Below are 144,179 nucleotides of genomic sequence, written 5' to 3'. Positions count from 1 at the left end.
CCAAAACTTATCCTCCTAAGAGGAAAAACCACTAGAATTTTTCTCTTCTTATAGAATGTTTAGATGAAAAATTCCAAGACCTATGACCCTTGAAAAAGTTCCCTCCAAGACCAAGTCAAACCTTCCTTTGATGAGTTTCTCTTCCACAAAGTCAACTCTAGTCAAACTTGCTTACCAACTTCAGTTTTCAACCCTAACTTCAAAAATTTGGGTGCCACTTTAGGGCTGTAATTTCAACCTCTTCTCCTGAAACCTTAGATCACATGTGTGGCTAGAATATGGGTGAAAGTGTCTCCTTTCTCCTACGCTTGCTTTTTCCTTCTCTCCCTTGTCAATTAAACTTGCTAACTTTATCCTTTTCATACTAGATTTTAGCCTCCAAGATGACAACAATTTTATAATCTTGTTGCTACAACAATTGCCCTAATTATTCACATGTGTGATACGTATTAACCCGAAAATAGTCCTTGATCAACTCAGTTTCTTCTTGTAAAATTCATTGGCCCAATAGACTTATTTTTCCTCCTTGATCAAACTTCTTGATATGATGAATGGCTGATCTCAAATGTGGTCGAATTCCTTTTATATATAGGCTTCATGTCATTGCTTGTAGGCCAACTTATTGATTGTATGTTGGAAAGGTCTTGTAGGGTCTTTTATGACACTTTTGACGTACATAAAAATTCTTTGACTTGATATATGATGCCCAAATGGGTATTGTACATATTAGAGTGACCTATTTGACTTCTAGACTCAATGACAAAACCTAGAAGCACTCAATGGGTGCTTGACCTATGAATAAAATAATATTAAGCATGAAACCCATGATACACAATAATCAATCATAAAATTTATTTTTCTCTTTTCATCAAATACATCAAACCATACTTAGATTAGACATTATGAAGACCGAACCTAGTTACATATTTCAACAGCACCAAGGTTAATCAATGTATTGCGAATAATTGTGTGGTTAATTTGTACATTGATTATATGGTTGTTGGGATCTAAATATTTCATGGCAAGGACTCCCCCCATCATATGGTTTGGCAATTTTACATAATGTGTATGGTATGGGGGTCCTTCCTTCTTCTATTAAATATCCTTAAATATAATTCCCTTACTATTTTTGAGTAAATAGGAGATTTTATTCGAACAACGATATGTGAACACACACATTCTTGAATTCACCTAATAAATCAAATTCAAGCTTAGTGGTAAGTTTATCTAGATCCAATATTTCATGGTAAGGAGGATCTTGGGGTTTCACACAAACTTGATTTGTTCTAGAGGTCTTAGAAGATTAAATCACTTCTAGTTATTCATTATAAAGATCCTCATTACAGGCTTCAATTTGCACAAGAGGATTTACTCTATTCAAGGTCTTCCCTGATCTAAGGTGTATGTTATGACAATCTACGAAAGAGATGTAGTATGTAGGGCAAGTGGCAAGCCCAACCACTTGCATTGGTTGAACTTCCTTACCATTACTTGGTTTAGGAATGGGTTCTTTAGGATGTTAAGGCTAAGGAGGAGCAGATGTGGATGGACGCATGGGTGGAGAATGAAGAAGTGGCATGGCTTGTTGTAGTAAGGCTCGTTGAGAGCCTCCAAAGGATGGATTCCTCCATCCCTGCAACCAAGGATGGTTAGGTGGGGAAAAAAATCCAAGATTGAACAAGAAAGCACCACAATGAAGAAGAATATTGCATTGAATGTTTAGTCCAATATGAGTTATAATATTGTGATTGGTCTTGAATCATACCTTGAGGCTTTGGCTACCTTGAATACTTTTGAGAGATGAAGCATAGTTGTTATGATTGTTTGACTTCTTGATAGACAACCTTTGATCCAAGTAGGGATGGGCACTTTCTTGTAGGATGGTCATCACTACATACTTACACAGACCTCAATGTAATCCAATCGACATTCCTTTAACATGTGCTTTCTTCTACACTTTGGACGATAGATTGTCAAAGATATTTCTTCTTCTCCCTTTTTCTTGTTCATGTCGAACGTTTCCAGTTAGGAACTCAATGAAATGAGTATGTATGTTTTAGATTTTTATAACATATTTCCAATCTTGGATTTGGTAAACCCATAACTAGAAATCTTGCTAACTATTGTTAATATGTCTCTTGGTCCTTTATTAATCCTCGAAGTACCTCTAGAATATCTCTGACATAACTAAATGATGTTACTATAAGAATGCTAGGATACATCTCTTCCACCCATCAAGTTTTAAATCTCAATACAATCACCTTAGATTCCTCATAGCAACAAGATACGTAGTGTGTCAGGAGCCAAACTTCCCTATCATTCCCTTTATTGGTTGTAGTTAAATCTTTCAACATAGTCTGCAAGGCTTTCATCTTCATTTTGGGTCGTCTTGAATATTTCCTCCATCCTTTCTTTGTTTTTACAATAAACTTGGTATTTCTCTAAGAATTTATGTTTCATTTGTGCCTAGGTACTAATGTTGCTACCACCAAGGCTCGTGAACCAATCAAGTGCAACATTCTTGAGTGTAGTAGGAAAATGCCTCAATTTATGGTCATTTGTCACATAATTGTAGCTTTTGTATAGAACATCAAATTCAAGGAGGAAGGTGTTAGGATACTCTTTTGATAATTTTTGGAAATTAGGTGAGGTTGAGTGTGGGATGTCCTTCATCTTAGTCTCTTCATCTAACTCCAATATTGGGAACCCTCCACAAGGATAGAGTAGTACTCAACCAAGTCATCCTCCTACTATCGCCCTCCTACTATCGCCCTACTACTCACGCTCTACTACTCACGCCCTACAACCATACCTCCAGTTCAAGCCCAGTGGACCCCCATCAGTAAGGGAGGGTACATTCTATCCACCGCACAGCCGCCATCCAAGCACGAATACTTTCGTTCAGGAGAATATTTTTTGTGTAGAAAGTCTCAGATTCAGGATCTTCTGCTGCACGGATCTCCTGGGAATCTGAAGGTGAATGTTTCTTTCTTATTAGTTTCGTGTGCCATATTTTATTGAGAAGCGTCCTCTTATTCTGTAGGTTCTTTGGGAGAGTCCACGAAAATCAATTCTTCGAAGTGGGACTATTCATTTTTCAGACCTTTAAGGAACATAGTTTCTTTTGGTGCAAAGGATGAAGCTTGTATAATCTGAGGTCCATGAATAGAAAGTTCATGTTTCTGCTTGGAAAGGGAACTTTATTTAGGAGCTAAATAGTTTGGTTGTTTATCTCCCTTCTCCTCTTGAGAGCATCATGCACTACTAATCTTGTGGGGGCTTTTTGTGGAACCAATGAATCTACCTCATTGGTTAGCTTTGTGCACGGAAAATTAAAAATACATTCTTCATAAAACAAACTTTTGAAAAGAAAATTGAAGGAAATATATCACACAAATTACTTTAAAGAAAATATATTAACTAAATCAAACATCAAAACATCGATTGCACTAATGACAGTTCCCTAGCAACAATGCATAAAATGATGGACTCTTTAATTACCTTCTAATTATTTAGCAGATAATTGAGGAAACATGCATTTGATTATTAATATGGTGTTCACATGGAACTTGTAAACTATCGTGCACTATATATGTTAGTACAATACTATGTTTCTTTCCAATTCTCTATTATGGGTTCTCTTTATCAACTGTCCAGTTGGGAAATGGCCTTAGTGGCCTTACTTTACAATCTAGTTCTTTAGGTAGGATAATGAACATAAGAAAATTGCTTATATGGATGCTCATAAAACTTCAGTTTTATCTCTGATATGGTTTCCTCAGTGGCAAACCAAGATGAAAATTTATATGTTTTGCTATATTTTTTTATGAAAATATGAAATATAAGTATTTACTTTACCAGAAGAAAAACCATTTGTTCCATCTGCTTGAATTAAAAAAAGAATACGTCTAAACACGCTACATTACTATATTATTTAGTATTATATGCTTGCCAAAAAATACCTAGAAGTTTCCATGATTTTAAAAAATTCTATGTCTTAGATGTTGGAGTTTCAGTACTCCATGAAATCCTTCCCTATCCTGAACAATTACTAGTGCATTAGGATTAGGAATCTCTAACATTGAATGGCTTACTGAATCTCAAGCTACCTCTGACTCAAGGTCATTTGAACAACATCAATTTGTTTGTGCAGTTTGACATTCTCATCCTGAAATTCTAAATTAGAATCCTATGGTCAATTATCATTTCCATTATTGTATTTAGTATGGAAACCATCTGAATGTACCTCAATTGAACTACCTATAGGATGAACCCTTCAAAGGACCTGTAAAGGTAATCAAGAATATAAGTTGTGTGCTCAACATACAACATGCAAAGCAGACCACCACCCCAAAAGCATGGCCTAATAATTGCCTACGAGATGAAAGAGAAGTATTATGCACAAATTTTCTTTCCTAAACAAATACCTTCAATGGAAGTCGCCCAACATTGGTAACTACAAATATTTAATTTAAGGAAAGGTTAAATCCCTCATCACCATATCTATTTTGTTGGTACCTTGAGCCATCATAATAAATCATACCAAATGCATAATGGAGATTTTGATATCCTTGATCATTGATTAAATCATTAGCTTAACTTAAGTCCCAAATACCACTTGAAATAATGTTTTTGATATGAGCATCAACCACCATTCATGGATTATCCCTCCTCATACCACATATTTCCCTCGTTGTGACTAGATGGTTCACTAATTGGGATTTAAGTCATACCCCTATCCTGATGAAAGTTGTCGTTAGAGCACGATGAAAATCATAATGAATTGGATGGATAAGATTGGAGAGCTCTTGCCCTCCTTTTCCACACACATCCATGATAAAAACTAAAATAAATAAATAAATAAAAAATAAAAAATGACCTCATGTCCAGCTAAAATGTACTTTGTCAATCCCACTTACTCTCCACATCAACCTCGAGGAAATATTGGGAGCATTCCACCAAGATTTCCATGTTAACCCAAGGGAGGTATCTTTAACACCTGCATGCCTTGATGTTTTTAACTCTGACACCTATGGCAAGAACTTAAGGTGGCCAAATTTACTTAATTCCCTATTCCTCATTATTATAGAATGGGATAATATCCCTATTTCCCATTAATCCTCATAGTTATATTGACCAATTCCCTTCCCCTATTAGCCATTTTGTTGACTTCTTGATTGTTTTGTCACAACACATTAAACATAGAGTAAGAATGGATCTTTAATAGGGGAATTCTAATTCTCTTGAGGTGCCTTCTAATTTTAAATCTCTTGGATAAGTGTCAAACGCTAGATGATGTATTAGGTTCCTATAAACTCCTGTCATACAATTTATTCATGTTATGGACACAAGCCTAAATTAAAACTTCAAGAGAGCATATGCTTCAACATGGTTTTTCATACCATTTCCCATGCCCCATGCATAGGATATTTCAAAGGATAACCCCTCCGCGCTTTCCATGCTTGGTTATTTTATACTCACTTATATGTTATTTGATTATTCAATTGGGTAGGGGCTATTCAACCCACCATTAATATATTATTTTTTGGACATATAGAATGAAGGTGAAGCTATACCTCTTTAATTATTTATAGAAAGGATAGGAATTTTGCTAATTTTTCTTTCCTTGGATGGTCAGATATCTTGTTGGATATCTAGTTCTAAATATTGATATTGCTTTCCCAAACTAATATTTCTTTCCTTGGATATGGATCCATTGTCATTGATCTTTGGCTACTAAACCAATATTTCTTGTGTTACTGATCTTTCCTTGACCACTAAAATTTTCCATAGATCCTTCACTTTTCCCAACCTTTTACTTTCTTTCTATGCCTTTGAATTTCTCTCTTTCCTTTGTTGCAACCTTTATTTTCTCTCTAGGTCTTTGAATTCCTCTCTTTTATAGGTCCTTTATCTCTTTTAAAATAAACAGGGATGGGATAAAGAGTTCCTTTATACCTAGGCTAGGTTGAATGATGGATGTCCCCCATCAGAAGACATTTTCCAACTAATACAGGGGCCCTACCTAGGTTTTCAACTCGATTTACCTGTCTACCAAGGCTTATGGGTGCTTGCACTAGGCTCAAGAGTATTGTGGAAATCCCATTGATTCGATCCTTAGTGACATGCGACATGTCTACCAATTATTTTGAAAAGAAAAAAGAAAAAGAAAAAAAGGAAGTCCTTTATTTATCTCTTTCCTCAAACTGGAGTAAGCACTAATTAGAAAATACATTGAAGCTGTAGGTCTCCTAACAACCCAAATAATATCATAGCCAAGAAAAAACCCATGAATGAATGGTTAAATGTTGTCACTCATTGAGTTCACATGCCATAAAGTATAGAAAAACCTTAAGGTGAAAATAATCAAATGCACAATTAATATGACAAATAAAAAGCATAAAGCCTTTTCTCATATATATTTGAGGAGAAGAAAGAAACCCATCCCAACCCCTTACCATTTAGAAGATAAGGCCCTTTTAGGGCTCAACTTGCTTACCCATCAGACGGGATGAGAATCTAGCAAAACCTTTCCACATGCATATATATATATATATATATATATATTTTTTTTTTTATTTTTTTTTTTTTTTTTTTTTTCAAAATAAAAAAGTCAAAAGAAAAATTTATGTTCTAAAACTACTTTTGCTTGGCTAAGAGCATGTCTTCCTTGGATGTAAGGAAATAGGTTAATGGCATAAGACCCAGAGACATCTAGAAAGAGTGAAAGCCCTCCCCCTTATGGACCACCAACGAGTTATTCCGGGTGGTGTGGTTTTCCTTGGATAATGGTGATGAGTAAATTTGCATTAGCAAATAACAATCACTGATGGATATCCCCACTATTGGTTTGAAAACTAAGTTATGATAGGTTCTCCCACTGTGTAAGAAATAAAATTAATTTGTATTATTCACATTTATATATTAAAGACAATGATGATCATTTTATAAAATATTTTTTTAACATTTACAAATTGTAACGCTTGTCTTTATTATGAATAAAAAAAGTATGAATTTTTATCATTTATTTATTAGGGAAGTTTAATTCTGTAACACCCTTCTCACACATCTACCCAATAACCAACCAACCGGGGTAAACATATGACAAGAGGCTACTATGATTGGATTCGACTGCCTATGTGACCTTAAGGAAGTGGAATCAACAGAACACATCAACCAACCTATCCACATCAGCAACAAAACCCTCATGAGACATGTCAACCACTTAGACATCCTGTCCCTGGGTCCCACTGATGTTCTGGACATCTTAAGCCTCAGTCGTTCTCATGCTATAGGCATAACAACGTCTAGAAACCCAAAGTCACTCTCACAGGCTTGCCTGCTAGCGTCCAAAGACCCAATTTGTTAGTGCTATGCCAACATCCCTGGGATTTGAGCCACTTTTTCAGGCCCAAAGCCCAGGTCACTTCCCATAATGGAATTATAACTTAGTAGCTGTAAAAGAAAAGGGAAATACTGAAGCAAAAGCAAGAATTTCAACAAGACCATAATCAGACCCCTACTAACCATGACAGGCATTTCGTCAAACATGTCGCAAGCATGTAATCTACAAGTGTAACCAACAAAATTAAACATAGGGATCTTGTACTTATATGAGAATCGCTAATAACCATTGTTACCTCATGTCATTTGTTGCATTACCATCTATTAGACCATAGCATTATCCATTCATTTACAAGAAAAAACATGTTGAGAGCCATACATAGTTGTTGTCATAAAACACACACATAACCAGCATAATAACAACATAAATACTCATAAAAGTACAACCATGTAGACCACATATAATCCATCAAAATACTCATAGAAATACAAGGAGAAATAACCTTTAATTAATGATGCAAAAACCAAAACCAAGATGGGACTTCCACGTTCCACCCGACCATAGAATGGCTGAGCCAAATCTCTCTTCAGCCATTCACCCCCATTATTCCAAGCATGAATGTAGGACTCAAACCAAAAGAACCAATCAGGGCATACCGAGGCTAAACCACCTCACCCTCATCAATAGAAACCAGGCTTTACCGTAATCCATCCTGGATCACTAGGCCAACACAATGAACACATCATAATAGGCTTTACTGTGATCTCCACTCAATCACTAGGCCAAACAAGCATGGATGCCACCGGATTTCTCCACCTACACTGTGAGGAATTTTCCTACCTCCTAGTCTCTCAGGCTTTACCGCAATCCAAACCCGGATCACTAGGCCCTAAACCGAGACCCACTCTCCAAGCTTTATTGCATATCCCAAAACCAGGATTACTAGGCCCAACGGAGAGCAAACCACCTCTTGGCTTTACCGTATATCCTGCCATTCACCAGAAAGGATTCCTAGGCCCATCGAGGCAACATAATCTTGGCTTTACCGCAACCCACAATTTGGCTCAGGGGTCACTAAGCCAGCAGCTTTACCGTGATCCACAGTCTGGTTCAGGGACCATTAGGCCATGTGCTCTATCATTCGAAGATCCACCCCACTCAGCTTCGAATCCATCCAGATCCATCTCAACCAAAACATGAGAACCCCATCACACCATGGCTATCCAGAAATGGCAAGGTTAGGCTAAAAACACTGTTACACCTGGAAAAACCCATGTCGCAACAACAAAAGAACCACATGCAATACCATGCATTCCAAATCTAACAAGGAAAATACACATGCAAATCGATACCTGCAATGAATCTTGTTGTAGCTGCATGATCTTGCCTTTCCCTGCTTGCTCCTTCCTTCTTCTTGCCTTCTTTTCCTTTCTTAATCCCATGCATAACCATAGCAAGAGCTTGAGCCAATAGCTTACACTGACTAAGAGCTTTCCAACTAATCCTCATAAGTCTTTTTATCAGTGAGACCTCTATTTTCTTCATTTTCCTCCTCACATGCAACATGTGACCTTTCACCTTCCTTTTCTCCTAATTTCCATTATTTTCATAAATAAGTGTGCCAAAAATGCCATTTTGGATTTCCAAAGCCTTATCCATTTCCTTTGCCAATTTCCTTAGCTATAAACAACCAAATGAACACCCGCTGCATATCTATGTTTATGGTTATCTCTGTAATTTATTGCGTTCCTGTTTAAATCCGGATCAGTGGTATCAGAGCGGTCTGCTTTTTCTCTGTTTTTCTTTGCATGTCCCCAACGAGGTCGGGATATAAGGAGTTAGGGCTTGAACTGGTCGAACCTTTGCAAGACCAGCCTCGCAAATCCCGACGACCTCCCATGGCGGATGAGAAGAAAGACGAGGGGGCAGGAGATCCTATCAAAATCTTGCTCGAAGAAGCCCTCGAGCGACAACAGAACGCGATGATGGACAGCTTTGCCCAGATCCTTCAGCGGCTACCCAGAAGCGACGCATCGGCTTCCAGCAGCTACTCTGGAAACGCCACACCCTTTAAGGTACAAGTTAATTTTGAAATCCCCATATTCGAGGGTCAGATAGACACAGATGTCGTAGATAAATGGTTAAATCTGCTAAAGGGTTATTTTTCTGTTCATGAATTTTCAAGTCGGGAAAAGATTGTTTTCGCTCTTCTCAAAGCAACCCCCCACGTCAAGGACTGGTGGGAAACCTACTGCGAGCAGAAGGATGAAAGTACAGGCTCACTATTTTCATCCGCACCCACTTGGAATGACTTCCGGGATGCCATCAAGGAGCAATACTACCCTGTTGGAAGCTATGAGGACAAATACATCAAATGGACCACACTGCGGCAGGGACGAGACCAAGATGTGCCAGAGTTCACAAACATTTTTCATACCCTTCACACACAGTTGGGTATCAAAGATTCTGAGCTGCATCTGGTACTCAAATACCGCGGCTGCCTACACAGATACATCCAGGAAGAGATGGGGTTCTTGAACATCTCCTCACTCGACATAGCATACCGATACACTGTCAAAATCGAGCAAAAGTTCAAACAGAAGAAGCGAGACTTTGGATCTGCAAATCCGAAGCCCAAAGGACAAAGCCAAGGCGGGGTGACCCAAGACAACCCGTTGAAGCCGCAAGAAAAGAGCAATACCACGAAGCCGAAGAAGGACACAGGAAAATGGTGTGAGTTCCACAAGAGTCCCACTCATAACACAAGTGAGTGTCGGACCAAGCAGTCGTTGGTGGCCGAGTTGAAGGCTTCCGAATCAGATGCATGTTCTAACCCTCAGCCAGAACCTGACAAGGGGAATGGAAAAGGGAAGCAGATCATCGATGCGGATACCAGCGTCACAGTTGCCACTACCAAGATCCAGAAGAATGAACCTACAGATCCAAAAGAGGGGGAGCGTCTTTTCCACTAACAGATGTGGGTGAAGGGTTCGCCGCTGCAATTCATTGTCGACAGTGGCAGCCAAAAGAACCTCATTTCAGCAGAGGTCGTGAAGCGGTTGGGCCTACCGACTACACTGGACCCGCAGCCGTACAGTATCGGGTGGCTTCACGAAGGACGAGATCTGAAAGTTCACCAGCAGTGCCGCCTTCCCTACAGCATCAAACCCTTCACAGACAAGGTATTGTGTGATGTTACACCTCTAGATGTTTGTGATGTATTATTAGGCCAACCATACTTGTGGAGGCGACATGCTGTGTATGAGTCTAGGTCTCGTGCTGTCATTATTTCTTTGAATAATTCATTATACAGGATACCGGAGGTAGCCCCACCTACCGCCACATCTTTGATGGCTACTAAGAAAGGCAGCAAGCTCATCTCCCAGACAAGGAAATTTATCTATCTGGTTCACTCCCAAAGTAAGGGGAAGATCGTTGCTACATCCATGACCCATGCAAAGGGTTCCTCCATGCAGCAGCAGCAGCAAAGGGATATGGTCATGACAGAACACAGGAACAACTTCTCCTCACCCACAGGGGTACCACATAAGTTTCAGGTGGGCAACAAAGTTTGGTTACATCTGCAGAAAGAATGCCTTACAAGAGCCCATCAAAAGCTCCGACCACTCAGACATGGTCCTTACACCAGTACCAAGGCTACAGGCAACAATGCTTTGAAGCACAACATTCCTCCATTCATTCGCTTACACCAAGTGTTCAATGTGGACCATCATCGACCATGCTTTCCACCATTTCTGGACACATCAGAGATTGCAGAACAGCTCACCAGAGACCCAGCTCAGCAGAAGCTTCCTCATCTCAGGGAGGAACTCAACGCAATGGGGACCATTGCTTCCTAAGGGGGAAGGAATGATCCAGGTGGATGTTGGTGGCCACCCACCTATCCCATTTGGACCCCCACAACTGTCTCTTTCAGTCTTTTTAGTTTCCTAAATTGCAGCACAGTTTACTATTTTTAGCAGTTTTTCGGGTCCTGAACTTCCGGAGTCGTTTTGAGGCCCTAAACGACGTTTTTTTGGGAATCTGGGGCAACATGGGTCCATGGATCAATGTTGCCTCCCAAAGTGGTAGTACTCGGATAGATCTTTCTAACGAGCTATCGTGCGCGTCAAACGGAGATCGTATGCCAAAGTTACGACCCCGGGAAATTGATGTACCAATTTACCCAAACGGGGCCCACAATTTGGCGTTTCATCTTCTAGGGTTAGGTTTTGGGATGTGAAGGGTTGTCCATTGTTTATCAACAATAAATAGGCCTTCGAGCCTCATTGTAACACAGTTTAGAACAGTTCGGAGGCATGTAGCCGCCACATCTCTTCTCAGAGATAAGCTACCATCGCCCTAACTGGTTTATTTCCATTTCTGGTTGTAAGCATATTTTGGTATTTCATAGTAATGAAATGAAGTATTATTTCCGCTACATATCTATGTTTATGGTTATCTCTGTAATTTATTGCGTTCCTGTTTAAATCCGGATCAACAATGCACATACATAGTACAACATACCCGCAACACAGCATGTGTGACATGCTCTCAGTCCCACATGTACAAAGCACTACATGCACAACATCTGCACAACATCACATGTACACGTCACCACCTACACAATGTGTACACCTCTTGTACATAGCACTGCATATCCAACATGTACATTGCATCATCTGTAAACAACACCGTATATGCAATATTCGCACAACACTACATGCACATAACATCACATATGCCACATGTGCACAACAATAGTACCACACATCCAAAACCACATTGTCTTTACCAAGCAACTTTGCTTCTAGCGTCTTATCCATGCTTGTCCTAGCATGTCGCAGACCGCGCTACTTTCATTTTGTTGATGTATCCCTCAATATAACCTGTCCATAACATAAGCATAGGCATAATACAAGTATACAATATAAATTCATATTCAGACGATAGTGACCTCATATATTTGTCATGACTACTTTGCCCACTCGACTCCTCATAGCCAGGAACCTCTTCTTGTCATTCGTCTGTGTAAGCAATCATTCCTCCACAAGGATGATTCCTGATGACCCTGTCAAATAGTGACATAGATACATGGATACATACATACATATACATAAACATTAGCATAAACAATCATGATCCTATCCGACAACAAAAATCATACACACATACATGTATACATATAAACATCAACATAATCATGATCACATCATAGCTACCAGAATCATAAGGTCTAGGTTAAGAGAGCTTCCTTATTTGTGCATAACATGTACAACATTGAGAACAATCGTTCCCAACATAGCCAGGGAATCCAACACCTCAGATCCATTTACTTTACCTTTTCTGGTTACCTTTCTCATATCTATATTGCCACCATCCATTTACCACAATAGATCAACCAGTCCAACTGATTGTCATAGTCTTACCTTCTGCTGCGCTTACTCATGCACCGAGCTTCATCTGTGTCTTACATCACCTGTTGGGTACCACAGAGCTCTCCCCGAGCTCCCTTAACTTTCCTCTTCCCCAAACCAATTCCCAAGACTCAAAACATAAAAGGCAAGCCAAGAAACAAACAAGAAGAAAACCATGAAAACCAATAGCAAAAATACGACACCACAACCAAAGTGGCATGATCATGCACTAGACATAACAAAACTACAAATCAAGCGCAATAAAATCACAAAAGATCAAAAGCACAAGACTAACAACAGACACCATGACTCAATCCCCATGGTTCCAAGTGATTCCAAAGTAAAGCTCAACTTGAGCCTTGTATATTTTCCATGCAATCCCCTGCATCATACCTCCATAAACACATCATTGTCAGTGCATATATAAACATAAAAATACACCATATACCTTATCGTGTTGTGCCAAGCACGTTGCCTTGTAGCTGAACGCGTCCATGTCATCTCTCAAGGGACTCCAATCCCCTTGACAAATCCACCTGTAACTAGAGACTAGCTAATATACTTGTCAAATACATGGCCATGAATATAGCACATATCCACATAATTTCAGACAAATCAAGGTTAAGAAGACTTCTTGTGTGAAAAGCACTCATTCGTTTGGAATTAGGGTTTCTAAACATAGCCCGAACAATTATTACCCAATTCCTTTCTTTTACCTTTTTACCTTGTTGCAATCGAAGCTTAGTTATATAAACACATCAACTATTACCTTGTCACGTTAATACTAAGCATGTTTCCTACAACTACTCACACAAGTCAACTACGTGTTCCAAATATCGAGACAATAATATCTATCAATTTGAAATAAACCTTTACCAATACTAGCAATCATGTCATAATCCATAGTCAACTCATAGCCATTAAACATAACGCTACAACTGTCACCAACTACACTCAAGTACATATCAACTATCTCAACACATATGTATAAGTACAACCATCTTAGAACAAGATCATTTGAACACATACTCATATTATGCAATTCATCAAACATTTGACCAACTTACAACCATACCATGTTAAACAAATCAACTAGGCAACATAATCAAACAGTCAAGTACCAAATATACGACATAAGCAAACTCATACCTTAATGTATCTTAGGGGAGGCGATCTTGTCTGCACAATCAATCAAGGTTAGCATGATACAACTTTACAACATATCAACTCAAATAAATAAATAAATAATAATAATAATAATAAATAAATAATAATAATAATATATATACACACACACACACATATATATATAAACAATAATAAAATAAAATAAAACTAAATAAATAAATAATAATAATAAATAATAAATAAAATAAATACTTATTTAAATAAATAAATAAAATAATTATTAATTAATTAATCATTTGTAAGCCGACTACAAAAGAAGACATCAAAAATCTTTTTCAATAACTATTAATAAGCTCTGTAATTTCACGCTTTCTCTTCTCAAATACAAATCTCATTGCCCTGATGATGGACTCACTAAGCTAGTCCGAAACGTTGGTTTCAAAACTGTTCACAGGTTTTTCCACAAAAATAAAAATTCTAGCAACCTGTATGGACTCTCTCTTTAACACCAATACATCATGATATCCATAATAGTAACTAACTAACATGTTCACATCATAAGCTCATAAGAATTTTCCGTTCATGCATAACAATCACATATGTATGACTAGTCTAGATGAGTACGACACCATATCACAAATATGTCGGCTCATACCTGAATATCACAATCATAACCACCTGCATAGGTCAAACCAGGTTAACACAATACATATAACATCAATATCTTCAATGCAATGAACATAACCATCACGCATATGACCAATCCAAATTACAACAACAAGATCTCAATGAAATAACCCTAATCATCAAGTTATCTAACATAAAACAACAATAGAAATGCATACAACTACATGTTACTATCATTCTTGACTATCTAACATATGTGCATATAACAATCATTGACTTACATACCTGCATGTCAACATATAATACCTATATGACGATCTGCTCTTACCCCAAATCCTAATGTTGCAACCTCATTATGATGATTGACATCTCGTGCTCTATCTTAGCCAACACATTAGCATCATAACATACCAATATCACCCTGATGACCTAAATTGCATACCATGACTTCACAAGGCATGTTTGACCTACTATTCATGCATAACTATAACCAAGACCATACATGCATGACAACTGCATATAGACATATAACATATGAGTACCAAACCATATTCACATCATTCTAGCTAGAGTCTAGTCGTCAATGCATGACTATATCCACCACACAAACCATGACCTCATGCATGATGACAATCACTACTCCACTGTGCGCATTGCCACATGCAACCATCAACATGCATAAGCAATGAATAATCAACTACACATATGCATGAACACATGTAGTCGAGCATAAGCAATCAATGCTTGTAACCAACCTACAAGATTGGTACATGTAATCAAACATACAAGAATGAAACCTACATACAAAGATGTAATCAAGCGGCATACCACAACATGTAAGTGACATATAATAATATGTAACCAGTCATATACTCATGACAATGCATTCCACAAAATCAACATCAAGTTCCTCATGACGACCTTACTACAACCATGATCAACATTATGTGATGCAGCAAGCACATGGAATGCAAGTGTAAGGGACACACATGCAACTAACATGCATGCATGACCAACGCACACTGCCCATCCAGTCCGAGGGGTGAACCATGCTCTGATACCACTCTATAACACCCTCCTCATACATCTACCCAAGTAACTAGCCAACTGGGGTAAACATGCGACGAGAGGCTACTATGATGGGATTCGACATCCTATGTGACCTTAAGGAAGTGAAATCGATGGAACACATCAACCAACCTATCCACATCAATAACAAAACCCTCAGGATCCATGTCAGCCACTCAAACATCCTGTCCCTGGTCCCACTAATGTTCTAGACATCTTAATCCTCAATCTCTCTCATGTTATAGGCATGAAAACATCCAGAAACCCAAAGTCGCTCTCACAAGCTTGCTTGCCAGCATCCAGAGACCCAATTTTCCAGTGTTATGCCAGCGTCCCCGGGATTTGAGCCATTTCTTCAGTCCTAGAGCCCAGGTCACTGCCCAAAATGGAATGATAACTTAGGAGCAATAAAAGAATAGGGAAACAATGATGCAAAAGAAATAAGTTAAACAAGACCATAATCAGACCCCACTTAGCCATGACAGACATTTCGTCAAACATGTCGCAAACATGTAATCTACAAGTGTAACCAACAAAATTAAACATAGGGATCTTGTACTTATCTAAGAATCACTAAGAATTTGTTCCCTCATGTCATTTGATGCATTAGCATCTATTAGACCATATATACATTATCCATTCATTTACAAGCAAAAACATTCTGAGAGCCATACATAGTTGTTGTCATAAAACACACACATAACCAGCATAATAACAACATAAATACTCATGAAAGTACAACCATGTAGACCAGATATAATACATCAAAATACTCATAGAAATACAAGGAGAAATAAGCTTTCGTTAATGGTGGAAAAACCAAACCCAGGATGGGAATTCCACGTTCCACTTAACCATAGAATGGCTGAGCCAAATCTCTCTTCAACCATTCACCCCTGTGCCATATTCCAAGCATGAATGTGGGACTCAAACCAAAAGAACTAACCAGGGCATACCGAGGCTAAACCACCTCACCCTCATCAATATAAACCAGGGTTTATCATAATCCATCCTGGATCACTAGGCCAACACAATGAACACATCATAATAGTATTTACGTTGATCTCCACCCGATCACTAGGCCAAACAAGCATGGATGCCATTGGATTTCTCCACCTACAATGTGAGGAATTTTCCTGCGTCCTAGTCTCTTAGGCTTTACTGCAATCCAAACCCGAATCACTAGGCCCTGAACCAAGACCCACTCTCCAGGATTTACGCATATCCCAAACTCGGGATTACTAGGCCCAATGGAGAGCAAACCACCTCTTGTCTTTACCGTATATCTTGCCATTCACCTGCAAGGATTCCTAGGCCCACTGAAACAACACAATCTTGGCTTTATCGCAACTCACAGTCTGGCTTAGAGGTCACTAGGATAGTGGCTGTATCGTGATCCACAGTCTGGTTCAAGGACCACTAGGCCATGTGCTCTATCATTCAGAGATACACCCCACCCAACTTCGAATCCATCCAACAATCCAGCTCAACTAAAACATGAGAACCCTATCACACCATGACTATCTGGAAATGACAAGGCTAGGTTGAAAACATTGTTACACCTGGAAAAACACTTGCCACAACATCAAAAGAACCACATGTAATACCATGCATGCCAAATCTAGCAAGGAAAATGCACATGCAAATCGATACCTGCAATGAATCATGTTTGTAGGAATTTACAGGGTAAGTTCCACAGAAAGAATACCAAAAGGACACCGCTCACAACCAGATCTCAAATCAATACACCAGTATTTTTGACGTGGTTAAAACCCTCAGAGTGCAAGGAGGGAAACAGTCCACGGCCTGTCCCAACGTGGGTACTACAGGCAATTTATTAATCAAAGAATGAAAGTTTACATAAGCTTCTCTCATGCACGGATTACTCGAACAATGACCCTCCATGCGCTTTAAATAGAACTCATGGACCAATCGGGTGTCAAGCCACAGATCAAGTGTCGGTAATACCGAGGTGAGAGTGAACCGTCGGATCACTACATATCGTGACCGTCGGATTGTAAGTTACAAAATGTACAACGGTAAAGAAACACACTTTACCTAACTCTAACCTAACTCTATACTAGACCAAGTTGAACTTAACTATATCCTATGTGTCGGAATATCCTAACATCCCCCCTTAAGAACAACTTGGGATAGGATTGAAGGATTTACAAATATGACACAATAGGAGAAGGAAGGAGGCACTAGAGCCTATCCCCCCTTAGTGACAACTTCCTGAACTCCAAGCATATATCGAAGTTTAGTGAACTTCGCCTCTGTGAGAGCCTTTGTGAAGATGTCTGCAACCTGATCATCTGTTGGACAATATTGCACTTCAAGAACATGGTCATGAATGAGCTTTCTGATGAAGTGCATGTGTAGTTCAATGTGTTTGCTGCGCTGATGCTGGACTGGATCTTTGCATAGCTGAATGGCACTTTGATTATCACACCAAAGTGTGGTTGGATGCTGCTGCTCAAAGCCAAACTCTGATAGGATCTGACGAAGCCACAAGGCTTCCTTACTAGCTTCCACGGCACCACGATACTCTGCTTCTGCTGATGAAAGAGAAATGGCAGCCTGTTTCTTACAAGCCCATGTAATAGGTCCTGAACCAAGAGTGAAGACATAACCGGCAGTAGACTTCCGATCATCATGGTCACCAGCCCAATCAGAATCAGTGAAACCAACTAACAGAGGAGCTGCTTTGGCACTGTAATGAATCCCAAACTGTACTGTACCTCGAACATAACGAAGTATTCTTTTAGCTGCTTTCCAATGACTTTCACGGGGGTTTTGCATAAAACGAGCAACAAGGCCAACAGCAAAGGAAAGATCAGGACGAGTATGGGTTAAATACAAGAGTTTTCCGACAAGTTGACGGTATAAGGTAGCATCAACTTCAGGAGAAGTACAAGAGACTGAAAGTTTGACTCCAGACTGAAAGGGAGAAGGGGCTGGCTTACAGTCTTCCATGTGAAAATGACGAAGAATATCACAAGCATACTTGGACTGGGAAAGGAAAATACCCTCTTGGGATTGCAAGACTTGAAGACCGAGAAAATAGTGTAAGTGTCCTAAGTCTGTCATTTCAAATTTCTTTTTAAGGCTGGACTTCACATGGTTTATAAGGTTGGGATCACTACCAGTAAGAATAAGATCATCAACATAAAGAACAAGGATGATAAGAGAGTTGCCCACTTTCTTGGTGTAGACAGTATTGTCAGAATGACACCTAGAAAAGCCAGATTCTAAAAGAAAGCTATCCATTTTGGCATACCAAGCCTGAGGAGCTTGCTTGAGGCCATAAAGGGATTTCTTAAGTCGACAAACAAGGCTGGAGTCTGTTTGTATGAAGCCAATGGGTTGTTCCATATAGATTTCTTCCTGCAAGTCCCCATGCAAGAAGGCAGATTTAACATCCATCTGATGGACTTCCCATTTTAAAGAGGCAGCAAGGGAAAGAACAAGGCGGATAGAGTTCATTTTGGCAACAGGGGAGAAGGTTTCAGTGTAGTCAATGCCTTCAACCTGTGAAAAGCCCTTAGCAACGAGACGAGCTTTATGTTTATCAACTTTCCCATCTGGTCCATACTTGGTTCTGTAAACCCATTTACATCTAACAAGTTTGCGTCCCTTTGGTAGAGGAACAAGATCCCATGTATCATTTGTCATCAATGAATGATATTCTTCATTCATAGCTGCTTCCCAATGTGGATGGCCTGAAGCTTCTGCAAAAGTGTCAGGATCATGATTTACTGGAGCTTGAGCCAGTAAAGAAGAGGCTCTTTCAAACTGAGAACGTGTACGTCGCTGATCTGTAGGATCACCGGCAAGATCACCTGCTGCATCCCGAGTAGCACGGACCCATCTTGGAAGTTGAGGATCCTGAGAAGGTGGGGGAGGATTATCATCCTCGCTTTCATCATCTGAAGAAGAAATGTTTTCAAAAGTAGAAGAGATAGGAAGAGGTGGCACATCCGCCGGACTAGGCTCGCAGGCCGATTTATTTTCATCAAATTTTACATCTCTTCTAATGATAACATTTTTGGACTTAAATGGAATAAGTCTATAACCTTTTACATCTTCAGAATATCCAACAAAAGTACATTTCTCACTCTTAGGTTCTAAAGCTTTATGCTTTTCATCTGGAATATGGGCCCATGCTTCACTTCCAAACACACGAAAGTGACTTACATCTGGTTTAATGGAACTCCAAGCTTCTTCTGGAGTGATATTCTCTAGAACCTTAGTAGGAGTGCGATTGATTATATAATTTGCACAATTAATTGCTTCGGCCCAAAAACTAAGACTGAGTCCTTTAGATTGCAGCATACAATTAGCCATTTCCTTTAAGGTGCGATTTTTCCTTTCAGCTACACCATTTTGTTGTGGAGTGTATGGAACAGTATGTTGCATTTGAATTCCATTTTCGGTGCAAAAGTTGATGAATGTGTTTTTAACATATTCTCCACCATTATCAGTTCTTAGCTTAAGAATTTGATGTCCAGATTGTTTTTCAACAAAGGCTTTGAAGGCCAAAAAGTGTTAAATACTTCGCTCTTGAGTTTTAAGAAGTATACCCAAGTGCGTCTGGAGAAATCATCAATGAAAGTTAAGAAGTACTTGCAGCCAGAGAATGAAGCAACAGGAAGAGGACCACATAAATCACTGTGCACAAGCTGTAAAGGGGCTGAGGCGTGCCAAGAGGCACGTTTGTCAAAACTGTCCCGATGATGTTTTCCGAGTACACATCCGGAACAAACACCATCTCTGCAAGATACCATAGGAAGACCTGTCACCATATTTTCTTTACATAGATGCTGAAGGGAGCGATAGTTTAAGTGACCAAATCGCTCATGCCAAAGTTTGCTCACTTCATCATTATGAGCAACAAATACTGAGGGAAGATTTGATGACCCAAAGTTGTGAAACTTATACAACCTTTTGGAATCATCAGCAAGACCAGTAGCTAGAATCTGTTTAGGATCTTTTAGATCCTTGATTACAACATCATGAGGTGAAAATTCAACAATTTTACCTTCACCTGAATGAGTTATCTGATAGACAGATAGAAGGTTGCAGGATAAGGTTGGAACACATAATACATCATTAAACTGACCATTGTCTAGATGAACAGTTCCAGTCCCTACAACATTAAGAGATCTATCATCACCAATATATATATTTTTGGTGTTACAATCATTTAAAGAAGAAAACATGGCTTGGTTTTTGGCCATGTGACAAGAGGCTCCAGAATCAATGAGCCACTCATGAGAATGAGAAGAAGAAGAAGATACATTTAATGCATAACCAGACTGAGATGATTGATAATGACATGCAGAAAGTGCCATTCCGGAAGTTGAAGTTGAAGTAGGCTCCACATGGATGTTATGTTTCTTCATTGCGGCTTCCAAGGCTTCCATCTTCTTAAAGCATTTAGATTCTAAGTGGCCATCTCGATTACAAAAGTTACAATGTCTATCAGTCTTCTTCCATTTGTTTTTATTGGTCTTATCATTTTGCTGAAATGATCTTTCATTTTGAGGCTGAGATGGTTTAGGACCATTCTTTTGAGGATATGACTTCTTAGGATTCTTTGAATTTGGTTGCTGCTGGGCGGCTAACGCTTTCGTGGAAGAGTTTCCAAGATTAAGAAGACCAAGGTGTAAGAGTTTTTCTTGTTCTCTTATTAAGGAATCACAAAAGGAGTCAAAGGAAGGGGCCTTGTATTCTTGTCCTTGACAAATGAAAGCTTCCCTTGTAGAATGGAAAGTGGAAACAAATACAGAGTAGGCTGGTCCCAACTTAGTAAGGATGGAATAAATAAGGTTACCATCTTCTTTCTTAACTTTAACACCTTCCAAGAGATATCTAAGGGTCTTGAATTTGGACAAGAAATCTTCAATGCAAGAAAAATTATTAGGATCCAAAGTAAGCAGCTCATTTTCAAGTTGATGGGCTCTAATTTCATTTTTAATTCCAAAAACTTTAGCAAGTTTTTCTAATGCTTCATGAGGAGTCTCAAGTTCTGCAATGTGGAATCTAAGATCAGGAGAAACAGACATCCCTATCAAACCACGTGCTTGATCTTGTCTATTTTCCCATTTTGCCGCCTTGTCTTCATCTTTTGGTTTCTTCTCTTGGTCTGTGGCTATTCTGTAGAGACCTTTACTTCTAAGTAAATCTCCCATGTAGGCTACCCATTGGAAGTAGTTAGTGCTGTCAAGAATGACTTGGCATGGACTTTCCATTTTTAAAAAAAAACTGAAGCTGAAGATGCTGAAAGTAAGTGTTCCAATGGATAGATCTCGAAAAAATAGGCAGTTTAAAAAAAAACGGCTCTGAAAAAGGCTTCCGGATGAAGAAGTTATGGCTTTTTGAAAAAAAATTGTTGACGTTGCCGGCAAAGTGCGCGAATGTGCGGGAATGAAAAAATCCGCCCCCACAAAATGGAGACTTGAACCCAAGACCTCTACTCTCTTAAAATAGCTTTGAACCAATTGATCTATACAAAAAATTTGAGAGAGAGAGAGAGAGAGAGAGGGGGGGTGGGGGCCTTGGTTTGCGTGCTTGTCTTGAGAAAGCTCTTTTTCCCTACAAAACACAAAACACAAAACCCAACACGAATATGCAAAGAAAAACGAACCTTACGGCTCGAAGTTAGCTTTAGCCAAAAAACTAGAAATTTAAAAAAAAATAAAAAATCTCAAAGTTAGCTTTAGCCGAAAAACTAAATATTTTTCTCAATGTTTCTGATTTTCCGAGATCACACTAAGGTGCAGGGAAAAGAGCATACGCATGAGAAAAATCCTTCCTTTCTGTTTCTGATTTGCCCAGATCGCACAGAGTCGCAGGGCAAAGAGCATACGCAGAAATGAAAGGTATAGATCCGGTTAAAAAAAAGGCTAAATAAACTGAGACCGAAATAAGCAGAGAGAAAATAACAGTAAACTGCAAAAAAACACTGTATACCTCCCGATCTGAAAAATGATGCAGCTAGGGCTACCGGAAACCTTTTCGCGTGAAACGAAAGGGGTTCCTCACTGGAACAGATGCTCCGAACGCAACAGAGCAGTCCTCTCGGCCCGAAAGCAGTCAGAAACAGCAGATCTAGGAAACGACAGCCGCATGCAGTTATACCGGCTTCAGATTTGGATCACCAACGGACGCGGCCCTCAAATAGCTCCGATACCATGTAGGAATTTACAGGGTAAGTTCCACAGAAAGAATACCAAAAGGACACCGCTCACAACCAGATCTCAAATCAATACACCAATATTTTTGACGTGGTTAAAACCCTCAGAGTGCAAGGAGGGAAACAGTCCACGGCCTGTCCCAACGTGGGTACTACAGGCAATTTATTAATCAAAGAATGAAAGTTTACATAAGCTTCTCTCATGCACGGATTACTCGAACAATGACCCTCCATGCGCTTTAAATAGAACTCATGGACCAATCGGGTGTCAAGCCACGGATCAAGTGTCGGTAATACCGAGGTGAGAGTGAACCGTCGGATCACTACATATCGTGACCGTCGGATTGTAAGTTACAAAATGTACAACGGTAAAGAAACACACTTTACCTAACTCTAACCTAACTCTATACTAGACCAAGTTGAACTTAACTATATCCTATGTGTCGGAATATCCTAACAATGTTGTAGTTGTTTGATCCTGCCTTTCCTTGTTTGTTCCTTCGTTCTTCTTGCCTTCTTTGCCTTTCTTGATCCCATGCATAACCATAGCAAGAGCTTGAGCCAAGAGTTTACACTGACTAAGCGCTCGATAACTGATCCTCATAAGCCTTTTTATCAATGAGGCTTCTATTTTCTTTATTTTCCTTCATTTTCCTTCTCACATGCAACCTATGACCCTTCACCTTCCTTTTCTCCTAATTTCCATTATTTTTGTAAATAAATGTGCCAAGAATGCCATTTTGTCTTTCCAAAGCCTTAGCCATTGCCTTTGCCAAATTCCTTAGTCATAAACAACCAAATGAACACCCCCTAGGATGTCCTACCCAACATTCAGCTTGTAATACGTGTCCCATCACCGTGGCCTTATATATATATATATATATATATATATATTACATGGAATTTATTATTTTTTGTTTTTGTTTTTTTTGTCATAATATATTCACAATGCATGGTGATATTACTATTTGTGGTTACTTGAAAATGAAATGTGTTTTGTAATTCCAAGCCAAACACTTGAAGCACTTAATCTATATAGATTTAACAACTCAAAGTCTTCATTCCAACATTCTTTTCTCGAATTTTATAGACAACTCATCAAAAAAATATACCAAAAAAACATAAACTTAGAAGCTTACACTTTTATTTATTTGAATATAAATATGTTTCTTCCAATTCAACACACCATATATTTGTTATATTTAATAAAATTGACTTTGTTTGAATAATAATTAGTAATTGACGAGAGAAGTACTCTTTATAGAGGAGCATTGCATCAACAAGACATTAAATCAAAAAATAATAATGAAAAACATAATATCGAGTCAATTAAAAAAAACCAACATATCATACATTTGTTACATTATGATTACACATATAAAAATATTGATTTTTTTTTTAATAATAATTAATAAAATAATTACCGAGAGAAGTGCTTTTTGTAGTGGAGCATTAGATTAATGAAGCAGTAGCTGCAAATTTGTTTTTATTAATAAAACTATAGACAATTATGGGGAGGCAGGAGCGAGAGGGGTTATCTTTCGCCCCAACGAAGTAAAACAGACTAAGTTTGCTTGGGGGTTGGGAATTCCAACCAACAATCATGATGAATTCCTAGTGCTATGATAAGGGCTTGATTAAGAAATCTCAAGGAACATTTGGCGCTTGATGGTTTATGGTGATTTAATGATAGTCGTCCAACGAATTTGTAAGTACAGAGATAAACTTTAGCAAACTCGTTCCCCTTTAGTGCATAGACTAGACTTGCAAATGGCTAAGTTCGATGCAATTTATTTTTTTCATATCCAGTGTCATCACAATTTGGTGGCAGACACCTTGGCAAACCAAGGCACTTCCTTAGAACAAGGCGAGTATATGTAAGATGATAGCAGGCCTATCATAAAATGTATCCCATGAACATCACTTTCCAATTTTTTTTTAAAGAGAACATGAGACAAGGGAACATTTTTCCAAGGAAAATGGAGTTATGAGGCAACGATGTCAAAGAACATAACAAAGGATTAATTATCTCAACTCCTCTCCTTATGAATCAATAACTCTTTAATTTAAGCAAGGGATGATTCTGGACGTCCCACGCATGGGGTAGTGTGAGCCTAGGAAAATGGAGGATGATGCATCACAAAGCTAAAGGTTGGATTGAGGACACAGAAGATCACATTATCCCAACATGATTGTGAAATTGGGAACTAAATGCTCTTATAGCATATTGTAGACGTCCTGACTTCACAATGGATCACCTTAATCGACAATCGCATGGGGAGAATTACTGCACTGAAGATCTGAAGCGAGTTGATGGATGGAGTACAGGGAAAGTTTGGGGTTATAAATGATGTATGTGTGCCCGTTACCTCTCTGCATTGCAATTTTGAGTTTATCTTTGCATGAAAGAAAGGGTTATCTATAGGTGGGGTTATGCAATGGAGCAACATCCATGCATAGATAAAGAGGGTATTGTTTATCAGCTTACCCATCTGGGCACCAATATGGAGTTTCTTACCACTCTTATTTTCGCGCAAGGAGACATGATTCTATCTTAATCAAGAGCACACTTTGTTCTATTGAACTAGAAGTTAAGTTTGTTGCAGACCAAGTTAGAGCGACTATAGTTAGCCCATAACCTTATGCTTGCTAAGGTGGATGACTTGGCAATTTCATCTGAAGCAAAGGAAATTGGGGTTTTGAAGCAAGCACAAGGAGATTCGAGAGCGTTTGGGAGACCTCAAAGGTTGTTCATCCTCCTAACTCTAGACCTAGTAACCTATGAAGTGAAGGCACTCCTGCACTGGGATAAAGTTGGATAGTTTGTCTCTTATAGTTCTATCTTATGCATTGCAAGTATGTAGAAAATTTAGGCATCTTTTGGAGGATCTATAATATCAGTGAAATGAGGAATGTAGTTTGTAGATGTTAATCTAGAAGCAGTAATTCTCCTTGGACATTTTGAGAGTCAAAAGAGAAGAATAAGTTACAGATGTAAAAGGTTCTAGACTTGAATCCAAATTGACTCAATAGAAAAAACTCGTTTCTTTATATTTATATATAAAATTTTAAGAAAAAATGATAATATACATATCACATTTAAAGAAATTTAAATAATAACAATAATCATACTATTTCAAAACTTTATATTTACATTTAATTAAATAACCATATAAAATTTAATTCTTGTAATAAACTTTTTATATCATATTAAAAAAAAATACCATACACATGTGTATATAATTATATGTATTTTAAAGATTTTAATAAAATTAAAAGTAATAAGATGTGGATGTAATTATATGTATTTTAAAGATTTTGATGTAATTAAAAGTAATAATATTTAGAATATATAAAAGAATACAAATATTAAGTATACATTATAAATCTATATTAACGTATAAATTAGAATAATAATGATTCATATTTATAATCATAATATTTTGAACTTCATTTTTAAATTTAATTAATAAATATATAAAAATTCTATACTTGTAATATTTTTCATATATATATATATATATATATATATATATATTGTGTGTGGTTCACGAACTGAGAGATCGATGACCACTATGTCCATGGAAAATTTGTACTAGGCAAATCTACCCAAAGGGATCACTTCTTGCTGACTCAACCACCGAGCTTAACCCCAAGAGAATTGAGAGAACTGAACCCACGACCCCTCAATAGCAAAGATACTCTAACTACGAAGACTCGACCAATTGAGTTGATCGTTAAAGCTATATATACTTATAATAATTTTCCCTTTAAGCTATATATATAAAATCTTTGCTATACATAATATATTAAAAATTTGTAAAATATGTCAAATAATATATACAGGTAATTACATATACTATGAAAAAATTAATAAGAATATTTTATACTTAACATATATAGTGGCACGAGGGGGAGGGATTTTACTTGATCTCGATGGAATAACGAAGGTAAAATTTTCATGGGGCCTAGGAAGGAAATTCAACAACCAAGCAGAGATGTATGGACTCCTGCAAGGTTAATGCATTGCTAAAGACAAAGGTGTGGAAGACATTATTGTCTTAGGAGATTCATTTCTTACGATTCAGTATCTCAATGACGAGAATGATCCGAAAGATAACTTCCTTGCCTTGGTGCTCCAAAGAATTAGAAGTTTGGTTGCATTCTTTCATTCCAAGAGGTTTTATCATATATCATAAACAACATTTGGAAACTAATATGCAAGCTAACAAGGTCTGCTCTATGGAAGAGACTATGTTATAAATTAATGATTATAGAAGAATCTATCCAATTCCCTAATTATCATATGGCTCCAAGAGTTTGGTTACCCTCTAGGCACTCCCCTTATTTGTTTATGGACTTCCTAGGAATCATTTTAAATCCCTATCCCCTCCCTTATATCCCCTCCACCCTTCATTGCATCGCTTTTTTCAATCTTTGTCATTACAAAGGTTTTATGGTTTGGTTCCAAGTTAACAAGTTTCTCTCCCTTGACATATCATATATTGTGAGCCACTTCCATGCATTGGTGTTGTTCGTTAACTGACATGTTTGGTTTTACTAAATTATCTACCTCGACCTTGGAATCACCTTCCTCTCAGAATAATGATGGCTCTCTTCGATAGAAGTACTAGGAAATTTAATGACTTGATGATGAGAATCGTGTGGATTGACAGGGGAAGGTGTGTTAAATCTGGATTGCACCTTGCTCCACCTTCATTCATGTATGAATTAGCATTTCTATCTGCTCCATCTCCTCAGTGGTTTTTGAATTTAGTTTTGGTTTGGTCTCTGAATTCAATTGTGGTGTTAAGGTGACCCAATGTCCACTAGCTCTGTGAAGAGCTTCCTTTAGGTTTCAGTTGTTCCTCCTTTGCGTGGCAAGTTGGTGTGTTTGGCACTTCATCTCATGGGAATTCTGGAGGTTGGGGCTCATTGGTTCGAAAGCCACTCCGACAACGCTTGTGCTCCCTTCATTTATCGACCTCAGTCTAGTTCGGGCTCTCATTCAGGAAGGTACCTCTTTCTTTCCCATTTGCAATTTGGTTCCTTGCAATCAATTTGTCTTGAATGGTAACTCATGGGTTATATGATCTTTTCTCGACATTTTGGGTTTCAATTTGAATATTTTAAGAAAGTTTAAGGTTATGTTGGATGTCGCTCCAACAACTTTAAGGTCTTACTTCCTTGGAGTTCTATGCATGTCCCCGGTTCAAAGGTGGTGTTGTATTTACTTGATTCCTGCCCCACATTTGACCTTAGTTTTCTCTGTCGAGCCGTCAGAAAATTTACATGGTAATTGCAATCTCATTTGGGCTTGGATCCCATTCAATTCAATGTCTACGAAGGTCAGATTGAATTCCCCTTCCGGATAGCCCTGAAGTCTTTCTAGGGAGTCCAAGACTGCTCCCTTTTGGTATATGTCTATGTTGAAGCCTCGATCAACGCTCTCTCATGAATTTAGATTCTAATTCTAAGGCTTCTTCAGTAGCAAGCCCCTGCTCTCATTGTTTATCTACTCATGAAGCTCTTCACATGGTGTACTATGATTTGCAAGTAAAATTTTATGACATGTATCACACTTAGGTGGAACGTAGTGATAAATTGTTGGCACTCTAGTATCAAATCTCTCGCTTGACAGATAAAGTAGATGTGCTCCAGAATATAATAATGGATCTCAAACTTAGCAGAGATGCACCTACAAGACTAGACCAACACTAGGAGGATCCAGGCAAGCAGGATATAGATCTCAACCGGCCAGAGACATAAAATGATTAAATTGCATGGCTACCACTATATGTGTCTTTTGTCCCTTTTTGTAGTTTTGCAAATATGATGTAATCAGGTCTACTTTTAGTCTTTTGAGGTCTTTCTATATAATGGAATGGTCATCTCTCTTATCTTTGGTCAGCTCTGAAAATTACTAATGTAATTCCCCTGTATTTGTAACGACTGGGTGCAAACTTAATATCAAAATACTCATTTTTGTTTTAAAAGCACACACACAAATATTTTGTGTGGTTCACGGACCTAAAGATCAGTGACCACTATGTCCATGGAAAAATTGTACTAGGCAAATCCACCTTAAGGGATCACTTCTTGTCGACTCAACCACAGAGCCTGACCCAAAGATCATTGAGACAATTGAACCCATGACCCTTCAATAACAAAGATTCTTTAACTACGAGGACTTGACCAATTGAATTGACCGTTATATATACATATATATATACATATATCTATATATATATATATATATATATATATATATATATAATGATGATGATTGTATTTCATATTTCTAGATACAAAAATATTCTTATTTTAATTCTATTACAATCTTCATAATTCATATAACTAATTTATTTATTTATTATTATTTTTACAGTGGGAAAACTTATCGTAATTTAATTGACAAACCAATAGTGGGGACAACAATCGTTGGTTGCTATTGAATAATGTACGACTCATCATCAATATTCAAGGAAAACCACGTCACCTAGAATTGCTTATTGGTGGTCCATAAGGGGCAGACTTTCACTCCTGCAAAATGCCTTAGAGATGAGGAAGACGAGCTCTTAGCTAAGCATAAGTAGTCTTAGGGCATACTCCAAACCCCATATATATAGTAGTCTTAGGGGATCGGCTCTTCTGCGATCTGCGGATCTTCTGCGACTAGATTTTTGGATCTTCTGCGGCTCTTCTCGATTGGGCATTTTCTCCGTTCGAATTACAGCCAGATTTGTGGCTCTCCGCGCCACTGCAAATCAAATGCATGGCCGAGGTTGTTAACCTCCGCTGAGTAATTAACCCACCCTACACCTCTGAGAGCAGGTCTGATGGGAAAAAAGCCGATCACGAACAGAGAAAGGCCAACAGATTGCATCAGGACTGCAAGTAACGTGATCCCTGCGACTCTCTGCCACGTTAAGCTCATTCTGAACCGTTTTCCGTTCAAACTGATTGCATAAATAAAGAAAGAAAACTGTGATTATTTGAACTCTGGAAGCTCGGGCGGCAGAGGATTCAATCACTTCCGGTGGTACTGTCCGGATCCGATACAGTTACGATGACGGTCAATGTCAACTGTATTACGTTCCGCGGTCTGCCCTGAAACAACAGAAGATCACTAGGACTTATCTGCCGCGGCACTTCAGATCTGCGGCTATACACAAATCAAATCCAGTAATATACACCTGATAATCTGCGGCTCTTCTGCCCGCTAGATTTTAATTCTGATCTGCGAGTCCGCTAGATCTTGGGCCTTCTGCGGTTAGATCAGAATTTGAATGGGTTTATTATTTACTTCATCTGCGGTAAAGGCTTGGGAATAAAGGTTTTGCGGCACTTTTGATCTGCGGCTCTTCTACCCGCTCTTCTCATCTGCGGCTCTTCTGCGGCCAGGTCTTCGGCCAGATCTTGGGCCTTCTGCGATCTGCGGCTAGATTTGGGACTAGATCTTGGACCTTTCGCGGTTAGATCTACGACTCTTCATCGATTGGGCCTTTTCTCCAGATGGCTCCCAGCTTCGCGAAAATAGCTGCTGGCTCAGCTCCGTCCGCCTCTGGGGGGCAAGCTCCTACCCATATCGTCAGTGAAGCCCCAGCGCCCACTATCCAGGTGGTTCAGGCCTCACTTGATGAGGCTTTGAAGTTTTCTGAAAGTGCCCTAATCTGCCGATTCAATGGTTTTTGGCCGCGACTGACAGCTCTCCACAGTTGGATCTCGGAGGTATGGAAGCCTCTAATTCCTGATGCAATTAATATATACCCCTGCGCTAGGGGTTTCTTTATAGTAGATTTTGAAAACCCTGAAAGCAGACAATGTATTCTAGATTCCGACCCTTGGTTTTGGGAAAAATCAGGGTTATTCATGAGGCCATGGAACCCATCCTTCGATCCCTCAACAACAGTGATAACCTCAGCACCAGTTTGGGTGAGATTGCCAAACCTACCCTTGCATCTCTGGAATTTCTCTTTGCTAAAAGCCATTGGAAATGCAATTGGGAAATTTTACTGCAGGTGCCCAGAAACAGAGGAATATGCCAAAACCACCTATGCACGCATCTGTGTGGAAATGGACTTCAGCTCTGGATTCCCAGCCGAAATACACCTAACAAGTAAAGACTATGTGTGGAATCAGAAACTCGATTATGAAAGTGTCCTCTTCAGATGTCGATCCTGCTTTGAGACAGGCCACCTAGCCAAAAATTGCCCAAAAGCCTCCCAGAAAAATTCTGCTAGAAAAAATCACCACAGATCTACATGGTGGGAAGGAGCACAAAAAGAACACTACACTGTCATCAAAGAAGAACACTCTCGAGAAAACTCTGAATCAGAAGAAATCGAGCAAGAAAGAAACAACTCTCAAGACAAGCAGGGGGAAAGCCCTTCCCAACCACAAAAGAGTGAACTCGACAACCCCTCAAGCATCAACAGTGATGAAGATTCGAACACTGCACAAAATAAATCTTCATTTAACAACAAAGCATATCTCCTAGACCAAACTTCTTCTCCGACTATCTTCAAAAGGGCGAACATAATAGATCGCGAAGCTAAGACACCAATGTCCCAAGAACCAGAAGAGATGAAGGAGATGCAAGATAAAGAAAGTTGGAAAACCGTAGAGAAAAAAAAGAAAGCTACAGCACCAATCTCGCCAAGAAAGACGAGGAGCCAGACAATTAGAAACTAAATTATAGGTCCGATAGACCAATTTGGTCTCAGTGGACATTAACCATCATCATCATCATCATCATATCTTTCTTTTTCTCTCTTTATGTATAAATAAATAATATAAATTTATTTTAACTCTAAATCTATTAAGTATTTAGATGGATTAAATCTTTTTAAAGTGTAAACCGTTTTTTCATGTTTTGAATTTGAAAAAAAAATTGTTTCGAATTGAAAAAAAAAGTTACATTTTGAAAAGATTTGTTTTCTTCATTTGTAAATCTTTCATCAAATTTTAAATTTAAAAAAAAAAAATTACATCTTAAGAAATTTAATCTTTAATAAATTTATACTAATTTATATATAAATTAATAATTTACATATAATTTTCTTTATTTAAAATTATAGAATTTATTGATTCAAATTTAAATTTCACACATATATATTAAAATTATTAATAATATTTTCCCTCATGAGGAACCACACTTGCTCGTTTGAAACGAGCCAGCCAAAAATTTCTCTTATGTGATTTCTATCGAAAGACTTTCCTTAATATTTTTCTTATATAATAATAATAATTAATAATATTATTATTATTATAGTATTTTATTTATAATCAAAATAAAATAAATTGTCAAGCCACAGGGTGTAGAACAAGCAGTGACAAGGTGTTATGTTAAGGCACTTCGTGGTGTAAAGGTCACCAGTTTGAAACTTTGTGGGCAAAAATCTAGCCATGCTAAGGGTTGGTGTGGCCTAGGACGAGTGTGATCCCCAAATGATTTTGATGACTTAAATGCCCCTGGGTCACGATTACTCAAGCCATGGGCTAGTCATGTAGCCATCCCAAGACTCACATAAACTAGCAAACAAAAAAAAAGCAAAATACATTATTTGTGAATGCCAAAGTATTCAATTGACTAATTGCCCATGAAGATTTTTCAAACTGTATATATTCATTATATTTCATTCATAATATCCAAAAATGGTTTTTCTATGTGCCATTGCACTAATAGTCCTTTAAGTAGCACCAATAGCGAAAAACATAACTATGTTGCAAAGGGTCATAGTATTGTTCCTTCTAATTTTACATAAAGAGAACTAAAGATTTTTCTTGGTTAAACAACCTCTGAAAAACAACAACAAAAATTATAGTGCCACTGTAAACATATGTTGTTAATATGAACGTTGAAAACTAAAAATTGTTTTATTTGCTGTTCATTCAAAAATTATGAAAAAAAACATGTGATATAAGATAATTACACTTGTAAGTATGACCATAACTTATATATATATATATATATATATATATATATATATATATATATCATGACAAAGGATGTCATAAGATGATTTTAATGCCCATGGGCACAATCAATGGTTGTTGATGTGGTTTCATTGATGATCCGTAAACTGTCGTGAATATTCCACTAGACAATTTGTCACAACATATCTCATAAAATATACTTAAAAATCTAAAAAAATCTTCACTATTACAATTTTATTTCCCTTTTACAGTTTTATATAAAATCAATAACGAAAAAGGAAGTCATAAGATGATTTTAATGCCCACGGGCACAACCAGTGGTTGTTGATGTGGTTTTCATTGATGATATGTAAACTTCTATGAATATTCCACTAGACGGTTTGTCACAACATATCTCATAAAATATACTTAAAAATCCAAAAAAAACTACACGATTATAGTTTTATTTCCCTTTAGATTTGTAGATTACTATTAATAGTGTATGGATGTGAATTAAAATTATGCATAAAATAGAGAATACTGAAAAAAAAAAGCGCATGCACACATTTGACACAAGATATGACCTCGGAAACCCTTTTGGGAGAAAATCCTAGTTGGAAGGTGAGGTCGCTTCACTCTCTTTATTTGAATGGAAATATGGTTGCGAGTATAAAAACTATGGCATGTGGCTCGTGGGCTACTACATTAATCTTCTCTGTGTGCTCTATCTCCTATCAATTTTGGCTATTTTTTCTTAGCTATGGAACAAATGCACTCAAAAGAATGGATCCCCTTTTCCTCTTAGTGGTCCAATTATAACACAACTTGATATCCCAATAATGGTCAAGTTTGACTACCTCGACTCTTAATCAAAGTTATAATATAAACTCTTCTAGAGTCTTCTACACCATAATCACATGGCTAGCCCCTTTTCCATGAATAATGGGGGCTGACGTGGCATTCTCTCGAATTATGGTGGTGAAAACAGGAAGGTCAACTTCTAAGTGGCATGAATTTCACATACAAACTTGGATTGACGTGATTCATGTACAGTTGGAAAGGTCTTTGTGTGTGGAATATGAATAAAAGGTTTGTGCTAAAGTGACAAAGATTTACCCACAAAAAACATCATTTAATGCCTCAAAATTCTCCCAAAAGGTTTTAGACCCCAGTTTTCCAAACTAGGTCCTGCTCATAAAAATGGTCTTGAGAGTTGATTCCTCCACTTTTTCCACTCTAAAAGCATCAAGATGGATGACAAACAAGATAATGATCCACTCATGATCACGTTTCCCCATTTTGGGAGGATTTTGGTCACCAAAAGCTTCTACTGAATAAGGTGAGGAAAATTTTCCTCCAACTCTCTGGTGTACCATTTAACTTTTCCTGGAAGTTGTTCTTTCAACCCAATCTGCCAAAGTTCATGTTGCCCTTGTATTGTAGTTCTGGACCTTTTTTGCAAAACTGTATCTTTTGTGAACTCTGCCTGAGCATCTGGTGCCAAATCCTCCACATAAGGTAAGACATGTTCCTCTTCCTGATCTAGCATGGAATGCTCATAGAGTTTCAGATTCTACATTCACAATTGAGTAAATGCACATATATGGTGGTAAAATGAGTCAATAAGCATTATCACCCACCTTTTCTAGTATCTCAAAGGGATAATACCTTAGAGCCTTGATTTTATTACCAGGCCCCTGTAGCCTCTCTTTATTCAATTGTAGCCATAATATGTCTCCCACCATGAACGATTTCTTTGTTCTATGTTGATCATGCCTAGCCTTATATTTCTCCTGTGACTTTTGCAGTGTCTCTTGTACCTATATATGAATTTTCCTGATCTTCTCTATAAAATTTTCATCCCTTAAGACATCTCCTGTAAGATCTTCCTTCACTCCTCCTTACTGCCCATATGAAATGTCCAAAGCTAAAGGCAACAAATATCCAAAATAAGTTTCAAATGGGGACTTTCCTGTAGAAGTGTGGATTGCATTGTTGTAAGAATGTTGTATATATAGTGGATTTTCATCCCATGTCTTCGGCTGCTTCTGGTTGTATCCCCTCAGGAGTTGCACCAAAGTCCTATTGGCTACTTATGTCTGTCCGTCTGTCTGTGGATGGAATCTTGTAGATCTCTTTAACTTTGTGTCCATCTTCTCTCATAATGTAGTCCAAAATGCACTAAGAAATCTGATGTCCATGTTTGAAATGATGCTCCTTGGTATCCCAAAATGCACCCAAACCTGTTCAAAGAACAAGTTTGTTGCTTCGTTCCCACTAATGGTCTTTTTATAAGGCATCAAAACACACATCTTGTTGAACTTGTCAAATACCACGAACATGTACTCATGTCCCTTACTAGTTGTTGGTAAACCTCCCTCAATGTCAATGGAAATGATTTCCCAAGGATGAGTGGGTACAAGTAAGGGATGATATAGACCTTGTTTCGCGTTATTAGGCTTGTTGGTGTAACGAAGCATGCATCCTCTTATGAACCTAGCTACTTGCTCTTGTATCTTGGGCCAATACACGTACTTCTGCAAGTTGGCCACAATATTCCCTATACCAAAGTGCCTTGCAACCTTGGAGGTTGAAGCCTCTTTAATCAATTGCAATCTCTCACCTTTAGGAGCACATAGTTTATCTAACCTATAGAGTAACCCATCCTAGATAATGTAGTCAACGGTGTTGTCACTATCGTGCACATGACTCTGGCTTTGCAACTGCTGAAACACCTCCTTGAAGTCCTCATCCTCTAAATATGCCTATGTATGCATCATGAGTGAATGGATCCATGTGCATAAGAGTCCCTAAAGTTGTGATCTTTGATGTGGGTGGCCTTGAGAGCATGTCGATGAACTTTTTTGTTATTCCCTTCTTATATTTGATCACCAAATGAAACTATTGTTAAAACCCCATCCACTTGTAATGCCTGGTATGTTGTAGCTTACTCAAGTTCTATAGGTATTATAGTCATTGGTGAACTGTGTGGATTATTATCTCCTTTCCCATAAGATAATGCTTCCACTTATTCACAACTTGCACCAGGGCATAAAGCTCCTTATTGTAGGTAGGGTAGTTAAGAACTGCCCCATGAAATACTTCAAAATGGTAGCATACAAGCCTTCCTCCCTACATCAAGACCACTCCCATAACATACCCACACGCATCTGTCTCCACTTCAAAGGGTTGTTACAAGTTTGGCAATTCCAGAACTGATGCTTGACTAATCTTCTACTTTAGCTCCTCGAAAGCCCTTTGTTGACACTTTCTTCACTGGAAACTCCTGTCGCTTGCTATTATGGTGTGGAGTGGTGTTGCTACCGCTGAAAATGAGTCTATGAATTTCCTCAGGTGTGTTTCCCCAATGAAACTCCTGACTTCAAAAACATTAGTAGGCACCAACCATTTCATGATGGCCTCCATCTTGGAAAGATTTACCTTCAACTCTCCTCCACCTATCATACAACCCAGTTACAACAAAGATTGTTATGAAAACTCACACTGCTTGAGATTTGTTAGCAGCTAGTGCTTATTCAATGTCTCTAGCACCTGCATCAAATGTGAGATGTGCTCCTCTCGGGTAGTACTGTATACCTGTATATCATCCAAATAAACAATAACAAATGAATCTATAAAATGGCGCAATGCTCATAAATGTAGTTGGTGCATTACATAGGTCAAATGGCATGACTAACCGCTCATAAAAACCTTGCCTAGTTTTGAAGGCGATCTTCCAGGTATCTTCTTCTTTGACTCGAACTTGGTGATATCCAAACTTTAAGTCCAGCTTGGAGAAGTCCTTTGCTTGCTGCAATTAATCCAACATATCATCTATCCCGGGCAAATCATCTATCCTGTTCTTGAGAGTGATTTTGTTCAATACCCTATAATCTATACACATCCACAAATTCCCATTCTTCTTTGGCACAATGATAATGGGTGACCCACATGGTGATGTTCTCTATCGAATGACACCTTGTTATAGTAGTTGTTGCGATTGTTTCTTCACCTCACTTGCTTCTATAGTAGAGTACCTATACAACCCAATGTTCGACAATGGGGAGTTCAACAATAGTTGGATCTCGTGCTCCACTTCCCTCTTGTGTGGTAACCATTTAGGCTCTTAGAACACATCCATGTATTCCTGTAGCAACTTTTCCAGTTGTTATTTATGTTTCTTAGTACACCCCTCTAGGGATGTATTGCCTATTACTAACTCTTCTACACACTGGTTTTCTCTTAAAAACAATAAATGTACTTCTTGTTAGAACTGAACAATTTCTTGGCTTGTTTGGCACTTACCAACAATATTTTTGACTTGCCTTTGTGCACATTGATGGTGAATGATTTTCCATCCTTGACGGGCCAATATTGGTTAGCTCTTTGCATGAATATTGCATCTCAAATGTACTTGTAAGGACTCCCAAACATGACTCCACATACATCAAGGGGAACCACATCTAATTCTACTTCATCAATCAAATCAACACTAATGGCAAATCTAATTTGGCACTATTTCATTACCTTCAGCTCTACATCCTTATTTACCCATCCAATGGATATGTGCTTCGATGATCACAAACTTCCAATCCCAATTTCTTGACTAACTCTGTTGAAATGAGATTCGCCTGCAATGTTGAGTCGAACAAAGCATTAATCTTGGTATTCTTGACCTATATCTTTATATGGAAGAGTTTAGTTATTTCTTTCTATCCTTAATGCTGAAGGCTACTTAGATTCACCTCCTACTACATTGACGTACATATGATATTCTCATCCACATCTGAGTTGATTTCAACTTGGTTGCTCAAAGAAGTGGTCATGAGATTCTTCTTCTTATTGTTTTTCTTTTTGTTCTTTGGGTTAAGCTTTGGATGCAACTTCCAACACTTCTCCTATACATGGCCATCAATGTTGTAGTGGTTGTGGTGATTGTTGGATATTTGCACTAGTGTGTTGAGCTTGTTGTCTTTTTATTCGCCCCCCCCGCTTTCTACTTCTTCTTCCCCTCCTTAGAAGTGCCTTGTTACTCTTTTTGCTTCAATGCACTTGATTGCACTTTCTTCATACCTACATTCTCAAGGTATTATGTCTGTACACAAGCCTTGTCCACAAATTTGGGCTTGAACATCATCAATTGATCCCATAGATGGTAGTGTAGACCCCCCAAATACTTGAGGAGTACATATGGGTTATTATGGGAGATACCCAACATTATGGCCATCTTTATGAACTCTATGGTATACTCTCACACAATTTCCCCCGACTTTTTCCTGAAGTATTGCCATCAAATCCATTGTTCCTCTACATACCAAATCGTGTAAAAACATGACTTTGTGAGGGTTTTGAAATCCTCCCACTTAGTCATTGGAGGTTCTCCCTCAAACCTTAAGGTATTGTGTGGTTTTCCCGCCAATTTAGGACATGGCCCTCTAATTTTAGCCACGCAAACAAAATCTTTTGTTCTTCCTCGATTTGATGGACATTGAAATACACTTTCAATTGTTGTAACCAATGGTTTAGCTTCAGAGTGTAGATATCGTCGTGGCATGGCTTGATATTGACCTTTGCTTCCATTTTAAACAAGGTTTGTGGTTGATTCATGACACTCGAGTTGGGTTGATCTTTCCCGAGTTCCTTTTTTGGTTGGTTATTCATTTATTCCTAATCTCTTGATCCCCTTTCGGATTTGTCTTTGCATTTGAACCCCCATACTCTCCTAATGTTTCAATCTTATTGCTTAGGGCCATCATGAGTATATTTACATTACGATTTGTATCTTCGATTTGTTCCAGTCACGAAAACCTCTCCTATGGAGGATCGCAAGGGTTATTCACATATTTGTTAGACATGATTAAGGTTTTGTGACTTTTGGCCTAGCCAATCTAGATTCCCTACAAATATTCACACTATACCCAAAGAAACATGCTCTAATACAAATATGATCTGTAAACTACCGTGGATATTCCACTGGACAGTTTGTGACCACAGATTTGATAAAATATACTTAAAAATCCAAAAAAAATATACTCTATTACAATTTTATTTTCCTTTATATTTATAGATGTGTAGATTATTGTTAATAGTGTATGCATGTGAATTAAAATTATGCATAAAATAGAGAACAATGAAAACAAAAGCTCACACACATATTTGACACAAGATATGACCTAGGAAACCTTTTTGGGAGAAAAACCAAGTTGGAAGGCGAGGCCGCTCCACTTTCTTTCTATGAATGGAAATATGGCTACGAGTACAAAGAAGTATGGCCTGTGGCTCGTGGGCTACTACAATGCACAAATCCTCTATGTGTGCTCCACATCCTATCCCTATTGGCTATTTTTGCTTAGATATGGAACAAATGCACTCGAAATAATGTAACCCATATTCCTACTAGTGGCCTTGTTATAACACAACTCGATAACCTACTAGTGGTTAGATTTGACTACCTCAACTTTTAACCAAAGTTACAATATGAACTCTTCTAAAGTCTTATACATCATAATCACATGGCTAGCTCCTTTCTTCATGAATAATGGGGGCTGACATGACATCCTCTCAAATTATGGTGGTGAAAATAGGAAGGCCAACTTTTGAGTGGCATAAATTTTGCATACAGACTTTGATTGATGTGATTCTTACACCATTGGAAAGGTATTTGTGTGTAGAATAGGAGAAAATGTGCAACACAAAATCAATAAGGTTTTACCCCCAAAAAACGTTGTTTGATGCCTCAAAACACTCCTGGAAGGTTTTAGACCCCAATTTTCTAAACTCGGACCCATTAGTAAAGATGGTCCTGAGAGTTGATTCCTCCTCTTTTTCCATTCTGAAAGCATTAATATGGATGACAAACAAGATAATGATCCAATCTAGATCAATTGATATCTTTAATTTTCAATTGTCCTTGTGCCAATGCCAATCCTCTTATTGAAAGTTGATCTACTTATTTATTTTGATTCTTGTAGATGCATGTGAAAGAAATATATGAGAATTTCCTTAACTTGTGTATAATATTTTGATAAATAGGGAGAAGAGAGTGGTTTTTTAATCTAGTTGTTCCTTGCATCCATTTTATCACTAGCATTGAATCTCCATAAATATAAAGATCATTAATTTAAAGGTATTCAACCCATTGTAATGTTAATTTGAGTGCAAATAGTGCATAATTGTTTGTTGGCATTCCAATATTGCAAGATAAGGAAAGGTAGTGTGAATTTGATATGTAGATAAGTCCTTTGGATCCTCCAATGGATGGATTATTTTGTGTCGCTCCATCAAAGAATGGCCACGAGCTATATTTTGGAATAACGACTGCAAAGTTATTCTATTCATGTTGAGTAGTCAATTTGTTTGGAAGAGCATCATGGAGAGCAAGGTTGTTATATACTACTTCGATGAAGGATTTTTCTTGGTTTTGAAAAATGGCATTGTTCCTCTCTAGCCATATTCCCTAATTTACAGCAAGAGGGAGTGCATTAAATTTTTCCTTTGGCTTTCGATCAAACCAAGATTTTAATCATTCTTCAATAGTGTTCCCTTATCATGCCTATTCATCCCCTTCTATTCTTTGGATTTCCTTCCAGAGAGTTTTGGAAAAGGGCATTGTATGAAGAGATTTGGGATCATTTTAGATTCCTTAAGGCAGAGTGAGCATCTACTAGGGCCATAAAAAGATATTTTTTGAAGGTTGTAGCAAGTAAGAGATTTATTTTTTAGCAAAATCCACATAAAAAGTTTTGTCTTTGGTGAGATATTCAATTTCCATAGACAATTTTCCCACTAGGGGGCAGGTTGGGCATTTGACTACTGAGCTAACAACAAGTATCCATACTTTGGGTTGTAGGCTTTTGAAGGAGCTAATGACCAGGCTAAGATACCTTCTATCAATGAGAGGGAGATAAGTGTTTGTTGGAGAGAAGCTGTGTAAAGTGACCATTAATTTTCCAATTCTCCATCTAAGTTTAAAAATTTTGCTCCTTTCCATGTGTCTTATCCAAGGAACCCAATCCTGCTTGAAGCCTGATGGAGATAGAAAACTCCTTGTTCACTAAGAGAGTGTATTAGCAGAGCTAAAAGGATGTGTGAGTTTTGACTCCCTATCCAAGGGTCTTTCTCAACTAAAATTTTTGTTCCATCTCCTACTTCCATCTGAGGCCTTATGCTATAATATCAAAAGAATTTATAATGACCTTCCATATTATGGAACCATTTTCAACAATTTTTCTTGGAGTTCTAATCCATTCCAATGCAGAGGAAGGGAAAATGTATTTTTTCACCATTACTAGGGCCCAAAGACCAGGGGCTTTTATCATCCTCCAAGCTCCTTTTGTTGCTAATGCTTTTGAAAGCTAGATAAGGTTTTTTAGTCCTCAACCTCCCAATGTTTTTGGGGTTGCTATAGAGGACCACGTTGTTAAAACAAGTGGTCTTCTTTCTTGATTCCCAGCCTAAAGGTATCTCAATGTTATCTATTTTATTTTGCTGAAAGTGCCTAGGGGAACCCAAGCTAAAAATGACCAATATACAAGAATAACCTCTAGGACATCCTTGCATAGGACTAGCCTTCCACCTTTGGAGAGCCACCTATTACACCAACTTTGAATTCTGATCTCAATTTTGGCAATAAGCCATGTTCAATCCTCATTTTTGTAATTGTTTGGTTTTAAAGAAACCCTAGGTAATTTAAAGGATCTCTCAAAGGCATGGGAGTTTTTGACATGGTTCAAATATATTCTTAGTGTCATCTTGTTCCAAGGAATTCCCAATAAGAGCAATTTTTTCATGATTTATAATCATTCTTGTGGCCATGGAGAACAATTCTAGTATGTCATTTAAATTTTGTAGACTACTAATATCCATTTCAAGGAAAATGATGATGTCATCCACAAATAAGGGGTGAGCGAGAGAATATGCTTGGGTAATTCTAATGCATGTAACCAAGTGTCTTCCTTTTGTATCTAAGATAGCTCGATTGAGAGCTTCGACAACTAGTAGAAAAAGGAGAGGGGACAAAGAGAAACCTTGTCTAATGCCCCTCTAAGGATTGGAAAAAGGAGAGGGAGGTGCTTATGCAACTATAAATCAAATCCACAAGGGGAGGGGGGCGACTCTATACGGAGGAGGATTAGTCTAATGTAAAGCCAATCCACCTTGTCAAAAGCCTTGTAATAAATCCACTTTATATATAACTTCTTTTTGCTTTTCTATATATATGGAATGAAGACCTTCTTGAGCAAGCCCTATAGTTTCATGAATTTGGCAGTCCTTCAAGAAACCAAATTATTCTAAGGAAATATGATATGACATAATAAGCTTTAGATGAAGGGTGATGATATTTGTGATTATTTTATAGATGGTGTTGCACAAAAAGATGGGATGAAACTAATCAAAGGATCTAGGCTTATCAGACTTTGGAATGAGGGTTATGAAAGAAAAGGGGGCTAGGACCCAACCATTTATTCTAGAATATTCCACCACTCTTGACATATCATCGCCAATGGAATCATAACATGCTTGGTAAAATTCTATGGGGAGGCCATCCAGACCTAGACTTTTGTCTTTTTGAAAATTGTGTAAGACAATTTCTGGTTCATCCTTTATGATTTTTGCCATTAGGTCCTCAGTTCCTTCTTCATTAATAAATCTACGGAAGAAAGCTGGTATTTGGTGAAGTTTGTCAATGTTTGCTCTGTCAGGTTTTTTGAAGATGGATTTGAAGTATGAGCATCCTTCCTCTACAATAGCCTTGAAGTTTGAGGCTTTGGAACCATCAACTTTTGTTATTTCCCATGTGTTGTTGATAACTTTCCTATGGTTGGTAATTATATGAAAATGCTTTGTATTGTCATCCCCTAGTTGGAGCCATTAAGCCCTACTTTTTAAACGACAATCCTTTTCTTTTTCCCACAACAAGGATCTTTTTTTCTCTTCTAGGACTTTTGGAGCTAATTTTTTCTCGTTAGAGAAAGTGGAGGGATCTGATAAGGTAAGGTGATCCTGTAATTTTGTTTCAGTCTTAGTTAAAATCCTTTCATCTTGACATTTTTTTCCTTGGCCCATTAAGAGATAATTTTCTTAATTTTTTCTAAGTTTTCCTAAAATTGAATTAGAGGGGAAGTTCCAAGGGTGGGATTATAAGAACTCCAAACCTATTTAATTTTTTCAATGAGGAAGGGGTGCTTGAACCAACCTGAATTTAACTTGAAAGGCCCCATTGGTTTTGAAGCCAAGATATCTAAATCAAGAATAATTTCCCTATGATTGAAATCTCCCCCAGAGGATACCCACTAATGGATTTGTAAGTTTAGATCCAATATTTTTTTACAAGTTAGGAACCGATCTAGTCTCTTGGCTATGTAGGCGTTCCTAGTTTGATTGTTCAACCAAGTAGGGACAATCTTTGTAGGCGGGACATCCACAAGCTCTGCGGTATCTATACTATCCACGAAATAATCTACTAAAGGTTTCAAGTGTGCATTATAATCCCATATCTCAGATTGTCCCACTGTTATGTTTAGGTCCCCTCTTAATATGATATTTCCCATACCAAAACAGGGGAGATTAAAAATATTTTACAATAAATTTTCCTATCTTGACATGGTCTTTAAATGTTCAAATCTAATGAAGGAGAAGTCATTGTCCCTAGAGGTAAAAGATTTTGCAAGGCAAGACTCGGAGGATCATGCTGCTGTAAAACCCATTATAGAATTCTTCCACCCCGTAATAAGTCCTCATGAGCACCCCATGGTATCTATGTGGTGAAAAAACTAGTAGGGGAGCAGAGAGGATAATTTGGAGGCTACCCTAAAACCATCAATCATTGTTTCTTGTAAGTAAATTATTTGAGGAGAAAGAGCATATACTAGTCCCTTGATGGCCATTTTTTTTTGGGGTTGGCCAAACCCTTGATATTTAGGGATAACACCCTCATTCTGACCCCTTTGCAAAGCAAGATGCTCTAAGAGTCCCGAGTATAAACTTTTATTTCATTAGCTTGACTTCAGAAGAGGCATGTTTCATAACAATTGATATGTAGGATCTTCAACCTCGACCAAGTCCATAGGTCCACTGTTCTTCAAACAAACCAATTCTCTCTCCAAGTTATGGAGTAAACACCCTAGAGGAAATGTAGGTTTTAGACAGGAGGAAGAAGTGCGATCTGAGGTTATAATGCAAGTGAGAGGGTACTAAGGAAGGTGGTTGGTAGTGTTCTTCCAAGAGAAAGGATAAAAAATAAACGGGGGTCGAGGGTTTTGCCAAGGGATGAGTGGAGCATAATGTGATAGTGGCGGAGGGGGTGGGATAAATAGTTTGGGAAGATCATCTAAAGGGAAAATGCATATAGATGTTGGAACTATAAAGGGACTAGATGCGAAACACGTTTTTTCCATTTTAAAAGTAAAAGAAGAGAAAACATGAATAGTTGTTTGCATACCCTTTGAGGAGGTCCCAATGGTCGCAATATGTTTTTTTGCTTCCTTTGCAACAAGTGCATAAGCCAATATAGAAGGTCCTGATGGTTCATCAACAAGTAATAGTCCTCTACTATTTGAGTCAAATGAGGGAACTAATCTTTTCTTGGAAATTCAAACTCTTTTTACTGCCCTTTTAAGGGGGGAGCTATTAGAGGCCATTCCCCTTAAGGATTTCTAAACCCATCTCTTTTTAACCTTTTTGAAAGGGAAATCATCACGTAGGTGCCCATATGAGTGACATCGTTCAAAATTTATAGGGTATGACCTCGTAATCCAAAGCCTGCTTGTGAGTCTTGGACCCAACTTGAATTAAGATGGAACCCGGAAAGCTAGAGGCTAGATTTAGCCCAACCAGGATCCTCACCATCACCACATAACCCGATTTTTTGTATGAGGTATCCACCCCATAAAAGAAGCCCAAAATGTTTACTATTTCTCTAAATACTTCATTAGACCAAAGTTGTAGTGGAAGATCCAGAGGTTGAACCCAAATGGGTACCATCGAGAGCCGCACCATTCTAGCATCAAAATCTACAGTCCATTTTTCAGATACGGGGCCTATGAACCCCACTACCATCATCTATGCAACAATTTTTCCATGTCTTCCTGAGATGTTGTGAGCCAACCCATCCATCCTTTTTAGAGGATTAGGCAATGAGGGACGTAGCCCAATATAGGGGAAAAGTGTTCTATAATCCAATCTCTCATGAATTCCATGGCCATTCTCTTACTTGCAAATTGACCCACCATCGCGGTTTCCCCCCATCTTCAAGATATCATTAAGTTTGATGTCTTCCCCAAGGACAAAGTTGGGTTCAACGACATTTCTCTTTACACATTTCTTGCTTGTTTTGGTGCATCATTCCTTGCCAGCTGGAGGGAAGGCGACCAACTTATTATTGATATATTGCCATTATGCATTTACTAGTTTAAAATTTTACTAAGGAAACCAGGGCAAGAGACAGGAATACTAGAGTCATTTTTTGGCGCAAAGAAAGGAAACATTGTTGGGTCCTCTATCTCCAATGCGACAATAAAAGGTGGTTTTGATAATGGTGGGATGACTAGATCGCTTCCAAAAGAAAACCATAAGTGGTTGGATCAAAGGTAGTGTAGTGTTTTTGGGGGCTCTCGAGAGGATAGAGCATTGTAAGGAAGACTTCACATGTGGACACATTGGAGGTGGCCCATGGAATAAACCCCTTTGACATGTTAATTGAGGTGGACATTGTACTAGAGGCGGTGAGTTGTTATGACAAAGCCATCACCCAAGGTCTCAAGTTCGTCAGTGGAGAGGTCCCTTTTAGAGTGAACCAAATTTGTAGGACTTCATACAAATCCTCTGAGTAATCCACTAACTCTTCTTCCATCAAAATTTGAGTTATATGTTATTTGAAAAGAAAATATTAATATAATTTTATACATATATTTAGTTATACACATAATAAAATTTAGATGGTAAGAGGAATACAAAATTATGAATGGATAATTTTTATTTTGACAAAGGATTAATTCTTTATGAATAATATGGAAATTGGAATCAAGAAATGTAACTAATTATAATATTATTTTTAAGGTAATACAAAGTTACAAATATTGTGAAAATTTGAATTTGAATTGTGATTAAGAATTGATTTTTGTTCTTTTTAGTTTGGTATGGGGATTTGAACTTTAAAAGTTATACACGCTCCTCATGGGCAATAAAGAATGACATAGGTTAAGTAATAGATGAAATGACTTTTTTGATTCAACAACCTAAAAAACACCCTTTGCAATTATAAATAATTGATATTTTATAAATATGATGGAAAACAAAAAAGTATAACGAATTGTAATTTTTGATAAAAATTAATATTTTATAAATATGATAAAAATTAAAAAATATAATTAATTATTTTTTAATTTTTAAAAATAATAGACTTGAAAAATTTGAATCTAAAAATACAATTTTTTTTGAAAATCTAATCAAGAAATATAATCAATTATTATATATTTTTAAAAATAAGATAAATTTATAAATATTATGAAAATTTGAATGGTAATTTATTAGAAATAATTTTGAAAATCCAGCCAGAAATATAATTAATTATAATATATATTTAAAATAATACAATATTATAGATATTATGGAATCTGAATTGTAATTTTAATTTCAATAAAATATTACTACTTTATTTATTATCTTAAATTTTGTTATGGTGATAGGATGACATTATATATATATATATATTTTGGAAGTTTGGCACAACTCCCATTTACATCATGTCTAATATATATATATTTTTTTCTACGTAATGCTAAATCTATTATATTAACAAAGAGGTAGTAAATTTACATCATGACCGTAGTCAAGCACTCTGCTCCTGCGGGAGGCAGTTCTATCCAAAACATGCATGTATGAAAAATGTCTGAATTTGTTTCCCACGCTAATCTCTGAAACATGAGACAAATCAAAAACTCAAAAAAGAAAAAGACCAGAGGAGAATGATCATTGAAACACGAGACAATATCAGAAACCCATGACCGAGTCGCCTTACAACCTTGCCCTGTGGAGAGGGGCATTCTACAAAAAGAGAGGCGTGGATGGCCTTCCTATTCATCAATGGGCTCTTCACTAATTCGACACCATCCCATATCAGGTGGTTCCTCTAACTATGTCACATTCTGAGCATCAGTGCCCAGATCTACCATCATCGGCTCCCGCGCGCTGCTTCTTTGCTCATTTGTTTCCTGTTGAGGCGTGTTCTCCGTAGCCAGCTGAAAAGATGAAGAGGGGTCTTGGATAGCCCTCGAATTTTCTGCTTGTGTCCTTAAATCAACAGCTAAACTTTCCTCCTAAAACACCACTGTAAAATAGGTTGTGATCCTGGGCCTGTTGAGAGCACTGTCAAAGGTGAAAATGGCGGAGCCTGTGGCAGGAATCGGACCGGGTCGAGAGTCAGAGGCTCGAGACCTTCCTCTTCTACTGCGAGAAGAAAGCCCTCTCCTTGGAGGATGATTCAAGTCGCTGGAGGATGAATCCGTTGGGGCTCTTCTCGGCTGCCCTCTGCGACTGCCTACTCTAGGTCTCAATCGAGGCATCCTGCGGATGATAGTGGCCCAGATCCAGAGATTTTGCTGTGGGGCGATAGCCTGGATGCGGCGATGCCTCCCAATTGAGCCTCCTCTGCCTAGAATGAGCGTGTTCTTTGGGTTTGCCGAATCCCTGCGCTTGTGCACTAACCAAAAACAAACACAGATATCAGTTGCCAAGAGAAAAGAGCGGGAGGGCCAACTTGCGATACCTGAGCAATATTCGGGGAGGGGAGTGACCAGCCTCGCAGAGAGGACCAAGATAATCAGCACCTGGGTCCAATTCCTTGCCTTCTCTCTGAGTTTCTTATCATGCGCAGAGGAGTGCCGGCAGAGCGGCAGAGCCAACGAATTTACCATCTCCCTCGACCCTTCTCCGGTTTTAAGGTTACAAGCCTTGTCTTGGGAGTCGCCTCCCATTACTGCTCCCTTGATGGCTTGAGCCCTCCACTGCACGCTGATGCGTGTGAAACTTAATTCCCTCGCTGTGAGCCTGGCGTTCCAGCCGAACCGGTGATATAACGTACCCTGAGTGACGATCATGCAGGTGTGCCACACGCCTTGTAATATTTCCCTTCCACGTATCCTGTGCAGGTCGGGCAAGTGGCGTTCCGCCCCGCCCATCCACTGTCTTATCATGTTAACTCTCAACGCTAACACCCACATCCGGGGCATCATGTCTAATATATTACTTCAATAGATGCAAGGAATTTAACAGAGGATTTCATATCAAAAATACCTAACAAAACACCCCCTCATCACTTATTCAAGACCTGTACACATGAAAAATCTGAAATAAAAAATAAAATTTTAAAAAGTTATACGAAGTAAAATAGAAAATTATAATTTAAATAAAATGGAATACGCATCAAATACCTGACATTAAGTTTATAAATTCGGTGTAGTTGCTATGAAATTTTTTGAGTAAAAAGAAGAAATCTTTCTTTCGAAAAACAGAACCATTGGAATGATAAAAGATTGTGAAAATTTACTAATAAAAGGTGGGGTTCCACGACCTCTAATGTAGGACCACTCCCACCTGCTTGAAACCTCGAGGAGGAGCCAAAAAAGACTTTAATGCCTAGACTTTTTCAGAGTTCAAATATCTTTTTACTCTATTTCTCTTCATCCATACCAAGATACAAGCCTTTTCATTCTCGCTTGCAGCGTGTTTGCTTGCATTCTCCCAGCCCAAGAGCACATCCCACCGTGAAAGAAGCTAAGGCGTACGCCCTCCTCCTTACATGGTTGACTGGAGCTCTCAGGCCATATTTCATCCCCGCCCCACACGTACAGGCAGATTTCATATCCAGGTACATTTCTCTCTGCAATGTTTTGTTTTTTGTTTTTCCCTGTGTTTTGGATTTGGATTTGCTGCACACCGTAAACATGTGCTGTATAATTAGCATGCAAGTAAGTTCAATTTCAATAATCGTTCTCAGCTTGATTTCCTTTTTATTGTCATCTGCAATTAGGTTTGAGTTTTCGATAAACTAGGGTTTTCGAGGGAGCCCAGGAACAATCCAAACACTTGAAAACACTTTTGAAGATTTTACCTATTTTAATGTTCTTGTTTGCTTGCCCTATAATTCTCCATTTGTTTGATTTAGTCAAAAGACCTGGACCAGGTCATCATGATAGCCTAAAATCCCCTGCAGGCCACCATAATGATGCTATTGTGGAATGTGCATGGTGTGATTTGAACCCGTGCCTTTTGTGTAATAGTGCCAGCCTCTTCCGATGTTCTGTTTCCCGTGGCCCGTCTTAGTACCCAGCATAGCCATATTTATGACGGGCACATGTGTTATCTTCGAACTTATGCCTGCATTGGTGTTCTCGCGCTTGTATGGATTGATAGGATGGCTTTCTGCCTTCAATGTTTTAAACGGATCTTATAACGTGTCGTGTTTTGTATGGCTTATCTACATCTTGGCCAATATTGGTTCTGATTCCTAAGAGATTGAGAGTTTTGAGTTGATGTCTCAATTGCAAAGCTGATACGGCATCGTGAATTGTTTCCAAATCTTAACTGATCACAGTGTTGTGACTCCAGATAACTCCATGATTTAATCATATGGTTGGTTGTCTGGCTCAAATGTGCAATGGCATATGCAGGCACTGCCCAGAATCATAGTTTCCAATTTAGCGAGGGCAGATTATGTTATGGGTTATGTTGGGTATATTCTACTGAAATCCATCACATGAGTGCAAGAGTCAAAATCTGTTTGGAGACCAGCTTTATGATCTCATTAGAACAACTTCCCTGCACTGCAGAAGTTTATGTGAAACTATCAAGGTTCATATGTTTTGTGATTGTAAACCGGGTTCAAGACCATTGTTTTTCCTTCCCTATAGAAAAATGAGGTAATTTTTTTTTCCAGTTAAAAATAAAAACTTTCAAGCAAAAACTAAGATGCAGATAGATTGCAATCATTTACAGTGCGTTCACAGATTGCAATCATCAAATTGAGTATGGGGATTATCTACATGACATTTTTTCAATTTGACATGTCCTTTCTTTGTTTTGCAGGTGTCAATGTCCTTTGGACGAAGTTTCTTATGATAGCTGTCCAGATCAATTCTGTCTTTCAGGATAGGCTTCACTGAGAAAGTTGGGATTGTTTGAGAAGATTTAAATCCCAAGCCCTGGAGTGATCAACATATGATACAATAGTAAGCATTATGATTGGCCAAGGTGGAAATGAAAAGAACTTGTTTTTTAATCAACTTGTAGTATAGTTGAAGCTTTTTCGAGAGCTGTTTACAACTTTACACCTATTCAATTTTGCAAAAGACTTGTATTATGAAAAAATGGTTCCACGTAAATTAATTCGTAAGCAGTAAAGTGGCTGTTATATTATGTGCAAGAGAACCTTGTAGTGCTTTCATTGAATTCTTCATTGGGATTTTCGGGATTTCAGTTACTCTTTCAACTTGTTGTCTATTTGGACCGGCTTGAGAGTGGAATGTATTGTGTTGGGCTTAGAAAATTCATTCTGCAAGAGAACAAAAGCCCCAGGTGCCTTTTCTTATTAATTCTAAACTGGTCTTCAGAATGGTAACTGTATGTGCTAGAGCATGAGGTTAGATGAAAGATATGACTCCATCTTGGATACAGAATGCAAATGGACCATCAAGTACTTCAGCTTCAGCTCCAGCTTCAACTTCAACTTCTGAAAGTTCATATTCTCAATATCTGCCTAATACATGCGCTAGACACACGTAAGTTTAGTAATACATTCTATTTCTTGTAAATTGTAAGAGTTGAATGGAAGGATATGTTAATTTTATCTATGTGTTTCTTGTTTGTGGAGGATTATTGTGTTATATGTTTTTTGATAGCAAAAGAATGCCTGACAGAGTGAGACTGCAAATTTAATAGAGGAAATGGCTGCAATCAAAGTGGGGAGCCAAACTACTGAGATCTACAATTTATTTTGGATTTTTTGTGTGCAATGGACCATCATTGCTGGATCATATTCATGCTTTTGTTGGATTTAAAGTGTGATGGTATTCATGTCCAATGTTTGGTACTCTGATAAGAAAAGATGACATTTATGCTCTTTATTCTACAATAATCATGCCACTGATGGCAACTAGTTACTTGCCTATGCTCTGTTGTTTGTTTCTGTGACTATTTATTGGTCAATTATCTGGACAGGTCAACCATCCTGAATTTGAAATAAAACAGCAGATTCTAAGTTTTTGTTATTTGTAGCAAATTATATTACTTTTTTTCTTCCTGGATAGTGGGAAACGAAAGATCATTTTATGGTGTTGTCTGCACGCTATCAATTCGTATGGAGAGCATGTATTTTTGTAGAAAACAAGAATGGCACCATAGAGCTGACTTTTATCTGCTACAACTTATTTGAGTTTTATCTTCTGGTATTGGATCCAGGCCGACAAACATTCATTGTTGTTTCTCTTCTGTCTTATTCATGGAGATTTGCTCAGGAGTAATGATTTTTCAGTATTCTACCAGTTGTTAGGATGCTACAGTCACCAAAACATGTCTGGTTGAATACTGATATTATATCTCTGTTACCTTGAAACAGAGTATTATGTCTAATCTGAGTGATTTAAACAAGTGTCAGGTTTCACTTGTAAAATATTCGTTTAGTTTCTTTGTACTTGTTAATCTTGCGTTCTTAATTTACTAGACAATTTTCTCTGATTCTACCTATCCATCAACATTGACTTCACATCTGATTATAAAGAACAGGGAAACAGGTCAATTAGAAGGAAACCAATTGTTAGAATGCTAGTTACCAAAATATGTCTGGTTAAATACTTTTATTGTACCCTTGTTGCCTTGAAACAGAGTGTTGCTTCTAATCCAAGTAATTGAAACCAAGGGGCAAGTTTCTCTTGTAAACTATTAGTTCAGTTTTTTTGTACTTGTTTATCATGCCTTCTTTGTTTACCAGCCATTTTCTCTGATTATAAGAAAGATGAACCAGGTTAATTAGAAGGAATAGGATGCTAGTAGAGTAAATTGTCAGGGAAAGTCATTCTATGTGAAAACTCTTCATCTTTCTTGGATCAGATTAAAGTCTTATGAGATATGTTTGATAACAACTAGGTTTTAGATATGTGATTGTTTTCATGTGTTTTTAACAGGGGGGAGAATGTCTCGCGATTGCTAGCATGGAGGGAGATCTCACCTCGAGTAAAACGACCTTCCAAGCGGCTGTGGGGCGAGGCAGCCAGATGGAGTGTTGATTGTTCTAGACGAAGGTGTGAAGTAACAGATGCTAAGAATGGCCTTATTGCATGGTAATCCTTCCCTATTCTTTGCAAATCTAATGTGTTCAGTATGCAATGTCACAGGTCCAGCTGCACTCACTTGTTTCTCTTTTATCATATAGCATGCAGTGCAAAAAAATGTATCTGCACCTCCAAAGTTCTGGACATGAATGCATATAAATAATTTGGTCTCATCATTTATTGTATGCTGTCCCGTTATTGTTGGAAGGATGTTCTGCAGAAAAAGACCATATTGAGCAAAAATCATAACCAAACAAGACATTAAAATTTCAGATTGTGATCATCTCATTAATTCCAATCAATTTTTCTGTTATTTTAGGGTGGAAGCAGAATCTCTGAGACAATTTTCTGCAAAGTATTGCCCTCTCGTTCCACCTCCTAGATCAACCATTGCAGCTGCCTTCAGTCCCGATGGCCAAACACTTGCATCTACACAGTAAGATTTATTCTTGTATGATTTTCAGATAGGTGTTTGTACACATATTAAATTACAACTAGATTTGACATGTTTTTTGTGTGACAGTGGAGATCACACAGTGAAAATAATCTATTGTCGGACTGGGTCATGTTTGAAGGTGTTGAGTGGGCATCGGCGAACTCCATGGGTGGTATGTTCTCGTTAGCTTTTCTTTTGACGTGTGGGGTGTTTGGCCTTTGATATTGAATTTAGGATATCAAAGACAATGATGGTTGACATTTGAATCTGAGTTGTTGCAATGCTGTTTGTTGTTATTTTAGTTATAGTATATAGGAATTATTTCAATTGAGAGAATTGAAAGTTGTTAAAATCTCTTTTGGTAATTGTGAGAAGCCCAATCACCATATGGCAGGGATATTATGCACCAGCCACTTCTACTGGATACCATTGACATGGACCTTAAATCTCTAATATAAGAGAAATGGAAACTGACATACTTGATAGTCAATAGTTGATCTGTCAGAGCAGTCATAAAATTTTATCTTTAGTTTGAAAAAGAAACAACATTTAGATAACACTTTTGCCAAGTTTGTTTACGTTTGGGAAACACGTAGAACACTAGTTGGCAGTACCTGTCCTCTTCAAGCCTGGAAACCAGATTTAGTAAGGATTTGACCCATTGTTTATAAAGCATATGTATATGCATTTGGTGTACAAATTTGTGATCATCAGCAAGATGTACGCAATGCTCTTTCCATATTCCAGAGGGCACCTCCTAAATACTCTTTAGAACATTGGCAACTTATTCTTTCTCTTTGTTATATTTCTATCAGAAATATCTTCTTTATATTTATTTCAAAATATTACTTTGTAATTAAATAACGGCAATTCTTGATAAAGATATAGTTTTTTTTTCTTCATATAAATTATATGCATATATACCCGTTTTATTCATTTTAATCAATATAAATTCTCATTGTATTATTTTGGGGAGTTTTTCGCCTTTGTCCCCATATATTGAAGCTGTTCCCATTGTTAGAATTTTTTGTGAATCTTGACCATTGTCTGTTCTTTACCCAATGGTGCCTCAAGTGACAATCTACAGTATGCTCCCCTCCTCGACCTTGAGTCACAATTAAAAATTTAGATACCCATGAATGCTTACTTCCCATATGTTGTTTTGACGTTATTCCTCCTCCCTTCCCCTCACCCCACACCCTCTTAGATCCACTATTAGCCCTATGCTGTACCATTTTTTCATTTTCTTGTTATTTTATTATTTCAAATGGTTTCTTAGCCACCATTTTGCTAGTTGTATATAGGAAGCTTCCTCCTTTTGGGATCCTTGTTCAATTCTGTGCTTATTCTCTAGTTTTACTTTTAGTTTGGTCATAATGTTTTGTTTGTGTTCATTGGCTAAATGAAATGTAATTTTTTCTGATCTACGTTTGGATATTGATTATTTTTTAGTTGCTTGACATCCCTTTCATTTCATCAATTTGTAATAACATTAACAAGAGGTGCATCCATATAAATCAAATTTCATGGTGTGTATGAATTGAGGTCTGGCTGCAATGGAGTTGGGCAGTAGTGCCAAAGGTTATCATGACTTTTTTTCACTGATAATTCTCACTTGGGACAATCTGTAGGTTCGATTTCATCCAAGCCATCCAGAAATACTTGCAAGTGGGAGCCTAGATCACGAAGTCCGCCTCTGGAATGCGAATACTGCTGACTGCATTGGGTCTCGTGACTTCTGTAATTTAATATCCTGTTACCATCTAATATAATAAGCTTTGGCAAAGTTAAGCTATTTACAAAAAGTGGCAGATTCTTCTTTGGCACTCTTTTCAGGTATGGTTACTACAAGGTAAAATGCTACATTCCAAACATAATGCTTTTTCTTATGTTTTTTTTTGCACAGACCGCCCGATTGCTTCTATTGCATTCCATGCCCAAGGAGACTTATTAGCTGTAGCTTCTGGCCACAAGGTAAGTGAACCCATATATTTTTTGTGGTTGTATAGATGATAATTCTTTCCTATGCTTGAGGTAGCCAGTTGACTTCAGTTTTGATCTTTGATATGTTTCAAGTTTGATAATTATCCATGATTTTTGCAACTTCGTCAGCTCTATATATGGCAATACAATAAAAAAGATGCACCATCACCAGTAATTGTCCTCCGAACACGTCGGTCACTACGAGCTGTGCACTTTCATCCTCATGCTGCTCCACTTCTTTTGACTGCTGAGGTTTGATACTTTGTGCTCCCTTCCCTTTGTTTCACATTTATGCAGGCATAATCTTCTATTGTAGATTCTTCCATTGACAGTTTCATATTTTTGTAATGTTTGTTTGCAGGTTAATGATCTTGACTCGCCTGATTCTCCGATGACATTAGCCACATCTCCTGGTTACCTGCAGTATCCTTCCCCAGCTGTATTTTTCACCCCTGTTCGTCCTCATACAGGTTCTGGAAATTCGGTCTCTGGTGTAAATTCCGCACCTTTGATGCCATTCCCTTGTTTATTCTGGCCCACCACTTTTGTGAGTGAGAATAATGTTCAATCTTCACAGGCAGATGGTATGGTGGTTGAAACTGCCAATACTAGACAACTTCAGGGTGAAGTTAGATCACTGTCAGAAAGTACAAATGACCAAGGCTTTCAAACGCAGAACACTGCTTGGGCAGACCCTATGGATGTTTCTCCTCGAATGTCTCATGGAGGGATCACGTCTGAACTTATAAATGATAGCAGACACGAAAATACATTTACTGACAGGAATTCTGATGAAACAGCAAATAATGTCTATGGATTTGGTCTTGACACATTGAGACCCACAAAAAGGGATGCTTTCATGAGAGACAGGCAAAGTAATTCTCCTGTACAAGAATCTGAGGATGTGGTATTTTCTAATGGAACTGTGGCATCAGGCAGAAATCAACCAGGGACTACATCTTATCTGGGAGAAGGCTCTTCAAGACTGCCTCCTTTGCAAGCAAGACAAGTAACAGGAACAAGCCGTGGCATCTCCCCTTTAAATACATCTGCCAACGTAAACCTGCAACTACTTTTAGGAAGTGGGTCATCATCACAACTGCATCGGTATTTTCCTGTTGGTGATCACACAGGCTGGGAGTTACCTTTCTTGCAAGGGTGGTTAATGGGTCAGACTCATGCTGGATTGAGTCCAAATTTACCTAGAGTGGAAGGCTCACAGGGGGATGTGTTTGAAATGCCAAACATGCCATCTGATATCTGGGCATCTGAATCACATTCACAACAACAAAGCCATGGTGTCTCATTACTATCATCTACAACAGCTGGGACTGCTTCTGCTAGAGTTGCTGGGAGGTCTGGTGGGCGCCATCGCTCGCGTTCTCGACTCAATGCACAGACAGGGACTGGCATATCTGGAATGTTTGCAGGTGATGGAGTAACTGGAATGTCTGTTGGTGAAGATGCTGGCATGAATATCGCAAATGAAGAAAGGGACCAGCAACCTAATCTTGGTGCAGTTGAAGCAGAAGCGGCAGCTGCACATGTTTCCATGGCAGCAGCTGCTGCAGCAGCAGCCGCTGAGCTACCTTGCACTGTTAAGCTGAGAATATGGCCACATAATATAAAAGAGCCTAGTGCATTGCTTGATCCAGAGAAGTGTCGTTTGACAATACCACATGCAGTGTTATGCAGGTAGATTGTCAATCAACGTTTACATGCTTTGTTGTTGACATTTATGGTTATAAACAACCTTACATTATTCTCTGAGATTGTGGGCACAAGTATCTTACAATCATTAGTGACTTATGAGGATAAATTGTAATGAATGCCATTATGACTAGATATCATAGTTTTATGACTGTTTTTGAAGCTTTTAGGTATAATATTCTTTAGTTGAACTCTGTTTTATTATTTCTGAACTATGTTTTAGAGATTGTTGCCTGCAGTACATTGGCTCGCTGCTCTTGTAATATCAACAGGCTTGTCAAAATGTTTATGAACTTTATTCTCAATGTACACTATTTTAGCTTTGAGATTCTATGGAACAACTTCATTGAATTAAAGTGTTTTATAACCTTAAACAAGAGCTACTTGATGCTTTCTGACTCACTTTCTCTGGTAATGACAGCGAAATGGGTGCACATTTTTCACCTTGTGGACGTTTCTTGGCTGCATGTGTGGCATGTGTGCTTCCCCAGCAGGAACTAGAAGCAGGCATGCAGTCCCAGCCAAATCAAGGTGCTACAGGGATAGCGACATCTCCAACAAGACATCCAATATCTGCGCAGCAAGTTGTCTATGAGCTTCGTATCTACTCACTCGAGGAGGCAACGTAATAACTGCAATTAGCATTGCTGTTCTTTTTGTTTACAGTCTTTCCTTTTATATGCATATTTATCAGTGGTCAATATTAGTCGTGTTGATCAGAGATAGAATTTGTAAGCATTTATTGGTCACTTTTTAATTATTGATGGGGCACCAATGTTGCTTCAATTTGAATAAACATCCAGCAGATTTCAAATTGGTTTCTTCTTTACAAGCATACCTTAATATCAATTGAATATACGTTTTTTGGTACAGCTTTGGGGAAGTACTTGCATCAAGAGCCATTAGAGCTGCCCATTGTCTCACCTCAATCCAGGTGTGTCTCTCTGCCCTACAAGTTAGATTAGAATGTTTCTATTTGACATTACCATTAACATTCAATTTTCATTTTCTCGTTGTATGTTACGTTCAAATATTTATTAAGTAAATTTGTTGAAATTCTAGTTATTAAGTAAATATTCTAGAAAAGAGGAAGGTCAGTTCATGAAAATTACATTTAAAAGAAAGAAAAGTTCAATACGAGTAAATAGATTGTTATTATTGTTGTGTTTCTGTAAAATTGTATCTATATAATTGGTGTAATAAGGCTTTGTTGTTAGATAATGCTGTGCATGACTAAGCCAGGGATTTGTCTTGAAAAATAATTGGAAAGAATCAATGTATTTGGTTCAGCTTTGAAGTGATGGCATGCTTGCCCTTGTCTAAACATTAGCTAATGCAGTTAAGGACATCGCAAATCAACTGTTATTTTTCTCTTTTAACAATGGTTGAGATTTTGAGTCTATGTAAAGTGGGCTATTTCATTATTAAGATTGAACTGTCCTGAACCATTACTGTATTTGGTTGTGCAGATTATTATTAAACTGTTGAGAATTTTGCTATTTTTGGTTAGCTACCAGAGGCTGGAATCTGGATTGCACAATATTGATATTTAGAGTGGTGACATAACCTAGGGTAATTTTGCTCTTAGGTTTCTTAGAAACTAGAGTTTCCAAATGAATTTCCTTCACTTATTTAACAATGAAATAAACAGCTGGACTGGAAATCATACCGAGTAAGTAATATAATTCTTAAATTTACCATTTATAGGGCTGACTGCCCAGTACCAGAAAATCCAACTTTCTACCAAATACAGTACTGTTTACAACCATTCAATAATTTTTTTTTTTTAACTAAAACGGTTATATGATTTTTATTTATCTGGAAGCAAATGGGACTTTTTCGAACTGTCCCCAAATACAATGCAGATTTCTGGACACTGCCTCTTTTCCTCTATTACAAAATTCAGGGCATTTGAACAAAACTATTTTCGTTAACAAAAATAAGCCCTTTCATGATAGCACTGCCTTTGTTTGCCATTTGGTCCGCTTCACTGTTTAAATTTCTGAGTATATGATAAAATTTGCAGCTGTCAAAGTATTGAAGGACTCTTTTCAGTCTTTCCAACGTTTTGTTGAGGCTAGGATTGTTGAATCGATCCCCCATGTTTAAATTTTTTATTATTAGCTCTGAATCTCCGAAGACTTGCAGCTTTTTCACACCTTTGTCTCTTGCAATTTGGCAGGCTTTGAGAAGCCCTAGAAGCTCAGCTTGATTGTTGGACTTCTGACCTAATCCCCAATAGAAGATGTCTTTAGTGTAACCGTCCGGAGAGTAGATGACTCCCCCAGCTCCAGCTGTCCCTGGATTCCCTTTAGACGCCCCATCAAAGAAGATTGTGGGTATTTTTTGAGACCTCCACCAGTTTTGAAAGTAATCCTCTTTATCTCTTAAGCGCCATTCCTGTTTGTCACTTTGTGGTTTAGGATAATTTCTGCTCGGATAAGGCACTAGAGAGCCTAACCACATCTTTTCTTCTGGCAGAAGCAAGGAGTCTTCTTTTATATACTGTTGCTGGGCTGCTTCCATCAGAAAGGCCTTTGCTTTTGCAGCTATTTGCAGCGGAGTGTGTCTCACCTCATTAAATATCTGCTGGTTACGTGCCAACCAGATTTGCCAGCATACGTATTTGGGAATCGCTGCCCAAATTCTGCTCCAGTAAGATTTTTGGGGAATATGATGCGGGTAATGGTGCCTCCAAGAGACAAAAAGATCAGCTGCAGAGTTAAAGGAAGGAACAGGAGTCTGCAAGTCCATTAATATGAGCCCCCAAACTTCTTTAGCTACACTGCAATCCATAAATAGATGCTGGACTGTTTCTGAGTTGTTGTTGCACATAGCACACCTATGAGGTCCTGTTATATTTCGTTTCTCCAGATTATCTCCCGTGAGAATTTTGTTATGGATCAGAGTCCAGCAAAAGAAATTTACCTTTGGAGTGGCAAATGTATCCCAAACGCTTTTCCAGAAAGTTGGGGGATGATTGCTGTTTCTTAATCCCTGCAGAGCGCTATAGCCAGCAGTTGTGGAGTAAACTCCAGTTTGACCCCATCCCCAGCAATCTTTTGCGGCTCTATGAACAGGGGCAACGTCCTCCAAACGATCTTCCAACAGAGTTTGTTGATTCTTCAATCTGTTCGGGACTCCGTGGAGATCCCAGCCCTCCCATTCCCCACGCTGGTTCCATTTTGACAGTTCATAGAGACTTTTGACTCCAGCTCGCTCCAACCAGGATCTTAGTTCTGACATATCCGCGTGATCTGCTAAGGGAGCGTTCCTCATGATACTGTCCGTCCATAGGTTGATGTGTTTGCCGCTTCCAGGGATACGATACAGATGTTTTATGAAATGTTTACTGCTTTTACAACACAAACTCCAGAGTTGCGTGCTGTTGGCTGTGGACATGTGGATTACGTTGCTGAGATCTTTGCTGACTCCATACTTTAACCGCAGAGTGTTGCTGACAGGGTGGGTGGGATCATGTATCAATTTCCACAGGATTTTGCCTCCCAAGGCCAAGTTCACGAGCTGAGGGTCTCTTATCTGTAGTCCCCCCTCTTCCTTCGTTCTCTTTACAACATCCCAATTCACCAGATGAATTCTGTTTTCATTGCCTTTCCCTCCTTGCCACAAAAAATCTCTGAGTAGTTTGGAGATCTGCTCCATAACATTTCGAGGAGCCAAAAGGAAAGCAGCCTGAAAGATTGGGAACGCTGACAGCACCGATTTGATCAAGATAACTTTGCCACCCTTAGTCAACCAGTAACCCCATTCCTTTCTCTTTCCTCTGTTTGTTGGAGTGGATTGTCTCTTGGACCTGCATTACATTATCCAGAATATGTCTACCTTCCACAAAGCCACTTTGGGAGTTGGATATCACCCTTTTTAATAGTGGCTTAATTCTGTTTACTAACAGTTTGGCCAAAATTTTGTAAGACGCATTACACAGCGATATAGGTCTAAATTTGGAAAAAGTTTCAGGGTTAGAGTCTTTGGGGATTAAAGCTAGGTAAGTAGAGTTGGTTCCTCCGCCTATCTTGGCTTTTGTCATAAATCATCTTATCATTTTCTGCAGGTCTGCCTTATAATATGCCAACATGTTTTAAAGAAATGGATTGTGAATCCATCGGGCCCTGGTGCCTTGTCCGCTTCCATGGCCCAAATAACATTTATAATTTCCTTCTCCGTTATGGGTCTGCAGAGGATTGCATTTTCTTCAGGGCTGATGAGATTGGGTATGTTTGAAAGAAATGCAGCAGTTTCCTCATCATTACTTTGAGCATCTGCACTGTAGAGGTTCTGGAAGTGAGCTTCAACAGCTGCCTTGACTTGATTGTATCCTTTGTAGACTTGTCCATCTGCTGTTTTAATTTCTGCTATATAATTCCTTGACAGTCTTGCTCTATATTGCCTGTGGAAGAAAGCAGTATTCCGATCTCCCGCCTTTAACCACAGGCTTCTAGATTTTATTCTCCAATATTCTTCCTCCTTTCGGAATGACTGATAAACTGATCGTTGTGCTTGAGTTTCTGTTTCCAACACTTCTGTTGTGATCTCTTTAATTTCCATGTCGGATTGCAGGGTTTGCAATGAATGAACTGCCTCTTTTCTTTGTTCAGGAGGAGTATGGGTTGGTTTCTTAATCCAGTCTTTCAAGGCTTGTTTTGTAGCTTTTAACTTTTGCTCCCAAACATAACTAGATGATCCATTGATGGGTTTGGACCAAGCTTCTTTCACCGTATCTAAGAAACCCTCTCTCTCAATCCATTGGGGACTGAAACGAAAAGGGATGGGTCCAAGATCTTCTTCTTCTTCCAGGAGGAGCTGAATTGGCTTATGGTCAGATGTAAGTTTAGGTAAAATTTTTGTGATGATGATTTTTTTATTCATCATTATGGAGCTTTGCACCAGAAAGCGGTCAAGTCTTGCAGAGATGTGGTCCGAACCAGTCCGGTTATTGGACCAGGTATATATACCCCGAACTGGGTTGAAATCCAACAGATCCCAGCTTTGGGAGAGCTCCTCGACCATGGGCAGCATGGGGTCCCTGCTGTCAATTCCTCCTCTCTTCTCTTTTGCTTTCATTATGATATTTAGATCACCTGCTATAATGATATTGATGGGGGAAGATAAATCTAAAAAGGCAGAGAGGCTGTTCCAGCATTCTCTTTTTTCAGCATAAGAAACTGGCACGTAAAGATTGAATAGAGAGATAGTTAACTTACTTGCTTTGTGTTTCAATTCCGTGAAGATCCAGTGCTGGGTTGCTTGGAAGTTATTCAAATGGAAAAGATCTTCAGACCAAAGGGTTGCCAAGCCCCCGGAGGTACCCCTTGCACTGACTGCTTTGCCTGCTTTTTTATTCCACTTTGTTTTACTGATCTCTAGAAGGGCCTGCCCTTCTAATTTTGTCTCTTGGAGCATGAGAATATCTGAGGGTTCAGCTTTCAATAGGTCTTTAACAGCCTCGATTTTGGAGGGATTCCCCAGTCCTCTACAGTTCCAAGAGACTAGCTTCATTATTTATTATTTTGATTGATGAGACCTCCCTTGGAGGGCTTTGGCCTGGTGTTTCGCCCGATAGACATTTCTATTGTGGGCTGACTTCCTTGTGTTTTGTGTCTTTCTGCCTCCTCCTCCCTTTTTTCCTTTCGGGATTTCCTTCCTGCTTTTTTTGATGGGCGCTCGTAGATTTCATCCTCCGAGGAATCTGAGCTCTCCATTGGTTTTTTCCTTGCCATATCAACATATGATCGGTTGATGGGGCTACCCTGGTTGGAATCGCTCTGGACTGCTTCCGCTCCCTCTTTGTGCGAAGGAGGAGTATTTTCCTGCTCCTCATTCTCCTTTGTTGGGTTCACTTGATGGCTCTGTTGTTCACTTTCTGTCCCATTTGGTCTTACTTCCGCTTCTTGGTTTATTTTGGATCTGCTAGTTTCTCCATTCCTATGTTGTTCACTTTCTGTCTCATTTGGATTTACTTCCTCCTCTTGGTTTATTTTGGATCTGCTGGTTTCTCCATTCCTATTGCCTTTTCCTGTACCTTTTTTTGCATTTGCATTTTTCTGCACTAGGGTCCATTGATCCCCGTTTTGTTTGCCCATTTGTTCCTCCGCCTTCTTCTTGCAGTGCTTTGCGAAATGACCATGACCATGGCAGTGTCTGCATTTAAACGGCAGCTGCTCGTAGTCCAGCTCTTGTACATACGTCCACCCAGCTACTGTAAGTTTGATGGCTTCCGGAAGCCCTTCTTCCAGGTCCACTTCGACGCAGATGCGTGCACAGGAGTATTGGTCCTTCCTTGCTGCTTGATCTATGTATTTTCCCAAGGCATTCCCTATGATCTGGAGGTGATTCCAACAGTGGAGGGGCAAATGGGGAAGCCTGACCCAAACCGGGACAGCTGAAGGAACGTCCTGAGTGGGGTCAAAGTCAGGCGACCATTTGTTTAGGTAAAGGCCCTGAGGGCCCATGAAGTAAGGTCCATTTCTGAAAATTAATCCTTTATCGTCAGGGTTTTCGAATACAAAAACAAAGAATCCCTTACCCACGAAGTAGCTTTTGACACCCTCTTTAATGAGAGGCTTCCAGTTCCTTTGAGTCCACTCCTCTACCGATTTTGGCGATGGCCAAAGGCCTGTGAACTGGCCTATGAGGCCTCTTTCAGCCAGATTTAGGGCAACTTTGCAAGTATCTTCTTTGGGCAGAGCCACTGATGGGATAGAGTCCATCTTTTTTACAAACCTCTGCATAGTCGCAGAAGGAGGACGCTTAGGGCCGGAAGCCACTAACGACTTGAAGGCCAGGACCTCCGGAGGCAGAGGAGGGGGATCCATGATAAGATCACACTCGGATCAGGCCAAGCAGAGAAGCGTTACACAGCCATCATAACTCACCGCATAAGGAGGCTGAGAAGAGGGGCGGGAGAGCCCACCCCCGATCTGATCAGAAGAGATGCCAACGATACTGGCCAGAGCAGCAAAGCACCGCTCACCAACAGCGCAAGCGATTTCAGGCCCGGGCCTGAGCGCCTCTCCGGCAGCCCAGAACGCTGCAACGAGCAACCAGATGACCTAGCTCGAATCGTGCAGAGCGATTGCTCCTCTCCAGAATTTACTATTTTAAAGATTGATATCACTATTCATCCTATGAGTTTGATGCCATGTATCAGTGCGATAATTCAATATCCGGTTATACAACCATTCAATAATTTTGACAATCCAGTTCCAACGTAAAATTCAAATTCTACCAGCTGCCAATTTACCCTAATCTCCTGCAAGTGACCTGGACTATCCTGTGTTGGCCTGCAAACTAAAAAAACAGTTACAGCAAGTTCACTTGCTTTCTTGTGGATGTCTGCAGCCAGGAATAATCATGTCTGAATCAGCGTGCAGCTCCTGTGGAAATTTGGGTGCTCCCTTGTAGTGATTCGCAGCCCAGAGATGAGGCTCGGATGCCTCCTGTAGTGAAACACAGCCTCAAGAGGGCCCAAATACAAATCTTCTGCGTTCAGAGGGAATCTGGTTTGGTGTTCAGAATCTGGTCTGCAGCCCAGGGAGACTTAGATGCTGCTCCAGATCCACTGGACTGACCAGGGCGCGGGTGATATATGTTGCTACCTTTTTTTGCTTCCCTTAGTGTTTGCCCGTGAATGAGAAAACAGTGCCATGGATAATCCAATAAAGTTCAGACTGGAGTGCCTCTAATGTGAATCCAAACCAAGTCAGAGCCTCGCCGTTTCAGATCAGGGTGGCTCTGTGACTGAAGGATACTTCCGTTGAGCTTCGCTCCCAGAGAGGCTGCAGGAAGGACTTCGTTTGACCATCGAAAACTAAAGCTACTCAAGAATAATTGTGCCACAACCAGATAAAATCTCCAATTTCCTCAAACCAGAGCTGATCCAAATGATCTGTGCCAGAACAAGGAGAAGGGTGACTAGGTAGGGTGGGATCACCTCCACAGAAACTAGTTAAGAAGAGAAAGGGATCTTAAAACCCTCAGAGCCTCAGGCTCAAAGAGAAGCAGAGACAAATAAATTCAATCTAATGATGCTCGAAATGATTTTACTCTCTTGTATTTATAGAATTCCTTGTGGGTATTCTCTTTCTTAATTAATTGAGAGGGGTTTGTTACAACCCCCAACTTTGGGCTTTTTTGCCCCAGCTGCCCTAAAACTTACACCATGCTGTCCAAACATTGGGTAATTTGAGGTTTTCCCCTTTATCAAAGACTATAGCCTATGGGAATTGATAGGCTATTTTGCCCCTTGGGCAATTAATCCATAGGGGACATTACATGACAAATGTAGCATGGCAACCCATCCCTACCCCTTGGGAGCCCCCCGTACCTAGGGTTCCTGTGTTCCAAGGTGGTTGGTGAAGAGTACAAAATGTGCTGTTTGGTCAGGATGGCATTGGGAATGTTAGTAACATTCTTAACCTTCTCTGCCAGTTGCTGGTCAGATTTGGGAACATTCCCGCCTCTTGAGGAGTGTAGTGGAATTTTTGGACATTCCTGTCTGTATATAGTGCAGTATCATCCACAATGATGACATTGGGTGATGTTGCCATAATGAATATGGGAAATTTTTTTGCTTGCTAGTAAAGGAAACTTGAAACTCAAGTATAGCCTACACTCAAGAAAAAGCTACCTAAAGAACAACAATACCAGCCTGCACAACAGAAAAAATGAGCTTAAAAGTAGAAATTAAACCACAAAAGAGCCTACTAAAAATCCCGTGCAAGGAGAATCTTGGAAACAACAAAATAATACTTCAAGAACTCTCTCAAAATTTGACAGTACAACGAAAGGTCCTATAAAAATACTCTAAAAATTTCTGGCACAAATTCTTAATCCACAGATGCAAGGCCATTCAAAAGCAATATGAATGTTATGGCTAGCAATCACAGTGTAGCTCAATACTTACAGGTTTGTGTTCAAAAGGAGGAATTGGACACTTATTTAGAAAGGTTAATTAGGTTTTTGTTGTTAAATTTTATTTTTATTTATTTGAATATATGCTCTATTTTTAAGTTTATAATTTCTATTTTATTTCTTTTCCATGCAAGAGAGCATCCCACCCTCAAGCCTGTAGGCAAGTATAAGATATTCTTTGGGGCTCAAGGCTGCACAACAAGGCTCAAAGCCATTACAATAATATACTTAATTTGAGCTCAACATGTCTCCTGCGGGAAATAAGCTGGATTTTTTTTTTTTTAATATTTCTTTTATGGATAAAACTTGACATTAGTCTCAGCCTTGGCATATATGGATCTGTGGAATATCCAATACATATACTATCATGAGTGTATTCCTAGTAGTTTTTTAAAAATTGGCTGAACCAAAACTGAAACCAGCTGGTTTGGCTGATTTGACCTTAATTTCTGACAGACTGGTGAGTTAGTTGGTTCTATACTAACCAGCTGGTCTGGCATGAAACTGGTTAGAGAGGCTGGTTCAACCAGCTTCAACCTGAACCTGTCTGGTCTATCCATGGCAAAAATGAAATAGTAAACAAAAATACGGGAAAAAATCTAAACCAGTCCCCACAAGTTCTGAAACAAACTCATACAAGGATCCCCCCCTTCATGATATATATATGAGTAAGCATTGCATATTTGGTATCTAATGGTTTGGATTAACATTGATGTACATGAATATGTATTTTTTTAATTAAATTTTTCGTATTTTGTGTAATTTTTGTAAACCAGTTCAAAATTTGGACCGATTTCATTTTTGGTCTGGATTGGATCCTTAACTGATTCTGTGTTTGGTTTGGGTTTTTAAAACATTGTGTATGTCATATGGCATATCTTGAAACTTGATACTTGTATTTGGTAACATAGAGCATTAGTGGTGGAAGACACTGCTAAAATTCAGTTAATGCAAGAAAGGCTTGGCCATCTCACCTATGAAGGTCGTATATTTTTTGATGAAGCTTAATATTATCATTTATGTATTTTTTTTTGTCTTGTTTAATAGGAACATGATATGTGGCTTTCATTTTAGCCTTTTAGATAGGCAACAAAAAGATTAGTTTGTCAAAGAAAGTGCATGGAGAGCAAGTAAGCAATTAGATTTGGTGCATAGTGATCTTCTTGGTATTATGAGGATAAAAAAATGAGATTTGTAGCTTCGGAGGTACTCCAAACCCTAGGCCAGTGGGTTTTGGAGGAATTGGCACAGAAAAGTGACTTGTGGGCTTTGCACCCAAGCATGTGGGTGTGCAATAGTGATGAGATTTGGTGATGTGAGTGATGGAGATGATAGACGACTTCGAAAGCAACTAGAGGCAATGAAAATCATCGAAATCCGATTTGTAGAACTTGAGATATGAATTTTTGAAGTTTATATGTGGGTTTGTGCACCACGAAACAAGTCAGCATTGTTGTTGGAGAGCCCAAGAGTGGGCTAGATGTTGCACATGAGAAAACTATAAATAGAGGTCTTGTGAGCGGCATTTACATCATCCAACAAGGGCATCCATTCCTCATGAGAAGACTGAAATAAGAGGGCCGAGTTCCCTGAAAAGGAGGCCGAGACTGTTTGGGGATGGTTTTAGGGTCTGTTTCAAGGGTTGTGTGTTGCAGGTGAGGGCAGTGTTGAAGAGGAGACCTTTCCGTGTGGATTAAGGGCTGTTCTAGGCACAAATAACCAGCAGTTGTCTCCCTGTAGCAGGCCGTGTACCTTGGTGTGACCGCAGGTGGGAAGGAGGGCCTGTTTAGGGAGGCCAAGTAGTCTACGAGGTTCCCTAAACATGGACGCAACTGTCTCCAACTAGAACGCAGCAAGGAGAAGGCTTGTATGTGGGAGAAAGGGTGGTTTTGTAAAGGGATAGGTGACCTAACCAGGGCTGAGTTCTTCATAGAGGACAACTCAGATTTCAAGGGTATTGGAAGAGCAGTTTGTGGACGTCTTCAAGGAGGAGGGGTGCAGGTTGGAGGTCCTAAGTATAGGACAATTCTGGGCGGTGTATTGTGTGGTTTTATCTCAGAATTGTGGGTAGCAGATCCCTGGTATCATTGCAAAGAGGGAAAAAGTTGTAGTGGCTGTTTGGAGGGGCCAAAACCACCATAGACCTGTCTCCAAGTGTCAACAAAGGGAGCAACTTACAATGAGAAGAAAACCACAGCTATAGAGGTTTTCTAGTGGCAATGATCTAGGGTTGATGTCATCTAATATTATCCCTAACCAGATTGCAAACTTTGTAGCAGAGACACATCAACTCATGAGGTGAATGAGGTCCTAGATTGGACATTAGTATTGGACACTTGAGGTCTGTTGGAGGGCAGTGTGAGAGTGGACCAAGTTGGATACTTAAGTGCAGTGATCTTGATGGACTAAGGGAGCTGCTAGGAGTGGCAGAATTGGAGCAACCTAAAGAACAATTTGGGAGGATTGTAGAGGTTTTCTTCAAGCTTGAAGAAACAAGTCTCTTGAAGGACTAAGGGATTGTTAGATGTGGTGGAAGAAGAGGTCATAGGTCTCATCAACCAGGAGCAGTTTGAACTTTGAGTAGCCCTAGATTTGCCTTTTGGAGAAGGACATCTACAGCAGAAGAAGGGTAGTCCTCCTAGCCTATGTTCATTGTGGGAGAAGGACATCTTGCAGTGATAGGTGACAACCCTCCGTGCCCTATATTAGTCTTCATTGGAGCAGTGCAGGAAGACTATAGTGGGATGAAGTCCCTAAGTAGCTGAGCTGCAATGGGCAGTTGAGAGTTGTTCACAAACGGAGTTGAAAACAACTCGACAAGAGTCTCGATGTGTGGATGCGTTGAAGGATGAATGGTGAGCTAGAGAGCATGTTGGAGCCGAGATTCAATGGTTACATGGACATGGTGCATTGATAGAGGTAGGTGCTGCAAATTGGGAGCCGAAGGACAGGGCAGATGTGTTTAGGACACATGGACTGAAAGGGTTGAGGGGCACCACAACAGCAAGTAGGTCAAGGTTGTCTTGTTCAGGGTAGATTGGTGGTCATCACGACAGAGACCGAGCCCTAGTTGTTGTTGTCTTGTACTAGTGGATATTTGAGGGCCATTATCCTTGGTATGGGAGCCCTAAACTGTTGTATTATTCATTTGGATTAATATAACAAAGTTGGGTTGTATAAAATTGTAAAAAGTTGTCTATATTCTGTGCACTAGTAGATTTACTACTGTATATTATTCCGCTGTGCAAAGTAGACTTGTTGTGATACTTGGTTTGATAGTGTTAGTGATTAAAGATTCTATCCTAGACACTAGTATCGTGGAAAAACAAAATGGCATTAGAGCTACTTTGAAGGGACTGTTGTTGCCCACAGTGTACACTTCAAATGCGACAATAACTCAGAGCAGTGGTTGTCACTTTGATCCCCCCCCACTCCGTTCTAGCTATCTCCTAGGCAAGCTGACAGGGGTAGTCCCTAAAGGTGAAAGGTGAAAGATGAGGGGAGACTTGTTGGGGACCAACAAGTTCTAGGTGATACACTTAGCTATCTTATGAACTTGATTATAATTAGTTCGCAAGTGTGATTAATGAGCAATGTATTAGAGATCTTGATTAGATTAGACACTTCAAGATTTAACAGTTAAGATACCAGTGCCTTCAATAACAATGCCCAAGTTATAAACATAGTCACCAGATTCGCCGAATTTTATCCATTAAATTCGAAATTCGGCGATTTTCATTGGCAAACGAACATATTCGTTTGAGTTCGCCGAATTTAATGGCGAACTCGAATTTCAAGTCGAATTCGATTTTTTGTCGAACAAAATCGCATGAAAATCGTTGAAATTCCATTAATTTTTTTTTTTTTTTTTTTTTTTTTTTTTGCGCGCGCCCGCGGGTTTTATTGTTCCTGTTTGGGTTTCATTGTTTCATTGGCGCCGGCGGTCCAGACTCGTCACTCAGCAGACTCCATACTCCAGTCTCCAGTCACGACTCGTAACTTGTAAGGGCTTGTGTTTACCAGTCTCCATACCGACTCCTGGATCTGAAGCTTCAGAACGCTGTCCAGTCTCCATACCGATCGGCGATAGGCGATACCGGATACGTAAGGGCTTTGAACCTTTGGTGCGTTGGTCTGGGCTAAGTTTAAAGGGCAGAGCCTTTGGTGCGGAGTCCGGGCAACTTGGCAAGTGCTGGAGGCCCGAGGGTGCAAAACCGCAGGCCGAGAAAACTGCAGGCGTGCCAGAATTAAAGTTGTTAAACTGTCCATATTCAATCTGCAACTGCAAGAAAGATTCAATAGGCACCCATGACTCCATCCATGATTCGCTAAACTAAAATGAAGCAAACTACCATAATACTAAATAACAAGGACATGTTTGACAGTCACTGATTCAGATCAGTAACATGGGCAGAGGTTACTAAGTCAAATCAGTGATATGAGGAGAATTTACTGGTACAAATCTGGTTGCATAATAATTTAGTTTTTGTAAGCAGGGCTGTGGTCCAGTGGTAGGTCGATTGATAATCACCAATGACAATTGTCAATAACAGAAATAAAGCAGTTTGTACTGTTTCTAAATCAAGACTTTAAACGCATTTGAAGTTGCCATACCATTTCTCATATGCATATGATATATCTATCTTTAATATACATTTTTTTTTTCGAATTTCTATATGTCGAATTTTATCAACAAAATTTTAGTTGCCGAACTTTATTCGAATTTCATGGTCCTCGAACTCGAACCTGGTGACTTAGGTTATAAATTAGAAACACTTGTAAGTAAAATGCCAAGTCATAAGATGGGTAACTGCTGTGAGGAAAATGTTAGTACAATGAGATGACACAATAGATTGAACCTTTATTATGCAAACTGCCAAGGTACTTCAGTGTGGGAAATGCCCAACCAATCAATATTAACCAATGAAGCACTTCAGAACTGTTTAATGAGATAATGACAGTTGAGACAAAGAGAGCAAATGCTTTAGTTATGCACTTATTTGGGAAGCTTTCCACTTATGATTTAACAGTTAGAAACAAGTGACCAATGAGATGCAACTAAAACAAAGCTATCCAGGCCAGAGAGAACTTATGCAATATTCAAAGGTTCTCCAAATGCCTCAAACAACTCACTGTCACCAAGGATTAGACTACTGTAGCTTAATCCGTGACAAGAATGATGAGAAAAGAGCAAACTATCATAAGATCCACTCTCTGCACTGCTCCTAGGGCTCAATTTTATTGATATTCAGATCTGATATGTGTTGAAAATTCTGCAACGAGGGACTGTGTATTAGATTGCTGTCAAAGAAAATTTGTCTACCCTTATGCAAGATAGTTACCAATATGCAGGGAACAAATGTACAAGACCAATCTTAAAGCCAAGGGCACTGTCTTATACTTCAAAGATACCTCAAATCAAACCACTTCAAACTTAATATCAGTCGATAGTCATATAAGATACATACAATAAAAATCAGTCCACTGCAATTTAAGATAGCCTACAGGAGCTTATATCAATTACCAAATGAAAGGAATAAGATTCGCTGCATAATGACCAAATTTGAGACTAGAAATAGTGTATCAATCTTTGGTGATGTCACTGTAAAGACAAATCAGCTTACTCTGAAAATTAAATCAGAGACCTGCAACAAATGAATCAGTCCCCTAGCAGATCACCCAAAAACATAGCCAAAACACCTATTTTCAACATGTGATTATTATGTGAAATTCTGAGTGCTTTTTTAGGGCTTATTTTCATGTGTTGTCATTGTGATTAGGTCTGTAATGTAGTGCCTCAGATCTGGTTATTAGACAGTCTGCAAATAAGCCACAGTGTAAAGGAATTGAGACCCTAAAGGCTGCGGCCTAACCCTGGTGACTAGGGTGTTGATGCAAGCCTTCAAATGACACTGTTTAGACTTCAACCCAGTGATGTAATCCCTTGGGAAAACCTCTGATTAGGCCTGCAGCAAAAAACGAAATTCAACAGGTTTGCATTCCTTCCAGGCTTGCGGCTGAATTAACTTGGCCTATATTGCCCTATGGCTAGTCCTGGATTGTTTCTCCAAGCAAGCACAGATTATACTGTGATTAACTGCAAGCACAAGTTAGTGACAAAATCCCTCAGACAGGCAAAGATAAAATAGGCTCTGCAAATCAAACTTGGACCCACATCTGGTGCTGGTATCCCTTCAAAATGATGAATGAAACCTGCAAAACTACTGAACATTAGTCTGAAAACCAGATGAGGCAACAAATACCCACTTTAGACCTGCGGTTAAGTAATCCTGGACCTCAAAATCCTCAGAGAATCCGCTTCAGATGCCAAGGCGAAAATCCTGATAAAAAATTCATGTATGGAGCAAAGTTTTTTGGAGGCCCTAAAAGGCTTACGACCCCTTTAAGTCAGAGTTTGCAAGGTCAACCCTTTTTGGGCTCATGGCCTTTATAAAATGATTGATCGTTACTGTACAGAGGCTCAAGAGTGCTGGACGAAAGCCTCAATAGAAATCAAGGGCCTAAAATCCCCTTGGTCCTCTCCAAATGTCTAGATGGCCTCCTTTGAGCGCTGGAAACTTCAACGAAATGTTTTCCTTTGGGATCTAATACCTGCAAAATGATGAAGGAGCCAGCTATCTAACTGTATTTGCAAAAGAAAACCTACTAATTATATGTAGTATGTAAGATTAAAATAAAAGGTAAAATAAAAGGGTTTAGAAAGTTATTCACAAAATTATTTGCAACAATAAAATACAAGGGCCCAAAAATTATTCGAAAAAACTATTTACAAACAAATTACAATTTATTTGCAAAATGAAATGTAAGGGTTGGTGAATTTTATTTGCATAATAGAAAGTACAAGGTGAAAGGTTAGTATATATAGACAAATTATAGAAATATTTTCAAATTTTGAATGTGGGATAAAAACTTTACAAGTAAAATTTGAATTTCCAATTAAAAGTTAGTCCATGAGTAGCCCTAGACTTGCCTTGTGGAGAAGGACATCTACAGTAGAAGAATTGTAGTCCTCCTAGCCCGTGTTGATTGTGGGAGAAGGACATCTTGCAGTGATAGGTGGCAACCCTCCGTGCCCTATGTTAGTTTTCATTGGAGTAGTGCAGGAAGACTATAGTGGGCTGAAGTCCTAAGTAGCCGAGGAGGAGTGATGTGTAGTTGAGAGTTGTTCAGGAACGAAGTTGTGAACAAATTGACAAGAGTATCAATGTGTTGATGCGTTGAAGGATGAATGGTCAACTAGAGAGCAGATTGGAGCCGAGATTCAATGGCTAAATGCGCTTGGTGCATTGATGCATTGATAGAGGCAAGTGCTGCAGATCGGGAGCCAAAGGACCAGGCATATGTATTCAGAACACATGGATTGAAAGGACTGAGAGGCGCCACATCAACAAGTAGGTCAAGGTTGTCTTGTTCAAGGTAGATTGGTGGTCATCATGATAAATACGGAGCCCTAGTTGCTGTTGTCTTGTATTAGAGGATATTTGAGGGCCATTATCCCTGGTATGGCAGCCCTAGACTATTGTATTATTCAGTTGGATTAATATAATGAAGTTGGGTTGTATAAAATTGTAAAAAGTTGTAAAAAGTAGATTTACTGCTGTATATTATTCCGTTGTGCCAAGTAGACTTGTGATACTTTGTTTGGTAGTGTAAGTGATTTAAGATTCTATCCTAGACACCAGTATCGTGGAAAAACAACATAAAATGCGAACAAAACTATGGTTCTTAGAATGGATAGGGGAAGAAAAGAAACCTAATCAATTTATAATTACTGCAAGTCTCATGGTATTCACAAGCAACTTGTTTGTTTGCAAAAGGGAAAAATAGAGACATAGTGGGAATTGGCAAGAAGCATGGTTGGGGGCAAATATCTTTCAGGTTGAAGTATTCCATCTTTGAGCTTATCTACTCAACATAAGTCTTAAGCTATATGGAACATCACACGAGGATCACAGAGTGGTAAGAAACCATGGCAAACTCGTCTCAGAGTTTTTGTCTAAGTTGCATGAAATGTGGGAACCTCTGGAAGTTTCCGAAATGGGTATCACTGGAAATGTGACCCCTCGAAAATGGGAACTTTTGGCAAAACGTCCTATGTGTGTGTGTGCGCATATATAATTTTTTTAACAAATTAGTTTGTAACACATTATCTTGCAAGCCCTAGGGTAGCTCAATTGGTTGAGTCCCCATCGTTAAAGCACCTTTGCTATTGAGAGGTCACGGGTTTAATTCTCTCGACACTCTCGGGGTCAGGCTCCGTGGTTGAGCCGGAAAAAAGTGATCCCTTAAGGAGGAACTGCTTGGTTGAGCTTAGAGGCTCATTCAACAACCCAATACGAGGGCTATGTGTAATTCTGTCCATGATCAATGTGGAGTTGACATGTGTTGTTCTTGAAATAAAAATAAAATACTCTCTAAATAGAAAAGCAATGTCGGCTATAATAAAAAACAAAAATGAATATGCTATGCATGTTTAGTTAGTTGTCCATATGATGTAATATAATTTCATGTAAAGTAATTAGAAGTAAAAAAATGTGTGAGTAAGAGTTTTAAAAATATTTCAACGCGGGATTTAAATAAACTATTTGAAGATCTATGTTAACTAATTGATGTCAATATCAACTTTATATATGTGTGTGTGTGTGTGTGAAAAGAAAATATTTTAATGTTGTATATAATAAAATATTCGATGTGGGTTATCAATAAAATATTTTAATATGAATTAATACTGATGTATACCTAAAAATATATTAATAACAAAAAAGCATTTTAATATCCACTGATAAAATGTCTCTATGCACATGCTATGTAAAATATTTTAATGTTAACTATGTACATATTATATTTATATATTGTTTTAAAAAAATTATGTATATATCATATAAAGCTATTAATAAAAAAGTTTTTATGGTTAAAACGTTTGAAGTGGTCAATATTTTACAGTTTGGTCTGTTTTTAGGTATATGTTTTTTTGTCAATATCCAACAAAGATTTTTGGACCTACGAGTTTAAGTTATGCACTCTATATAGCATTAAAAAATACAATTTAAACAATAAAAATTAGACATTGTATTTTGCACTTTAAAAGAAGTTTTCGCCTGGAAAAATTTGATCCCTCTTGGCTCATGTTAGATCTGTGCTTAAGGTGGATCTATACTGGTACAAATATTCTGTGGATGTAGTGGTCACTGATCTCCTGGGTCCATGAACAAAAAAACCACGTTATTTTGCAAGGAAAAAAAAAGAATGAGACACATAAATGACATTTTTGAAGTAAAACCAAGTCTATATTCTTTCATAGATCATTACATGATGCAAAATTCAAAATTAGTCTTTATAGATGGGGCTGTGCATCCAATATTCCAAAATCAACTTTTATACACGAGTAATCTAACTCTTACTATATTAACAAAAGAATCAGTTCCTTAAATTTTAATTTAGCCACTTTCTTGGTCAATTATGAGGAAGTTTTAAATGGCTTGTAGGTGGTTGGTAAGTTTCTTAATGCTAGCTTTACCAACACCGTAATATTTCAGCCCCTCTGCAACTACAAAGTCATGACTGATCACTAATAGATCTGATTTTTTAAATTAATCTTTCTAACTTACTACCTTCTTTCATCTTTGCATCATAAGGCATATTTTTAAATACATAATTTTGGTCTCATCTATTGTTTCAAAAATATTTTAAATTTTTTTCTAACCCACTCTAACATCTTTCAGATTCCTTAGATGCTTAATTATTGGTTCTGTTATGAACAAGGTAATGAACCTATTCTTGTTATTATATGGGGACCTATTTAAAGTTGTCTTTGTGCCCTTTATAATTTTCGACAGATTCTTATATGATAACGTTTTCCCTTAAAACTGTAGATGATGCTTGGTTTTTCCATTTTAATTTAACTAATATGATTCAAACAATGCTTATTGGCCTCTTGACTTTTTAATTGTTTTTGAATGTGTAAATTGAGTGTTACAGATTACCTGTGTCTCCTTGAAACCACAAATATGTAAAACAAGTACCATGGATTACCTCTGTTTCATTGAAACCACAAATAGTTCTTACCTCTGTTTCTGTTGCTTCTCACCTCTGTTCCACATCAATCCTGATGCATGGCCATCATGTCTGTTGAAAAGGAGCGAAGGAATGGATTCCTTGATTTGTGCCTTAATTCAAGGAATCAATCTAGTGATCTTCTTAATCATGCACGAGTTCCAGTGATGTGGATGAGTTCAAGTAGCAGTTTGACTAGTGCAAGTTTGTGGAAGACCGAGTTATTTGTCCTCTAGTGTAAGTTAAATTGGGAACTGGATGTTCAAGTAGAGTTAGCTTCCTAAATTTTAGGAAGATCCAGTTAACTGAGTGTGTTGGCTTTTGTTAACTAGAAAAGCTCTAGTTCAACTTCCTAATTTATAAACTCACTAACGATAGCCAAATTGAGTTGCTTATAAGAAGATCAAAGGAACACTTTGTATTCATAATTTCTTGAGCACGAGTTTGTGAGAGGAACCAGCCATGAAGTTTTCTCTTGTGTGAGTTGGAGAAGGAAGGCAACCTTGAGAAGTGCACTGAAAAATAGGAGGAAATTCCTATTTTTTAGGAGCTGGGAATGCACTAGGAAATAGGTATATATTTCCCAAGGAATGCGCATAGATTTGGAGCTCAGGTTTGCAAAGTTTTCGAGGAGCAGATCAGTATTCTAGCAGGTGTTTCAAGCCTAGTTTAAGGCAGATAGAATATCGTATTTTTCTGATTGAGACAAGCTGGCTGTAAGAGTTTTGTAGCTTATTCTTCTTCAATACAATTCTAAAGTAAGCGAGGGTTTTTCTTGTTGGTTTCCCTAGAAAAACTGTGTTGTTTTTCTTGTGTGAAGTTGTGCAATTATTTTTGTTCTATTCCGCTGCTATTTGGTAGAGAAATTTTGTGTCTATGTGAAAAGAACATTTGTTTTTGGATTGTTCATACTAGCAGATCATAATTTTGTGGAAATTCTACATGGTATCAGAGTTGTGAACAAAGATTAATCAACGGATAGTCTTCAAGATGACAACACACTCAAGACTAGGATTGAGAGAGCAGGATAGATTGGATGGATCCTCCAATTTTGGTGATTAGAAGGTCTGCATATTGTTTTTGTTGGACAAGTTTGGGCTGAAAGAATTCGCTGAGCAAGGTGTTGCAGAACCTTTAGATCCAGATGAATTGAGGCTCTTCCAAAGGCAGATGGCCAAGGCCAAAAGGATGATCTTGGATGGACTTCGGGATCATGTAGTTCCTCATGTTGCAGGTACAACTAAGGACATGTGGGATGCCTTAGTCAAGCTATACTAGAACTCTTCCAAGAACCGAAAGGTGGTCCTCAAAGAGAAGCTGAGGACAATTAAGATGCAGAAGGGTGAGAGTGTAACTGCGAATCTCACCAGAATGCAGGAGGTCCATGATGAACTAGCAACTGTTGGAGAAAAGCCATGGACAAAGCTAGTGCGTGTGGCTCTGAATGGATTTACCAAAGATTGGCATACTTTTGTTAAAAGCATTACTAGACGAGATAAGTTGCTGGATTGGGAATGCCTATGTAGTGACTTCATTCAGGAGGAGTTGAGGCTCAGACTAGTCGAGACTTCTAGCAATAGTGGCAAGGGTTCAAAGGTTGAGGAGGAGGAAAATCTTGCTCTTGCTGGAAAAGTCAAAGGCAAGAAAGGAAAAGGGAAGAGCGAGAACAATCAAAAAGGTGATAAGAAGAAGATGGATCTAAGTAAGATCAAATGCTTCCATTGCCATACTTTTGGACACAATGCTTCTAAGTGTCCTAACCGGAAGAAGGGGTCGAATAAGGAGCATGTAGCTGCATCAGTTGAGGTAGATGAGTTTGCCTCTCAGTTTGAGGACTTGTCATTGATAGCTTGCATGGAAAGCTTAGTAGGGAGCAACATGTGGTATTTTTGATTATGGAGCCTCTTTCCATATGACTGGAAATCAAGAGTTTTTCAGCCAGTTGGATGAGAACGATATGCAAGTGAAAATCGAGCTTGGAGATAATGGCAAGTATGCTACCAAGGGAGTTGGTACACTCAGCTTTGAGAGGGAGTCAAATAATACTCTTCATCCCAAAGATGTTCTCTATGTTCCAGCGCTGAAGAAGAACTTGGTTTCAGTAGCTATCCTCGAGGATAAAGGATATGATGTCATCTTCAATAGAGGTAATGTTTACTTCCAACACTTGGCTTCTGGATGTAAGAAGTAGATAGGTGTGAGGGTGAAAAACCTCTACAAATTGCATGTAGAGACTGATGCAGCCTTGAGCAACAAGGCAGGATGTCCAGATGTAGGTGAACTTTGGCACTTCTTTAGCAGATTGCCACAAGATTACCAACAGGAGGCCTTGACAAGAATGGAGTGTGCAAGGGATCCACGCTTGGCAAGTATGCCAAGTCTTCCTTCCATGGTCAGGATAGTAGAGCCAAAGGGATTTTGGAGTTGGTGCATTTAGATGTGTGCGGGGCCTTGTCTTCTCCATCACTGATGAGACACATGTATTATGTTACTTTAATTGATGATTTCTCTCGGAAAACTTGGATTTATTTTATGAAAAAGAAATATGAGGTCTTAGACAAGTTCATGGAGTTTAGGGCCCTAGTAGAGAAGCAGACCTGGAAGAAAATCAAGGCAGTGAGAAGTGACAATGGTGGAGAATATATCTCCAATGCCTTCAAGGAGTTTTGTGCAAAGGAAGGTATTAGGAGGGAGTTGATAGCACCTCATAACCCTTAGCAGAATGGGGTGGCTGAGAGGAAGAACATGAGTATTGTTGGAGCAGCTAGAGCTATGTTGCATGATCAGGATTTGCCTAGGTTCTTGTGGGCAGAAGCATGCAACTTGGTATTTTTGCAGAACAAGATTCCACACTGGGTACTTGGACGAGTCACACAAGAGGAGGCTTTCACAGGCAAGAACCTTGATGTTTCACACCTTTGGATCTTTGGCAGAAAGGTCTACTGTCATGTGTCCAAAGATAATAGGAAGAAGTTGGATGCCACAATAGAGAAGGGTATCTTTGTGGGGTATAGTGTGACAACTCAGGTGTACAGGGTGTATGTTCCAGGATTGAGGAATACAATTCTAAGGCGAGATGTGAGATTGCAAGACAACCAGGCTCTGAGAGTTTCCTTAAAGCATGAGCAGACTGCAGTACCTGAGGAGGAGCTACTTGCTCCCAAACAGGAGTCACAACCAGTTGAAAAGTGTAACTAGGTTCGGTCTTCATAATGACATGTATTCATGATTTTATGTAATAAGATGTAAAGAAGAAAAATTAAATTATTGTATTGCTTGCATCATGGGTTTCATGAGCAAGAGATTTTATTTTTGAGTCAAGACTCCCATTGAGAGTCTTTAGGAATTATTTGTAATCTAGTCATAAAATGAGAAAGTCATTGTGTTAACTTTAGATAACAATGGTATCTTCTATGCTTAAGAGCAATTTACTTCAATTTTTCTTATTAGCCCAATATCAATTTCTAGATTAGCAACCACTTTAACATCAATAATAAATGCAGATAGAACATAAACAATAACTAGAAGACAAGCCAAGACAAGAGGACACAATATTTGGCAGATGCCAGGGAAAAACCCCAATGTGGGGAAAACCCTTTGATCAAATCTTCTTATTATTTTTCAAATGTTCAGCAGAGAGAGTACAATATAAAAAATTTACTTGCCCACACAGTCAAATCTGTCTAGTCAAATTGCAGTCAACAGGATGCCCAAACCAGAAAGTCAACGTTGGTCAAATCAACAAAATTACTCCAAATAAGCTCAGTGAAACCCAGTCAATTTGGCCTCCAAGAATAGTCCAATCAACCCAAAATAGTCCTGAAAAAGTATGTCAAACTTGGTCAACGCACAGTCAAACCTGTGGTCAACACTGGTCAAACAGTCCAGAAATCCTCGAAATCTGTGCCAAAGAATGTGGCCTGCCCAAACAGAATTTCTCCCAAGAAAAATGCAGTCAAACAAGGTCAAATGCTGCCCAGTCAATGCTGGTCAAACTTGATGCAACTTGGTCAATGCAGGAAAACAGAAAATGCAGTCAACCCTTCGCACGTGTGGAGGAGAAGAAGGCTACCTTGAAATTCATACGACCCAATCAGATGAGGGGAGAGAGAGATATGTGTGAGATGATGAATGTCCAAATGAGGTAGATGCTCCTCCTATTTATATGCAACATTGAGGGTGAAGAAACATGACTTTTGGGCTTCTTGAGCCTACATTAGATTGTTGGCCGACCTTGACAATTTGTCCACAGAAGAAATAAATTCATAATTCCGTTTATACATGTCAGAATGAGATGATCTTTAGATCAATCCTACAGCTCTCGAAAAGAGGAATCCATTAAAAATATCAGTTTCATCTTATGAGTTGTCCAAGGTGGAGTTTGGCCCTAGTTGCCAGTTTTAATATCTTTGTGGGGTATAGTGTGACAACTCAGGCATACAAGGTGTATGTTCCAGGACTGAGGAAGACAATTCTCAGGCGAGATGTGAGATTCCAAGAGGATCAGGCTCTTAGAGTTTCCTTAAAGCATGAGCACACTGTAGTACTTGAGGAGGAGCTACTTACTCCCAAACAGGAGTCACAACTTGTTGAAAAATGTAACTAGGTTCGGTCTTTATGATGAAGGATATGGGGCTTATGCATTATTTCCTTGGCATGGAGGTTTGGCAGGCTCATGGCGAGATATTCATGGGACAGGGTAGGTACACAACAATGATTCTTCAGAGATTTCATATGCAGGATTGCAGGCCCATGGCCACACCTCTAGTCACAAATTGGAGGAAGGTGGATGCTGGCAGAGGAGAACGTGGATCCTACAGTATATAGGCAACTCATTGGGTTGTTGATGTACTTGGTCAACACACGACCTGATATTTGTTTTGCAGTCAACTAACTGAGTCAGTTCATGGTTGAACCAACCAGAGTGCATTGGGTTGTTGTAAAGCATGTGTTGAGATATCTCAGAGGCACAACAGACTATGGATTGTGGTATAGACAGGTTGATGGAGTGAGGCTTGAGGGCTTCACAGATGTAGATTGGGTAGGGAGCTCCATAGACAAGAAGAGTACTTCAGGTGGCATCTTCAACATTGGGTCAACTGCAATTTCTTGGTACAACAGGAAGCAAAGATCAGTTGCACTCAGTTCAACAGAGGTCGAGTACATGGTTGCTAGTCAAGCAACTTGTGAGGCTATTTGGATGAGGAAGTTACTTGTGGGACTTTTCAAACAGAGGATGAAGCCTACGATGATACATTGTGATAATCAGAGTTGCATTAAACTCTCCGAGAATCCAGTGTTTCATGATCGCTCAAAGCCTATCGAGATCCGGTATCACCATCTTAGAGATTGCGTGCAGAAGGGGATAGTCAATCTACCATACATTCCAACAGGGGAGCAGACAACAAACATTTCGACCAAGGCATTGGCAAGAAGCAATTTTGTTCATCACAAATATAAGTTGGGTCCGCAGTAGTATGCAATACAAATCCTAATCTTTATCATGATTGTAGGATATTCCCTCTACAGACAATGTTACCGACATTGATAATCATGTTCAAGAGAAATGAATTCAGAAGCTTTCATATTTAATTTATTCAGCCTGACTATTCTATTCATTTTCAACTGCAAATTTGATGGTAATCTTTACAATGAAACAAAATTGCAACCTGCAGCACAGCCCTCCTTTGGATAACTTTTGTTACTAGTGTCCTGCCACAGTATCATTAACTGTATTATTTTGTTATATATTGAAAGAAAAGTTGACTGCTCACCTCTGCACACATTTTCTAACCATAGTTAACTTAATTTCATCTGTGACTTGAAACTATAATGGAATTTCAGAATCTTTCAATCTCATATAGATGAAAGGTCTCCTGCCACAATTCTAAACATTGATAGTTTTCTGCAACTAAAGTTAACTATTTACACATGAATCATATCTGAGAAAAAGGCCAGCTGATATGAGTTTGCTGTTGGGCTCATTGTCATACTCGTGAAATAAGCTGAAGAAAGCCTTCTTTTGAGAACTTCTATTTGCTCTTTGAACAGTTGTATCTAGGTCTTTTCTGATTCAAACTCAACTGGTGGCTGAAGAATCTCCTTGTTCTATTAAGTAAATTTCATTACGGGGGTGAAAATAGTGTACTAGTAGTTAGATCAATGTTTGTTTCGGAATTTTGTACAAACCCATGTCATGGGATTGGCAAGGTGCTCATATTACCATTACAGCACTTCATAATAGAACATGTTCTTTAAGATGCACTTTATGACATCTGAACCTGTATCTCCTAGCAAAAAGTAGCATATCTCACTTGATATTGTATCCAGAAATACTTTTTACATAAGATCTGAATTGATAGTGTATCCTATTTCTCCCTTGCCATTCCCTTCCCTACCTCTCCAGAACCTATGTTTTTCGAATCTGGACTAATTTTTTCCTATCCCATGTTGTAGGTCTGAGCTGATTGATTTTCGTAGTTGATACTTTTCTAGGGATAAATATTAAAGGAGATATGATACTTCATTCCAAATCAATGTCTCAGAAATGACACAGGGATCCACAATAACTTTGATACCTAGTGTGCATTTTTATGATTCGATTTTGATTTGTTTTCAATGCGTTTTTTGTAGACTTGGGTGTGGGAAGAGATTGGCATGATGACAAAACAAAATAATCATGCCTCTGAATGAGTTACTGAACCATTCCTCGAATCTGCTAAATTGGTATAGTTTATCTTGGTTTTTATGTTTTGCTTTTGTCTTTATCAAATATCAAATTACAGGGTTGTTTTCCCTCTTATTCTATCCATCTTTTTCTCTATTTATGTATGTTATCTCCTCCTGAAGCTTATTACTTTTGGCTGTTATCTCCTCCTGATCTCCCAGATCCTCTGATTACTTAATAAGCACTGGTTGAAATGCAAGTTAGTTGTTTAGGGTGATTCACCTTGTATAGCTTATTATTGTAGCTGCTTAAATGCATTGTTTTCCACAAAATCCTGTTGTTTTTTGATTCCTAATAACAACAGCTACATGTTATTATTTGGGCTGATTGCAGCTGATCAGGAACTTCCATTGAACAAAATGCCTTCCATTCGTCCACTGTAAAGAAACATGCTGGTTGATGTTGCTTGGCCACTTATAGGCAGTCACTTTTGGTTAGCAAAATATACTTGTGTATATTGTACGTTGTGACCTTCATTTATGGTTTTAGTTTTCTTTTTTCTTCATAATGAAAATTTCACTTTACAGTTCGAAGATATTGTATATATCATACAATCCTAGGATCCAGAGTTGTTGGTTGCATTGTATCTTGTTGTAATTGTCATATACCTCTATTACCCAGAAAGTGCTTCTGAAAACACAAAGCAATCACCATCCATACCATAAATAACTAAAGGGGCCTCTCTTTTAATATTCTGATCGCTTAGCATTCAGACAAAGTGACACCAAATGAAGAGGTCTTTTATTATCTTCCAACTAGGAAAACATGTGGAAGGCATTGAGCATCTCTTGTGGACTTGTTGACTTAATTTAACTCAACAATTTTATATGGTACCCCTGTCTTACATGTCAATTCGCGGTTCAGTTATTTGTCAATTGTTAACGAAAACAAAGATACTTGACATCATGGTTGGCTGCCATGCTCATGCTTAATTGGATGAATGTCATCCCACCAGGAGATTGCTATGAAAGCTGAAAATACATGAACATTGCAATTACATAATATAATTCAATTTTGGAATTGTTATGAAAGTTACATAATATGGTCTGGGCCCCAGTTATAAGCTTACTATAACAAATTACACAGTTTATAACCCAGTTTAAAATACTGAAATACGTACTGATAGTCTATTTGCACAAAATTTTTCCATCCTTGGTTGAGGCACCAGACATCCAATAGTACTCCATCTTAGCTATGAAAAGTGTGCCCCTCCCAAACAAAAAAAGAAAAGAGCACCAGAATGGGTTTGTTTTTAAAAAGTGGGGTGTAGAAGCTAATATGGTGATTTTTGATGCTGGACTTTGAATGTGTTTTTTTTGTTTGCATTCATAATTTTTTTCAATTATTGCATTTTTAATTTATGTAGTGAGCTTTGGGTGGTATTTTCACCTATATGCAATGTTTTGAATTCAATGCTGATTAATTGTTCGTGATGTAACAGTTTTCACCAACATCTGCACACATCCTGCTGGCTTATGGACGCCGCCACAATTCTCTCTTAAGAAGTATCGTCGTTGATGGAACAGTCACAATTCCTATCTACACAATTTTGGAGGTTTGACAATCTTTAGCCTTTATGTTCATATTTACAGATTCTTTTGTTTGAATATATTTGGTATGGCAGAAGGTAAACTTGTCACAACCCTTGCTTATCCTCAAGTTACTCCAATTTTGTATTCTGGGATGCAAAACAAAGGATGTAAAACATCCAACATAAGCTTATCACAATTCTCCCATTTGCATTTGAGGGGATTTAGTATTCATGCATGACTTCACTTTGACTTACTGTGATGCAATTTTCATTTTGGCATGCTCTTTTAAAAGTTTTGTATGGTTACTTAATATTGGGACATTGACTTGTATTGATAATCTATATTGTATTTCCGTTTCCCGAACATAATAATAGGTGCTTCCATTTGCAAAAGAAATTAAAGAATACTCAAATATCACACAACAAAGTTCTGATATGACACTTTCCTAATACTGCATCTTTAGTCTATTTGTACTATCTCCCAATAGTTATTCCACTGCCTCTGTCTTACGATCAATATATACCATAAGTCGTTTAGAATATTTTGGAAGAACAATCCTGGTGCCTTTAACATCCGTAGGTTGTTTACTACATTGTCTTAGCCTTTTTGTGGATTGACCAAAATAGGTCAATGTGACTGCAAAGTATAATACACAATAATAACAACAAAACACATGCTTGAGACATCCTTAATCAAAGAAAACCATTAAAAGGGGGTGGTTTACCAAGAACAAAAGATAAACCTAAAAGATTACATGGCACTATCTATAAGAATACAATTCTTGTGAGATACGACAAAGGGAAGTGAGCTACTCTTGCAGATGAGGAGTAACCAAACAAGGAGTTGAAAAGATGGGGGGAAGCCCTTAATCATCATCATCATCAAAGGGGAATATGCAGTGCTGTTAACCATTATATATTGGGGAAGATGGGGGGAAGCCCTTAATCATCATCATCAAAGGGGAAAACACAGTTTTGTTAGCCACTATATTGTCACCCCAATAATGATTGAGGACTTTGATTAAGAGTGGCCTGCGTTGAGAGGTGGTGGTACAATTGTCCTTGTGGGAAGGGAGAGTAGAAGAAGATCCTGTACTATCCAAGGCTGTTAATCTCCTACAGGAAGTAAAGAAGCTAATGATATTGTCTTTGCTTCAACATCTACGCTAGAAATGGGAAGCAAGGGCGGGGGAAGGTGGGGTGTAGGTGGGTGTTGGGATTGCCGACACTCCATGTTTGGTATTGGATCTAAGAATGCAGGTACGTATCTGAATATTTTGGATGTTGGGACACTGTTTAATTTCTCTACTACTATTTATGCCTATTGAGAAATCCTTAGGGCAACTTATTAGGGTTTCTTTAATTTGAGTTCTCTTTAACATGACAATTTCTTGTAATATCTTATTACTTCTTCTATTATTAAGTTCTTATCAGCAAGACAATTACCAAAACTATGAAGATCACGAAGACAAGAACACAAGATGTAGGTGCTCAGCGGGTGCAAAACCCCTCTTCTTGGAGAAAACTCGACAAGAATTATTTTCTCTTCTTCAAGAACCAAATCAAATGAGACAACCAAGACCTCTAGACAACAACAAATCTTCCTCCAATCCACCAAGTCAGCCTCCCAAGAAGATTGATCAATCTATATTCAAGTTCTCCACGAATTAATACATGACAACTCTTTCAAAGCAAATTAACAAGGGTTTCGACCCTCTCTGCAACTCCTGAACTTTGACCTGCAATAGTTCAGACCTGTAGTAACCCTAGCTCGCACATGTGATAGAAAAACAGGGAAATTAGGCTCCTTTTTCTTGACGAGTGTCTCTCTTTTTTGAGGCCAACTTGGTGGAGGAGTTTTACATGACTAATATACATGAAAACAATTTTTTGTTCTTGACATAAGAAGCCCAAGAAGGGTCTAGAACATAACGACAAGGGCAATGACACATGGCTCAATCCTAGAAGCACTCAATGGGTGCTTGACCTATAATCATAATAAATAATAGATATAGCATGAAACCCATGCTTATAAAAATAAGTTTTTCTTTTACAATACATTTTTCTTTTTCTTTCTTTTGACAAATGCATAAGACTTACATCATGTTATGATCTAGACAACAATTATGAAGACTGATACTAGTTACATTTCTCAACACTCCCTCTTAACTTGGGGGGTATTCATAATTGTTCAACTGATACAAGGTTGACCTCAATTTGAAATGTTCGAAGAAGAGTACAACAACATATGCAATGCTAGGGATACCAAAACTGCCAAGGTATCCTCCCAACAAGGACTAAGGTGTCATCAAGGCAACTTGCCACTATAGGTACCATCAGGCTACAACCTTGGTATCAATCCAACTGGATATAGATACCATCTAGGCCTCCATGCCAAGACACCAACCCTCACAGGGATCTAGGTATCATCAAGGTCAAACACTAAAACAAAGCTCCATAAGACCAAGATACCCTCCCACACTGGGATCTAGACATCATCAAGGCCAAATTATAATTGAGATCTCAACACCAACCAGGCCAAGATGTCCTCCCAAGTACCATCATACAGGCAACTTATGGTACTTATCTCTCCCTCTCAACCAAATCAGAGATATCCACCAATCCAAGCATGCTTCTAAAATATACAAACTTCTCAGGGAGAGATCAACACATCAACTACTTGTTCATCCATCTGAACATACTGTAGCCTCATGACCCCAATCACTTCCAATATATTGGTTCTTATTATCAATATGCTAGCACAATCTTCGGGATCCTGAACCATTCTAATGCTGCTTAGGTAATCACAATATCCAAACAAATCTCGACAAAAGCTTCATTCTCCAACTTCACCAGCAAAACCAAACTCAGCATCCTGCTCGACAACCGAATCTTTTTCTCAATACATCAATACCAGCAATGCCTTAGCTATTCTCCGATCTCATTTTCTCCTTACTATACGTATGGCTGACACATCATGTCCTCCCTCTCAATTATGGAGGATATACACTTTCCTTCATCCAAGCTCTTTCTTAAATAGGGGGATAATTTTATCAACAACTTTATTCTTCCAGCAACACATGTTTTTATTTTATTTTTCATCATCGTATCATCAGAGAACTTCGACCTTCCAGTACTTCATTCTTTATCTTCATATGGCAACAAGGTTATCTTTCAAACATTAATGTAATCTTCAATGTTATCAAGGTTCTTATAACTCCCTCTTTTCATCATGCTCAATATCATCACAAGGTCATCAAGTATGAGGTAGGCATACCTTTTTACAACCTTCTACAAACTATGTATCTGCAAATCTTATCAACAATTACAACCAAGTACAAATATACAAGAGCATTAACTTTATCAATGAGAGCATCTACGGTTATCAAAATCTTCAAACAAGAAAATAAACCTTGGATATTGAAAACCTAAACCTTGTACAGAAGCATTTACACCTAAGGTTATACTTTTATGCCCTAGACTTTTTTTTTGTTCAGACGAAAAAATAGAGAATCTTCATTGATAAAATGAGTTCTTACATACTTCCTCAGCAAAGGATCAAAATCAAAAGTCGGCCAAGTGATTTTATGCCCTAGACTCTTACAACAACCTTTGCTAGGGTTTTGTCAAAACTGAGATATCCAACAATTAAATCATGTTAGGGTTTCAGCCATAATGAAAGCATTTAGGGTTTCTCTTTCAAGTCCTAGAATCTTATTTCAACTTTTACTAGGGTTTTTATCATAAACACTAGATAATATCATCAAACCCTAAAAAACTAGGGTTTTTATCATATGCTGTTAATTTTAGATAACAATGGTATGTTCTATGCTTTAGAGCGATTTACTTCAATTTTTCTTATTAGCTCAATATCAATTTCTAGATTAGCAATCACATTAACATTGATAGTAAATGTAGATAGAACATAAACAATAAGCGGAAGACAAGCCAAGATAAGAGGACACAATATTTGGCTGATGTCAGGGAAAAACCCCAATGTGGGGAAAACCCTTCGATCAAATCTTCTTATTATTCTTCAAAAGTTCAGCAGAGAGAGTACAATATACAAATTTTACTTGCCTAAACATTGTAAAAAATGTCCAGTCAAACTGTAGTCAATGGGATGCCCTAACCAGAAAGTCAATGCTGGTCAAACCAACAAAAATTCTCCTCCAATTTAGCTTAGTCAAAACCAATCAACTCGACCTCCAAAGATAGTCCAAATCAACCCAAAACTATCTTGAAAAATCTGGTCAAACTTGGTCAATGCACAGTGAACTTCTCAAAGGGTTGCAGTCAATGCTGGTCAACCTTCTAAGAAAATCTCGATTTCTGTGCCTTAAATGCAGCTTGCCCAAATAGAGAATTTCCCACAAAAAACGCAGTCAAGCACTGCCAAGTCAACGCTAGTCAAAGCGAGCTGCAACTCGGTCAACGCAAAGAACTTAAATCCCAATCAAACCTTCGCACGTGTGGAGAAGAACAGGCTTGCCTGTAATATTGTACGACCCAATCAGATGTAGAGAGAGAAAGATGTGTGATGATGAGTGACCAAATGAGGAAAATGACTCTTCTATATATACACAATGTTGAGGGTGAAGAGACACATCTGTTGGGCTTCATGAGCCTACATTAGACTTTTGGCTGACCTTAACAATTTGTCCATAGAAGAAATAAATTCATAATTCCATTTATACTTGTCAAAATGAGATGATTTTAAGATCAATCCCGCACCTCTCGGAAAGAGGAATCCAATAAAAATATCATCTCCATCATATGAGCTGTCCAAGGTGGAGTTTGGCCCTATTTTCCAATTTTAACATATGCCCTAACAAACCCTAAAAAATCAAAAGGATAGGGTTTCACCAAAAATGAATAAATAGCAAAAGATAGTTATTACAAGGGTTGATATAATCTAAACACCTTAACAAAAGAATCTTTACGGTTCTATAGCAAAACCTTAGACATGAGAAAGTTATACCATAAATAGATTTGAGAGACAAAATGATCGTACCTACTCATATGATGGGGACATGGTACAAATCTTAGAATTTTAAACATACCTTGAGTTGCTTCTTCTATAAAATTTGAAAGGGCTCCCTCTTTTCATGACAACATCTTCATTGTCCATCTCCATATGAGTTTACTTTTATTAGAGTGCTGAAGGATCTAACTTGATTACCAAGACTTTATTCATCATACTCTTCATAAGATCAACATATCTATCTTATTAAGTACATGGAACATTTACTAACAAGTACCACCAAGCAAAATATACAAGTACGAAAGCATGAAGATAATTTCATTAATTTGTGGAATCTTTACAGAGGGAGAATTCTTAGGGTTTCTATATCCAAACCCTAAGTCTCATGATGTTACCTTTCGAAACATAAACTCTAGATTTTGAATCTCAAATCCAATTCTACCCTCACTAGGGACTACCTACAAACCCTAGAGACCAAAAGGCTAGGGTTTCTATGAGGGAACAAAATAAAAAAGTGTTAGGGTCTTATTTTGAATAGGGATCTCTAATTTAATATCCATCTAAGGTTTATAATCCTAGATTCAAAAACCTTCAACAAATATAAGACTACATACCCTAGACTTAAAACATATAGCAAAACCCTGATGCATATTTATATATAGACCTTTAAACAAAAACTCAAAATGAACATGTTATGTTATATGTACCTTAGAGTAGCCTTTCCTTTCTTTTTCTTGAAAGTGACTGCTTCCCAACTTATACCTCTTTCAATGTTGCCCTAAAGATGCTTTTCACAAGGTGACTTAATGCCTTACCTTTCCCTTTCTTGAAAGTGACTACTTCCCAACTTATACCTCTTTCAGTGTTGCCTTAAAGATGCTCTTCACAAGGTGACTTAACTATAGCAACAACTTTTCTTGACTTTGATAAGATCTTCAAGGCTCCTTCCACAGGTTGGTGTAATATGCTTGATGCATCTTCTATCATTGTTTGTAGTAATAGCTTTCAAGGTGATAGGATTACAGGCTCTTCTTACTGTTGTAGATTAGTTCTCCTTTTGAGACAAAGATACTAGGCTTGCTCAATGATAGACAATGCATAAAAGACTTCTTTCAGTGTCTTTGAGATTCCTATAGCATTCTTTTACAAACTTGTCCCTTAAACTAGGGCTTCCAATAAGCACAAAAATTGTTTCTCAAACATATCTAGTTCTCCTTCAATAGATGTAGACTACATTTTCCTTCAAGGTGACACAACTCGTGTGATGGAGAGGCTGTTATAGGTCTTGTCAAAGACTTGTATAATTATGAGTATGACCCTTTGATTAGGGCTTCATCAACCAATGAAATAAACCTTAGAGAACTTCCTTCGTTGGGGCTTGAAACTATACCTTTGTATATTTGTCTTGGTTCTTCTCTTTGTTCGCTATTAGGACTACTTCTTAGTCCACTTAAACTTTGATTTGGTCACCCTAATATTGCACAGAACTCGGTAACTTCAGATCTCGGTGGTAATTTCAGACCCTTAGATTTATGCTTAGAATTTTGATCTTCTTCACAAGAAAACTCGACCTTGAATAGGCTTATGGTCTAGCCTTTTGGGTCTTTAAAACGTTGCTTCTCGGCTCCTCTTACTGCTTCAGACTATAAGTTCAGGCCTGCGGCCTAATTACATAGGTTTTGACTTATTAACAAGCCCAAAAATGTGCTCTTTCCTAATTCGGTTTTTCCTCCTAGGAACTCGGCCTTGAGGACTAATGCAAGTAGTCTCATTACCTTCCAAGTTGTGATCCTCTAACTGCCTTTTATAACACTGCCCTTAGCTCTGATCCCATGTTGAGAATTCCTTAGGGCAGCTTATTAGATTTCTTTAATTTGATTTCTCTTTAACATGACAATTTCTTGTGATTTCATATTACTTCTTCTTCTATTATTAAGTTCTTATCACCAAGACACTTACCAGAGCTATGAAGATCACAAAGACAAGAACACAAGATGTAGGTACTCATCCAGGGAAAAACTCCTCTTCTAGGGGAAAACCCAACAAAATTTCTTATTTATTCCTCAAGAACCAAATCAAATGAGACAACCAAGACCTCTAGACAACAACAAATCTTCCTCCAATCCACCAAGTCAGCCTCCCAAGAAGATTGATCAATCTATAGTCAAGTTCTCCACGAATCAACACAAGACATGTCTTTCAAAGCAAATCAACAAGGGTCTCGACCCTCTCTGCAACTCCTGAACTTCGGCCTGCAATAGTTTGGACTTGTAGGAACCCTAGCTCGCATGTGTGACAAAAAAACATAGAAATTTGGATCCTCCTTTTAATTGACTAGTGTCTCTCCTTATTTTGCTCTAGTTCTACCTCTTTTCTATGCTATTCGCACATCTTCTTTTGCTCTTGGAATTTCATATTGAATCACTTGGATGGATGGATCACAATAGGTCGAATGCACTTCTATATATAGTGATTTAAAGCTCCCTTATGAGGTCGACTTGATAGTTTTTTGAGGCTGACTTGGTGGAGGAGTTTTACATGACTAATATACATAAAAATATTTTTTCTTTCTTGACATAAGAAGCCCAAGAAGGGTCTAGAAAATAATGACAAGGACAATGACACATGACTCAATCCTAGAAGCACTCAGTGGGTGCTTGACCTATAATCATAATAAATATAGCCTGAAACCCATACTTATTAAAATATTTTTTCTTTTTCTTTCTTTTGACAATTACATAAGAATTACATCATGTTATGAGCTAGACAATAATTATGAAGACCGATACTAATTACATTTCTCAACAATGCCAATATCAAGAGTGGTTCCAAGGGGCTTGATATTCCTTCTAGTAGAAATAGGTTGGAAGTATGATTTAATGATCTGGTTGGAATAACTAAACAAGATAGGTAATGACCCATTAGAATCTTAAAGGACAATACAATCTGCCTTGAATAACATAGTAAATTGCGTACACCCTGAAAATAATTGCTCTTCAATCTCTACCTGCTAAGGAAAGCATATTATCATATTATGCAAATAGTTTCTTCTTGAAGGATATGGAGGTCATTACAACTTACATTTGACAAGAACACACTTTGAAGTTTGAACCAGCCAAATGAGAATCTAAGACCAATTGTCTATTGTTGTCGGCATCGTAAATAATCTGGAATCTGGATGAACAAAAGGGACTCAAATATTTTGTAAGAATTTTGTGTAAACGGTCAACTTTGACCTGAGAGGCTAAGAAGTTGAGTTTTTGGTTGTCTGAATGAATCTTAGTTGCAGTGTAAAGTGGTATGAAGACTTGTGGTGTAAAGTGGTATGAAGTTCAACTACAAACTTTAGACTCCAATTCAAACTCCAATCTCTATTACAAACACTCAAATATCATTCAGGCTTGTTTTTGATCACCAAGATCACATATGAGCGTAAAGTGAGAGCATACACAAACTCTCTTGAGACTCTATTTAGACAGATAGGCCGAACCTTTTATGATCTTCCAGATCGCAGACAGTGCAGGAAAAGAGTATTCACAGACTGAGACGCGACTCCAACTCTCGATGGTAAGAATGAGAGCCTTGCCCATTATTTGTAGGATTCTAGCTGGTCTTCCCGATAAGTATGACAACTACTTACAGGTAAAAGTTCATGACATGCTAGTTGTACTAAGATTTGGGTCAGGAGTGGACTGCTTCTGTTATCTCGTCCCTTAAAGGCCTTTCGACATATGGGGCCCTGAATTGGACACAGACACTGACCATTCCTTACAAAGTGGAGTGAGTATGCCACCCATAAAGCGATCCAAACAAGGCTAGACACTGACGATTCCATACAAAGTGGAGTGAGTATTCCACCCATAGAGTGATCCAAACAAGACTAGACGTCGAGTGAGTGCACCATCAATGGAGTGATTTAGTAGATTCTGTCAAATCATTAGCAATCCATCTGATTTTCTAAATTATGGAGCTCTTTCTGTGACATCTCTTCATTTGACAGGTATCGGCCTGGTAAAGGGAGAAAATAGTCGTCAAGGCACCTTTCTACCACTGACCCAACCATTAGTGGGTGTCCTTGCGGCAACATATATTCTCCTTGATATGATGTCTTTACCTTGAGTGTTAGCTGGATCTCTTCCCCGACTATGCCAATCACATGATTCTTTTGGTTTTTGAGGGCTTTTTCAAATATGACTTGTTCTGGTGGATCTAATTTGGAACATTTTGTCTTTACAAATTTGAATTTAAATTTGATCCATAATCTTGATTGGGCTGCTTTAGTAATTCATTTTGTAAATTCAAAATTAATTGTGATCCTAGGTTCCTGTTACATACCATTTTGTGGGTGATATTCCTAGGAGAAATGTTTTCACCAAGATGGTCCTCAGCTGACAACCAACAAACCCTTGCAGCTACCAACTAGCTCATTGTGCCATTTCTTCGCCACTTGAGCCAACCATGTGGTCCCTCACCCATCTGTCATGATCGTATGTTTGAAGGTGTGCCTCCCAAACCTAAAGGCATGCCTTGTCATTTGGTAATTGAGTATTGTAGTTTACTTATCATGGAAACTTTTAGGCATGGATTAATTGGGGGATTTGGCGGAAATAGTGGGCTAGGTCTGTGCTCTTGCCCCCTAGACCTCTTTGGATGTTAACCTTGGACCCTAGGCTTGTGGGATCTCTCTTATTGACCTTTGGGCTTTAGGGATGGTACTACGTGGGAAATCTTGATTTTGGTTGCGTGGTCCCGTTCCCTCACCCACATATATCACTCCCCTTTCGCTCATTATAACACCATTCATCATTCCTCCCACCTGGGTCCACATTCCTCCACTAGGTCCAAAAAAGGTTAGCCTTCCCCTCCCCTTTGTCCACACCTTGGGTCGGGCCTGAAACAATGCTCGGAGGTTGATGCAGCTAAAAAGAAAATAAAAAGCATAATTGGCCACATTCAATAGGTAAATGTACCACAAAATGCAAAATATGGCCGGGAAAAACACATTTAGCATGTGGGCAAAAACCAATGCATGAGCTCTACCCCATTCCCATAGCCATCACCCTGGTTCCTATAGGCCCTAGATGAGCCTCCTCTATCATCCAGGAACCCATGATTGTCCTAACCCCTGGTGGGCAATGAATCACCCTACCTCAAGGGGGTACCCATTGCTATACTTTACACATCATACTCTCATTCCTTGAGCCCCGAGTAGTTAACCAAAGAAAAATCATAAAAGGCAAAAGGAATATGAAGAAGGGTGGAAAAATCAAGGTTGGGGCAACTCATGTACCACGATTGCTCCCTCCTATACATTATTTACCCAAGTGTGGGCTTCCCTTTATTAGCTACCCTTGTACCTTGGCATGTGACCCAGGATTGCCCCTTTCATCCCCTACTCCGTTCCATCACTTTATCACATGCCACCACCATTTGAAGGATGTACCAAGGACATACTACCCCCTTTAAAAGTAGAAACCACCTAATAGGGTACTTGGTTAACCCCCCTTGGAGCTTGGAGACATTAGCACATGCCAAAGCCCACTATGGAAGGGCATGCCATTATGAAGTGCCCACCTGTTGTCCATGGTTTGTAAACTCTTTAACTTGATTTCTTTAATGACTTGGTGTACTGGAAGGCAAGGGGTTGTATCGGATCTTATGCAGGATTACAAATGGTCTCCATCTTGGGTTTGGTCTCCCTATACGAGGTCCTAACCGTCCAAAGGGTTGCATTAGAACATGTAGGGTGTGTGTAGAGAGCCATGGCTTCCACAGCAGCAGACAACATTCCATGGATCCCCAAAGTCATTTAGAGATTGCTCGTGGTTCACCTATGGGACAAGGAAGATGCATCTGGTTCACCATGCTTACTTGGCCCCATAGTTACATACGCATTTGTCAAATGACCCAGGACCTGTATGATGATGTGGCATCACTTTTACCATCATCTGAGCCCTTGCAGATGGTCTGCAGGCATCTTCGATATGTTTGGAGACCCATGAGGACACTTGTGTGCCCCCACACCCATTTGGGAGCACCACAGGTTTATTATTTGGAGAACAAGGGGCCAACCCCTTGTCCACTGCTTTTGGGAGTCCTATTTCACATTATGGCACCTATGGACTTCATTAGGCCTCCTCTAAGGCCCAATGACATGTATTATTGATCATTCGACCTCTTGAGAGGCTTACTCTTTTGATTTTGAGCTAGTTTGGTGGGCTTGTCACCAAAAGATTGTTATTTTGCACATTATTTTATTTTAGGGGCTCAATTAGGCCTCATTAGGCAAATCAAATTCATTTGGACATGTATAAATACAAGTGAGATGATTCATTTCATCATCATCACTTGGTTTTGGACTTGTATCTCTTTAGAGAACTTCGCTATTCTTCTGGGAGGACGAAATTTTGGAGCATGGAATGAATTTTGATGTTTGGATTATTTTTCTCATGTCTTGGAGCTTCTTGATTGGCAAATTTTGGATGGTGGATATATTCTTATACATGTAAGTGCAATTTAATGCTATTCTTTCTTTATTTTTGTCACATACATTGTTGCTAGGAATTTCGCTATACTAGGGCTTAATTACTGCATCCATTATTGCGAAGTTGTGGAAATTTTGTTTCTAGATAGTGCAACTTCATGTATGGGCCATGTATAATGAATGAATGTTCCTAGGGATATTTCATTGTTGAAATTTATCTTGATAAGCCATCTATTTTGCAAAACGAAGTATAAAGTCTTTGAAGTTGCTTTTCTTTTGCCCTAATGCTAAGCGAAGCTATCTTTAAGGCCTCCTTGACCTAGAAAATCAAATCCAAATTCATAATCATTCTTGACTCCAATCTCCCCAAAGGATTAGGCACTGGTCCACCATAGGTGATCACCTTAAAGCATATTTTTCTCACCTTCTCTCTTTCTTTCTAGGCCTAGCCTACATAGGTCACCTAGGGCATCAATTATCTCACAATCTAGCCATCCAAACACTTAGATTTTTCGTCCACAACTACGCTAGGGTTTGCTCTAGAGGCCCTCCAAATTTGAAGCAAATCCGATGGTGGGATCTCAAGATATTGCAAGCCCTATCTTGAGGATTGTTTCTTGCCCTAGGTTTCCCTTGGCTAGTGACCTCATTGGGATTATTGCATCAAATTCAAAGAAAATTTCTCCTTTAATCCCTTTCTCCCCCTCAATTAGGTCAAGCACACCCTTGGTTGATCAATTCCATCCCTTTGACCTAATTTTGGGTCCACTTGGTCCCGTGTGGTCCCACAACCTTTGAAGATAATTCCACAAAGACCACTTGGAATCCAAGTTTCCACAAGGATTTTAGGAGCTAAGAATCTTCTTGACAAGTCATATACTCTAACCCTAGCTCTTAGAACTCCCCTAAGCCCTTCCTAGAGAGCCCTTCATCTTGCTTTCCAAGCAAGCAAGCCATATATCTGAGCCTCTCTTGTGAATAGGCTTCTAGGATCACCTTTCATCCTATCATTGATCCATTCATCCCCGTGATCCTTATTATACCGGGTCTCCTCCCATCGGTGAAAGTCCGTAAAGAGCAGGGAGCCATAACTGAGGTGACAGTGGGCTATCGCTCCATTGTTGCCCTTGACCTAGTAGTTTCCCTTTTAGGATCCCCTCCTAGGACCCCTGCTAGTTTGAGTGGTAATAGTTCCAATCTTCCCTTGGCATAAATTTCTTGAAAAGGATCTTTGTCCAACCCATCCAGGGTCTTCGGACTAGGTTACCTGTATCTGCACAGATGACAACTTCTCTTTTTTGTTTGGTGAGCAATAGTGTTCCCATGATATCGGGCTTGAGCCTATATCACAATAACACATCCCATAATTATCAGTCAATTGACATACTTGAAATAATTGCCAATTATGTTTTCTTCCTTCCTCATTCCTTCGAAGGCTTGTGGTTCCCATTTATCAAGAATCTCGATCTGCATGGGTGATGGCTTGATTTCTGAGTTCAGAGTTTTGGAGAGCTGGTTTTCTGCTCTTCTCTATTCATGAATTCAAGCACTTCTTGTTTTACTGCTTCTACTGATCACGTGGATTCTCTTATTTCTCCTTTCTTCAGATTCATGTTTAATGATGTAATAATCTAGGGAAATTTTTGCCCTAGGGTTTCTTAGACAACTAGGGTTTTAACAATTTTTATTTTTTTGTTTGTTTTTCTGTTCAGAAAATGATACACGCTGTTCCAGTATAAATGTAACCTTCAGCAATTGATACTATTCCTTCAACAACACAGGAACCAAACAATGCAAGGCTGTAGTTCAATCAACCAACAATTTAACAGTATTAATGTAACCTAAGTTCAACTGTCCAGTATAAATTTAACCAGTTCCAGAACAAGTCCAAACATTTCAAATCCAATTCTGAACAGGGCTAGTCTGCCGATCACATTTCCTAACAACTGATCTGAATTATACTAACTATTTATGTGATTCTAACCATAATAAACTGCCTAACCAGCTTCAGAAAACTCTTATCCTGCTATAAGGACTATCTGCAATGCTACAGAAAACTCAGGAACTGGAATGCAAGTTGCCTCAGGGAGGGTAGCGAGATTTCAGGACCCTAAAATCTGCTCAGAATAGTGTATGCTTCAGGGATTTCGGGCCAGCTCCAGATTCTTCGTTTAGATTCAGTGAGGGTTTGTAGTAGGGCAGAGTCCCCAACGATATATATCTTTCTGATATCCTTAGAAACTGCAAATTTAAGTAATGAGAACAAAGCACTAAATTCATCCATATTATTTGTGCTGGTCCCAATATTAGCTTTCCCCTGAAAATTGTGAAGCTCAGAGATTGATAAAACTAAACTGACCCTGCAGCACTGTCCCTTCAACTCCCCCATGTGATGACCAAAGGGACTGCCCAAAGTATTTTCAGAGTCCGCCAGGATTTATAGCACTCTTTGACATCAAGTGATCCCACATGGAAGACAGATTTAACCGTAGTTCTACCTGCTGCGAGACTTCACATGTGTAAGGGCAATTTACAAAAAGATGTGCAGGATCTTCCTCATCCGAATGGCATTATGAGCAAAGCCCCAGGCCCTCAAATCCCCTACGGATCATCCTAGACCAGGTTAAGGCTCGATCTTGTACAATCAATCAGAATAACAGAATGCTTTTTAATGGCGCTTTAGCTTTCCACACTCTTTTTATACCACTGTTTACTCATCACCTGCTCATAAGCTTTCAAAGACTGATATCCTAGATTTGCAGTATAAGTGTCCCCTGCTGAATTATAGACCCAGACCATCTCATCCTCTCCGACCCCTCTATGAATTAGTGCAAGGAATAATTGAGCAATGAATTGAGCCCAATGGGCATGCCAAGTCTCCTCCAAATGTAAATCCGCCACTGTGAGCCAGCCTTGCTGCCATATAGTGGTTGAGTCCTTCAAAATCTCATTTAATGTTCAAATCGTCCTCTTCTGTAAAGACTGTACCAAGTCATCTGGAAGGAAGATATTCCTTTTGCACTCAGCAATAGCATCTTTACCTGTTTGTACCCTATCACCAGACCTAACCCACCAAGCAAGGTGAGGCCTTACAACTGAGAAAGCTCGGAAGATGGCCCCCTTAAAAACAATCTATATTTTATGTTTATAAACGTTGTTTCCTGAGTGGGGGTCATGTTTCCATGCTGCCCTTGTTTCAGAAACCATACCTTTGTCCAAGTTTCATGCAATTTAGGAAAGTGAATTATTGATGAATGTCCCTTGATCACAATTTTTATTTCTCCTTTAAGTGGAGGAAGGTGAGGTGGAGCATTTGAAGAATATCAATAGAGGAGATAGTCTATCAAAATGTTCATTGATTGCAAAGATACAGAGGCCAGGAGGTTGTAGCATTGTCTACGCATAGTTAGATCCAAATAGGACTGATAAGCGAGTTGTTGAGAGGAACAAAGAGCCAAGTAATGGTATCTCTTATATTGAAAGGCAGAATCACTTAAATACCAATATTTGAGAAGTTAAGAAATAAGCTTGAGGATGCTCTCGAGATGTAGCAAATGGGAACCAAACATAGCTGGAATAATATGTTCCACTTACAATGAATGAGAAGACTATAAAGCGAGATAGCATACATATACTCTATCCATGTCCACTCAGATTGAATATAAGAATAAACATCACTAGCATTGTACAATAAGGTGGCCTGAACTTCAAAAAAGTAGAAGTTGCATTTCTGGAATAGTGCGTTGAAAATGTTTCAATAGATAATAATCTCAAGAAATATTTGTGGCCTTTTTCTCTTCAGCCTAATATTAATTTTGAGAAACTTAACTGTCCACTCTTCTGCAGTTTCGAACATGACATGCGTCCTTATTAATGCAGAAGCGTTATCTTAATTTTCTTTTTCTATTTTTGATGTTCCATAGACATGCCAGTTGTCATCAGAGATTTTTTTGATATTTTGTGATTAATTTTTCTTGTAGATCTAACATGCTAATATCCTACTATTACTTGTGTGAGTTTGCAGATTTACAAAGTTTCAAATATGGAGTTAGTGAGAGTGCTTCCTAGTGCAGAAGACGAGGTTAATGTAGCATGTTTTCACCCATTAGTTGGAGGAGGCCTTGTGTATGGAACAAAGGTTAAAAACAGTCCTTCAAGTTATATTGTTTGTTGTGTAAACTAGTTCCGGTCATTCCATGTATCTCTTGCTCATTTTACTGCCAGTTTATGGTTGCAATATCCTTCTTTCTTTTTGATGCAGGAAGGGAAACTTAGGATCCTTCAATATGATAGGACTCATGGTCCAAACTATGGAGTAAGCAGCTCTGGTATTGATCATAACATGTTTGAGGTAGGCTAACAAGAATTGCATCAGTATACATTAATTTGAAGTACAAATTCTCTGGTGCATTAATCTTATTTATTTCTGCACACCTATGTACATTTCCTTGTAGACAAGTGGCAGTCAAATTTTTAAACAGTTATTCCGTTTTTTGATGTAATTCCTTGCAATCCAGCTAGAGATTGCAACTGAATTAAAGAAGGTTTTGGTTGTTCAAGAAATCAGTAGTCCATTCTTTCTTTTGCTCATATTGATTAGCAGTTTAGGTGCATGTAGTGTTATCTATGTTGTAAGATACAACTGAGAATGTTTCTCTTCCATTTATATATGATCTATTCCTTGATATTGGACCAAGGACGAGTTCCTGTTGGAGAATAGGGTACGAAAGGGAATACGTTTTGCTATCTATCAAAAATGTCATTATGAAATGATTATCATTTTAATGAGACTCTCTTTTGCTCATGTATCCTCCTGTTGCTGTTGAAATCTTGAGAAAATTCTATGCCTTCATTTGGAGTATGCAAATATTTTTAAAAAGTTGACTACCTTAGGGACTTTTGGCTTAGTAAATTGTTTCTGACTAATGAATACAAGGGCTTGCATTAACTACAATGTACATCACCAACAAAATTTTACGATTTGAATATATTTATTCAAGTGCAGGTAGTATTTGATGTCTTGAATTGACTGGGATGGATTTTCCTGTGAGGATTTCTCCACCATTCAGACTTTGTCTGAAGTTTGTTATGAACCTGTAAATGCTTTATTATTGGAAATGCATACTGCAAAAATACTATGAATATGTCATATCTTGCATTCACACTGGAATTTAATGAAAGATGTAAATGTTGGTTTATTTAAAAATTAATTTGCAATTAAAAGAGATCTCTCTTTTTCTGTTTTGACAATGGCGTCTCTTCTTTTGGGGTGCACATTTGCTGGTCTTTTTGACACCTGATGATGAAATGCTGGGTAACTGGTGGTATGACTTGTATTCCAGGTGCAGACTGTTGCGTTGGAATGCTAATTGGTTGCTGCTATCTGATACTCTCAGAGGTTCATTTCATCTCCAATTTGGAAAACATGGTTTTATATTTTCTGCTGCAGAGAATCACTGTGGATTCCAATATCATGTTCAGTGAATGTGTTGGGAACAAACATCTTCACGAAGTATTGAGTCATTGCCAAATGGGAATAGCTGGATTTGTTATTTAGTTTTGCAGTTCTTGTTTATTGTAGAACAGCTGAATTTCATACCAATTGCTGTTAATCCTGTTAGCCTGTATCATTGGCCAAATTGTATCTTTTAGTTAGCATTGCCAAGCTCAAATGTCAGGCTTAAGAACAATATCTACTGGTGTATATTGATATTATGCTAGGATGCTGTAATTAAGCAAGCTAAGAGGTTGGACTTTGACAAAGATGGGGAACTTGTTAATATCATTTGAGAGCTTCTAACAAAGTTATACAGATAAAATCCAAGAGTACAGACTGAGAAGGTTGTGAGCTAGTCATGTTCTTTACTACACAGCTGCTGATAGTTGAAGTCCTGTTTTTCTGAAGTTTGGTCTTTGATAAGAAACATCAACGTTTACTGCATTCAAAACTGTAGGCAATGAAACTTTAGGAGCTGATGGTCAAAATGCACTGACATCATATCTAACGAGCGGGAACAATTTCCCTAGGTAGCCACAAATCTGGGTTCAAGTATTTACAAAATATAAATTTTCTATTGCCACCAATTCTTATGTATGTTACAAATCTCTGTTAAATTACTTGGAAAATATAGAAAATTTCTATTGCAATCATATTTTGTGTATGTTTTTGTTTCCAGATTAGCGGACTAGCAATGCGCCGGTTGGGCAGAAGTCTTGTAGAAACTCTTTTATATAAATGTAATGCAGGTGGGTTCTTAGCTATTGCTATCCTATATCAGGAAAATATGTATCTCAAGTTAATGCAACAACAGGCGGAAATTTAATGGGCAGAGAACGTATATGGGCTCGGGAAAATTGTGTTTAAGGTCCAATCTTTATCATCATATAGAAGAAATTTATCCACTGTTATGAGGTTATACTCTTTCCTAAACGATGATAACAATTGTTAGTTAAATTATTGGGTGATAACGATTTCTAGATTTATTTTACTTCAGTCGTCCTTCCCCAGTGATGGTCAGTCACTGTATGCCACTGAAAAGTGAAACCCTGGTGGTTGGTACTTCTGCAGTAGACAATTAAGTACCGTGGTTATGAATATCTCTAATGAGCTCAAACAACAGTCGGCGCTGCCTTGTGCTGCCTAACATAATGTTACATAACATCACTTACATAATATTAAACATTCATGTTTTAATCATTTCTTGTTTAGCAGGAAATTGTCTCCAACTTTTCCTCGAAATTGGAAAATCAAGAGCCCTATTTAGCTTGAGAAGGCAATGCCTCCTTTCTGCCAAGTATGCTGTAATATGCTTTTTTCTTGTTCCCTTTGTGATAATCAAGTATATCTATAGGAAGAGGGTCGAAAGTCTAGAATTGTGCCTTGGATGTATCATGTACTTATTCCGTGAACTGTGGGCGTTCATATAATTTGGGTTTTGCTGACTTTTAACATCATCTTGGATGTCAAAATTATTGAACAAATAAAATCAGGAAACATTTGATTCAATAGTCTCCTTGATGGTATATGAGTCATATTATATAGCTTTGTTTTTTTTGTTATTTGAATGTTTGTTGACATTTTCTTTGACCTAGCAATAAAGAGGTAACCAAGTTTATCTATTGCGAGAGGTTAAATGTGAAATTTCCTTTGGATGGACATGTACCTCATGAAATGTGGAGGGTGTGGTTGCTAATGTTTGTAGTCATGGATGAAATGATTCAACAAATAGAGTTAGAATTTTTGTTGGTGGTGTTTCAATAGTTGTTGAATTTTGTTGACCTCAACAATATATGACCCATTGCCTGTTTTGAGCACTATATTTGGCGTCTATGTTGTTGACTTTTGAATACCATTTGTCTGTGTGCTCTATGAATATGGTGACTTCCATCTTTTCTTTTGGCTTAAGTTAGTGTCTACTTAATGCGGTACCTTGTTATAAATACATGAAATCACCTGAAGATACATGCCCCATTGTATTCAAGTTTGAGCGTTTCAAGAGGGCACATACAAGGGGTCTTATTTGCAACTTCTATCTACCTATTCAGTTGAGGATTAATAGAGGTAGAGAGTAACGATGGCTAAATCCTTTACGAGTTGAAAAGAATGGTTGAGATGGGAGTGCTGACATAATATGGTATAAAAGAGGTAACTTAAAATTAGTTTACATAGTCTAATAAAAATAGTTTGGGTACTTCGGTTGCATCAATGGCGTCACTGGACATATATAAGATTTCCATTTTTAATGAATCCACAAGCCACAATAAATATTCTTTTATTTTGTGTATGTCAAAGACAAAGCACTAATGAAACATATAGAAACTAACTTTCAAGGTCACAAAGGTAGAATGGCTTTGACAAGTTACAACTCCACAAATCAAATATAATGTTTAACGTTGTCTGCTCGGCTAGTCATTGGAAATATTTTTGAAGATGTTGAATAGTATAACAAAGACGAAAGTATAATCCAAAGCAGTGGAATTAATGGTCATTTTGTGTGCATAAAAAATCAAGAGCAATTGAATATCTTTTGGGAGATGAATTAATTCATTGTAATTGGATATCATATTGAAATGACATGATTTATGTTGACACTGAAAGGGATAGAATGTGCAGAAATGTGTAGAAATGACGATAGAATAGTGTAAAGGTGTAAAAAGCTAACCTGCTATTTTATTGTATTGATATTCTGGAGTGAAGTTATATTTTCCTTTTATGTCTGCATCAATATCAACATTTTGATGTAGCAGAACTGGAAAATGTAGTGTGCAGATATCCACAAGATAGAATAGTGTAAAGGCGTAAAAAGCTAACCTGCTATTTTATTGTATTGATATTCTGGAGTGAAGTTATATTTTCCTTTCATTTCTGCATCAAGATCAACATTTTGATGTAGCAGAACTGGAAAATGTAGTGTGCAGATATCCACAAGAGGACATGATTGCAAAAATGGTTGAACATGAAGTTGTAAATTGAAGGGGTGTTTGTGATGCAAACCCGATATTGTACCCGAGCTAGGTTCACTAAAAACCCACATGGCTTCTCTACCACACTCCTCTCCTCCCTACGTATTCTATATAAATTTGATTACATAGTTTACAAAATAGGATTTTGAACTAAATTAAGTTCAGATCCACAAACTCATCAACAATTTCCCTTTCTAAGACTCTAGATCCACTAAATCCTCTCATAAATCCAACTACCTCTAAAATATCTTGACTCTCCACAATACTCTCGAGATCTCTCCTAATGAGTAGATCTGATTACATCAATCATCATTTTAACCAATTATTTACAATTATTCTAAAAACCTTAGGAATTAAATTAAATTAATTAATTTCACTCAATTAGAGAACCAACTCCCTCGGTAAATGAAAAGACACTTACTCTAGTCAAAAGAATTTTTGACTTGAGGGTAAGATGCTCCTGCATCAGTTTGAGATGAAAAAACCATTAAAAATTAGAATTAGATGCTACCTTGAAGACAAACACATGGTTTGAGTTACTAACGAATTTGTGGAAAATATATGTATATTTTTCGAGGAAGTGTGTGTTTTGAATTGCCAACAAAGTTGCAACAAAGATTTTTTTTTTTTTTTAAGAATTGTGTTTGAGTTGTCATTGAAGTAAAATGATGAAAAGCTTCATACAATAGATTTTCATTAAAACAATATGTGATTGATAACAACCTTTCTTTGCAAAATAAGACTATGTTGTTTGTAAGAAGCTTGAGTGATTTAAAATTTAAAATCATCTATAAAACAAATGACCCAAATGTTGTTAGGTGATGTTAGACTTACATGTTATATGGTAAAAATTATTTGATGGAAGTTCAAAATAAGTAATGTACCCAAATGTTGTTAGGTGATGTTAGACTTACATGTTATATGGTAAAAGTTATTTGATGGAAGTTCAAAATAAGTAACGTATTTTTATTGTTTAAAAATAATAGGAAACAAAAGATGGTGAAACAAAAAAATCAAACATGTGATTACAAAGAGAAAACAATTGGCACAATTGTAGAACATGAAAATTGTTTTCAAATTAAAGATGTGGAACATCTTAAAGGATGGGAAACGTGATTCTAAGAAATTAATTACATTTCTTAAAAATAATGGAAGGATATAATGACAAATCATTTTACAGCCCTCCAAAACTGAGTTGGAGGGTAAGCTTTGGTTGGAATCACTCAGAACACCAAGTAATTATTATTAGTTTTAGATTTGTTTAAATTGATAAGTTAATTGCGTACTTGGATAATTTCTAGCTATAAAATGAATAGATAAGCAAAATGATGGGATAAAAACATCTAAGTTGCATTTTGCAATATAAATGAAATTCAAATGTGTTGAAAATATTGAGAGACGTAAACCAATGTTTCTTATCAATTAGTATATTTTTAATTTCATAAAACATTAATTATTATTAGGATCATATATATATATATATATATATATAAATATTCATCAATATCATTCAACAATGCACAATAATAGAGACAATAGATGTTAATTTTCTTAGGGCTATATTTTTCTTTGCTTTAGATAATTGCATTTCATTATTTACACATTGAATTCACCCAACATTATAACGTTATTCATCATTATATGCAATTATATAGAAAGAACAATATCATCATCAATGCAATAAAACATAAATGAACAATAGAAGAAAAACATTTACTCATAGAGACACCACAATTGGTTGGAGACTAGGGCAAAACCCCACCAAGGGGAAAACCCTTTCAAATTATTCCTCTTATTAGATTGTCATTGAATGTTTCAGCAAAGAGAGAGTACAATGATCCATATTTTCGACCACAAAACTATCCAACAAAAACAACTAAACAAAATCCAAGAGATGAACCCAACAATGCTAATAATCAAAACTCTGATTCAGAGGCCTACGATCAAATTGTCATCAACTGTCGGAATCTGCGGTAACTGTCAAAATCAAACCCTAGGTTCCAACTGCACAGAGAGAGATATGTGTGTGCGAGTAAAACCCTCCAACCACACTCATAGGCTTGCGTGTCTGTGTTTCAACCAAAAATATTCTGTAGCATCCCTGCGACTGAGAACCAAAAACCCTAATCAAATCTGCAAGTTTCAAATCATGCAATTTCAGACCTATGAAAACTAAATTCCACAAACCAACCTTAGACTTGTGCGAGCCAAAACGAAAAAAGAAGAATGATTGATGATCACCAAATGAGGGTCACTTGACTTGTATTTATAGCTATCCAAGGGTGTCCAGATTCTTCTTTGGGCCAATCTATCCTTTTGTACACATGTGGGTTTTCATAATAAAATTATATTTTTCCTCAACCAAATTAATTTCTTCTAAGGGCTAGTAGGGGTCTTCCTTGAAGACGAAGATTTTCCAAAGGAGGGAATTTGTCCATACGCTGCCAAAATTAACACACCTCTCAGCTAGGGAGAAATTATCGACTGCAACATATGTCCCACTACATGTATCTCATCAATAAACGTTTTCACTAAATATCTTGGCTCATCTATGCTCATCTTTGCTTATCTCTTCTTATCTCCGCTTGTATCTGCTCATATGTTGAACATGCTTGAACATAAAAGAAGAAGAATATAACATTAGATGAGAAACCAAGCTACCAACCTCTATCCATTAGGGAGCTACTGTGACCACTCAAAATCATTGCAAGCGGGGCGCCCAATGCTACTACTCGGGAACTCATCTTTGGGGAGTTCTAATTCAAACCTTAACAACACCAGAGAGCTTAGCTCAATCCGGAACAACATCAGGGAGCCCTGTTCAACCTGGGACCACATCGGGGAGCCCAGATCAACCCAAAACTAAAGGCAATGGGCGAGATCAACCTACCCCAATTTGTAGGGATCAGACTCTATCCGAAAGTCATTGAAAATATGTGAGATCAATTTACCGAAGCTAAGGATCACACTCTACCCTATTGTCCCTAATCATCCATCTTAACCCTAGAGATTAGGACGATAGAACACTTGCATCCACCAACTTGGGTGAGATCCACCCACTGCAAGGGGTGGGGATCACACTCTATCCCATGTCCCTCGTCCAATTAACTAGATGGGAATGTTATCCCACAAAGTGGATAGGATGCTAACTAGGGCATACTCTGACTAGGGGAGATCTCAAGTATCTACACCCTATAGGTTAGAGGTATCTCATCCCCAAGAGCCCTCAATTCTCCATTCCTCACCCTGGGAGCTTAACCAGGGGGGGAGAATACTACTTCGTGTTCTTGATTAGCCAAGATCTTTACCTTGGAGGGTCACATCCATCAATCCATGCTGCTCTCTCTGAACATCATAAATGTATAAAAATGCTCGTATCTAATACCGACTTAAACAATTGACTGAAGAGTTCCATCATGTCGCTTTATGTAGTTCTTTTGAGCAACAACCTTTTGTTTTCCTATTCATACTGAAAATCAAATCAAATATTATGTTAGAGAAAATACATGTCATAAAATGATACCTTATTAATATTCACTCTCATGGAGGCAACAACCACAAGCCTAAGCTTGTATCATATAGCAACATTGTCTCAATCTATGAAGATATCTCTATCCAAACTATATATAAGATTATTTTCTAATTGGATCACAATCTAGTTATCGCAATATGTCACTGTCATATCCAGAATTTGCTTAAACAACTCTCCAAAGAACTTAACCAAACTGCCTTGTAGATAGTCATGCTAGCATCAATGTACTCAACCTTGACCGTGCTTACAACTATAGACTTTTATTCCCTGCTCATCAAAACATCATGGCAAATCCCAAGCTAAAGCAACACCCAAATGCGCCCAATACTTTCTAGCCCAGTGAACAATACTTTCTAGCCCAGTGAACAATACTTTCTAGCCTAGTCAACATTAGTGCATCTATGCAATCATACATCTCCTGTAGTATATCTTAGACCAAGATTTATCGTCTCATGCATATTATTTCAAAATGTGCTTAGTGGCAACTGAGTGTGTATGAAGCGGCTCAATCATGAATTGACTCAGGTTGTTCTCCACAAAACATATATCTAAATGGATGTTCACAAGGAACATCAATGCTTTAATCAATTGTCGGTTTCTAATTCAAGTCCAACAATATCTCTACATAACTTCTTGAAATTCAATTCCATTGGGGTTTCCAAGGATTTGTATTCCAACATGCCAGATAACTTTATGCCATCTTTTTCTTTCGAACTTCTAATCCTAGAAAGTAATTCATCATGTCAAGATTCTCCATCTCAAACTTTAAAAGACAACTCCGTCTTACATTGATCATCAAAGGCTCATTACATGTCAAGAATAAATCCTCAACATATCAAACCAAAATCAAAAGCATACATTGAACACTTTTGAAGTGTAGGTTTGAATTGACATAGCTTCCAAACTTCACTAGGTAACTTTCAGTGTGGACATATCAGGCTCAGAAAGCTTGCTTCAAACCTTACAATGTTTTCTGCAATCATAATATTGACCAAACCAATATGCTTGGCCTCAAACAAATTAACACTATGCAATCAAATAAACTAGGTCTATTTATCAAACCTTAAATGCCAAACCAAAACTAATATCAAAGCCATTAAAAGTTTTTGCCAAGAAAACTCTTCGAACCAGGTGTCAGGGAGAGTTCACACCCAAATACTAGGTTACAACTTTATCTATTGTCATGTCAACAAATTTTTATTTGCCAAGCAATATCCAACCAAACTTTATCAATCCACCCTCATGATAACCATTTAAGTCCCTAGATGTGAATGCATACACCAAGGATAAGTCATATAAGTTTTATCCATCCATTGTGAGATCACTGCACACTGGATCATAATTGGTTACACTTCAACCATTGTGTGAAGTGTTAGTGATGCCACTATAGAATCAATACTGAATACCAATATTAGTCACTGAAAGTTACTATGTCCACATAACATTGTTATTTCACATTAAGGCAAATCACCATTTTCAAGTGCCAAATGAAAACCCTAATTTGTTATCATTGTGAATTAAAGCAATCCATAAGCCAAAACACATCTATGAATTGTCAAGCATCATGAAAAAATTCTAATACTGCTCATCTATATTAAGTCAAGTCAATAAGCCAAATTTTGTCAAACCCTTGCCACTGTTACCAAACACTGTCGTCTACTAGCTCAAGTAATCAAATTAAGGAAAACAACATACCAATATGCATATTTTAATCCCCTGCAAACAAAATATTAGCCAATACATTCACATTCTCTATAATAAGTCAAGCATTATGTAGATATTTAAAAAAAAAGAAAAAAATATTCCTTACTCATAGAACTGTACATCATCCTCTCCATGTCTGTAAGCATGTCATACTCCTGGTGTGCTCATGATTTCATGCATAATGATTTAGTTTTTGCATCCTACAGGCTCAACTGCACTCATAGGCCTTCTTCTGTGTGGTTGGGAGGCTTATAACCACACCCTTAAGCCTTTCTCCCAATGGTTGGGGCTTAGACTAGGAGAAAGCTTCTCTGCTAAGATCAGAACTTGCCACAACCTCTTCAACAACATCAAATGTTTATTCATTACCATAATTATTCCTTCAACATTCAAGTGTATTCTATTCATTTTCTGCAAATAATAATAGGTGTTGACATCTCATGGAGAGTTTCTCCCTCTAAATGGGAAGCCACTTCGGACATCGCTATTCAAAACATCAACCTGTCTATCATAATACTATCATGCATCAACATAACTGTGAGATCATGAAATCAAACTATATCATATATGCATCACGGTCATAATATATCAACATACTACTTTATCATTACATATGGCATGAAACTTTCATCAAGGGTTAGTGTCATAATTAAGGTAGCTGAAAAGTGTATCATCATACTTCAATGATCAATAATCACTTCTTTATCTTACTACTCAATCATCAAGTCAGAGCATCTAATTTTTTTATACAGTCAAATTTACTAAGCTTATCAAAAGCTAACCAAGGTCGACAAGAAGATATTGAGTATCAATCTTATTGTTCTTTTATCATCCAGGTTACCATGCTTATCACAAGCATTAAGAATAGTATCAAATCACAATATATCAAAAACAACGCATCTAGGAAATTCATCATGATTAAAGTGTAAAATACTTGCCAAATATCAAAAGCACCAATATATCAGATGTCCTGGAATCAAACTTACTTTCATATGTATGCATGAGTCATTTATGAAGGTAATATTCCATCATACCTAAGGGCTTAGCTTGCTTTCCAATCTTGCAACTTAATCAGAACACTGAAACTTAATTAGATACCTTCTTTTGTACTAGTTCTCTTTTCCCACACCTTAGATGATCATCAAGAAGGATATTCTTATCACATCTCATCTAGAGGTTAAAATTATTCAAATACTCCAATATTCAAGAAATATAAGAAATAATCAAAACAAGAATAGTGTCACAAAGAAATAACATAAATCTAAAAGGTACTTATCTCTAACGAGAAGTGATCATCTCCCTCTTGAACCAATGTTCAAGAGTCATTACCATCCATTATCCATATAACAATGTTTCCTTAAATATATCCATGGACTTAATCAATAACCAAGGCCTATTTGAGACTTAGCCCAACTAGGGTTATGCTAGAACAATTCCTCATTGATCACGCTAGGGTTTCTAAATTGCAAAACTCAAGCCTTTATCTTATCCTAGGGTTTCTTCCAAACCCTAACCTCATGATGTTCATTAAATCCTAATAATTATATTTCCTAGGGTTTCCTTCAAACCATAACATTATTTTAGGTCTCCAATATTCTCTTTCTCCCATCAATGGTGTCTTCATAGGGGTGATCTTCAATGATTTTTCTTTAGCGTAGCTATGATTCCATGCTAATTTTCTTAAGGCTATATTGTTCTTTGCTTTAGGTAATTGCATTTCATTATTTACAAATTTAATTTACCCCAAAACATTATAACATTACTCAACAACATATACAATTATATAGAAAGAGCAATATCATCATTAATGCAACGAAACATAAAGGAACAATAGAAGAAAAGCAAACACACATAGAGACTCCAGGATTGGACAGAGACAAGAGAAAAACTCTACAAGGGGGAAAACCCTTTCAAATTATTCATATTAGATTGTCAATGAATGTTTAAAGAAAGAGAGAGTACAATTATCCATATATTCAACTACAAAACTATCTAGAAAAAACAACTAAACAACATCCAAGAGATTAACCCAACAATGCTAACAATCAAAACCCTAATTCAAAAGCCTACGATCAATTGTTATCAACTGTCGGAATCTACAGTCAACTGTCAAAATGAAACCCTAGGTTCCAACCACATAAAGAGAGAGATGTGCATGTGACTGAAACCCTGCAACCACACTCATAAACTTGCGTGTTTGTCGTTGCAACCAAAAATATCCTGTAGCATCCATGCGACTGAGAACCCAAAACCTTAATAACACATACGAGCTTTAGATTCTACAATTTCAGACCTGTACGAACCAACTATAGAGCCGTGCAAGCCAAAACAAATAAAGAAGAATGATTAATGAACACCAAATGAGGGTCACTTGACTTGTATTTATAGCCATCTAAGGGTGTCTAGATTCCTCTTTGGGTCGACCTACCCTTTTGTGCACATGTGGGTTTTCATATTAAAATTATATTTTTCCTCAACCAATTTAAATTCTTCCAAGGGCTAGTAGGGGTCTTCCTTGAAGACAAATATTTTCCAAAAGATGGAATTTGTCCTTGACCTACCAAAATTAATAGTAGACATATTTTTAGGTGGAAACCCCTTCGGGACAAAAACCACTGGACACTTCTTAATATTTGTCTTACAATAAAATGTACATCAATATTTTTAGCTCCAACTATGGGAGATTCCAATCCCCTGGTTTACAAGCTCAAAATTGTAGGATTCTCCAATGCCTTGTTTACCAACTGTAGCTGGGAGGACGCTCCAACTCCCTAGTTTACAGGCTCCAACCTGAAGGATGCTCCAACACCTTGATTACCAGCTGCAACTAGAAGGGTGCTCCAATGCCCTATGCAGGCTCTAACCTGCCTTAACACCACCTTGCCACCTAGAAGTGTTCTTAGACTCCAACTTGAAGGAGACTCCACTCTCATACCTTGCACCATGGTCTTGCCACCCTGATCAACCAACAGGCCACGTTTCACAAATTTTTAGACTGGATCGACCTATGCTCAAAATAAATTCAAAACAATTTGCAATATGATCTCTTCTCAATCTATACGACAATCCTTAGATGTCGAGCAATTCATCTTGTTAAATCTCAATACCAAATTTGACCGTTGCACAACACTACTACACTCTCATTGCCATTGTTGTTGTTGTCAAGGTCACTGCTAGTCAGTCACTACCATATAAGGTTACTGCCATGTTCACTGTTATATAGATCACTATCACATATCCAAAGCACTATCATGAAGATCATTGTCACAATAAATATTACTGTCACAAGGTCACAATCAAGTCATATGAGAGCCACTGTCATTACCATGCATCATACATCAAGAACATTGTTGCACAATATACATAAAGGTTACTTTATATATACATTCAAGTAATTTTCATTGACACCACTTCCAATTATCAAAGTGTTATCAAGGTCACTGTTATGCAATAGGGTCATAGTCGAACATCAAGGATGCACTGTTATCCAAAAAGATCACAATCATATAGATCACAGTCATGCAGGGTCATTGATATACCAATTTTATTCACTACTATATCAAGGTTACTGTCTAACAACTCAAACCTTAGCTAGATATGACATATGCCTTACACCCACTTTCCTCTGATACCCAAACAATCCTGCTGGGCCAAAATCTACCAAATTGTGCTAGCAATGATCATGCACTTATGTCAACACTCTTGCAACTCAAATATAATATCAAATCTGAACCTACAATATCTGCCATCAACATTACAATGAACCTCTCATGAAGATAATGCCACAAACATTCCCAAACCTTAGAGGATAGTTTCACAAGATAGTTATGCTGAACTATATTCTGGTATGATGATCGTCAACACCCTTTGTCATCTTCTTGTAAAAAATACTCATTACAAGCTTGCAAAAATTCTCTCAGCAGTATTTGTCATTAATACATAAGAGACACACACATATTCTATATTGGGTTTTGCTCTCAATATCATGACACTTCCAGAATTTCATTAACCAACTTCAGCTAAGTTACTCCTATCATTTAGAATGAACATCAACTTTGTCCAAACAACATATTATAAGACTTATACCAACAATGCAACCAAAGAATTCCTCTTTATCACTATGATCCTAAAGGTTCCCTTGTCATTTTACATACCTTTGTCCACTCAAAATTGATGCTTCAAGGTAATTCAATGTTGTAGGACTTGTTGAGTATGTTGTCATTAATGTCAAAGCATGAGTAGATGCAACAAGTACAAGCTAGTTCAGGACGTAGAGTGAGTGAATATATTGTCATTAATGTCAACATTTGGAGGTCATTGACGTGATTGGTTCACAAGATGTGTGGGTTGACCATGAAACCCTAACCCTAGGGTTTGATCCTCTTGATGCAAATTTTGATGAGACGAAGTGTTGAGGTCATGGATATTGCTGCAGGTGGATGATGGATTATGTAGATAACCAAAACCATAGCTATTGGATTTAGGGTTTGGGTTCCTTGGATGATGGATACACCCTCGCCTTTGGTTGGAGTTTCGAAGCTACAAATCATTGAGTTTGTATTGAAAAACTTTGCATCTGGATTCTACTCAACTTGTTGATTTTGGTGGTATGTGGAGCATTTTGTGGGCCCTCGTGATTTGTGAGATAAACCCAGTCAAAGTTAGCAACCCCAAGAAATGGACCAAAACCCCAAGGGACGTTGAGGTGGAATCACATTATTGGTTGAATTTGAAAGATGGAGATTTAATCAAATAAAATATTACGAAAAATATTTGGTTCCAATATAATTTTTTACAAGTTAGTCTTTATTGAAAATTCAAATTGGAGATTCCATCCAAATCATCAAGTTGAACCTATATAAAAAGGACCTCCACAAATCTATTTAAATGAATCCAATTTCCATCCTTAACGAGTACCAAATAAACAAAGTTCCCTTATTGAAACTCCCTGCGCCAGGACACCATTTTTTTTGGATAGGGTTTTTCCATTGCCTTGCAGGTGGCCTTTGGATCTTTTGATGCTATGCTGCCTTAATTGATGATGCTAATATTAACTGATGCAAATAAAGGATCTGATAGATTACTTTGACTGATCCTACGTGGTGTGTGTGGTCACTTCTTTGATGCTTTAGAATTTTCAATTATGCGCACTCAATACACAATCTGAAGTATGCGGCCATGTACATAAGAAGATTCAGGTTCAATGAAATAGTAACTCACATTCCTCAAGGAATTTCTTGGATTTGTCTGCGACAAGCAGATTAAAAGTTTCATAAGTTTCTTTGTCTTGGTTATGAATATTGGGTTTGGCTTTCGTTGAATATGTCTTTGCAGGATTTCTGAAGAAGTTTGTATGCTAACTAGGAGCCGTATGTAATGAATAGCGCCCTTTAGTACATTGTGATATTCAATGAAATTCATATATAAAAAATAAATAACAATAATGCTGGATCCAATAAATACAAAAGCCATCTTCCTAGGCATAAAATCATTATAGATCTCTTGCAAAACAATTAACTAAATTTTGTCAAAGTATTCCATTTTGGTGCAATCAAGAATGTCACTTTCTTCTATATGATCTGATGCAGGAGCATTCAACCCAAGGAAAATCATTGTAAATAATAGACATAGGGGGTCATGCATTTTAGGAAATAGTTTTCCTAAGTCTCAAGTCAATGTAGTATTTAGGCATTTAAGTGTGATTTTATTAGGTAATGGGAGAATATGTAAATGCTCTCAAAATAAATAAATGAGAACATGAGTGGTGGAAGTCAAATCCAACTCTCTAGGAGCAAGAGAGAGCTTTTAGGAATTAATTAGAGTAGATATGGACCATTGAGCTGATAAGGAGACTTTTCTACTTTAAAACAGAGGTAAAAAGATGGAATGGATAAAGTCTGCCACATATGTATGCATGTAGCAAACTTTAGGGCTTTATTTGAGTGATCTAAGGAAATGATGGGATTAGTAATCCAATCCAAGTGTCCATATAAGCATATGTAAGCCTACGGGCGGAGAGGAGGCCACAAGTGTTGAGAACCAGACATGTGCGAGATCGAAGTGTCTCGGATGTAATCTTTGCTTTTATATTAATATATGCAGATGTTGGTTCCTGACTGTGTCAGAGTATTGAAGAGTATTTCATGAATGTTTGAATTACTGTGTTGAACTCGTAGGTTCTATGATAGAGTGCAGGCAGAGTTCTGAAGTACGCTGGGGCATAATACTGACAGAGGAACCACAAAGGATCATTGAATCCAATCGAAGACCAGAGTGGAGATCTGGGGTGAAATTGTGAAGCAAGAATTCGCTAAAGGAGTTAAGCCCAAGAGGAAGAGCGAGCAGCGAAAGGGCGTAAGGCAGAACCTTAAAGAAACTCGAAATACACAGAGAAACTGAAGAAAATGTAGAAAACCCAAGTAAAAGAGGACGAGCGGAGAAGTGAAGTTCGACACTCAGCAACCATTGGATCAGTTAGATCAACAGCTGAGAATCAATCGCATCGATGGGAGTCCCTTTTAAGTTATCAGAATAAGAGCGAGTAGCGATTAATCGTGGACCATTGGATCGTGGCCAGATCTACGGTCATGATTAAATCGCATATCGATGATCGAAGGTGCCAAGGGTAAGCAGTTAGGAATGTTGCGATATCGCCGATAGCGATATATCGGCGATCGACGTCGGGGCTTATCGACGATCAGGCGTCGACGTCGACAGAGATCGGGGTTATAAATGGACAACGTAGAGGAAGCGGACCTGACGAGAGTATAGTTGCAGGTATATACTTTTTGAAATCCAGAGTATGCGTTCGGAGGGGAATTTCCTTTGTATTCCCAAGTATTTTGATAGTTTATATGGTGCAGGCCTTTTTAATGTAAAGCATGTGTTAAACGACCCGATAGTAGGAGATCGGAGTTGGAGAAGGGGGATGGTGTATATATGTGTATGACCCATTGATATAGCCGATAGCAATTGCGATAGAGGTTTTAACCTCGGAAACCGTGACAAGACTGTACGGTAGGCGGAAAGGGCATGTTTGCATAGTTTTCCTTTGTAACGGTTTTATAAAGGAAAAGCGCCGAATGAATGTTTTGTTGTGTTATATATATATATATATATATATATATATATATATATGGCTTATGGATTATATATGTGTAAAAGGGTTGTAAAGTCCCGAAAGGAAGGTTTGAGACAACCTTTAATAAAAGAGTATAAAGAAGGCTTATAAGGGTTCATACAAACCCGACAGAGGTTTCAGGCGGGGTGATTGAAGTTCCTATGCAAAAGAACTTATAAGAGGGCCACTTGACCATTTATGGTCTGAAGGTTTGACTCCATTGTAGAGTTAGACACCTGGGATAGTTGTGGATGCATTATTGTGTTAAATGCATACTGTGTATATGTGCTGGTGTTACCCTGGCATCAGTTTGGCTAAGGATGGTTATATGCTGGGGCCCTGCAACATTAGTGGTATAAGAGCAGAATTGAGGTCAAAGCAAAATTATTATCAAAGCAGAAATAAAGCGGGGAAGGATTTTGCGAAAAGGAATTGGCACACAGGAAAAGGTAATGTGCTGAATGATAAAGACTACAATGGGAGATTGTAGCAGTTCCAACAGAGGCTTGGAGTAAGCAGGAACATAGGATTCCTTGGAGGAAAGAGAAAGCAAGATTGCTTAGTGCAAGTTCTGAAGGAAAGAGGACTTGGAGACAAAACAAAGGACAATCCATTCAAAGGACAGTTGGAATGGTGAAACAAGATCATGCTGAGATCTTGGAAGTGAGGTAATGTGTTCTGTTTTAAATTAGGAATGTGTGTTTTTTATACTAATGCACAGGTGACAACAAGAGAAGCTGTGAGAAGAACATGTGAGTTCTTAAAGACAAAGTAAGGAGAATACTCTAAAGGAGAAGTGGCAATGAACTTGAAGAATCCAACAAGAGATTGGACAGAGAGGACAACTGAAGTTTTCTCAAGAGGAGAGTGAGAGATTGCAGAAGCCTAGAAGGAGCAAAGGTGTTGCTGAAGAAGAGGTTCTAGATAGAGGACCTGTGCTTACCAAAAGACTGAGTGAGGAGAGCTTAGTGAGGTAAGATTGCAGCCAGGAGGACTAGCTGTTGCAGAGGCTTGTTGCAAAAGAGCTCATGAAGAAAGAAGAGAAGAAGATGACTACTGATAGTCATAGCAGAGGTTCAGAGAGAAGCCACAACAGAAGATATGAGAAGAAGGATGCCAAGGCAAATGGCAAGAAGATGAGTCAAGAGGAAATTGACAAAGAGGTTGCTAAATTAAAAGAACAATTCAATGCATTAAGGAGAATGCTTGAGGAAAGCCAGAGACTAGGTTGGGTCTTGAGGAAGAAGCCAGTAGAATGGCATGAGATGCAGAGAAGGCTGCAGCAAAAGAAAGTGAAGTGGTTGAAGGGAAAACTCAAGGAAGTTGAGTTAGAAATGGAAGAATCCATTTGTGAACCAAAACAAGGAGAATTTATGGGAGATAGTGAAGATGAAGACTTGAAGACTGAAACTTCAAGTAAGGCTGAAGGGTCACATGGTTTTAAATCTGACAATTTGTGTATGTTTGCAGGTGAAGGACAATTGGCTGATATTGTCATGAAGAAGGAAAAATACCAGTAGAATCAAAATTCTATTCTGGAAGAAGATGAGGTAGATAGATCTCATATACAGCTGGTGGAAGATGTCAAGCAACTAAGTGAAGGGCTTGAGGAGATTGAAGAAGAGACCATTGAAGAATTTCTAAATCATATGAATGATTTAGAACAAAAATGAGATATGATGGCTGAACCATCAAGTGAGACCATAGGGTCTTATATTTTTAAAACTAACAGTTTGTGTATGATGGCAAATATTGCAGGAGAAAAAAAACAATTTGAAGATATCTTCAGAGGAGATAAACAACAAGGCACTGAAGGAAAACTTGAGGAAGAGACTATGTTAGTTGAAAACATAGTAAAGGATCATCAATTCACTATGATGATAGGCACAGTAGAGATAGCCATGGAAACTGTTGAGACAGACAGTAGGGAAGAAGGACATCTACTGAAGGATGTTAAGAAGGAGGAACCCTATGCAAAGGATTTAACCTTGGGAAAAGGAACACTAACAAAGGAGTGTTTTGAAGAGGATGGACAGTCTTTTGAAGATATCGAAAGTCTAGAGGAGTACTCTAGGAGAACAGAGTATGATGGAGAAGACCTCTTGAATGAGGGAAGTAGTGATTTGCTACAGCAGAAATACCTTGAGATTACAAGGATCAAAGGAAGACAGTGTTTTAATATTGTAACACAGCATGTAAAGGATGAATTTGGAAGAAGAGAGCATTGTGATGAAGTGCTTGCTAAGTGTGAAGAAGAGATTAAACTGCTGGAGAAACTGATGAGAGAACCTGACGGTAGAACAGAAGCTGCAGTTACAATTTCTGAAGAAGAAGATGTGTCTCAAGTAGGCATGGAGACAGGAAGATGCAATAATTTGTTTGTAGGTTCATTAAACAACATGAATGAGTATGAGTATGTGATCAAAGAGAATGAGCAGAGATTGTTTGAAGATGGTAAAGAGGCGGTAGGAATCAAACAATTTCAAAGTAAAGATAATCAGCAGAAGGTTAAAGGAGGAGGAGTTCACTACAGTGGACAAGAGCACAAAGGCATCATTAGAACAGATGGTGTGGAAGAGAGACTAATGGACAGTCTCATGAATTCTGCTGAGAATTCGAATCAGCGTATTGATATGATGACAGAGGAAGAGGAAATAGAGCAACAAACTAAAATGTTTCCAAAGAAAGAAGAGGCACCAAGGCCTCATGTTTTTAATTTTAACAAGTGTTTTGTGAATGCAGGTTTTGTTTCAATTGCCGGAGGAAAAATGGCAGCAAGTAAAGCAAGAGAAAGTAAACCAAAGAATGAAGCAAGTAAAAGAAAATTCAGCATAGAAGACAACGACAGTAACCTGAAACAAAGAGAAGAAGACAAAAGTAAGAAGCAGAAGATGGACCAGCCCAAAGATATGTTGGACATAGAAATTGAAGAAATATGGCAGCAGATGATGAATCAATTCAAATGGAGGAATATCGTAACAGCAGCAAGCAAGATCAATCAGAAGTTGAACCTGATTGACAGGAAGAAGAAAATGGAGCAAAAGACAGCTGAAGTGCAGCGGCATCAAAGGAATAAAGCATCTGGACAGTTATAGAACAAAGTGTGGGATCCAGGAAGACCAAGACTAAAAGACACATGATCAGGAGATCATGAATATTTTCTACTTTGGGAGTCTAATGCAGGAGCATTCAGCCCAAGGAAAATCATTGTAAATAATAGACATAGGGGGTCATGCATTTTAGGAAATAGTTTTCCTAAGTCTCAAGTCAATGTAGTATTTAGGCATTTAAGTGTGATTTTATTAGGTAATGGGAGAATATGTAAATGCTCTCAAAATAAATAAATGAGAACATGAGTGGTGGAAGTCAAATCCAACTCTCTAGGAGCAAGAGAGAGCTTTTAGGAATTAATTAGAGTAGATATGGACCATTGAGCTGATAAGGAGACTTTTCTGCTTTAAAACAGAGGGAAAATATGGAATGGATAAAGTCTGCCACATATGTATGCATGTAGCAAGCTTTAGGGCTTTATTTGAGTGATTTAAGGAAAGGATGGGATCAATAATCCAATCCAAGTGTCCATATAAGCATATGTAAGCCTACGGGCAGAGAGGAGGCCACAAGTGTTGAGAACCAGGCTTGTGCGAGACTGAAGTGTCTCGGATGTAATCTTTGCTTTTATATTAATATATGCAGATGTTGGTTCCTGACTGTGTCAGAGTATTGAAGAGTATTTCATGAATGTTTGAATTACTGTGTTGAACTCGTAGGTTCTGTGACAGAGTGTAGGCAGAGTTTTGAAGTATGCTGGGGCGTAATACTAACAGAGGAACCACAAAGGATCATTGAATCCAATCGAAGACCAGAGTGGAGATCTGGGGTGAAATTGCGAAGCAAGAATTCGCTAAAGGAGTTAAGCCCAGGAGGAAGAGCGAGCAGCGAAAGGGCGTAAGGCAGAACCTTAAAGAAACTCAGAATACACAGAGAAACTGAAGGAAATGCAGAAAACCCAAGTAAAAGAGGACGAGCGGAGAAGAGAAGTTTGACACTCAGCAACCGTTGGATCAGTTAGATCAATGGTTGAGAATCAATCGCATCGACGAGAGTCCCTTTTTAAGTTATCAGAATAAGAGCGAGTAGTGATTAATCGTGGACCGTTGGATTGTGGCCAGATCTACGGTCACGATTAAATCGCATATCGACGATCGGAGGCGCCAAGGGTCAGTAATTAGGAATGTTGCGATATTGCCGATAGCGATATATCGGCGGTCGGCGTCCGGGCTTATCGGCAATTGGGCATTGGCGTCGGCAGAGATTGGGGTTATAAACGGACAACGTAGAGGAAGCGGACCCGACGAGAGTATAGTTGCAGGTATATACTTTTTGAAATCTGGAGTATGCATTCAGAGGGGAATTTCCTTTGTATTCCCAAGTATTTCGATAGTTTATATGGCGCAGGCCTTTTTAATGTAAAGCATGTGTTAAACGACCCGATAGTAGGAGATCGGAGTCGGAGAATGGGGATGGTGTATATATGTGTATGACCCGTTGATATAGCCGATAGCGATTGCGATAGAGGTTTTAACCTCAGAAACCATGACAACACTGTACGGTAGGCGGAAAGGGCATGTTTGCGTAGTTTTCCTTTGTAACGGTTTTATAAAGGAAAAGCGTCGAATGAATGTTTTGTTGTGATATATATATATATATATATATATATATATATATATATGGCTTATGGATTATATATGTGTAAAAGGGTTGTAAAGTCCCGAAAGGAAGGTTTGAGACAGCCTTTAATAAAAGAGTATAAAGAAGGCTTATAAGGGTTCATACAAACCCGACAAAGGTTTCAGGCGGGGTGATTGAAGTTCCTATGCAAAAGAACTTATAAGAGGGCCACTTGACCATTTATGGTCTGAAGGTTTGACTCCATTGTAGAGTCAGACACCTAGGACAGTTGTGGATGCATTATTGTGTTAAATGTATACTGTGCATATGTGCTGGTGTTACCTTGGCAGCAGTTTGGCTAAGGATGGTTATATGCTGGGACCCTGCACCATGATCCCAAAGAACCATCTCTTGATGTTCTTGAATCTTTTCTTTCCTTTATTTATTCCAGATAGTTGTTTCATTTTGAATATTTTTTTAGATTCAATAAATGTGCCCTTAAACAATTTCCTTGTGACCTTTTGGTACCATGTATAGTTTAACTTTATAAACACTCTTAATTTTTTTTACCAAGGTTTCTATGCTCGTATAAATTTGCTTTTTTTTGCATCGAGAGGTTCTCTTTAGCCCAACAAGAGAGACATAAAAGGAACATAAGAAAAAATTACAAAAGAGAATCATCCAAATTGGGGCAGGTCCTCGGAGCAACCTTTCTTTTTTGAAACCTTAACCTAGCCTTCATAAGAGGGTTTATCAAAGCAATTTCAAGATTATCATTCCGTGATGAAGGAGAATCTTTTTCAGAGTCCAAAGAAGTTGATCCATGAGCATGTTTCATTGCGCTCGAAGAAACATTATTATTCACTAAACAATATAAACTATCAAACGGGAATTGTACCATTAGTACCCATTTTTTTGAGGTAGCGAAAAATCATCTGGTTCTGAAAAGTGTTGATTTAGAATACACATTTTTTTAGCATATTTTTTACACTTTAATTTTTCTTATGTATCAAGTATGAACATTTTTTTTAAATGTTAGTTATTTTCATGCTAATTTTGAGAAGTGTTGATGCGACATCAACCCCTTTCTTTAGGGCTTATTTTTGACACTTTAAATTTTCTAATGTATTAAATGTGGATTTTTTTTTTTTAAATGTTGGTGATTTTCATGCAAATTTTGAAAAACATCAACAATTTTTTTAAGACATTTTTGACACTTTAAATTTTCTTATGTTCTAACTATACAAAAAAAAAATGTTGATTATTTAACTATTTTTCAAGTTGTTTTATTCGTCTTCATGTTTTCATCCTAAGATATTTGGTTTTTAAGGGTTTTCCAATTTGTTGTTTTTTGTTTTCTATTTCAATGTTTTTTATAATGAAATTTTTTATTTTTTTTGCATAGTTAATATATATATATATCGTTTTTAATATTTCAATACACATAAAATAATTGTCACTAAAAAATAATAATTTTAAAAACTCAATAAAAAATACACGTTTTCATATAAATATAATTAAAAAAATATGTATTTAAGGACATTTTCACTAAAAATGAGATGTTAAATAATAACAAATTTATGGAAATTTTGAATATTTTGAATATTTTTATTTTTTTTTTGAAAAAAATAAATTTTATGAATTTTATATAAAAAATGATGATATTTGAAAAATAAAAATTCCAAAAAAAATAATTCAGATAAAATTTTACGTTAAAAAATAAAGAAATTAAAACATACAATTTATAAAAACAATAAAAATTAGAAACATAAAAAATAAAAATACAATTAAATTATTAAAAAAGGGTTAAAAATAAAAGAATAAAAAAAAACATTGAATAAAATCAATTTAAAAAATAAAAAACAAGAAAATAAGAAAAAAGACATTTAAAAAAATATATTAAAAATGACAAAAAAAACAATAAAAATAAGAAAAAAAAACATATATAATAAAAAAATAACTAAAAAAAGATATATAATAAAAAAAATTAAGAAAACATGTATAATAAAAAAATAATTAAAAGTCAAGTCCCACTAGCACAGCCGGTTGAAAATAGGCCTCGTTAGCAAGGTGATCCAGGATCAAGCCTCACGAAGGTTGTTGCGCCTGTGATAGGGGGGAGGAAATACGCTAAAATCCAGTCAACTTAGGGCTAGTGTGGCCGAGGACGGGTGCGATCCCTGGGTGACTTTGATGGTCCCTGGGTCATAGGTTCTCAAGCCACATGTCAAGCCTGGAGGAACATAGACAACTTGAAAAAAATATATATATATATATATATATATATATATATATATATAAACAAGTAAACAAATTAAAAAAATAATAATAATAATTTGTAGCCCCTTAGGCCCCTTGGCGGGCTCAACTTGTTTATGGGAATCGGGTTGAGCCCATCCAGGGGCTAGAGGGGTCATCACCCTGGATTCATAGGTGAGTTGGTATCAACATATTCATATGATTTCTAATGATCTTCAAAGGTACCTTAGTGAAAATCAATGAACTCAACTATAGTGGAAGAATCCTAATCAGAATGGTCAGAAGGAATCTCGTCCCACTCAACCCCTGTTATATTCTTTATTTTACCCATGCATGAGTGATTAGAATCCCAAGGCCCCTTACAAATAAAGTAAATACCTTTCCGCCTTAACTCATTCTTGTTGCTTGTTTGACCCTTTGTATCCTTGTCTTCCCCACAAAGTCACATCCTCATAAGCTCCTCCTTGGTCAACTACCTTCTAAATAACTTTAAGTTATGCTCAACTAAACTTTTAGTAGTTCATAATGAGTAGGTGAGACCAACTATTCCTTCCTCCAAATGGTCAACAACTTTGATTGCAACATCCTAAAAATGGCATCATGCTTACCCTTAACTCTAGCCATGATATCTAAGATCTTGTGCTGAAAAAATCCCCCCATAATATCATCATTGTAAGGAAACATGGGTGAAGTTATCAGAATGATCTCATTAAAATAAGAAGAAACAATAATTCTAACTGCCTCACATGGGTACTCCATGAATTTCTGTAGTATCAAGGAAAGCATGACTGGTTTTAGAGCTCAATTCAGAATCCTCAAATTTGATTGACTCACTTTGCACAATTATGAATCTAATTTCTCCATATTAATGAGGTCTTTCTTAGTCACCATCATGTTCTTTAGATTTGACCCAAGTGCAAAGAGCCAATTCCCTATCTCTCTTTGTTTCTGAAGATCCCTCGTCTGCTCTATCTATAGAACAACATGGAATCCTTTTGAGAAGGGTCTGTGGTTATGTTTTCTGCTCTAGTGAAAGGAAGCATTGCAACCCAAAGAACCAATTGCAAGTAATGTCTTGAACTGTTGCTGATTCCATTTTCTCTCAAAGTTATTTAGGGTGTCTTTGGGGTCTTCTAGATTCTTTTCAATATCCATCTTCCCATGTAAGGCTATAGCACAATGCTTCACAAAATCACAACCAACTCAACAATACTTTGACCCTTTATACTCCACTCGACACAACCTGTCTGTCAACTCACCAGTAGTACATACTTTGACTCAATACAAAAATTAACATTAAATTTTTTCTTACATGGCTACTTGACTCGAAATATAAACCTCTCACTCTTCCATAGACACTTTGATTATATATGAAGTTGACTCAAAGCATAGTTCAACCTTCACACTTACCAATTACTTAAAAGGTTTAAACACCTCACTATATCCTCTCACCCTGCTCATCATACTAATACATGGCCATAGATATATCATTACATTGGTTTACACTTAGCCATATAAAGACACCAATACACACAGGTTTACAAGGCTTAATATGTGATACAAGGCCAATATTTCAATGCATTGTTGTAGTTTAATTAACAAAATTCTTCACACAATTTGAGGACAAAGTTATAGGTATTGATAAGAACTTATTTCAAGGGTAGAAATTTTGTCGAACTTTTAATTGGAGAAGTATACATGAACCTAGGGTCTGCACCTTAGAAATCTGAAGATTAATCAGGCTCCTCTGCTACATCCAACTCAACCTGGGCACAGTAGATAACTTGCTCGCTTGAGAGTGGTAAGCTCAACATCCTTAATAATGAGTCTATTTCTCTATAATAGCTTGATCCTTGGGATGCAACCTCAATTTCCGATCCAGTTCGGCCCAATAGAGAAGATGATTTGTAACATTAATTCATCATCAATAGGAACTCAACTTTAGCAATTAAATTTGAAACCCCTTAACAATAATTTCACCCCCCAATAATGCAAGTCAAATTCTGGAAACAAATTCGGTCTTAGCTTAGTTTTATCCTTCAACAAATTATGAGTTTCAACCTTCCTGGTAAATGAATTTAGTCCACAATCATCAATAGATCAACACAGGGTTTACTGTTAACACCTAGGCTTTGAATTCACAACCTCTGCATCGGTACCTTTCAAACTTTCAGCTGAAAACTGGCACCATTGCCCCAGTTCATGCGCACAAGGGATACACTTACTAGCTCCAACTCTATCTTGTGCACTAGTCAAAGATTGTCTCAGGTTCTTTCATGCTATAAAGGATACACACTTTTTCAATAATTTCTCATCAATATATAATCATATCACACTATCAATATATAGTCATATCACACTCTTATATATCATGTTTCTTCTATGCAGGTAGCCACAATCACACTTTCTCCTACGTACCAAGAACTCTTCTGCCACAAGTGTGAATTACAACCGTGGGCTGCTTAGTAAACAAAACTCTGCATTTTCCCTAATCTCTTTCTTTCTCTCTTTTTTTTTTCTTCAACAGGAAAAAAACAGTCTGTTTTAATGGATAAAACAATACATTCTTATGATGGACAAATTGTCCTCATAAACCTTGAGATATACACAGCTTGATAAACTACCTTTGTAAAAACTTCTATTGTATAAAAGTTACAACATAATGGTACTATTTGCTCTCATCCATTTTTGTAGTTTACACAAAGTCTAATAAGTGGATTAGATCCTTTACATTTCTGAAGATCGCATACTTAATGTACTCTTTTCTTATATGATTTCTATACAAAATTAGCTACAAAATTTATACAAAACTTAAAACAAAAAGAGACAGAAATTTAATATGGACTTATCTGCTATGAGGATCTGCTTTTTTGATCCCGCTTCAGTGATCTATCCCGACACTTTTAGATTTTCAACTTCTGTCTCCTCTGCTCCCATTTTCATCATGATGTGCATGCCTTCCTCTGTGTCCTGTAGTCCCTTTTTCGATAATTCATCCTCTGATTTGTTATGTGCCATGTTGATGTGCTCAATGGAAGAATTCTAAAAGGAACTCCAAATACATTTTATACATCTCAGCCAACCATGTAGTGAAGTTTGTTGAATGTTGTTCTTCCCATTAACATGGTCTATTATACATTTGGAATCCCCAAAAATTTGTACTTGAGGGATATCCAAGAACTCGATAAACCATAATAGACCCCATAAAGCTACAACAACTGCTTTCATACTTGTTCCTTCTCCCCCATACCAGTGACTCCAAAGTTCCTGCTCTTTTGTCAATTTTAAGCAAAAGCCACTCCCACATCTACCCCACAATGTCTTTGCATTCTTTGATCCACATGCAATTTTATTTCTCACGATTGAGCCAACCTCTGAAACGATCTTGTTTATTTGGATTCTTTCATCGCTACACTATGTCGATCAATCAACCACTACAACCAAATGACCACTTGTGATCAACGCACTCCACTTTATCAATCACAACAATCACACTCAGTTAATGACATTCTCGGGTTTTCGATCCATCAATACTGGAGTGATCGAAAGACCATTAGACCTGTGCATTCTTCTCATTGCCAATGTTTTAGACTGTGCACAGGCTCTCAAAACCCACGACTATTTTACGTATTGGTGAGCTTGACTCTAGAAGCATGGAGAATTTAGCCCATTTGCAATACTTAATTTGACATTTTAATTCAATGAAGGCTCCGCCCACACAAATATGTACTCAATCTCAGGTATATTATCTTTAGGATTTCTATGTGTGGGTAGATTTGATCTTCAACAAATAATGAACTTAGCCCCTCTACGAAAATTGAATTCGATCCTTCAAAGTTGGATGTCTTAGCTACCATATAAGGAATTTAGGCTTTCAAAAATTGTCCTCCAATGAAATAATTTGGCTCCCAGAGAACGAGCTCAGTCTCAAAATTATGGACGATGATGACCTCCTAGCTATGAATGCAATCGACCTCCTAAACTCAACCCTCTATGAATATGAGCTTTTAACAAAAGGCTCTCGACCTACAATAATATATCTACTCTGCTTCAATAATTAATGAAACTCAACCTCTTCAAGAGAAATGTTAGCAATATAATCTCTGCTTTCAAGTATTACTCGGCTTCCCTTAGTTACGAGGAATTGTCTAATATTCAGATTGAGTAAATTTGTATCAATAGCTATACTCATCTTCAACAAATAATACAGAAACCTAGATCAAAATCAATCTGAAAAATGAGAAAACCAACTCTAATACCATTGTAATATCTCTTTTTTTATTTTCAACAAAATTGCTAGGAATTTTTATGTGGCACAATTATTTCTCGAATTCCATCTAAAACACCATATAAATATGCCAAATTTATCACAATAGAAGTTTCCAACAAATAAATCAATTTTGCAATAAAACCCTGAAAATTAATGAAAATGTCACGGTAACAAACTCAACTTTATTATATTATCTAGAATAAGAATAAATGCCAATAGATTGTAATAGTCGAGATAATGATGGCCATCAAATAATATGTTGCAATTATGAACCTAACCTCCAAAATGACAATTGAAAATGATGCCCAAATTTGATATCTGAATGATACCCACTCCATTCCTTAGATATGCTCAAAATTTGATATCCAACTGTTGTCATTGAAGCTTCATGAGATTTTTGGATGAATCTCCTTAATTATGGGTTGGGTTTTCATCCAACTCACAAAAGGAAACCCAATGGTTTTCATCTTGGGGTTTGTTGAAAGATGAGAACCCCATTCCCAAACCTCTCCAATAGAAAATATCACAACTCCAAGATGTCCCATACAATTTGCTTCACCTCCTTTTTAAGATCTAATGGATCCCTCTCAAACCTTCTAGAAACACTTTGTTTTATTATTTTATTCCCATTTTATAAGATTCTCTCATTTATTTTATTAAAGTGAATTTTAATTTATTTTATTTAAATCACTTTTCCCCTTTTGGCATTTTTCTCTAATTAAGTACTTTCCCCCTCTTTTATTTAATTAAGTGACTAATTAAAGTCATTTTTAATTCAGGAAAAGGATTATCTTGCATCCATGCTTTCTTTGGCCATTGAAAATCACTTTTTACCATCCCATCATATAGATCTCTTCATTCCAGTTCCAATGAGCTATTACACTAAGGTGTTCCTCCAAATAATACTCTTTAAGTGACACCTTTAGTGTTTTTAATTTACATATGTTGATTATAACCCCATTTTATGGGAATCATCATAATACAATGGAACCAAGAAGAGAGTGTGTAGAATTGACCCTAGTGATGAAATATGTCAAGCGAACTCCATTGGGAACCATAAGACTCCTCCAAAACCCTCAAGGCCCACTGATGATGTAATCTCACTCCTATGGCGTGGCTACCAGTAACCCTAGAAATACATCCTAACCACATCATAAGGGAAACTAAAAATGGGGACATTACAATTTCTAAGTTATAGAAGGCATGGCGATTACTCATGGTTAAGGCTTCCAATTGACAAATCTCAACATGGATTTTGGGGGGATGGGGGAGTCGAATATGATGATAGTAGATTGGGCTTGTGTCATGGATTGGGGCCCACCTAAAGGTCAATGGCCTCCAAAACCCACTAGAATCTCATTCTCTAATGTAGTGTGGTAGTGAAGAGAAGGCCAACTACATAAATAAACAACCCCCAGAGGAGACGAAAGCTAATAGTATAAATAAGACTCATCCAGGGGTAAGCCGAGAAGACACTTAAGGATTAGACCCAAACAAGTGGAGGGACAGGGTGAGGCATTAGATGCAGAGAGGGAAGAGGAAAGGGTAGGTGTTAGGCATGGATTAAAGAATAAATAAATGAGAACAATAACATATATTCTAACACAACCAAATTTCCGTGTAGACCAAGCACGAAATGCCACCATGTAGAGAGAAACAAATTCCTAGTCTAAAAATGCTTTGACATAGGAAGACTTGTTACCCATTTCCTACCAACCCAGTGGCCTCAAATACACAGTGATCCTTTATTTCTCCTGGACACCATGAATTCACAATCAAATTCCTTGTACAACCTCATCCTTGTTCCTGGTGCTAATTCCTGTAGAGCTGAAGATATTGTTTGGGTGCACTCTCGGGAGACTAGGGCCTTCAATGCATGGTAAACTAGAAATTCTAACACCACAATGGAATTGTCCCATTTAGGGTATGGATTTTCCACTTGTAGTGCAAAAAATGAGGTCTGCAACAGGGAAAGAATGAGTTCCCGGTGAAGGTTAAGTTTTCCAACGTAACAATGTATACCAATGAGGTTGTTAGCGTGTGTGGTTGCACAGGGAGGGATGACCATGCCACCCCCCCTCTTTAATGCAATGAGAGGTTGTCGAGAGGAGTTGGATATGATCTGTCCACAATGACCACTCCACAACTTGCAAGTATGATGCCATATTGATATTTGGAATCGAACTTCCCACATTAGCTAAGAAATCTACCACCTTGTTTTTAGATCTACGAGAATGAGAAGTGATGATAGTGGGGAAAGATTGAATCAATTCCTAATTACGAGCTACAAAGATATCAAGTTTCCAACTCTTACAAATCTTGTACAGAGGGGACCCATTTAGTGGTGTTTTAAGCATGTTGATGAGTAGTCGGGAGTCACGATCCACTTGGAGTTTTTGTAAAACCATTCTCCTTGGCATGCTAGAGTCTTGTCTCCAACACAAAAGGTTGTTGGATATACACTTGATATTACGGTAGTAGCTTCATGTACCCTTGATTTTAGGGTAACAATAGTGGGCTATTGGGTATACTCTTGATATTATGATAGAATTTGGATATATGTTATTATAGCACTTGGAAGATAAAAGTGTAACCTATTCGCCATGGTTTAAAACAAAATAATAAGCATTCTAACTCTAGAATTTAAACCATAGTTTAATCTCTCATAAAATAAATTTTAAAACTAAAATACATGGATGATAAATATATTTAAAAAATAACACATAAAAGTATTGTCATTTAACTTACAAAAACTATTTATATTACTAGTTATTTATAAAATTATATTTTTTTTATCCTATAAATAAAATAAATTCCATCAAAATTACTTTAAAATATAATTTAATACTTAAAAATTATAACTAATTATTTATAAAATTAAAATTTTTATCCTATCAATAAAATAAATTCCATCAAAATTACTTTAAAATATAATTTAATACTTAAAAAATATATCAAAATTATGTAACTATGAAAAAATTACATCTTCAAAGTATTAACTAATCTAGATCCATCTTAACTCTATATCTACTAAGTGCAAAGAGGTATCAAATCTCTGGATCTACTAAGCACCAAGGGAGATCAAATCTCTTGGTAGATTCAAAGTTAAGATGATTTAGGATGGTTTAATTTCCACTTTTATTCCACATGAATACCATGGGTTAATAATATGGGTTCTCATAAACCTGGAGCTCAAAAGCCACGAGTAACTTGACTAAGTCAATTTTATCTTAACTACCCAACAAAAATTAATAATAATAATAATATAGAAATTTTATTATTTAGTTTGAAGATATTTGTATTTTTTTCAAAGAAATGAGTATGAGAATTCTATTAAAAAATAGAGTTGGGATCCAGCCCAAAACCATTACATTTCTCTAATAGTGCTAATATTCTTTCTTGGTTTGACATTGAGCACAAAGGCTTAATCCAAACCCTCAAATAATTACTCCGTGAAACAATTTTTTTTAATCATTTCCAACTAATTTTTTTCCAAAAAAATCTTAAAATCAATATGCATTTACACTCCATTTTTCGATACTTTAATTTAAAATGACTTCTGGTTCTTTTTGGCAAAATATTTTTCTTTTTCTTCCCCAAGTTAATCCAATATGCACTTTTTGATGTGTCCAATGAATCCTTTGATGCACAAACATTGTTATTTTCCATATCTTCCTTATTTTCCCAAGAAATGGCCTTTTTAGCAATTTTACTAGGGAATTCAAGAGATGTTCATATTTCACTAGAATTTATTGTTCTTTTATTGTTGTTTAATTTGATGGGTCCCCAAACTTCTTTAACAATATTTTCTTCCTAAATTTCCTTTGCTTATCCCTCATCCTGAGATTTTTTTGCCTTATATACAAAGTAATGCTTGTACTGAGCTCCCTCCCACCATATAAATATTTAATTAATTTTCCGGGCATTGTCGTTCTGCAAACGCTTTTGGGTAGTTTTTGAGAACATGCCCAATTTCATAGCACGCTCTGTAATGAAAATATACATTTTCATAGTCGATCTTTTGAGCCCATGCATAATTTGGAGCAAATAGATTAATTTTAGCAGCTAAACCCTTGCTGAAATCCATATCCACACAAATTCGTGCATAAATATTTTTATAATACAATTTTTGTGCTTGATTGCAACAATCAAATTTTCCTAATGCATTTCCAATAGAGGATAACATTAAGGGATTCCAAACATCCAAACGAAGATTTAGAAGCCTAACCCAAATAGAAGATGAGAAAATAGATGTTGATACCAGATCAAAAGTGAGAGTCTAAGGCTACAAAAAAATGCCAACGCTGCCCCAAACCCAGGGCCTGGAATCACAAAATTTATGCTTGTCTTTGGCATTATCAAAAGCAACAACAAAGAAACCCTGAGCTAGAGGATAAATGGTTAGATCTTCTGAAAATAAGGGTTTCCAGGATTCAACGATCCACTTGTGTAGATTAGATTAACACGGTCAAAACCCATTAAATATGCATACTAACCCTTTATCTAAAAAAAAAAATCATCATCAAAAGCTTCTTGATCCACACCAATATTTGGGGTCAGAGCTTCTTGAACAACCAAAAGAACATATCCAACTTTCAGTATGACACTATACAAAACATAGGCCTAAGTTGTCATTGTTTCAACAAATTTCTTCTCTAGGTCTCCATAATTCAACATGGATCAAGAAAATGCAAAAACTCTAGACGCCACTCATGTCATGGGGAAAATATAAAATTGAAGATATTCATATTTTAACATATGGTTATTTTTATAGCTGTCGAAGACAAAGCTATATTGTTTTTGGTTTTTGATCAAAAAGCTTCAATTTTAATTAAAACCAAAATTTGCTTCAAATTTTTCATAATATTTTTCAAAATTTTATATTAAAATGAATATTTGAAAATAGAAAATTATTTTTTTAACTTTTTTACAAATAAAATTTCTATTTTTAAATTGGTTGTTGACAATTTTTATGTGGTTTAAAACATATTAATCATGATTTTTATTTTTTTTAGACTAATAATTACACCTAACAAAAATTTAATAGTTGTTGTGCTTGTAGGAACAATTGTCATTTATGCAGACATAATCTCTAGCTAAAAAATCTCACTTCAATTTTATTTTGAAGCTGTAAATTCATGCCAACCATGTGGAGGAGACGCTCAAGTCCATTATTATTACGTTGGATCATCAATATCATCCTTAGTTTCACAACATTCCTAGGTAACAACATGTAGGATATGTACACTGACAAACAATCACATTGGTAAGAATTACTATCATCATCATGTATCAACCCATGTTTGCCTAATTACCCAGTGCTAATCCCACATGCTCCATGAATCCATATATATTTGTTTGAAATTTTGTTGTTGCATAATCTGTTGTGGGGGTAAGTATAAATAGATTAAACGATTAGTATCCATCCGATTAAGATTAATTTTTATATTTCTATATTTTTCTTTAGATTTTAGGTCATTCATAAGATTATCAACTTATAATCATTAAATATACCAAGAACACATCAATTTTTTATTTATTTTTTATTTATTTTTTATTTATTTTTTTATTTTTTTTATTTTAACAAGGGCAACTGCGTAGCGGTAGTCCCTGTCGTATTGCCAATAAACACTAAACAATTATAAAATGAGTATTTAGGAGTTTGGACCAGTTTTGTGCTTAGTTTCGCACAATGTCAATTAAGTTTTTATGAAATTGCAGTCACCGGTAATCTAAAGAATGGTTATATTGTGGTTTAAAGCCAAGCTATTGTAGATAATTCCTAGTTTTTATTTATATGTGAGTAACTCTATTCCTTTATGAAGGACTGATGGATGGACCACATTTTCTTTCCAAAGGCATAGGCAGTAACAATGGTGGTCCATCTGATGATGTTTTAAGTTCATTTTTGGTATTCACAATAGTATCACCCTGTTTGGTGCTGACCCTACTATTATTAGTATCAGTACTGTCTGTAAACGCCCCACTGTCAACTATTGATGAGCTCTTGAACTGCTTGAACACAGATGATCTTCCTCTAGCCCTCTCTGTAGCTTTCAATGCTTCCTCTGTGGTCAACTTTATCAGTCTCCAAGCACTGATACTTGTCTTAAGTTGTTTTGGGGATTTAGGCAAATTAGATTCCAAATCATGCCCGAGAGATAAGCATCTTGACTCTATGGAATCTTCCTGTTTCATCCATTCCAAAGCAATAATTGTATCAATAAACAGGAAACCGCGTAATTTCCGCAAGTGAATTCAACACAAACTAGAGAAGAATGATAACCTTGTAGAGGCATTTGAATCTCGTGAGAAAATTAGACTTTGGTGATGCACTGCCAAAACTTTCTTCTGAGATAGTTGGAGATGAGGGTTCGCTCAGATCGGATTCATCCAAGAAATCTTCCGTGTTGCATTCTTCTCTCATGGCTAGAATGTAGTCATATGTTCTGATTCCCTGCCAAATATATGTCAAGTTATTATATTCTAAAATGACCTTTGCAAAATTCAGCAGCTGCTTTTCAGCTTAAAATTAAATGAAAATTACTTAAATATATAGTCTTTACACCCTATCTGTGCATTCCATAATCTAGGAATCTCATTATGTAATCTTCACACACATACCTTCTTTATTAGGACTATGTGGAAGAAAAAAAGTTCCCCAAGGGCTGCACAAGCATACACTGAAACTACAGTAAGGAAAGCCTGCGCCCAGATAAGAGGCTTAATTAGTATAAATTTTAATAGTTATTCTATTGCTCAATAAACCAATAAAACTGTTGTCATTCAAACTGAAAGAAAAAGCATCATTAATGAGAAGAATTTTACCACAATAACTCCTAAAGCCCCTCTCGGGAATCCATTTCCAAACCTAAACTCAAGTTCATGAATGATGTCTCTTCTATTTGCAAAGCAACGAATAAATACAACTAGTCCTGCACCTCCCTCCAGTATAAGCTGAAAATGGACACCACATACACGATGAAACTCCAATCCAGATAATGAATCAAGGTGCTGAAAGTTTGGCTATCAAGAAAGGGACGTCTAGCATATTCCAAACCTATACTGAATCCACAGAAACCATTCTAACCATGGGCACTCTGCGCGTTTGACCTCTGGAAAACCAGATATGCCTGTGTTCAACTAGCCCATTTTAGTCAAAAATTCGATCGTTTTTGAGCTATTGGTCTACGGTCATAGCAAAGCTTATTTGAGAAATTTAGGAAGCATGCATGAGGTTTTGAAACACTTCGGAGTCTGAAGTAGCATGTACCATTTTAGGAAAAGAAAGGAAAAACAAAATCCATTTAACCTCATTCATGAAGCAAAAGTTGTTCCAGTACAGTATAATCCAGTTTATCCTAGATCAAGTGCCATTGCATGAATTTCCTTCACTCACCATAATGAGGATTGAAGCCATAAGAAGCATGAAAGTAGTGTAATTCCTCCTTCCAACACAGTTGTTGAGCCACTACAAAACAGAGAACAAAATTCTCATCAAAGCCAACGATATATCATATATTAATACAAAATGTTACAGAACTTATATGAGCTATACAATTCAAGCCAAGTACAATTACACCTAGTACAATTAGAAAATAAGAAAACCCTAACCTCTGTTCTCATTTTCGTATCTCTCAAAACTAACATGACTATATTGAGATCTTAATAGAGTATCGAATTTACCCGGCAATGGAAGTTGTGGTGGACTAAAGAAATCAAAGAAGCTTTCAAGCCGTAATGGGCTTTTCATTTATGGATCCTTTCTTTGCTTCTCCTTAATCAAATTTTGTGTTATATTTTTTCACAGATAACTTGGGTAGAGTGCATGTAAACATGACATTGAAACTTGGCATGAAGTACTGACATCGAGTGCATCGACACCTTAATCGAGTACAGGCAAAGAGCCCTCACTTGGCCCAGAGTATAACACTGAAACATGAGCAAGGTTCTGGAATAGTGGCACTTGGACAAAAAAACAAAGTAACAAATGTAAAGCATGCAGCTCTGAGCACATTTTTTATTTTTAAGAATTAGCCATTATTAAATTAAATGAAGGAATTCGTAATCAACTCGCCACTACTCACTCAAATTTGGAAAATAATATTAATAATCAACTTACTAAGAGTCATACGAATTTGGAAAATAATATTAATAACAAATAAAGTAAGAAATATGATAAATGTAAAACTTTATTCCCAAGCATGTGGGGCAGCGCATGTAAGTGCAGGTGTCCAGGAGATCCAACTAACGTGGACCAGCATGCAAGTGCAGGTGTCCGGGAGATCCAACTACCGTGGACCACCTGCATGCATTACACGCGCTATTGCATAACCGTTTGGATAGTCTCCAAGAGAGCCACGAGCCATCCATACTCATCTTGCTTGTAACAACTGTGTGGCCTGTAAGAAATGTGTCCAAAGAAATGTTGTCACATGTAACAAATGCATCGCCTCATCTTGCTTGTAACAACTGCGTGGCCTGTAAGAAATGTGTCCAAAGAAATGTTGTCACATGTAACAAATGCATCGCCTGTAAGAACGGAGGAGATATAGCATCATCGCCTAACAAATGAATGCAAATTCATAAGAATAAATGACGAGATATAGCTTCATATGCCACCCTTTGCCAGAGCCTTCCACTTTGAACTAAATAGGTGCATGTAGATGAATGGGTATGGGAATGTGAGAATGTGAAAATATAAGAATGCGGCACTGTGGAATCTAGGAAATGCCACCGCGGCTCCTCAGTTTATAGATCAGAGAGGGTATTTTTAAGTAAGAGTAAAATCCATTTAAGAGGAGGATTCTTGCCCTCACAAGAGAAGCAAATTTATTGAACAAAAATAGATTCACAGAGGATCTTGCCTACCTGACAGGGAAGCTTCCCGGACCCTCTACAGTGCTCCAGAGGCCTTTTCTTCAGGGACGTCCGTGGATTTACAAACTAAAAGTATGTCATTGCTGCATGCAGACCGAAGATATGCTTTTGCATATATCTTCCCATTTAAACGTTGCTGGATCATTTTGTTTGCAGTTGTTGGATCAGTTTGCTGCTGCTGCAAACAAACTGAAGGCATGCTTTTACATATATTCAGTTTGTTTTTATTATTATAAATTTTAGACATTACATAATTAAAATAAAAAGAGCGACCATTTGGTTCAGCCCATTTTGAATACGAAAGTAATAATTAGAGAGAGTAATTTAATATTTCTATTTATGATCGATAGAAGCCTTTTTTTATCTCCACAAAGGCCTCCACGAAACACTGGCACAGGGCATTCGCGTCGATGTAGGCCTTTTGAGCCATCACTTCCATCTTAACCGTGTCCATATAGCTCACAATGAACACAGACAGTGACTGCATAAACAAATTACATATTTACATCTGTTGAAGCGGGAAGAATATGTTTGAATCTCTATCAATCAAATAATGTTCCAAATGATTGAACTTGAAACAATATACCCAAAAATATAGAAATCTACAAGCTACTGTGCTACTGCTTTGATTTCAAGCAAAAATACTAGAATATGGGTAAAGGAACCTGAGCAGTCTGTTTACTTACTTGAGGTGCACCGGATACAAAGAAAGAAAAGCTTTTGATTGGATTCCCATCCATGGCTATCTTCTCCATGGGGCCAATCATATTTGATATCACTATCGTTGTATTGGCAATATTATTGTATAAATATCTAGAAATCGCCTGTACCAACCGTATAATGAATGAGAATCCAAAATCGTTGCAGACAATAACGAGTTTTGGGTAATGGGGATGTTACATATACCTGCGGTCCGGTCCTTTTAATCTTGCAAGGCATCTCAGAATTCCAACATTTCGGCTTGTCACTTGGATGGGCTTCTACTTCATTTGGAGATTGAAACTACCCTTTCAAGCTTAGCTGCTGGTAGCTGCCTTCTGCGGAGAATTGATAGCCCAAAGCCCATGTTGAACCACTCTCCCAGCCGTACCTCGTTGTCCAACACTGTAAAGAAACTCAGGACACTTACCACATTTGTAAGTGACACTTGTGGTCCATGCAAATGTGTTGGCATGTCACAATAAAACGTGTTGACGTCTTGCAATATCGGAAAACATTGGTTAAATGGATCAGTACGGCGTATAATCAATCGGTCCCGGCAATAAGACCTCGAACACAAAACTTTGGATAAAACAAAAAAAACGACGAAATGTTTATTTAAAACATTGGTTAAATGGTTCGGTACGCCTAAATTAATATGAAATGGATCGATATCGATCGCTATAGTCCCATGCTGAGGCAAGGACTAATAACAATTTTGACTAAGTATGAAATTATGAAACTAAAGTTGAGCGTGAGATTATTTAACAATTTTCTTAAGAATAAATAATTATTTAATGTTGATAAAAAATCGAATCCTATATAGCTACTGGATTCCACATGTTACGATTAACTAAAAAAATATTTTTTAGTTAATTACAATAATTTTTAAGTTCAGCAGATGAAAAATTTTAAAATTGTTTATTGTTGCATATCTGCCCGATTTAAAGAATGTATTTTATATATTGAAATCGTTTTATATCAACAAAAATATATTTTAAATAGTTATATATTGGAGTTCAAAATCAAAATTAGTGGTGAACAAGATTGAGAGTCTTATGTATGAGGAGAAGAGTAGAGTGTCAATTGCCAAATTATTAATAATTAATGGAATTTTTGATTTTTTTAATAAATTAGTTGTATTTAGTTATTGTATTTACTTGTAATTATGAGAAATGTATTTATTTATATGTTTATCGGACATTGATATTTTTTAATTATATATATATATATATATATATATATATTTGATTAATTATTTTATTTTTATTTATTTATAGATATTTAATTATTTAAAAATAGTTAAATATAATTTATAATTAATTATATAAAATGAAAAATATTTAATTGTTTATATAAATTTATAATTTTAAAATAATATTATAATTATAATTATTTAATATTATGAACTATATTAATTTTTGTTGGATTGTGTTATATTTTTTCCACGACTAGCCCATGTAGTTAACCGGGGGTTAGAAAGGGGGCGGAGCCCCCCTTTCGTTGCGCCGATTGTGTAGCAAGGGGAGTCACAGGGGGTTTGAGGGGTGCAGGTAACCCCACTCTATGGGGTCCGAGGTAGCGCTATAGAAAATTTTGGTTTTGGACCCTATGTTAGGTTGGGCGGACCTACCTATGGTTTTGTGCATGATTTTCGAACATGGTTTTAGACGCGATGGTTTTCGGTCCATGGTATTGGATGCTTCGGCATGTATAAATATGTATTGTAAACATTGAAAGGAAAATAATTAAAAATCACGCTGGTAGTCCTGGTTTTCGGATCTAGGGGAAAATCTCTGTGTATATGTGTTATGCTCTCGCATTGTTTATTTTTTGTGTTTTAGAATTCGTATGCAGGTCATTTCTGTACGGGGTTAAAACCTACATTTGGTATCAAAGCTATTTTGGCTTCAAGTGGACGCCTTTGTTGCTGAGGGGTTTTGTTTAGGCCTGTGGTAGACCCTGTTCAGTGGGAGATTTGCGAGATTGATTCTGGTGGTGAAAAAAGATGGCGAGCAGTGGAAAGATAGAGATCGAGAAATTTAATGGTCAGAGTTTTGAGTTGTGGAAACTCAAGATGGAGGATCTGTGGTGGATAAAGATCAGTAGATCACGGTAGATCCGGGTACTAAACCAACGGGAGTGTCCGATGAAGAATGGAAGAAGTTGGATCAGAAGGCAAAGAGCACAATACGATTGTGTGTCTCAGATTCAGTATTGTTGAATGTATCAAGGGAAGCTATGATGAAGGCTTTGTGGGACAAGTTAGGGACTTTGTATGAATTTAAGTCTTTGGTGAATAAACTGTTCCTACGGAAAAAGCTGTATAACCTGAGGATGAAAGATGGAGACTCGATGACAGAGCATCTGAATGCATTTAATACTGTGGTAAGTCAGTTATCGTCTGTTGATATCAAAATTTCAGATGAAGATAAGTGCATTAGTTTGTTGTGTTCTCTACCAGACTCGTGGGATAGTCTGGTTATTGCAATAGGTAGCAATGCAACTGCCTTGCAGTTTGATGAAATAGTCTCATCTTTGCTGACGGAGGAGATGAGACGGAAAAATATGGAGAGCCAGAATGGTGATGCCTTGCCTGTACGAGGATGGTCCGAGAACAGAAACAAAAATAAATCATCGAGTGGGAGGTCTAAATCTAGAGGGAGATCTAAATCTCCGGGAAAACCTATAAAGGTGGTGTGCTGGAAATGCGGAAAGGAAGGGCACTACAAAAGGGACTGTAAATCTAAAGCTCCTGATTAAGGAAAGGGATCTGATGATGCTCCTTCTGCAGAGGCGAAAACCACCTCAGATGAAGGTGGGTATGTGTACTTGGTTTCTTCAAGTACACATGTAGATCATGAGGCATGGTTGATTGACTCAGGTGCATCCTTTCACTTCACTCCCCATAGAGAGTGGTTCTACGAGTATGAGAAATATGATGGTGGTGATGTTTTCTTGGGGATGACAGGAAGGCTAGAATCGTTGGTCGCGGAAAAGTAAAGTTGAAGTTGCGAGGTGGAAGGGTTAGAACACTTCCGGGTGTTCTGCATATTCCTGCATTAGCCAGAAATATGATTTTTGTAAGGAAGCTGGATGATGCAGGTGTAAAAATAGTGTTCGAGAAGGATGCCTGCAAGATGGTTCGGGGAGCATTGGTATTGATGCGGGGAGTTTGGATTGGAACTTTGTACAAGCTGCAAGGTAGCACTGTTGTTGATGGGTGCAATAGCTTTGTGATTCCTGAAAGTGGAGCAGAAAATCTAGTGGTCTCTGGAGAGAAGACCATGTTGTGGCATCAAAGGCTTGGACATATTGGAGAGAAAGGCCTTTAAATACTTCATGGTAAAGGTATGGTAGAAGGTATGACTAATAGCTCTCTGGATTTTGATTTCTGTGAAAATTGTGTATATGGGAAGCAGAATCTGGTGAGTTTCCCCTCTGGTGGTAAGAGGGCAAAACATATATTAGAACTTGTGCACAGTGATGTGTTTGGACCTGTGAAGGTTCCATAACTGGGTAAGTCTGTGTACTATGTATCATTTATAAATGACTTCTCAATGAATGTATGGATATATTTTCTTAAGAAGAAATCTGAAGTCTTTGATAGGTTTAAAGAATTTAAAGCTCTGGTGGAAAACCAGACAGAGAAGAAGATAAAAGTGTTGAGGATAGATAATGGTGGAGAGTTTTGCAGTAAGGAATTTGAAGAATTCTGTAAGAAGTGTGGTATAGCACGGCAAAAGACTACTCCATATACACCTCAGCAAAATGGGGTTGCAGAAAGAATGAACAAGACGTTGATGGAAAGGGAAAGAACCATGCTCAGTGGTGTTGGGTTACGAGAGGAATTCTGGGCAAAGGCGGTGGAAACAACATGTTACTTGGTCAACAGATCACCTTCATCATCGTTGGAGGATAAGACTCCACAAGAGGTATGGACTGGTAAGAAACCCTCTCTTTCACATCTGAGGGTATTTAGATGTGATGCATATGTACATGTTCCAAAGGAGAAACGAACCAAGTTGGATAGTAAATCTGAAAAGTGCATCTTTATGGGTATAAGGATGGTTTAAAGGGTTATAAGCTTTGGAAACCAGTGACAAGGAAGGTTGTGTACAGCCGAGATGTGGTGTTCATAGAGGTAAAAGATGTTATTAAACATGAAGTCCAAACAAAGGAACCTGAGAAGATAGAGTTTGAGCTAAAGGAGGAAGAATTAGAATCTACAGCAAAGGAGGAATCAAAAGATGAAGAACCACAAACTCCAGGTGTGAGAAGATCAGTTCGAGAAAGAAAGCAGCCAGAAATGTATAGTCCATTTGATTTCTGTTCAAATTTTTCTTTATCTATTACTGATGATGATCCCAGAACTGTGAAGGAAGCGGTAGATTTAGAGGATGGAAAACTCTGGAAAGAGGCCATGGTTGATGAAATGGCATCTTTGCACTAAAATGAGGCTTGGGATCTGGTGGAGTTGCCGGCTGGAAGGAAACCCATTGGCATCAAATGGGTGTTCAAGAAGAAGACAAATGCAGAACGAAAGGTGGAGAAATACAAAGCTCGGTTGGTAGCAAAAGGTTATTCCCAGGTGCCAGGAATTGATTTTGGTGATATTTTTTCTCTTGTTGCCAAGGTAACTTCTATTAGATTACTTTTATTTGTTGCTGCTGCTTTTGATTTTGAGGTAGAACAGATGGATGTGAAGACAACATTTCTTCACGGGGATCTGGAAGAGGAGATCTACATGAAGCAACCTGAAGGCTTTACGGTGAAGGGTAAGAAATAACTGGTATGAAAGTTAAAGAAGTCTTTGTATGGGTTAAAACAGTCACCAAGGATGTGGTATCAGAAATTTGATACATTTATACGGGGACTTGGCTTCACCAGAAGCAAAGCAGATCACTATGTGTATTTTAAATTAATTGGTGACCGTGTTATTTATCTGGTCTTGTATGTGGATGATATGTTGCTAGTTGGAAATGACAAATAAATTATCCAGGATTTGAAGGCCCAATTGTCCTCCAAATTCGACATGAAAGTGCTGCAAACTATATTTTGGGCATGGAAATTAAAAGAGATCGGGCAAAGACGAAGCTCTGATTAAACCAGAGGAAGTATGTCGAGACAATATTGCAGAGGTTTAATATGCAGGATAGTAAACCGGTGAAGGTTCCTATTCCTATAAGTGTAAAGTTATCTGCAGAACAGTGTCCCAAGACACAAGAAGAGGAAGAGGATATGTCCCGTGTTCCATATGCAAGTGCAATCGGTAGCCTGATGTATGTGATGGTCTGTACTAGACCGTACATTACACATGCAGTGGGAGTATTGAGTAGGTTTATGTCAAAACTAGGGAAGGAGCATTGGACAGCAGTGAAGCAGGTTTTTAGGTATTTGCGTGGCACTAGTGATTATGGTTTGTGCACTAGTGATTATGGTTTGTGCTACCAAGGAAGACTAGGATTGGACAGAGTTTTGGATATCCATGGCTTTGTTGATGCAGACTGGGTTGGAGATTTGGATCAGAGAAGATCTACAAGTGAGTATGTGTTTAACCTATTTGGAGGTGCAGTCAGTTGGATGAGTAAGAAACAATCTGTAGTGGCGCTATCAACTACAAAGGCAGAATACATGGTAGCCACTCATGCAAGCAAGGAAGTAGTTTGGTTGCAGAGATTGTGTTCAAGTATGTGGTTAGTAGAAGGAGCTATAAGGATAGGTTGTGATAGCCAAAGTGTAATTTTCTTGGCAAAGAACCCTGCTTACCATTCAAAGACAAAGCACATTGATGTTCAGTATCACTTTGTGAGGGATATGATAGAAGACAAAAAGTTGTTGCTGGTAAAGGTGGACACTTTGAAGAATACTGCAGATGCATTGAAAAAATCTATGAGCTCTGAGAAGTTCTCTTAGTGTAGAGAAGCAATGGGCATTGCAGGGCTGGATGAATGACTAAGCTCTCTTGTGGCCCCCTGTGGAAAGAAAACAACAAGTGGGAGAATGTTGGGTTGTGTTATATTCTTTCCATGACTAGCCCACATAGTTAACCGGGGGGTTAGAAGGGGAGCGGAACCCCCCCTTTCTTGCGCTGATTGCATAGCGGGGGGAGTCACAAGGGGTTTGAGGGGTGAAAAATTTTGGTTTTGGACCCAATGTTAAGTTGGGCAAACCTACCTGTGGTTTTGTGCATGATTTTCGCACATGGTTTTCGGTCCATGGTATTGGATGCTTCGACATGTATAAATATGTATTGTAAACATTGACAGGAAAATAATGAAAAATCAAGCTGGTAGTCCCGGTTTTGGGATCCAGGGGAAAATCTTTGTGTATATGTGTTATGCTCTCGCATTGTTTATTTTCTGTGTTTTAGAATTCGTATGCAGGTAATTTCTATACGAGGTTAAAGCCTACAATTTTAGTTCTTTTGATTGTAATTATAAATTATTTTAATTATTTAATCATATGAATTTTAATTATTTAATTAATATTGTAATTCAAAATTAAAAAATATAATTAATTCTTATATTTGAAAATCAATATGACAATATGACAATCAACAAACCCAAGGGATTAATATTATGAAATTTTTGAATAATATTATACCCTAGGAGTATGATCCCTTATATTAAAAAAACCAAAGGGATCGATATTATAAACCCAGGGGATTAATACTAAAAACCCAGGGGAATAATATTAAACCCAAGGTACATAAAGTTCCTTAAGATAAACATTATAAACTATAAAAAAAATATGGTTGCCGATGGTTTACCATGGTTGATTTTCATATTGACACAATCTTTGTAAAAATGTGACATTAGACCTTCGTTGACCATGGTTGTCACATTGTGACAAAGATTGTTTGAACATAAAAATGAATTGTGGACAACCATTGTCAACCATGGTCCAATGTCACATTGCGACAAATATTGTCTCAATATGAAAATCAACGATGGTCAACCATGGTTGAGCATGGTCAGTTATGGTCATCCATGGTTAATCATGGTGAATTATGGCCAACCATGGTTAACCATGGTCTAACATTGTATTGTGAGAAAGATTGTCTCAATATGGAATTAAATCATGGTCAACCATGATCACAATTTGACAAAGATTGTCTTATGGTCCAATGTCACATTATGAAAACCATGGTTAACCATGGTCAATGATGGTCCAAGGTCGCATTGTCACAAATATTGTATCAATATGAAAATCAACCATCATAAACCATGGTTAACCATGTTTATTTAAGGGTTATAATATTTATATTAGGATTTATATACCTTGGCTTTATAGTATTAATCCCTTGGGTTTAATATTATGCCCATGGGCTTATAATCTCTTAGGTTTATATTATTAATCCCATGGGTTTATAATATCGATCCCTTGGGTTTAAAAGGGTTCATATTCCTATGGTATAATATTATTCATAAGGTATATGATATTATTCCTCAGGTTTAATATAAATTTCTTGGGTTTATAATTATGGTCAACTATGGTCCAACGTCACATTGTGGCAAAGCTTGTCTCAATATGAAAAAGAACCATGGTCAAACATGGTCCAATGTCACATTGTGACAAAGATTATCTCAATATGGAAATCAATCATGGTCAACCATGGTCCAATGCCGCTTTTTGACAAAGATTGTCTCAATACGAAAATCAATCATTGTCAATTATGGTTCATCGTCGCATTAT

At 37.6% G+C, this 144,179-nt stretch overlaps 3 protein-coding genes across 4 annotated transcripts; 2 read left to right on the top strand and 1 right to left on the bottom strand.

The window, feature by feature from the left end:
- The first annotated feature begins 48,280 nt into the window (after positions 1-48,280).
- LOC149249856 (uncharacterized) lies at positions 48,281-50,457 on the top strand. Of its 2 annotated transcripts, none has more exons than XM_089458805.1 (3): positions 48,281-48,566; positions 49,784-49,926; positions 50,175-50,457. In XM_089458805.1, exons 1-2 carry the CDS (start codon positions 48,331-48,333, stop codon positions 49,848-49,850), a joined length of 303 nt encoding a protein of 100 aa, XP_089314931.1. In that variant the 5' UTR covers positions 48,281-48,330; the 3' UTR covers positions 49,851-49,926; positions 50,175-50,457. The 2 variants fall into 2 exon arrangements, with proteins under 2 accessions (XP_089314931.1, XP_089314930.1); XM_089458804.1 differs by having other exon boundaries at positions 48,285-48,566; positions 50,308-50,457.
- LOC149249855 (uncharacterized) lies at positions 50,057-100,714 on the top strand. The gene is made up of 16 exons (XM_089453503.1): positions 50,057-50,074; positions 50,240-50,272; positions 50,372-50,475; positions 51,877-52,032; positions 52,343-52,459; positions 52,547-52,631; positions 54,091-54,199; positions 54,366-54,433; positions 54,572-54,694; positions 54,804-56,137; positions 56,574-56,777; positions 57,026-57,086; positions 83,326-83,439; positions 98,908-99,021; positions 99,145-99,234; positions 100,226-100,714. Exons 1-16 carry the CDS (start codon positions 50,057-50,059, stop codon positions 100,250-100,252), a joined length of 2,757 nt encoding a protein of 918 aa, XP_089309629.1. The 3' UTR covers positions 100,253-100,714.
- Positions 100,715-132,719: 32,005 nt separating this feature from the next.
- On the bottom strand, positions 132,720-134,528 carry LOC149249854 (protein S-acyltransferase 18-like). The gene is made up of 6 exons (XM_089453502.1): positions 134,517-134,528; positions 134,302-134,373; positions 133,731-133,859; positions 133,527-133,607; positions 133,189-133,359; positions 132,720-133,091 (listed from the first exon to the last, which is right to left on the bottom strand). The coding sequence occupies exons 1-6, from the start codon at positions 134,526-134,528 to the stop codon at positions 132,720-132,722; spliced, it is 837 nt and encodes a 278-aa protein (XP_089309628.1).
- Between the last annotated feature and the right edge of the window lie 9,651 nt (positions 134,529-144,179).

The sequence above is a fragment of the Pinus tabuliformis genome, chromosome 7 (genome assembly GCF_031772625.1).
Source record: "Pinus tabuliformis cultivar Carrire ecotype Pingquan chromosome 7, CPIR1, whole genome shotgun sequence".
In the NCBI taxonomy this organism is placed as follows: Eukaryota; Viridiplantae; Streptophyta; class Pinopsida; order Pinales; family Pinaceae; genus Pinus; species Pinus tabuliformis.
This window is presented reverse-complemented; position numbering and strand designations above follow the sequence as displayed.

Coding starts and splice junctions, on each gene's coding strand:
- LOC149249856 (XM_089458805.1), top strand. CDS start 48,331: ATGCCTAGACTTTTTCAGAGTTCAAATATCTTTTTACTCTATTTCTCT. Junction 48,567..49,783: donor CAGGCAGATTTCATATCCAG/GTACATTTCTCT, acceptor TTTGTTTTGCAG/GTGTCAATGTCCTTTGGACG.
- LOC149249855 (XM_089453503.1), top strand. Junction 54,200..54,365: donor CATTGGGTCTCGTGACTTCT/GTAATTTAATAT, acceptor TTTTTTGCACAG/ACCGCCCGATTGCTTCTATT. Junction 56,778..57,025: donor TACTCACTCGAGGAGGCAAC/GTAATAACTGCA, acceptor TTTTTGGTACAG/CTTTGGGGAAGTACTTGCAT.
- LOC149249854 (XM_089453502.1), bottom strand. Junction 133,860..134,301: donor TGGCTTCAATCCTCATTATG/GTGAGTGAAGGA, acceptor GTCCATTTTCAG/CTTATACTGGAGGGAGGTGC. Junction 133,360..133,526: donor ACATAGTCCTAATAAAGAAG/GTATGTGTGTGA, acceptor TATATTTGGCAG/GGAATCAGAACATATGACTA.